Here is a 134,984-nt window from a genome sequence, read left to right as displayed (position 1 = left end):
TCAATGCATAACAAATCAGAAGAAGGCCGAAATCGAAAGTATGATAGGTAGTAAATTACAATGCAAATAGAGTACAACGCAAGTTGATTGACACCTACTACGCAAATATAGTGTGTCGATGAAGCATTTATCCAAACACATACAAAAGATAATTGTTTAACACCGAAATTATAAATCAGAAAGAAATCTGACATGTGTTACTGCTGAGGATCAGTATTCAATTCTTCATGGGAAATATTTTCCTCTTCACCGACAGCGGTGCTGTGTCTTCGTTCATTTCCACTGGAGAAGGGTCAGCATTAGTAATGGGAGTAGTCACATCAGGGGTAGTGGTCTCGGCAGCCTCAAGATGCACGGTCGATGATACCAAGGATGGTGTATCTGCAACGGGAGGAGGCGATGGAAGAAGTCGACCTGCAGCGCTAAGCTGAACGAGTTGTTGTTGCAATTCACGAGCAATCTTCTTCGGCGAGACTCCGGAATCGCTCCACGGCTTCTTTTACGGCCTTGTCTACAGCAGCTTGAGTGGCAAGTTTCTCCGTCTCTTTGAGGCTTTCCAGTTTAGAATTGACCCCCGCTACGTAGTCACGGTGCTTGTCCTCAGCCACCTGGAGCTCCTTGTGGGCCTTGACTGCCGCGATCCGCAAATCGTCCCTGTCCTTCTCTAGCTTGGCATACTTTGCTTTCCAGCCATCAGGGCCATGTATCTCCTACTTCGCCGCCTCCAGATTTTCCACAGTGCTGGTAAGGTCGCGCAGCACATAACCAATATCTAGACTCAGCTGCATAGACATATTGGGTATAAAGGGTAGTACAAAGGATAATGAGCAAGTAAAGTTAATAACACACACACACCTTTTCCCATCCAGTGTAAATGGAGGCCATATGGGAAGCGACAGTGCCAGAATCTCCATAGGCTTGATCCCAAGGGAGATGAGAGCTGAAAAACAAAGAGGCGGCAACAGCTGGATTTTCCAAAGCTGAGTCTTGCATAGTAACATCGCGATCCCTGGCCTTGAACTTGGGATGCCAAACTTCGACCAGGCCTGATGTTAAGGGACCAGCTGAAAAGGAATCCTGTCTGGGGCGGTCGCGAAGATATAGCAGACCGCAAAGGTTCATTGCGGCCACTAGTATGAGGATAAGCAGTAGAAGTAGTTTTGGCCTTTTTGGTGGGAGGACTCTTGTTTGAAACTTCGACAGGCGCATCGCCATTAGAGTCGCTGTCCCAAAGCTTGTACTTGTTCACATCCATAGCGGTAGCAGAAAGGGGAGTGGAAGTATGGGCAAAATTGTCTTCCCACTCAGCCACACGAGAGTACGAAGGAGGAAGGGTGTTAGCAGTAGTAGTCTTAGTTTTAGCAGCAGCTGCACGTTGGGCAACAGCTCGTGAATGAGAGATTTTGGTGGTATAGTTGAAGGACTTGTGAGCCGGACGTTTTCTTTTTTGAGGTGGGGATGGTTTGGGCTTTCTTTCTTTGGGGGGGCGGCAGGCGATAGAGGGGGCCTTGGTATTTGCCAATGTCTTTTAGAGAAAGGTCAAGTAAGAGAGGAGTGGCTTTTTCCGGATCAATGCCGAGGACTTTGCACTGTGCACTCCCAAGTTCGCGAAGGGATTGGAAAATTTCTGAATAAACGCCGTTGTATATCTGGGATCGTGAATCGGGTCTCCAACCTACATCACCAAGAATAAAGACAAATTACAAACAAGTGAGACATAAATACTTCGACTCAAAACAGCTTACTTACCACATGTTAGGAAATGGAGATGCCTCAGAGAAACTTCCGAAGGGAGGTCCGTGGATAAAAAACTCCCGGACACATACAACGGATACTGGTGCCACACCTTGTCAGAAGTGGTGATGTGAAGAATAAAAGACTTCTTTTGTGGACGAGTGCAGAAGGATTGATATCCCACACTCCCAAGTTTAGTGCTTTTCTTTATATAGAAGTGAGCAAGGATATCGCGGAGTTGGATTTTGGGGGAGTGTGTCTCATTGTAATAGTTGGCAGCATACATAACACGCCAGAAGTTACCTATGCCTTGGCACGGAGGAATGTTGAAATGGTTACAGACCTCAACGTCAAGAAGAGTCAAGGGAAAACGCGAAACCACCCGCCGCTATCCGGCCCTACAAGAGCTTAACGCAGATAAGCGATGTTACCAAGTGAGGAAAGTGGGTGACGCCAGACACGTGTTCTAGAATAACGTCACTAGGTATGCCATAAGCGGCTTTAACGGCATCTAGGGTGGGTCTGTGGTAATAGGATGGCGGGGGAGGCAGAGAAGGTTTCCTCCCAGAAGTAGATGGAACAGCGATGGGCTCAGTAGAATCAGAAGCCGGGGATTCATATCGGTCCGCGGAGTGATGGCTAGATCTAGGGGTAGAGGATCTAGATCTATCGGATTTGGTGGCGGAGGTAGCCTCCGATTCCGATACAGACATAATGGAACCAGTGTTAAGAGGGAAGTTTACAAAAAGATAGATATGCAATTCTAGAAAGGAAGAAAGTGAGGAAGCAGCACCCCCAAAAGCAAATAAAACTAATAATGAGAGGAAAGGAAAACAAATTAAGGGGGAAGACAAACCTGCAACGAGAGGGAGCCAAGGCAATGGAGGTTATAGAACACGAACAGTGCTGGAGAGCTATCGGAGGAAAGAACAGTGGGAAGAAGTGGGAAAGGGTTGAAGAAAAGGAAGTTGAAAAGATGGTGAGGGTTTGGTGTTTTGGGGGTTTTGAGAGAAGAGAGAGGTTTGAGCAGGATTTGAAGGGGCAGGGGGAAAAAGGTATTAACCAACAAAAGAACCAAGGAAAAGGAGACACGTAGAGTCTCGATTTTCGAAGAGGCAAAGTACGAGGCGCGTGCACCGTATTTCCAGGTGGCAATACAGAGGAAGCACGTGGAACACGTGCTGGGAGAAAGAAGATAGGGGGACAGAGTGGCAGTGTCAGGAAAGAGAAGTATATCGCGAAATGTGTATGACATGAGAAATGCTAGTTCTCGGCCCCATTGTTGTTGGCGGACCATCAATAAGACCGAGAGAGGGCATCTGTATGGGTCGTATTTATGACCTAGGAGGTTAGTGGTGACAATGGGACCGGATGCGGTATAGTATGGGGAAACAGGTTGCATAGGATCAGATCCGCGGTATCCTAACCGCTCTGGAACTGTTGTGAGACGTGGAGAGAGGGAGAGCGGAATCATAACTGCAAGATAACTGCCCGATACGTGGAGAGAGAAGAGACAATGGATGAAAGAGAAAGAGAGGGATAAAAAGAAAAAGAGAGAGAGAGAGAGAGAGGAGAGAGAGGAGGACAAATAATCTCATAGGTTGTAATAAAGGAGCATACAGAAACAGTTCTTAACCTTAGGAGCCTTGTGAAATAGTTTAATCCGTATGTTCTTTTTATTGTAGAAATTAAGTTGATGTATAATAAACTTATGTATGTACATAAATCTCTTAAATATCCTAGTATTTTTGTTGTTGATCCTGAAGGAAGTAGTGGTGGTCTTGCGGTCCTTTACAAAGACAACATTTCTTTTCAAGTGATAGATGGCTATTATCTCGGGCACTTTTCACAATTACCTTACTAAGAGCATCTTTAGGAGAGATACTTTCCTAGCGTTAAACACCAAATTTCCAACAATTTGGTGTTTTTTCATCTTTAGGAGAGTCACATGTTGATGAAAACACCAAACCAAACACCAATTCGGCCAAAATTTGGTTCCAGTTTTGGTGTTGTATCAAATCTCTCACACGGTTTTTCCAACGCCGCGTGCTCTCAATGAAAAAATGGGCAAAAAACGGCTATATCTTTCTAACACTATAAATTGAAACACTCACACAATAGATTTTACACTCACTTCTTTTCTCTACTCTCTACTTTCTACTCTTAAAACAACAATGGCTAGTGAAAAACCAAAAGCAAAATCTAGATGGGCTTCATGGATACAAGAAGAAGATGTTGCTCTCACCAATAGTTGGCTACAAGTTAGTCAAGATGGTGTAGTAGGAAATGAGCAAAAGTCAAACGAATTTTGGAGTAGGATTCTAAATGCATTTCATGCAAATCTAGGAAGAATGACCGAACGCAACTTGGCAGGCATGAAACACCGTTGGACTCTCATTCAAGCTAATATCAACAAGTTCCATGTTATTCTTTCTAAGATTCAAGCATCTCCTCCAAGTGGCTATAATGACAATATGATTGGTAAATATTTACTTTTTATTTGTTATTTTGATTCACAAATACATTTTTCAATTCTAATTTAGTTTTTTTTTAATTGGTAGGTTGAGGAAATAATAAGTGCATATGGGATGCATAATGGGGTTTGGAAGTGGATGCAATGCTATAATATGGTGAAAGACTCACCCAAATAGAAGAGGCCACAGTTGAGAAATGATTTGCGACCCACCAAAAAGTCAAAGTCAAACAGTGGAGAAGGAGGTTCATCAGTTCCAATATCAACTGCGACAACTCAACCAATGGATTATGATCCACACCAAGTTGATAGGTTTGAGGAAGGAGGTTCATCAGTTCCAATATCAACTGCGACAACTCAACCAATGGATTATGATCCACACCAAGTTGATAGGTTTGAGGATAGGCCTGTTGGAAAGAAAGAAGAAAAGAGAAGAAGGCAAAAAGAGAAAAAAGAAGGTGATTCTAAAGTGGAGGAATCCGCTAAGAAACTTGATGATTTTCTGGTGAAACTTTCTAAAACCACCAAAGAAAGCTATAACTTGGAAGCTCAAAGACAATTGAAGAAAGATGAGATGGAATCCGAAAAACTTCAATTGAAGAAAAGTAAGATGGATTGGAAGCTCCAAATCCAAAAAGAAAAACTTCAATTGAAGAAAGATGCGCTCCGAGTTCGAGAAGATGAAAATGATGCGAAAATACTATGAATGAAATTAGAAGGATTATCCGAAGATGAGCGCGAAATTTGGCAACTCAAAAAGGCAGAAATTTTACAAAAAATGAAGAATCGACTTGGCAATATATATCACTGCTGGTAGTAGTCAAAGTAGTGCATAGTCTAAATTTGAGTTTGTATGTCTTTTAATTTGAGTCTTTTAATTTGTCTTTTAATTTATGACGTACTTTAATTTGAGTTTGTATTTTGATTTTAATTAGAATGTACTTTAATTGAATATTTTTTTTTAATTTGAGTTAAATTACCTTAATTTAAAGTTGATACTTTTTATCATTCTAAAAAAATTCGGCAAAGTCTACTTTGTATTTTCAAAATTCTCATATACACAAATCCTTTCATAAAACCACAAATACATAGAAATAAACTTGGAACACAAATGCACAAAAATTGAAACGATAAATAAACACAAAGTCCAAATGAAGTGTAAATAGAAATAGAAATCAAGTCTGACCATGCCGCCCACACCTACTCCACAAATGCTCGACCAAGTCATTCTTCAATCTATCATGAACAATTTTTGAACGAACCATCTCGATGCCAGATGCCCAACGAGATAGAACAAAGTGGTATTGATCTTCATATGCACCTTCTCTACGTGGCACTTCATACTCAGGAATATACTGCGGAATATCCGTTTCGCGTTCATCTTCCATAATCATATTGTGTAAAATGATGCAAGCCCTTATAACAGTAGCCATGGTCTCCAAATACCATAACCTGCACGGATTCGCTAAAATAGCCCAACGTGACTTCAATATACCAAACGCCCACTCTATATCTTTTCTAGCAGCTTCTTGCTTCTTTGCAAAATATTTGTCTTGTGCAATAGTCGGTTTAGCAATCATTTGAATCAAGGTGGCATAATTAGGATAAATACCGTCAGCCAAATAATAGCCCATATCATAATGATGGCCATTCATAGTGTAGTTACAAGGAATAGCTTCATCATTGACTATATCATCAAATATTGGTGAGCGGTCAAGCACATTAAGATCATTGTGAGAACCCGCCATTCCAAAAAAAAGCATGCCAAATCCACGTGTCACGAGAAGCAACCGCCTCCAAAATCACTGTTGGTTTATGCACATGGCCAGTGTGAGACCCTTACCACACGGATGGGCAATTCTTCCATTGCCAGTGCATGCAATCAATGCTTTCTAGCATTCCAGGCCATCCGCGCGTTCCTCAGACTCTTCAAGCAAACGCTGAATATCTATAGTATTTGGTTTGCGCAAGTATTCACCTCCAAAAATTCTAATAATTCGATCACAAAAATAGTGCATGCATTCATGAACAGTTGGTTCAGCAACATGTAACATGTTATCTACTAGATCAGCTAGAGACTCATAAGCAAGCATTCATATAGCAGCAATTACTTTGATTTTTGGGTTAATCCCAAACTTACCCGCATTATTAACTTTTTGTTGAAAATATGGTACATTATGGTTAAGATGATTGAAAATACGAGTAAAGAGCTCGATGAAGAATCAAAAGAAGATGAATGATCCATTGAAAAATCGTCAAAAGTTTTGATTTTTTTTTTTTTTTGCTAAGGAGATGAGTTTAGGATTAGAGGGAACGTGAAAAATGAAAAAAACCATGCAGGATTAAGAGGGTTAAAAGATTATAGCACGCGGTTTCTGGAAAACCGCGTAGGCTTGGGCTTTGAGAAAACCATCAGTGGCGCAGTTTTGAGAAAACCACGTGGGCTATATGGCACGGTTTATCCAAAACCACGTCATTTGATGTTGAAAATTTAATGTTTCTCCTAAAGATGGTTGGTGTTTTTTTGGTTTGGTGTTTGGTTTGGCTAAAAAATTTGGTGTTTTTTTGGTTTCTCTCCTAAAGATGCTCTAACGTCTCTTGGAATGTTTCTTTCATATATGGGGTCTAGTGTCTCATAAAAGAAATGTGGTTTGGGATTATCTCAGGGCATATAAGCAAGTTTTCTCTAGCCCTTGAATTGGCTCATTTTGGGGGATTTTAATGCAGTTCTATGTTTTGATGAAAAAGAAGGTGGCAATCATGTTTCCACTATGCACACTTATGACTTCGTTATGTTGATTAATGACCTTGATATAACTGACCTGGGTTTTTTTTAACCTTCGTTCACATGCATGGTCGAATAATAGACAGGGTGACACTCATACACTACACCATTTTTCTCAGTTTGGGACGGACTTGAACTGTTCCTGACTAGTTTTGGAACAGATCACTAGCGTTCCTGTTACCTGTGTTCCAAATGTGTGAGCACGCTTTAGGAGTGTTCCTATTCTACAATTTGGAACAGATGCAGTATGTGATAAAGCTATGATGGGACACTTTACAACAGTTTCAAATAAAAATTGGGGAACACAATAGATCTGTTCCAAATGAAAAATTCGGAACACTCCACATCTGTTCCAAATCAATTACTAGAATGAAAAAAAAAATATTGTTGCTCTTTCAATTGCACCATGAAAAGTGAAAACTGTGTTTCCAAATCTATAAGTGTCAGACATTGACCAATTACAAGACCCACATCAACACATAAAGCCTAACCATATTGAATTGATTTTATTCCAAGTATATAACAACATAAAATCTGGTACCAAAATCAAAATGGTTCAATATTGCGTGTGATATGTAACACGTCAACAATACAAAATGCCTGCCATCCACTCTTTAGCTTTCACATACATATTTGGTTACAAGGATTACACTGATGTGGTATGAGCATTTGCTATAGACCTTATCACACTCCTTCAATTTTCAGCAATCACTATGTAAGTCCCAAAATCCTGAAAAATCCAATAATAACTCGAATAAGTTAAATACCCATTATATTACAGTTCAATACCCTAATAGTTATGCCATAGATAATTTAACGTAAGAAACTAACAAAACTAGGGCTCACAATGATTATAGTCATGTATTCAGCTGGCCTACTTATAATTACATGAGAATGATAGTGAAAATTCCAGACGTTCCCACTTCCACAAAAATCAACTAAAGGTATAAAACTGCGATCAGAACTATAGAATATGCTAGTTATTTTTAAATATCTCGCTCTCTCTATTATCATTATTGTATCTCTTACTATTTAGAAGTTACGTGTTAATACTTAATATTTGAAACATTAAGAAGCACACCAATATCTACCAAAAAACAGAAGAAGAAGAAGAAGAAGAAGAAGAAGAAGGGGAACACACAATAAACCAATCATCATATATCTAAACATAAATAACACCTCCATGCACTGGCCTCTGGAAGAATTATACTATATGGTAAGCACTTCAGAGAACAATTTGCAAGAGTTTATATCTTTAGGCATGTCATATTTGATGAGAAAGATTTTCTATTCAAGTCTCAAACCAACAAACATCATATAATACCCATCGCTGACATCTCTTCGACACCTAATACTTCTATACCTCTGTTTCCACCATCAGTAAGCTCTAACATTTTTTCTAATACTGTTTCACATTAAAACAGCAGTCCTCAGACTTCAAATACTCTACAAACTCCTATCACTGCAACTCAAAACCAACTACACGCATAAAGCTTACATAGAATCGCATAAGGCTCAATTTCAGAGATAATACATGCAAAACCTCAAAGCTAGTAAGTGCATAAGTAAAAGTGTCAACAGACAATACCTTCACGAGAATTAGGAAGTCTATATCTTGTCATTCATAGGTTTAGAAGCAACACGATGCTTAAGCCAAATGGCATATCCACCAACTCCTACTTCCCCTATAGTTCTTGCAAAACTATTTGGCGAGGTCAAAGGGCTACTAGGCATAAATATTTTGCGAATGCACACCTTGACCTCATCATCTTCAACGGGAATACCATGAACTGCTAAAGGAACATCCTGTCACTACTAAAAAAAAATGGTTTTATATCGGCTAAAAAGTGATATAAAAGACTTATTATATCGGTTTTTCAATAAACTTCAAACCGATATAAGTACCCCCGATATAACAGATAACCATAACCGATATAATAAGTGTCTCTTTCTAGATCGGTTAAACATGAACTGATGTAATAATCTTATGTATTTATAACATAAATTCATTAAAAATTGATATAACTAACAGAGAAAACCGATATAAAAAAGAGTTATTATATCGGTTTTTATATTGTTTGTTATATCGGTTTTGATATTTGTCTGTTATATCGGTTTTTGTAAAATTGTTTAATATCGGTTGTTTTGTAACCGAAATAATATTATTATTATTATTTTTTTTAATATTAAAACCAATTGCAGCACCACAAAATAACCTCCAATCTCACAATATACCAACAACATCCTTGCAGTAAGCTAACAAAATAAGACTTGCATAAGAGAGCTTGCTATAGACAATTTTCCATCGAAAAAGTATGTGTTGCACTTTCATGTACAAAAAGTTAAAAACAAAACAAAAATCAAAAGTAAACGGGATGCCTCCATGTAAAGCTTCCTCAATTAGTTCTCTAACTTCCATTCCATGCATGTACAAAAAAAAAAAAATTAAAACTAAACAAAACCAAAAGTAGCACATGATGTCTCCATGTAAAGCTTCCCCATTAGTTCTCCAATGAAAAATTTACCTACACGGCATAAATCAAGCACTTCATCAATACTTTGCAAGAGAAGCCTAAAAAATAATACCAAGCACGCATTACACCAAGAAATTAAACATGTAACTACTAAACTCCAAGATAAGTCGCCAACCTAACATTGAATATTATTTTACACTATTTCACACATGGCAAATAAGTGTAGTAGTGTAAGTGTAAGTGTTTACTTAAACTTCCTATCGGCTTGAATGGGCGGGTAAGGGATGACCGATTGTTCCTACCAAGCACACTCACTCAAGCTCACCCACGAAAGTGCCTTCCTAATCATTCGACCAAAGAACCGACATAGCGCATTGCCCAACCAAAGGCAGGGGAAGAAAGAGCATGTCGGATACATCTATTACATAGATGAGGTTACCCTTAAGTCCCACGACTACTTGACCTGCTCTAGTAGCGAAGTCAGTTTTATCAAGTCAGTGTCTCGCCCTAACGGCTTTGACAAAGATAGAGCTTGACGATTGTATCCCCAAGGATAACCTAAAGCCTTGACAGATTTTCCAACTCATTTGTTAATAATATTCATAAGGCATGTTATGTGTGACACAATTATTAATATTTCTAAGGATGTATAAGGGTGGATAGTTGGAATAGTCAGGCTGAGCCTTGGGACTTGGTCCCATTGTCTTGGGTTTAATTCCCACCTTCGCAAGGAAATAGAAAGGGGAATCAAGTTCTAACGATAAAAAAAAAAGCTTACACCCCAATCCCAATCACCCTCTAAAAGGTTTGGTGCCTCAAGGCTCTCAAGTGTTTTCTTAAACTGATGATGTACTCATTTTTTTTTTAAGGAAAAAGGAAATTAATTCAGCGAGGGACAAACACAACCAACAATCACATTTGTTAATACCGATATGTCATGTGAAACATATATAAAAGAACAATTACTGAAGTAAGCTAAACAAGGCAAAATAAACTCTCTGCATTAGCAAAACCAACTAAAAATACTTTTAGACCCTATTTGGCAAGAATAAATTATGTAGTACTTAATCAAGATTGAAGTATAGTAATGAATGTCATAAAGGTGAATTGTTCAGAAGTTGTTTGGCTTCCACACGTGCTAGATTATGCCACAAAACCTAAATACGTAAGATCAAAAGAACAAAAATAACAAAAAATTGGGAAAACAAACATTTCAACACCCATAGTAACTCCAAAATGCATACTATTTTGCATAAATTTTACCTTTGCATAGTTTTGCATTTCCAAAAACAACAAAAACCCTAATATGGAATAAAAAGAAGAAGAAAAAAAAATGTTGGAATAAAGTACAAGTGTCCGATTTAGACACAGGTACGGAGATTTGGGTACGACATAGTCTAAAATATCAGATTCGTTGACACGGCTAATATTCATTTTAATTTTAATTTTTTTTATTAAATAGACTATATGATGAGAAAGTTATAGTAAAGATAAGTAAAACGCTGTAGTAGGAATAGACAAGTCTAACTCTTGTCCTTAATAGGAATACAAATGCGGAGGTAAGCTTGTTTTAGGTCATAAAGGGAATAGGTTTCATGCCATCAAGAAAGACAAACATGCATTCATGCTAATTAAGAGCCAAAAGCATAGGAAGTACCTATTCTCCATGGTTGATAAAATCCAAAATGTATTCAACTAACTCCAAACGAATATCATTAAGCTCCTCGTCTTCGTATGTCGCTACTTCCCCAAGTTCTTTCAACTTAGATTTTGTCGACACGAGAGGATCTTCCATAAGGTGCTTCATAAATTTCATTCCATAAACGCCGCATTCCTTATTCCCTGTTTGTTTAGGGCACTACATAGAGATGAAAAAAGTCACACACAGAGGATTAAACTATGTGGTATATCATCAACACAACTATTCATTCCTCACCTTCACCAATTCCCAAGTCGGATTTCCTTTAGTTCTTTTTCCCATTTCCATAGCTGCCACTTTCATCGCACTTCACACAACGGTATCCATTACGACTTAGTATTTTAAAAATGAAGCCTTGAAAAAAAACAAACAAGAAGAATGAACTACTCACTCATTCACTATGAACTTTACATCCAAATCAATAGCCTTTTGTACCATGGAGTCCAACCAAAACACTACCATTGATGTCATATCAATGACTAACAAAAGCCAATGACCCCTAAAGCCACAAAAGTGGACGGATTAAATGACAAGTAAGATTTAATTACATGCAAGTGGTTAAAATTAAATAACTAGTAAGATACATTGAACACACATGAATATACAATACATACACACTTACATGGTGGAGTATGGCACAAAAATCAATTGATCCTTTCTCACAACTTTCATTCTCTTTATCAGGTTGCGTTTCATCTCTTCTCTATCTCCAAAATCATTGAAATGTGAAGGATGGAAGAATCCATATTTTGCTCGAGAACTTTCAAATCGGGTAGAGAAACCTAAAAAATAAGTATAGTAAATTAAATGGCAATACCACCCAATGTATAAAAGATTCCTCTTGAGACAAATAGTTTACCTTAAGTATGCAGTCATTGAGTTAACCTCAAGCTTCTTCATGTTACAAACATCTAACAAATCAGATTTTAAGAAATAATTGAATGCTATCTCTTCTTCAAACACCCCCTTCTCAAGTGGAATACTTATTTGACTTGATTTCATCATTTTTTCTATAATCTTGCCAAACTTTTGGAGCTGACTTGCCACTTCACCATTAGCTGCAGAAGAATCATCAACCATATCCTACAATCAAGTAAAACGTTAAAGTTAGTTACGATAGTTCTAAAAGCATAACTAATAAAATTTGGAAAATATATTTTACCTTATCACCTACTATCACCCACTTTTCAGGCCAAGCCACAAATGAGTTGTGTGCATCTAAAATAGAGGTCAAAACACCCACGTCATGTATAGGGAGAGGGGAATCAGGACACAATACACAATCAATCGACACTTTTACATTGTGCTCCCCTAAAGGAAGATTGTGAATTTTTTCTAATGGTCCCGTCTTCTCATAAACCTTTCCTTTGGCAACAATCTTGTCCTTTGATCCCAAAGTCAATCTACAATTCTGCATCTATCAAATAATACATACAAGTATTAAATAATAATGTATATGATAGAATGAAACTAATGTTGGATATAATTTCACAATTTAGCCCATAAAACATACTTCGGGATACTAAACTCAATATTTGATTTGGCTGCTTGTCCACTTTTGAAGTACCACCATCTTCAAACTACATGTAAGAGATAGTGAAAGTTAATAAATAAAGACAAAGCAACATTGCATAAATTTCTAAAATTTCTACTAAACCAAAAAGCTAACAATAGGGACCATTTCTTGGGCGACAAGATGCGACATAACTTAAGTCGTATCAATGATCTAGTAATCCTTTTTTTCCCGCGTTTAGTTAAAAATACGCAAGTTCCTTGTCTCTTATCCAAAAACCTTCGCTATTCTATTCCTTTTCGGGCAAAACATCCCTCTCGTTGTGGAAGAACACCGTTCATCATCCTACTCATCCAATCCTTGTGTATGGTTTTAGTCACTGTTGCTAAAATCCTACACTGAACACAGTGTGAGTTCAACAGTGGTAAAACAAATCTTTAGAAGAACCATGAGTTCCCAGTTTTTGAATGTTCAGAACTTCCCACCTCTCCAATCCTTACATTCCAACGTACAAGAACAAACACACAACATGGTGGATAGTCACCATATGCAAGGAGTGAATGCAGTAAATCCAGGAGCTCAAACAAGAAATTGGAACGAGCTGTTCCAGGTCAAAAGGAGGTGCATGTAGAAAACTCTGTAACCATACCTGAGAGTAGCATGTTTAGAAATGATAGAGGGGAAGAAATCACCAGTCTTCCTGAAGCTACAGCGGAACAAACCCAAAATGAGAGAGTGGAGCAGTTGATGCAGGCAGAAGAGAGAGAGGAATCAGCTGAGAGAGAGGTACCAGCTGAGGTAGAGGAGCAGTCAGGTTGTAACATTAATGAGGAAGTGGACACGGGGCTTTTGGAGAGAGCAGTTGTCTCGTGGGTAAGCTTGATGTAGGCTCTATGGCAGTAAGGGAGGAAGTGCGCCGGATTGAGGTTGTGTCAGAAAGAGAGGAACAAGTTGAGAGAGAGGAGCTGCTAGGCAGAAACTCTTATGAGGAAGTGGGCATAAGAAGTTCAGGAAGAGATGTTGTCTCAGGTAGTAGTGCAGAATCGATAGCAGTAAGAGAGCTTGTGATTCGGTCGGAGGTAGTGGCAGAAGCATCAGCAGTAGAGTATAGTGAGTCTGAGGAAAACAGGGACAGGAGAGGTGAGATAGAGAGGCCAGAAGGAGTTCTCGATACAGTTGCTAGTGCAGTCAATCGGCTAGAGGCAGAGATTCTGGTCAGCAGTGCTATAGTGGTAACAGGAGAGGAGTCAGAAAGTGGGGTTGAGTACAGTGAAGGGCTATACAGAGAGAACAAGTACGGGAGCAATGAGGTGGTTCTGGGGGATCAATTGAGGCCGATCGAGCAATCGAGGGGCTGTGATAGTACAGAGCAAAGACGAGTGGTGGATTTAAACATGATGAAACATGTTTAAATACTGGTTTAGTTTACTGGTTTAGTTTTACATCTATATTTACTGGTTTAGTTTTACATTTTTATCAATGCCATTTCTAAATACCTTGTCAGATTTAAACATGATGAAACATGCTTTGAAGTTTGAACTATCTATCCCTTCTTAGATTTGCATGTAGATATGCATAAAGTGTATCTGAATGTGTATAAATTCCAAATTTTCAGCCTCTAGTATTGATAGTTTGATCCTAATTTTCGAAAACAACCTACTTTGTTATGCTTTCTCCAGCTTGATTCACTAAAGCCTAAGGAGAGCCTGGTGATCAGACAGAGTCACAGAGGTATGGGCTTGACGGCAAAGGTGATAGAACGTTGGGAGAGATAGCTGGTAACCTTAATATCTCTAGAGAGATGGTTAGGAAGCATGAAGTGAAAGCACTAATGAAGCTCAAGCACCCAACCAGAGTCGACTATCTTCGCAGATATATCCTCTAAACTAAGAACTTTGATGTTCTGCACTTGGAGTCACTCTTGAAAGTCTCGTGTATGGTTCCCTCATCTGCCATTTTTTTTTTCATTCCACTGCAGAGGAGGAAGAGGAAGAAGATGGGGCTGGTCGAACAACTGAATATCCGGACTCAACTGCTTAGGTCGTTGCGCTGGCAAAGGAAGGAGGGTGTTCCTGAAACTAGGTTACCACGGAAAAGGTTTGCCATAACCACTTCACCATACTTCCATAATTTTGATCATCACAGCTTGCGGCAAGGGACTGGACTCTACTTCCCTTCCTGTATCTATGTCGATCTCGAGATGTATGAGTAGCAGGATCCGCTTCATTTTTACTTCATAAACTAGCTCTACCATTGCTTCCTCCGCTACTATACTACTGTTGGGTTCTCGACCGGATCGGGTAAACAACTCCGCACAATCCGCTGGATCAACCACCCCTATGTCTTTGCGGAATTAGGGTTTACAGCTTAGATCGAAAGGTAAGTAAAGTCAGTAACCCGCCCAATCCATGGATCGTATGTCAGATCTCAGATCAAGAAAAAAGGGCCTATTATGGCCACCCCGCTCTATAGTCGTTCATGAAGCTGTTAAAACCGTTATAGCCCTTGTAGCTTTTTGCTCGTGGTCGGTATCGATTTCTTCCCTTATATCTCCAGACTTGTTTATGAACGCACGGAGTCATGAAATTTCATCCACGGGGGGTTTCCATTTGTTTCTTTTTTAAAAGCCTCTTTAGGATTATGGGTAGGAGTCGATCAAAGATCTACTCACGCAATCCACATACTAGCGTCCCACCGGGATGTTCAAGACAAGGTGATTACTAAAGAATGTCCCGTCTGGCCCAAATCAGCTTCATCACTAGTTGCAATAATGAATGCTAATGGCCTACAATAAAGCATTTTATCATGATAAAATGGTTTTTCCTACTTAGTGAGCATTTACCTGTAAGAACTTAATTTCTTTAGGCTCCTACACACAAGCGAGTGTAAACTCGCGATCTGCTGAGCTAAGATCGGTCTATTATTAAAGAGTTTTGTTTCCTGCAGCTACACCCCCCTTCCTACAACTATATATCTGTAGGCCCAGCTAACAGAGGCACTGACTTTCTTACCGAAAGAAGGATTTCAAAAGAGTACCGCTTCCTGCTGTATATAAGTGATCTATAACATAGTTCCATTAACTATATATAAGATATCTTATACCATTCTGAGAACAGGGAGAGGTTGTCAGGGGAGTTTATGGAAGAGCATGTTAATGTCTTAGTGCCTTATCTTTTAAAAAAAAAAAAAAAAAAAAAAAAAACTAAGGTTTGGCAAACTACCTGTCGACCTCTTGAGATGCCGCTACTATTGGATGCAACATTTTCTGAATGGTGGGAGTTATTTGTCTCTTTTTCCTTCACAATATGTTCTAAAACTCTCACCCTTTCCTGAGATTCATGTAATTGGGCCAACAAACTCCAAGATTATACTTCTTTGTTCCTCGTTTTGGTATTTTGAAATAGGCCATTGGCGTGACATGCTTCCCTTAGCCTCTAACTTCGCCATACGATTGCTCCGGGGTACCCAAAGCCATAGCAAGAACATCATTGCTTCCCTCAGTCACTACAATCCCCTCATCTACTTGCTTTTTCAGATCATCCTACAATAATAATGAAACCAGTGAATCCCGAGCCATATGTATACAGGTGATATAAAAATAGCTTGATGTATGGGCATGCAAAGGCAGTCTTCCTACTGCCCCGCAAATTAAGAGCAATCAGTGGAAACCACCTACTGCTCAAACCATAAAAATTAACACTGATGGAACAGGTTGGGAAGAATTCGGACCGCAAGCTATAGTTAAAGGCGTTTGATACGCCACAACCTTGGGAAATCTTACAAAAGTCCAAAACAGTTGACAATGGAAACTTACAATTTTTCCTATTACTTCCCTTGTGGCGCCATTTGAATATTCGGCCGTTTTTGTTTTGACGAGCCAATTTCCATTTGACACTCCTATCTTCATGATCAACAAAATGCCTCATCTCTATGGATTTTTTTTTTTCTACACATGAACCATAACAACACAATTAGACATCTAAGTTAGTTTAGTTTGAACGTAAGAAACTACTTAAAATAGTATTTACTAAATGTACTTACAATATCTTCTTCAAGATCCACATAGCCTGATCTGCTCAGTCGGTGTGTATACACATTATTGGATTGCCTTTCAGATTGTAGCAAGTTTAACTCCTTAAAAATTCCAAAGAAGAAAAGACATTAACATATGTATATATATCTAAAATACATTAACAGACAAAAGAAGTAGATATATACCTGGAACTCCGGGGTCAACCTTGATTGCACAAATGCAGTCCAAACCATTATGTCAAGATATTTATACTTTGTAGGTGGCGCCACAAGTAGTTCGAGATCATCTTTGAATGGAAGTATGTACTTAGTAGTCAGAGTTGTCTTAAATGTCCTCCACTTGAGGCCAATATCAGATATAACTTGACCCCTCGTATTTGGATCCAACACAAATCTCGTCTATATCAAATGAATTAAATGGTAAGCCCGCAGAAAATTCATTCTAAAATATATAAATAACAGGCCAGAAAGCGCATATTTCTTTACCTGCATTGTAGCCCATAAATCTTTTTCCAATTGCCCTCCCCAAAAATCTTTTAGTTTGCGCCAATCACTAAACGCGTTAAGTGGGACCATTACTCTTGCCAAAGCCCCTTCATAACCAGCTATCTTCCTGCGTACTGCTCGTGGTGTAGGCCTACCTTTTTTATCATACTCAACAGTAATTACCTTTCCATCCCAATTCTTGGTCATCTCAAGCATTACAGTTGTCCCCCTACTAGCTTTCCTTTTTTTCTGAATGTGGGGTTGATCAACATTACTTCTGTTGTCCTGTGATTCACCATTCCTTTCTGGATCCATTACTATGCTATGAAAAAAACCATACATATCAATAAATATATTGTGCATGGCCTAGAATAGGTAAGTTCAACATGATACGAACAATGCACGAGCATAACAGTATGAATAAACATAGTACAACAATGCAATGCGAGCATAACAGTATGAATAAACATAGTACAACAATGCACCGCAGAAATATATAGGAACAAAAGACACTTACACAAAAATCGAATTACCATACATAGTAATCGATTACATGTCTTTGGCATCAATTTTCAAAACAAACAAAAAAAAAAAGATCATAAGACAAAAAACAGATTTAAATAGTAGCACCATGCAAAAGATCTATCACTTAAATATCATTGTCGGTCAAATCCCCTCAACATCTTCACGTGTGTACATTTTCTCGATTCATTTACAAGCATCCAAAGGTTCATCATAATGCACTACTTCAGATCGGTATGATCTTCAATGCCAAAGATCAAAGAGGTCTTCTTCATTGTCATCAGCATGATAGGTTCTTTGAGGAGCTGCTAGAGCAATGGACCATTTCTGATTGACTGGATCAGGTACATAGAAGACTTTCTTTGCTTGGGAGGCTAAAATGAAAGAATCGGATTTATAGCCAATTCTAGAAAGATCAACTATGGTGAAACCCAACTCATCAACCTTAAAGCCATTCTTGTTGTCAACCCAATCACACTTGAACACTGGGATTTTGAAATGACCATAATCAATCAACCATATTTCCTCAATAACACCATAGTATCCTGCTTAGCAGAAAACAGGATTTTTATCCTTTGCACTAGAGACATGCATTGCAGTGGCCACTAGACTAACACCACTATTCTGACTGACACTTGAAGCATCACGATCCTTTGTGGTAAAATGACAGCCATTAATTGTGTAACCATGATATTTCATTACATGTATACGGGGACCTTGTGATACCCATCTCAAGATTTCTGAGATTTTGTTACCAGAGACGCGCCGATCTTCAAAAACCTGTCCTTAAAAATGTTAGCTACATTTATTAAATAGACACAAAACATGTTTTACTGTTGACAATTGTTACCTCGTTTTTGAGCCAAGAACTAAAAGAACGATTATGTTCATCTTGTAACCATTTCTAAACTTTGGACTGTCGGGGAAATGTTTTCTTTAAGTGGTTCATGTGTCTCCTAATAATTTTCCATACGAACCGCATGGTTAGCTCTAAAATTTCCATAAAGAATTAGAGTAAAGCGTAAAATTTGTAAGTCAAATAGTTAAAGTATAATTACTCAATATATGGCTGAACAACACTTGTATTGTGCAATACATAGCAATGTGCTTGCTCCAAGGACTTAACATCACTGCAATAAAATCACCTCACGGAGGATTCTTTCCGATCCACAATTTCGAGGGTGTGTTATTTTCAATGGGAGAAATTCCAACTGCATCCAATCCAGAGAAGAACTCACTACAAAACTCAACCGCTTCCTCGGCAATATAACATTCCGCCATGCAACCTTCTGGACGGTAACGATTTCTTACTTGACCTTTTAACACCGACATATACCTAAAACACAGAAACCACTCTTTACTTTAAATAATTTAAATTAGTAATAATATTAGAAGAATATTTAATGTTCTTAATACCTCTCAAATCCATACATCCATCGAAAGCAAACGGGACCACCAAGCTGGACTTCTCGAACAAGATGGGACGGTTAAATGAACCATAACATCAAAGAATGGCGATTGGGAAATATTTTTCTAGCAAACACAAGGTGACCACAGATTCTTCCGAACTTCAAGCAATCTAAGAACATCTACTACCTTCGCACATAATTCATGGAAAAATGAGCAGAATTTGATAAGTACAATCCTCACATGTTTTGGTAACACCGATCGTATAGCCACAGGAAGTAATTGCTGCATCAACACATGACAATCATGAGATTTCATACCCCCCAACTTCAAGTCTTGCATAGAAACCAATGCTCTAAAATTCGATGAGTATCCATCTGGAACTTTTAACTTATGCAATGTTTCACACACACTAAATTTCTCTTCTTTGGATAATGAGTAACAAGCTGGTGGTAAGTACGCTTTCTTTTCACTTACATCAGGTACCAATTCATCCCTTAAACCCATCTCCTGCAAATCAAGACGACTATTCAGTCCATCCTTTGTTTTGCCTGGAATATTCAGCAAGGTTCCAATAAGACTCTCACAAACATTTTTCTCTATGTGCATCACATCCAAGTTGTGCGAAGAAGCAAGTACTCCCAGTAGATGAGGTTAAAGAAAATTGACTTCTTCTTCCAACAAATTCTAGCACCATCATCACTAACATCTTCCATCCGCTTCCTCTTTAATGGAGTTGACCTTTTTGATTTATTTTTCTTTTTCTTGGGCTTCTCTTTTTGTATTGGTTTCCCCCACAAGGTTTTGATTCCATCAACCTTTTCTGCCACTTTCTCACCAGTCAAAGGAATAGGTGCTGATCGAAGCTCTTGCTCACCATTGAATGCTTTTTTCTGTTTCCGAAAGGGATGATCTTCTGGAAGGTACATTCTATGGGCCATGTATACATTCTTCCTTGAATGTTTTAATCTACACGATTGTGTCTCTTCACCACATACGGGACAAGCATGATAGCCTTTTACAACACAACCAGATAAATTACCATATGCAGGGAGATCATTAATAGTCCACAACAATACAGCTCTTAATGTAAAAGCCTCTTGTCGATAAGCATCATAAGCTTTAACCCCTGTATCCCACAGTGTTCTTAAGTCATCAATTAGTGGCTGTAAGTAAACATCAATGTCGTTTCCAGGTTGTCGTGGACCTGAAATCAACATCGTTAACATAACAAACTTTCTTTTCATGTACAACCAAGGTGGGAGATTGTAAGTGACTAACATTATCGCCAACAACTATACTTGCTTTGCTCATTGAGCCACGCGGATTGACCCCATCTGCTGAAAGTGCCAAGTTTAAATTTCTTGGCTCTTGGCCAAACTCTGGCCATTTATCATCTACCAACTTCCATGCGGGGGAGTCAGCTGGGTGGCATAACTTATCATCAACCTCTCTCTTGTCAGTGTGCCAAGTCATATGTTTTGATGTCTGTACCGACTGAAACAATTTCTTAAACCTAGGGATAGGTGGAAAATACCACAGAACTTTTGCCAAGACCCCTTTATGTTGCTCAGTCAGGTTCTTATTCACTTTGTATCTTGACTCACCACAAGTAGGGCAATTAGTTTTATTCTCATTATCAGATCCCTTTCTATAAAGCACACAATCATTCGGACAGGCATCTATTTTCTCATAGCTCATCCCATACACAGACAATGTCTTTTTTACCTCTCTCATACTTCGGGGTAGTAAATTATCATCATCAGGTAGCATATCTCCAATGATTTTCAGCAACCGTGAAAAGCTTATGTCAGACCACCCACTCCTTGCTTTCTCATTAAACAATGTAACAACCGCAGATAATTTGGTGAACTTTGGGCAACCTTTGTATAAAGGTTCCTCAGCCTCTTCAAGAATTTTCTGAAACTTTTCGGGATTAGATGAATACTGGTCACAAGCGGTCTGAGCCAATTTTATTGTGCTTGCAGCATCATCTGGGGGTGTGGTATCATCTGCGAGTGCATCATCACCTAGGGCTTCACTCCCAAAATGGTGATGGGTGGGCCTATCTAAAGGCACACTCGAGGGAGCTTGACCAGGAGATTTTTCTCCATGCCATATCCATTTGGTATAACTTCCATCAACACCATGGTAAAACAGATGGAACTCAACATCCTTAGCCACAAATTTATTGAGATTCCCACATGTTTTGCATGGACATGGCATGGGATTATGTTCACCAAACTTCTTTTTGGCAAACGTCATAAAACTTTCAACCCCTTTCTCGTATGCAGTAGTAAACCGATTCAACGACATCCAAAACTTGTCCATTTCTGAATAGCACAATAAAATGCTAGAGACAAGAAATAATCAGAAAGACATTGCCTAATTACCTAAGAATTTTCCTAACAATGCCAATATTATGTAAAAAAACACATGTACAACTTATAAAAAATCGGTATATTTAAGCAAATACACAAAACAAAACTGGAAAATAATAAAGTCTACTTCAAGATTTGTTTTAAATCATTCCTATTAAAATACAAAGAAAATGTTTAGAACTGGAAGTAAGGTAGCTTAATGCATCATAGATAAGTTAAGTTTCCAGCAGATTTGGTAACTAGTGTGGTTCTAAGCTAGACAATGGAAATGAAGCTACCTACTTTAAATTTAATTGATGCAAAAAACGTAAGCCACACTTTAATTTACATTCTAAACAAACATTTAGTCAAACAACTGAGCATCAAAGTTCAAAGTTTCATTAACTAATAGATTCACACCCAAAACTATGACTCTAGCAAGAACCCAGAAAAAAACACAATATTTACATATTATATTGAAAACTAAAACAAACCCCAACCATGTTTAGCAACCGACATGATGCACAATTGAGTAAACACAAAGATATTCACAAAAACAAGAACACTGCAAAAGAGGAAGAAAAATTACCACAGGGAAATACACCAAAGCACTGCAAAAGAAAAGAAGGAAAGTCGCAACTTTGGAGAAGAAAGATGTCTACTTTTGAGCAAGAAGTTTCTATTTTGATGTTTGAAGTATTGTGGGCTGCGAGAAGAAAGATGTCTTCAATTTCCGTTTTAAGCGGGAGACTCAAAACTTTCGGCGTTGTATCCCGCCTATGATTTTAAGTGATATAACATATTTGAGAGAGGTTATCATAGCACATGAGTCAGCCCGATATTAAATATAACAAACTAATTGTATCGGTTTCAATTTTGTGATATGAAATTGCAAAATTAATATATCGATTCTGATGCGCCCGATATTTGAAATTTGAAACCGATATTACAAAACTGGAACCGATATCAGATATTTTGGAGGGGATTATTATATCGGTTTTACTTACAACCGATATTAAGAGATTTTATAACCGATATAAAATCACTGTTTTTTAGTAGTGTGTACAATCACTTGTCCATGGGCTGCGACTTTCCTTTGACTATCTAATAGTCTGTATAAGACATTATTGGAAAAGGTACAATCATTTGGAGCTGGAGTTGCAGCCATAGATGCAGTACTAGCTGCCTCATGTTGGGAACAAGAACTTCCATGCTGGTTTCTAGTACACCAATCCTAAAAAAAAAGAAAAAAAGACATTCATGTCATTTAACTAAAGTAATTGAATACATGTACTTATGTGAAAAAAGAAACCTAAGATTCTAATGGCACATACCTTGATGTCAGCTACAGTACTTTTGAGATACTCCACATCAGACTTGAGGACCTTAATAGTTTGGTCTTTAACATTTCTTTCCTTTTCTAGTTCAGCCAACTTCTCTTGAGCAGGAATTAATGCTAAGACTTGTGTTCGTGAAACAGTAGATCCAACACCTCGAGTACGACCTCCCTTGTCGGGACCAAGAACTTTGGTCAATGGGTCTTGGAGTATGTCTTGAGAGTCCTCTTCAGTTTGAGCAGAATTCAACCGTTTGACTTGTCCCTGCAAAATTATAGATTAGTAAAATATCATACACAATTTAAAGTTTTAGTAAAAGGTAAAACAAGCAATATATACGTGCAAATGAACTTACCATGATTGGAGCGACAATTTTCAATGTTGAACCATCTTTACAAGTATGTGTTTCACTCCAAACATCAACTCTGGTCACAGGTTTTGCACTTGCTTTCCTATTTTTATTCTGCATTTTGATGATGCATACATAAAAGAATTTAGATACATTTTTAATGGAGAGGGAAAAAAAAAATCGAAGTTTTCTATTAACTTCCATACCATCATATGTGCTACCCTAGCACTTCCATGTCTGCCACTTGTATGATAAACATCCAATTCTTGCCTGTTTTTAGCATTAGTTTCCCAAATGTTCATTGTTGTAGCGGTGGCTTCGTAAGCTACAAAATCAGCCCAATCTTCTCTTCTTATACCATCAGGAACATTGTTCAACCTCACCTCATTTGTGTCACAAGTGTCAAAATACTTTTTTCTCAACTTTCCCTTGTACTTCCTAAATGGTTCTTTCAAGCCTTTAAGCCATCTCAGTTTGTACCATAAAGGAAGATTATATTCTTCAGCGTAAGTTCAATACAATCAACTTGTAAAAATGGCGATTACATCTATAAAATATATCTACAGATAATTTGAAAATAGCATTACCTTTATAAGATCCCATAAGTCATTTCCCACCACCTAGCTCTTTGGCTTTACGCCAATCCTTAAAAGTAATGGGAGTATGAGTGCGCACCAAATCTCCACTTTTTGAAGCAAGTTTCCCTGAATTCTCGCCAACAAGTTGACCATGTGAATCAAACTCAATATCCATTATACTGGTCATACAAATCAGCACTGCATATTAATAGGTATACAATATGTACGCAAATTTCATGGACAATTATACAAAAAAAAACATTAAGCACCAATAAAGATATAGAAAACACATAAAGGAAATTAGATAATGATAAAAACATTAACCAACAATTAAATTGTCTTTAATAATTATGAAAACCAACAAGAAGGTAACAGTCATATTAACTATACAAGGTGAACAATGAACCACCAGAATCCATTAAAGCATTATGAAAATTTTGGTTAAAGTAGCAAACAATAGACCATCCTATTAACATCCTAAGCTTTCATTCTCGCCAATGGTGAAGTGTAACTGAATAGGAACTTCAAGTGCATCGACATCCTTAGTCATTGATTTAGGTGCAAAGAAAACATTAAACCATCCGGGCCTCAATGGATCCTTAGAGTAGAACACTCGGTATGCATGAGATGCTAAAATGAAAGGCTCGTCCTCTTCTCCGTTCCTTCCTGTACGAACCGTTATTCATAATGCAAATATTTCTACAAACTGTGAACACCACGCGCAGAGAAATCAATGGGTGTCCACGATTTGGATAGAGAACATACCTTTTAGATCCGGTTTTGATAACTCTGAGAATCCAAGCTTTATGAATCCGAATCAACAATCAACCTCTTGATCTTCTATTGTATTCCTTTAGAACAGATTAGACGTTGTGTGGGCAATGATCTACCAATCCCTTTCTTTCTCTCAAGATTAGAAACGAATTCAGATCTACTTTTCTTGCCTCTTTTTCATAACAATGAATAGTCAATTTTGGCCAGAGAGAGAGAGAGTATTCTATTTATAGGCTACAACAGGGACCATGAGGAGAAATTAGGGTTGGGCCTCCTGACGGGCTTGGGCTTCCCATGTTCGCCCGAACACACAGCCCAAGTCCGTAAACAAATGACTTATTCCACTAAAGGCCATTGTTGCACTACTGCCCTAATCCCAAATTACATGTCAGCATTTATGGGCTCCATATTATATTCTCATTGATCTCCCCGTGTTTAAGATATCGAATGTCCATTGATTAAGTCAAGTTATTGACAACTACATTAATCAACTTCTTATGTCCTTGAGTAGTACCACCCAACCTCATTGTCATGTCGGAATAAATCCACCTGTAGGGTTTACATGACTATCTTTTTTAGCTCCTCAAGGGGACATCATCAACCCGACTTCTTGCGGGACACGGATTCCTTCTATAATCAGCAGCACACCTTACATACAATGTCATTACCCAATCTATCGAGTTTGTTGATTCACAAATGAATCTCACTCATTGATGATTTAAAGCAATGTACAATGCATGTAAGTAGACTAATACCATATTATATCGGATTATGGGAGGACAAGCATCCATAATAACTAATGATATGATTTTGTTCTGTTTTATATATCAAGATAAAAGATAAGAAAAACAACCTCACTTGGTCCTGTTCAATACACACAAAATGTAATAGTGTAATCATATAGTCAAGATAGACTAATACCATAGATTATACTACAACCGTACTAATGGTTTGTCCAAATCTATCTAGGTTGTGAATGATTACTTATACTTTATAAGGTACTAATGATATGATTTTTTGTGTGTTCACATCATATCATCTACAGCATAAAGTATTAGACACATGCATATAACTAATAACATATATAATATACATAACATTTGCCCATATGATTCTCATTCAAAATATAAAGAATTAGAGTTAATACAAAAGTAATGCCTTTAGTATATAACCCTATCACTTCCCTTAAATGTTTCCATGTTCACTATAACCAAATTTGTATCAAGATCAACTTTGCAATTCTACTCCTTTTATATACTCATCACTGCCCCTAGGTTTGGACATCCATGATTTGTCAAGTAGGGTTGACATTCTGAAAATGGAACTTGAAATTATAAAGCACGAAATAATCGAAAAGACTAATTTGTAACCATAACCTATATTTGTACCACCTACATACAAGCATTGTTGCTTTTTTTTTTTTTTTTTTTCTTTTTTTTATATAATGAAGCACAAAGTATTCAAATATCAAGTCAAGCAAATAAGGATATTGAATATGGAAATATGGAACTTTGCAAAAATCATTCAAATATCAGGTCAAGCAAAAAATGTTTGACATGCTAATAACTAAATAGTTCAATTAACACCACATTAATTAATAACAAACACATTTTTAAGTAACCAATTCAAAGAACATTAAAACACCTCAGTTAATTTAGTTTCAAAATATAGAGCAATCTTATAGAAAAATTGCTAAAAAATACATCGAAACACCGAAGTTATCAATGAAGCGAACTTGAATGAATCAAACAATTTTGATTTATGAATTGAAGAAACAATTAATTCATGATTTGAGTTAATTTGATTCGAAATTAATCAGATTAATAAAGAGTGAGATCGCTTGAAATATTAAGAGTGAGATTGATAGAAATATTACTTGATTGACCAAGTTAAGAGTGAGATTGAGAAATGAGGATGCGTCAAGGAGAAAAGTTGGAGGCGATCTGAAACCCTAGTTTTAGTAAAAAAAAAAAAAACAAAAATGAAATGAAAAGTTGGAGCTGAACGGTTGTGTTTTGAAGTGTTCCCACTAATTGAAAGTGTTAACTTTTTAATCATTTTTTCAGCATCAGAAGATAATTCGCCGAGTTGGTTAACTGTTGCCTCTTTTAGGGCTGCAGTTGAGATAGGTCAAAACCATTTACTTTTATTAAAAGGGAACTATTTTAAAGTATTGGAACACCTTTGAAGTGTTCCCATCCAGGAACACACTTTATCCGTTTCAAACCCAATTTATCACCGTTCCTAATTGCGAAAAATGGTGTAGTGATATTAGAGAGATTGGATCGGGCAATTGCAAATGTGGAATGGCTTGACTTGTTTCCTATGGCCAATGTTTCTCATATTGCTCAAATTGTTCTGATCATGTTGCTATTGCTCTTTATATGACTAGGCTGAAGATAGCGGTCCAAAACCGTTTTATTAGATTTCACGATATGTGGAGTCGGGATGCATCTTGTGAAGGAGTTATTAAAAATTGCTGGATCAATCCTTCTCCTGGATCCCCTTCTTTTGTTCTCAATTCTAAGTTTAAGCTTCTCAGATCATCTCTCAGAATATGAAATAGGAAAGTGTTTGGCAATATTTTCTCCCAAATAAAAGCCTCTGAATCTCTCCTCGATCACATCTTTTATTTCAGAACCAGTGAGTGAATCTACCCAACTGAAAATAAAGGATACTAGAGAGAGGATTATAGAGCTCTACCAGCAAGAACAATCATACTGGAAACATCTTTCTCATGCAACTGTTGTGTTGGAAGCTGACAACAATATAATACAAAATGTTTTTGTATGAACCAAATTTCTACCTTATGAACTTACTAGTCTTTATTGTGATGTTCCTTATCTCTCCTTTCTTTTTCTCCTCCCTTTTCTCTTTATAGTGCCCTTCCTCTCTCCTTGTTCGTTGATCTTTCCCTCTATCCTGTGATCGCTGCCTTTCCACCTATCACTTTAGGGGTTCCGTGGACTTGTTATAGTGTTTCATGTCCCTCTTCCCTTATCATACGCTCCGCTAGGTCACAAAGACCCTCCTCTGTCACATGTCCCTCTGATGCCCATGTCCCTTTAGGGTTTCACAGACTTGATCCAGTACTACATGTTTCTCTTCCCTTACTCCACCCCCCCCCCCCCAGGGCTAGAAGACATGTCACCTTTTATAGGTCCTAAATTAGGCTGACACAGATGCCCCCTCTCGGTTCCTGGGACGGTATCGAGAGTCTAGTTCGGGGGACCGAGAACCACACTGTCCTCTAGTTCCACGATCCCTTCGCCTTCTAATATCTTCATGCCGATATATGCTCTCTCTCTCTCTCTCTACAATCACGTGTTCGACCTTGATCTGCATGCGTACTTTCCCCCCTGGCACATGTCATGAGCATATGCAGAATTTGGCTTTTTGATTTTCATGATCCACGCGTCGTTCATCATCTGGTCCCTTTTTCTGGCTTTTTGATTTTAGCATCTCGGAAATTACCTTTGTACCCCTGACATTTCAAATCCTGCTCAAACTTTCTCCTTTTCTTCTACCACCTCTTCATTTCCTCCTTCACTCTACTAAACCTCCAAACCAGTTTCTTCTTCACTCCTCTCTTTCTGTCTCACTCAACCCTTCCACCATATTCCTTCTCTCCAGTGATATCCCCACTAATCTTCCATTCTCATTCGTATCTAGGCCTTCTCCCCTTTCGATCGTTGCTGCTTCACACATCAAGTTCATTATTTTCTCCCTCTTCTCTTTCATCACTTTCCATATTCTTTTGAGTAGTTTTCAGCACTTTTTGATATCTACACACTTGCCATTTAGATATGTTTCTTTCTTGTATCTATATTTGGTGTTGTTTTCAATCATGTCTGATTCTGATTTGGCGAGTTCATCCGCCGCCAGATCTGATGGATCGGAGTCTCCAAAGTCTAGGTCTAGGTCTAATAGCCTAATCCCTGCTAGGTCTAAGTCCCCAGACTCCTCCACTTCGGGAAGCGGTAGTCCCACCGTGGTCGCCTCCACTTCGGGGAGACAGCATAACCTTCCTTCTCCTCCTTTGTACTATCGTAGACCTAACCTAGACGCGGTCAAGGCTGCTTACGGCATCCCAGATGACGTGATCTTAGAACACATGCCTGGCGTCACCCATTTCCCCCCTGGTCTAACCGCACCCGGGGTATCTGGTCACTACTGTAGGCCAAATAGTGGTCGACCTTTGTTTTCCCTTGTCTTTGCTAGACGTGGAGGTGTGCAATCACTTCAACATTCCGCCATGTCAAGGCATCGACAACTTCTAGCGGGTAATGTATGCTGCTAGCCACTATAACAAGATAAATTCCCCCAAAATCCAACTCCGTGACATAATCGCTCACTATAATATAAAGAAGAGCACCAAGTTTGGGAGTGTAGGCTATCAGTCATATACAGTGTTCGTCCGCAGAAGAAGTCATTTGTTCTTTGCCTCACTACTTCTGACAAAGTGTGGCACCACTATCTGTTGTATGTGTCGGGGAGCTTTCTTTCAGTGGACATACCTCCCGAAGTTTCTCTAAGGCATTATCGCTTCCTCCAGAGTGGTAAGTGTAACTTATCCGCTCATGTAACTTCTTACCGATCTTATTAGTGACATGCTTAATTTTCTTTGACACAGGTTGGAAATTTGATTCTCAGTCCTAGATATGCGCCGGTGTTTCTTCAGAGATCTTCCAAAGGCTCCGCGATGCCCAATGCGATGTTCTCGATATTGATCTCGACAAAGGTACCCCTCTCCTCCTAGACCCTATTCTTAAGGACTTTGACAAATACCAGGGCCCTTTTTATCATCTACCACTGCCTAAGGAGAGGTTACCCAAACCCTCACCGCCCAAAGCCAAGAAAAGGAGGTTTGGTTACACTAAGAAGATTTCAAATACGTAGGTAGTTGCCAAATGAGCGGCGGCTTCTCAGCTTCACAGCCATACCCATGACACTTCCCCTTCCACCCTAGAAGACACCCCCGTCCCATATTCTTCCCTCGCTGACTGGGAAGGCGATTTTGAAGGCACCGACCCCCACTCCCCTCTGCACTCAACAACCATGGACATTAGCAAGTTAAAACTTTGGGACATCAACTCAGATGACGAGCCTGCTGACCCTGCTACAAAGGGGCCACCCGATAAGAAGTGCAAGACTGCGGTGACTACCGCTTCCCCTTCTACCCCTCCAACACTTGCTCAGCGGGCTGTGGCTCCCGCACGTCACCCTGGTAAGGATCCTGTTCTAACTAGGCCTGAAGTCTGGCATCCAGAGTTTAGGGCTCGGGATCGCGCGGTCACCACTCGAGATTCTGCCTTGGATAACCCTGTGGTGGCCGCCACACTATTCTTCAGCCCCCACCTCCCCAGAGACCAGGCCTATGGCGACTCTGGCACCTTTGCCTCCCACCATGCCTCCATCTATTCAGGATGAGAAAAGGTGTGACTTTTGCTCTTATTGCCCGGCCTTCTGCTTTTTTACTTGAACTCATCTAGTTGTCCTTATTTGTTCAGCTGAGCTTGGATATTGGATATGTCATCCGTGGTCTAACCAGCACTCTGGACACCCTGGAAATGGTGAAACAAAAGATCCATGGTCATGAAGGGTGGAAAGCGCGGTATGTCCGATTGGAGAAAGAGCGCGATGACCCTCGTCTCACAGCTCTGAAGTCTCACAAAGATATGCAGTCTGCTGAAGAGGCTCACCGCAAACAGGTGGCTGACTTTGAAGCTTGAATGGAGAGTCAAAAGGAAGCAGGGGAGGTTGCTGCCCGGGCTACTTTGGACCAGTCGTTGAAGGCCGCCTCTGAGTGCCTCCGAGACTTGGCTGAAAAGAAAATAGCCTGGGAGCTTAAGCAGCAGCTGGAAGATCTTACTGCAGCCGAGCGACTCCTTCCCTTGCCCTCTTCCGCTCTTGCAACAGACTTTGCTGCGGGAGATAGAAACTTAAGATTTAGGATAGAAACTTCACATTCAACACAGTTCACCTTTAGTTAGTATGAGGTTCCTTGGAGAGAGTGATGGGAGGTGGTGTGTATATGTGAGTGTGTGCTGGCAGGTGGTGGTGGTAGTGTGTGTGTGTGTGTGTGTGTGTGTGTGTGTGTGTGGGTATGTTGGATTGGTGGTGTGTGTGTTGAGTGTGCTGGATTAGTGGTGTGGTGGTGACTACCTGCTGCTGCTGGGTGTTGCTGGGTCATGTTGAATTGTGTGGTGGTCTAGTGCAGGTAGTGTGAAGTGTGGAGGAGTGTTCTGCTGGTGACTGCTGTTGCTGCCTCTGCCTACTTGCCTGCTGGTGGTGGCTACTACTCCTGCTGCTTCAGTGCGATGGGGTTGTGTGTGTGTGTGTGTGTGTGTGTGTGATTTTTTGTGTGTATTATTTTATTTTGTGTGTGTGTGTGATTTTGTGTGTGTGCTGCTATGATTTTATGTGCGTGTGTGATCCGAGTATGGGAAAATATAGAAATAGAATTTATCCCAGGCATAATGACAAAAAATTGAAATATTATTTGCTATGGGAAAAAAACCATGTAAACAAACACTAGCAAAACTGGCAAATCCCATATTTTTTCACTAGAAATTTTTGCAAACAAACACTAACAAACTGAAATTTTCCCATTACAAATTAGCATGGCAAAGCTCTAGTGGGAAAACACTGGCAAATCTAATATTTTCCCACTAGAGGTTTGCCACTAAATAAACACAGCCTTAAGCAACTATAGTCCATAGTCCATGCAACAACACTTCATCACTACCCATTACCTCTATGCAAAAAAGTTCCAACTACTAAGCTACTCTTCATGACTTCATATACTATGTCGATCTTCATACTATGATCTTCTATTATGATCAACTTCATGACTTCATATTCGAAATAGTTTAATTCATGTAAGCTTGGATTGAATAAATTTTGTTCTTTTTCTGATTTGAACACGATTGCATGATGCGACTTGTCATAGAATAATATTCTAGCTTTAGAGCATTCCCAATGCAAGTGACTTTAAGGGCAAATAACAACTTGTCACCCTTATGAGCTAAAAACAATGGGTCACGGTATTTACACCCCACTTTATGGTCAGGATTGGCACCTCTTTGACAAAATGGTACATGAATAATGGTTATTCCCTATATGTCTTTTTACACCCCACGTGCCTGATAGTTCAATAGCAGTGAGTTGCCGTGAGATCTCACATTCTATGACATTGAGTTGCCAACATTCTAGGACATTAAGTTACCGCGAGATCCCATAATCTATGATATTGGGTTGCCGCGAGATCCCACATTCCACGGCAGCGCATTGTCGTAGATGATTTTTTTTTTTTTTTCACAAATTTTTAATACATTCGAGATATGGATACCTTTCTTCTTTAGAGATTTTCTTCATACGCTCCAAGAACATCAAATCAATGGAAAAAAAAATGTATAATCGAGGCAGTCTTGCTATCTCGCGGTAAAAATTTTCATGTTATACGCTCTAAGAAAAATTTGTGATCAAGTTGATGAAGAAGAGTTTCGGTAATTAATACACGCAAAGACTCTATTGTAGTGAACACAACCATCTCGCGACAACTGACTTTTTCTTTGCAGTGGCTATCAAAAAAAATTTAAAACAAAAAAGTACTCACGTTAATAACCTTCCATGGATTTGCTATCTCGCGGCAACTCCTTGTTGTGGGCATTACCTTTTCCCGACAACTTCTTCTTGTAAGTGATTTGTTATATGATTAATGGAGGGGTGCCAATCCCATAAAGTGGGGTGTAAATACTGCGACCCAAAAACAATATCCCAATGTAAGGGTGACAATGATGGTAGTTTTTCATTAAGTAATAATGAGGGTAGTACTCGCTGCATGAGATAGTTGCCGACTTGTGATCTTTAGACGAAACCTTTTATTCCATCTCAAGTTTTTTTTTTGTTCGGTCAAGATGTTTCATCCCATCTCGAGTGTTTTTTCAATGATTTTTTTTTCTTCCGGACAAATGTTTCATTCCATCTAAAGCGTTTCTTTGGTTTTTTTTACATTCAGACATCCTGTCCAAAGTTTAAAGTCACCTCTGCAAGTTGTTTCTTGCATTGAGAATGCTCTTACTAACATAAATATGCAAACCATGCTACGTATCAGTTTTTGTTGTCTTCAAACCCGTCGCTCGAGATCGGTAAGTAGCATGACTTCTTTGGATTTTAATTGTAAACAATAAGGTGTGAATGTACTAGAGTGCAACTGATCAACCATATGAGATTAACATCCTATTGGATATTATCTTTCAGCCTTGTGATCTTGGTCTTCTCGAAGAAACTAATGTTAAACTTGTCCATCGGTAGAAAAACAGTGGCTAGTAGACACATTTTATCAAAGAAATGCATGTAAAATGGAGGAAGATTCGTGTTGCGGCAGCATAGGACCAAATTTGCACATGAAATGCACTCTTTACAACTAATAGTTCTTGCACGTTAAAGAAATGATTTTGTAATCGTGCTTCCCTTTCCGTTTCCAACTTTCCATGTTCTTCGAGAGATAATGGAGCATGCACCAGATTTACACACGTTGCTCATCTTTTGTAGTACATAATATATTTATTATTATTTTGACCAGAATTGAAATGCTTTAAAATGTTTGGAAATAAAAACAAAAAAAAAAAAAAAAAAAAAAAACAAAACAAATTGCCACTATATAGCAGTAGTACTATTCATGGTATTATATATGGAGTAATACTATACTTTCTCCTATACTTAGAGCATCTCTAGATGGTAGTACCCCCTTCCAAATTCTCCAAATTTGTATCTAAAACTCGAAATTTTGTGAAAATCCAACTCTAGGTAGAAGAAAATTTGGGTTGCATCACTTGTCTAGCCGTATCCTTGGAAGCAAATTTGGGATTTCGAATGCGGAGCGACAGTGGTAATGTCGCCCCAATTTTTTTTTTTTTTTTTTTTTTTACTTAGACCAGCACTCTGTGCCATTACTAATGTCGTGTGCCATTGCCACTGTCGCGTGCTCCAACGGGCAAAAAACGATCGGAATTCTATATCCATATATCTACACTCATTTCCTTATTCATTTTACATACACTTAACCCAAATATTCTTATCAAACAACTCAACCATTTCACATCAATCCTCAACAAACAACACACACACATTGCCAAAAATGGATCATGAAGTGTATGAGTTTTTTCCTCTTCAATCTTCATCTTCATCTTCATCTTCATCGTCGTCTTCTTCTTCATCTTCCCCGGCGGAAGACTCGGTAGATAGTCTTGATGAAGAATTTGTTAACGCCATTCCCTTTATGAAGCACAATTTCACTGTACTTGCACAAGCACAAGTACATGCTCCGAAGGCACCACATGGTAGTTCAAAGAAGGGTCGAAAAGTGAAACATAGAAACTATGCTTTGACTTTGGAAATCTTAAAGGCCAACTACTTCGTCGATCATCCTGTTTTTCCGAAAGAGGATTTCAAACAACACTTTCGTATGAAAAAATCTTTATTCCTTCACATCTTCAACGATATTCATACTCATTTTAAGTACTTTCAGCCTAAATTTAACAATGCTGATAAACCTGGGATAAATCCTCTGATCAAGGTGGCTATAGCTTTGTGTATTCTTGGTTATGGTACGGTGGCTGATCAAATTGACGATCAATTATACATTTCCGAACAAACTAAAAACCAGGTGTTGATGCATTTCTGTGCTGCAATTATCAAATTGTACAATTTAGTCTACTTGCGAAGGCCAAATATTATAGATACAAAACATTTGCTTGCACATTCTGCCAAACGTGGATGGCCGGGTATGTTGGGAAGCATTGATTGCATACATTGGGAATGACATAATTATCCAACTAAATGGCAAGGTGCTTACAGTGGTTGTTATGGAAAACCATCTGTTATTCTTGAAGCTGTTGCAACCGAAGACCTGTGGATATAGCATTCTTTTTTTGGGATGTCAGGGTCATACAATGACATCAACATATTGGACAACTCACTGGTATTTAAGCACGTTATCAATGATACTTCTCCACCTGTTTATTTTGATGTAAATCAACATAGCTATAATATGGGTTATTATTTAGTTGATGGTATCTATCCTGACTATGCGGCATTTATACAAACAATTTCAAAACCTAATGCTCTAAAGATGAAGTGGTTCACAATAATGCAAGAAGCTGCAAGGAAAGATATTGAAAGAGCTTTTGGGGTTTTGCAATCTAAATTTGGGGTTTTGGTAAAAGCTTGCAAATTATGGCATGTGGAGACAATGGATACTGTTATCAGAATATGTATCATATTGCACAATATGATAATCGGAGCTAAGAATAAAAATTATGAAATAAGGAGGTACATTCCTGATCCAGAAAGGCAACCACAGATCCCACCTACTCGGGAACACTACATTGAGGGGACTCTACGAGTTCAATCAAAGACTATGCATGATAGACTTAAAAACGACCTTGTCAAGCATCTATGGAGCATTAGGGGTGATCGACGTTGATTGTTGTAATTTAATTTAATTTTGTAGATGCATGTTTCTTCTTAATCATCAATAAACAATCTTATCAATTTCTATTTTATTATATATATTTTTTAATTTAAACTAACATATATTTATATAAAATAAAAGTTCATTCATATTAAAAAATATATATTGCGTTACATAGTCATAGAAAATAAAATGATTAACCACTCATAATTTTTTCCATTACAACACCCAACCACTCATATTTTCCACGCACTAAACACTTCAATAGATCAATACCTTTTCTTTCAAGGTTTGCTAACTTTTTCAGCTCTCTAGCACCATCACAACCATTTGGGCATGGTATCTGTGCATAGGGGCAATACCTATACCAATGATCATCACCACAACACGTGCATATCAACAAACTGTCTCTCTCTATATATATATTCCATACCAGGGCATATATCATACATGCATTTCAAAAATCTTACTTCTTCACCATCTTCGTTACAACTTCTACATATGAGCATATAATATTGGCAATGTGGTGCTTTAGGACACCTTGCATTCATATACTTACATGATAATGCAAGGTGTTTTCTTGAGGTGCAAATTTGACACCTCTCTTGATCGAGTGTATCAAAATAACATGATTGTTGAGTTGATTCGCCAACGTCGGTATATTGGCTAGTATTTTGCAATGATGAAGGAGAAGCCATGGTAAAATAAAATGGTTGTAAAGATAGTTTTGGAGTGTTGGGTGAGAATGAAGCAATTTGTGAAAATTTTGACTTTTAACTCGATAGCGCGTGACAGTGGTACTGGCGCGCGTGGTAGACCATACATTATTAAAGTTTGCGTCCGATATTTGCAACCACCTAGAGTTGCTCAAAATTTGCACCAATTTCTTCAAATTTCGCCTTCAAATTTGGAGGTGATACTACCACCATCTAGAGATGCTCTTAGAATCCATTTTTTCTACAATTTTTGTAATGCTTAGTTTGCTTCTGGCCTTATCGGTGCATGCCACGTGTACAACTAACAAACAAAAAGTAGTGCAAAACTGGATACTATTATCAATTACGAATCTACCTATTTTGCCCTCTTCTGCCACCACCTCAAAACCCATCAATCCACCACCACCCACGAGCCAAATCGTACTCGTTTTTTAAAATTCAGATCCAAATAAGTGGGAACTCCTCCAATCAACTTCACTTGTCAACTTGGCTAAAATTTGAAAAACCAAAACAAAACCTTCAATACAATATGAATTGTGTAGTCTGATTTGTTGCTAACCATTAGAAAGAACAATTCAATTTCATCTTAAACTTTTGAACTTCTTTATATTAACCTTCTCCATTTTTTGAACTGCATGCTTAAAGAATAAATTGGGTCAGAATGGAGAAGAAGACAATAGGGTCACTAAAGTAATTTTAATTATTTTTATAATATTTATTTTGCCTAAACATTGTGTGGGCCATTACTAGACAAAACTATGTTCAGAAATTTCAAAAATGGGCTCTCACTTAGTGTTTATTTGTTGGTAAAACTATTAGTACTTAGAGCATCTTTAGGAGAGACACTATCCTAGCATCAAAACCAAATTTCAATAATTTGGTGTTTTTTCATCTTCAGGAGAGACACCTTTTGATAAAAACACCAAAGCAAACACCAAATAGGCCAAAATTTGGTGTTTGTTTTGGTGTTGTATCAAATCTCTCTCACGGTTTTGGGAAAACCGCGTGGTGTTTCAAACACTGCATGGGCTTGGGCTAGAGTATGGGCTTCAATGACGCGGTTTTGCAAAAACTGCATGGGCTTGGGCTTAAAAATGAAGAGAGCCACGTAGGACACATGGGATTAAAAGATGGTAGCACGCGGTGTGCGACACACCGCGGTTCTGGAAAACCGTGTGGGCATGGGCTTCTATGGTGGGCGTCTATGGCGTGGTTTTGCGAAACCAGTGTGGACTATATGGCGCGGTTTATCCAAAACCGCAGCATTTGATGTCAAATTTTTTATATCACTCTTGAAGTTGGTTGGTGTAAGTTTGGTTTGGTTAAAAAATTTGATGTTTTTTTGGTATCGCTCCTAAAGATGCTTTTATAAGAAATTATATATATATATATATATATATATATATAGTCCTTCTTTTAAAAGTAGCTACTTAAATTAACTTAAAAATAAATATATAAGTAAAACTTCACCTACAATATGAATTTAAACCTATTTTTTGTTGGATATTGTTTCGACCAAATATGATCAAAACATTAAGTGGTGACGAAAGAGATTAATAACGTAGAAAAGTAGTGAGAAATGTGATGGTAATCAAGAGAATAATGAGACTGTACCTTTCGGTTGCCTACGTATCCAAATTATCGATGAGATCAAGTCTTAAGAACATAGTTCTGTATGAAAAATAATTTAGTATTTATATAGGTACAGTAGAGACTCCTTGTAGCTCAGGTATTCTTGTAGCTTAAGTAATTATAATTGAAATTGAATATAACTCTCAACTGATAATTATCTCTTTGATAAGAAACGAATTTGGACATAAATTAATGTACGTTAGTGGCAAGCCATGTGGCTAAGGTTCAACCTTAGACACATGAGTTAATGGGCATGTACATTGATCCATGGTATTGTAAATTGGGCTTTAGCCCTATCGATTAAATGAATAAAAATGGAGACCCCTACTAATGGACGTTTGCCACGTATGTGGGGGTCGAAACACAGCCCCCCTCTTTGGCATGCGAACAAAGTTCATATGGCAAAGAAGAGAAGAAAAAATCAAGGAAAAAATGGAAAAAGAAAAGAGTGAGCGGAATGTATAACAAAGTGTCGTGTGAATATAAACGATAGGAAAATAGACTATCAGGAAAAAATCGATCGTGAATTATTGTGAACGAAATAATGTCAAATTAACATATATGGGATGCAATGTAGTTAAATGAAAGATGACTGAAGTGAGAATTGAAATGAGTGGCACAGAAAAAATTGCAAAAGAAATTGATGGCAAAAACTGTACCGAAATAATTACATAATAATAATAAAATTGATTATGACTACTCATGCCAGTAGAAGATTTATATATATTAGGATTAGACAGTTAAAATTAAATGTAGGGGCAGTTTAGTAATAATAGAAAGAAAAGGAAGTTAAAAACGAATTGGATTCGAATGTAAAGACTTTAGCAACTAAAACTGAATGCCAACTTCGAATTAGATAATAATTCGAAATAGATAAGAATTTGGATTAAATAAGAATTCAGATTAGATAAGAGTTTGGATTAGATAAGAACTTGGATTAGATAAGAATTCGGATTAGATTAGAGTTTAACCAGCAACGTAAAACTAGATCGACAAAATATTATATAAGTGCGGGCTAAGCTCCATATACAAAACAGTAGACGGGAAAAAAAAAACTAAGTAGAGAAAGATATACAAGGGTGAGTGATATGGCATGGCAAGGTAGCAGGTGATGAGGAATCGGAAATCAAGTTTCGAATCAGTGGAGACGTTTATGCGCAGACAACGAAAAGGAAAAGGTGAAGCCGATGCATGCATGGTATTCTCTTCTTCTCTCGTTCGTATTTGACATCTTTATTTATCGTCTCCTTTACTTGCTCCAAAATTTGGTAATCAATTCCAATTATAGAACTGAAGTTACAATAAAACACCCTTTACTGGTTTCACTTAGGCGTCTGCTCAACACAGGAGGTTTTCACTTCCAGTTCATCCAGTATAATCACGTGATGCACTTTTACTGTTTTTTTGTCCAATGCACTTGGATAATTTCAATTACATAGTTAGTTTCGTGTCAGGGACCTCACTCTTAATTCATGTGACATCCTCATGTTTATGTTATGGCATGAAGCTGCCTTAGTACACTAATAAGATATACATCATCAGGATTCTCTTTTGATCTCATTGTTACTTTGTTTGCCTCTTCTCAAAACTATAGGCGTTCCTGCCTCTTCTCACAACTATAGGCATGACATTCAAGTATTCAACCATATGAACCTCATCGATTAATTATCAAAGCACAACCCACGCTGACCTTAAAAATTGAGGTAACTTGCTGGAAATGTAAGTGGGATAATTGGGGCAAAAAATTGTGGCAAGTGGGGTATATATTGCTACTGTTGAAGAGAGTCATATCAAACAAAAGGAAATCTATTAACTAAGGAACCAAAGAGATAAAGACAAAGTAAAATGGGAAGGCATACAAATAGCGAACAGGAGCTTAACTTAATATCAATGAACTTTATGTATGAGGGAAACTAATCTAGGAATTGTATGTGTGTTTATAAAACACTTGGTGGGTCTGATCATTAGAAATTTACAAGTCTGTCATCAGAATTGTACTTGCAGGAAAAGAGGATCTGGGAAGATGACATTATTGACACAAGATGAGCCAATGAGGAATTCAAAGATGTTGATGGAAAACACACTGCCAAGCAAGTCGCAAGAACGAAGTAACCACCGAAAATTGACAAGTACCATCTCATGTAACACCATGCACGGAGGGAAACCGTGAAACATGTTAAAAGGAAGGAATTAACGTTAATTTGTAAGCTGTCGAGCATATTAACAAAAACAGTGAAAGAAATTCGTGGATGAACGCGATTTTTTTTTTTGTAAGTGTGACGCCCAAACTACGAAAAATTGCGGAGATTATGACAAAGTGGTGTCAATGACTTCTGATAGCCATATAAGGAGTATGCCAATATTTGTTATTAGTTATTTTAAAATTTGGTTAAGTCAGAAAGACTAACGAAAAGTTTATTTTTGTCGTCATAGGTAGAAATGGCAGTATGACGGGCGAAAGAAATTCACGAAAAGGCCGTGAAGAAAAAGTTTCGCTCCATATGATCTCAATGCCTTAGAAGAAATAAAGAAGGTGAAGAGAATTTTTGCTCAGAAATTTGACGTAATGTGAATTTGCGCCACACAGAGAAACGGCGGTTTTACGAGCAAAATATATTCACAAAAAGTCGATGGAGAAAAGTTTCGTGCAGAAAGGTGTCAATTAATGTCATGGAAGAATTAAATAAGCTGACAGAAGTTTCGTTGAGAAAATCGGCTTAATGCCTTAGAAAAAATAATAAAGCTGTCGGAAAGTTTCAATTCTCTCGGAAAAATTGGCTCCATGCCTTAGAAAAAATAAGGAAGATATAAAAAAAATTCGCTTGGAAAATTTCTTGGAGAAAGATCAGCATAATGCCTTGGAAAAAATAATGAAGCTGTCAAAAAATTTCGCTCGGAAAATATCTCGTAGAAAGATCGGCACAATGCCTTTGAAAAAATAATGAAGTTGTCAAAAAATTTCACTCGGAAAATTTCTCGAAGAAAGATCGGCACAGTATCTTAGAAAAAAATAATGAAACTATCGGAAAATATATAACCTAAAGCGCTAAGCGAAGCGAAAGCAGAATTCGAAGAAGAAAACAAAGATTTAATCGAGCGACCGTAAGACAATTTACAGAGACAATTGATTAGGTAATTGTGTGAATGTAATACCATAGAGCTAAAAATTCTTTTGATGAAAAATAAAAATAAAGTATGGGTTTGCTATTGAATATTGTTGTAATGTCAGATAACGTACCTGTGGAAAACTGACAATGTTATTGATTTATGTAGTTGAAATGAAATAGAATGAGATGCCCTCATGTAGAGAAAAATGCCCCAATGCTAACTTAACTTGGCAAAATTAGACTCAGCGAGCATAAAAACATTCAAACTTAAACTGACGAAGCTAAACATGGTAACTTGGACGGAATTTGTCGTAGCAATAGTAACGGACTAAGCGATTGTAAAACGTTCAAACTGAGACTGACGAAGCTAAACGTAGTAATTTCATCAGAGTTGTTGTAACGAAAGTAGCGTACTAAGCGAGCGTAAAAGCGTTCAAACTTAGACTGACGAAGCAAATCATGGTAACTTCGTCAGATTTTGTTGTAGCGATAGTAATGAACTAAGCGAGCGTAAAAGCGTTCAAACTTAGACTGACGAAGCTAAACGTGGCAACTTCATCAGATTTTGACGTAGCGATAGTAACGTACTAAGTGAGTGTAAAAGCATTCAAACTTAGACCAACGAAGTTAAACATTGTAACTTCGTCAGATTTTGTCGTAGCGATAGTAACGAACTAAGCGAGCGTAAAAGCATTCAAACTTAGACTTACAAAGCTAAACGTGGTAACTTCGTCAGATTTTGTCATAGCAATAGTAACGAACTAAGCGAGCGTAAAAGCATTCAAACTTAGACTGACGAAGCTAAACGTGGTAACTTCGTCAGATTTTGTCGTAGCGATAGTAATGTACTGAGCGAGCATAAAAACGTTCAAACTTAGACTGACTAAACTAAACATGGTAACTTCACCAGATTTTTTCGTAGCGATAGTAACGTACTGAGCGAGCGTAAAAGTGTTCAAACTTAGACTGACGAAGCTAAACATGATAACTTTGTCAGATTTTTTTTCATAGCGACAGTAACGTACTAAGCGAGCGTAAAAGTGTTCAAACTTAGATTGACGAAGCTAAATGTGGTAACTTCGTCAGATTTTTTTTGTAGCGATAATAACGTACTAAGCGAGCGTAAAAGCGTTCAAACTTAGACTGACGAAGCTAAACGTGGGAACTTCATCAGATTTTGTCATAGCAATAATAAGGTTGCGATGGAAACATAATTATACCATTGGAACTGAAATAAAATATATATATATATATATATATATATATATATATATACCAAATCTTGTAAAGTGCAAACATAATAACGGAAAATAAACTACTGAACTAGAAACAAACGAACGAAGTTTTGTCCGTTTATTCTTTCAGCTTGTCTATTGAATAAAGGATAGTATGGTGACGAGAAATTGTGACGAATCTTAAAGTTAAAACAAAATTGTCAAATTTCTTCGACGAAGTATTATTTGTCATTGTCAGAAGTCAACGATGATGGAATACCAAAACAGTAAATAATGTCATGCTATAAGAAATTTTTAACGTCTAAAGCATGGATAAGGCCTTCCGCTCACTTAGTAAAATAAGTTGTTGCGACGAGCAAGAAACGAACACTACTAGGGGCTCACAAAAATAAACCAACAATGTCAAGGCCCCATTTCGCAAATGACCAAGGTTTATAGATTGGATGATGCTTCATCGCGGGAAGTTTGACCCATATCATATATCTTGTTTTTGACAAGGCACACACTTCTCGGAGAAACGTTTAACATCTTTTGGCATGTGTGCCCACCAATACCATTGGGTCATTGCTCTATGAGCGAGACTTCGCCCCCTTAGAGTGGTGCTCACATAGTCCTGAATGAATTTCTTCGAGGCTTAGTAAATCGTTCATTCTTCTCAAATAATGAAGGAGATGATTGAGACTTGTGTCGCTGCGATAGAGTTTTTGGTTATCAGGAATTCGAGCATCGTCAGCTGCATGATCATCATCGGTAGATACCGAGATATTATCAGTGCCAAGCTCGTTGGAATCATCTAACAGCATAAGTGGTTAATCCAGTGCCGCTGCGATAGAGTTTTTGGTCATCAGGAATTCCAGAGCATCGTCAGCTGCATGATCGTCGTCGGTAGATACCGATACAGTATCAGTGTCAAGCTCGTTGGAATCATCTGACAACATAAGTGGTTAATCCAGTGCCGCTGCGATAGAGTTTTTGGTCATCAAAAATTTCGGAGCATCGTCAGCTGCATGATCATCGTCGATAGATACCGAGGCAGTATCAGTGTCAAGCTCGTTGGAATCATCTGACAGCATAAGTTGTTGATCCAGTGTAGTTTTGACAGCGACGACTTGATTGTCCACGGATAAGTATAGGATAGAATCAGGATGTCTTACATCATAACGCTGATACGACACAATACTGATAGATGCAAAATTTCATGCAATTCATTGAATTAAGTTAAGATAAACGACCATTTTATCATCGTGAGCCGTGTATTATCATTCAAAATGGCTAGCGACTAACTTAGAATAATTAATCATAACTTAGTCGCCCCAACTAAAGAGTTGTGCACATACCGCAAATGACAGTCGTACCCGGCCATATTATTTGAAGCGTCAAACCCAAACGTAAATACATTCTCAATTATATTTTCATTCAGCTTCAAGATGACAAAACCAATACCGGAGCCAGACTTATTATGTGAACTATCAGTGTAAATCTAGTAATCAGCTGATATATCCGATAAGTATTTTAAGTCATCGCCTCCGAGAGGTAATGACAATTAGGGATCGACGTGTTCCTCATCAATGCGAACTATCGGTGTAAATCTAGTAATCAACTGATATATCCGATAAGTATTTTAAGTCATCGCCTCCGAGAGGTAATGACAATTAGGGATAGACGTGTTCCTCATCAAGTAATGCGTTCGACATAGGAATATCATCAATAAGAAAATCAGCCACTAGCGAAACCAAAGTTTGTCTCTTTTTAACTGTATGAGTGGCAGAGACAATGTTGTAAGCGTTAAAGTAACTTTTCCATTATGCGATTCGATCCGTAGACATTGCGAAAAAACTTGCGCAGCGGATATTCTATCAGTATAAACTTCGACGATTCCGTCCTTGAAATAAGCTTAAGATGTCTAACAGCATGAAATAAAGCCAATGCAATTTTCTCAATACAAGAATGCCTCCATTCAACTAATATAAGAGTCTTACTAACAAATAATATGAGACGACAATATCATGTTCGCGATGATCGTCAGTAATTGCATTGGGACCTTGAGCTCTTCTAGTATTTGTCATAACTTTTGCAGAACGTGATCGAGAGTATTGAAAAAGAACCGCAGACGGTGTCAATTATGTTTTGACCAAATATGATCAAAACACTAAGTGGTGACGAAAGAGATTAATAATGCATAAAAGTAGTGAGAAATGTGATGGTGATCGAGAGAATGATGATACTGTACCTTTTGATTGTCTACGTACCCAAATTATCGATGGGATCAAGTCTTAAGAACGTAGTTCTGTATGAAAAATAGTTTGGTATTTATATAGGTAGAGTAGAGACTCCTTATAGCTTAAGTAATTGTAATTGAAATTGAATATAACTCTCAACTTATAATTATCTCTTTGATAAGAAACGAATTTTGATATAAATTAATGTACGTTAGTGGCAAGCCATGTGGCTAAGGTTCAGCCTTAAACACATGAGTTAATGGGTCTATATTGATCTATGGTATTGTAAATTGGGCTTTAGCCCTGTCGATTAAATGAATAAAAATGGAGACCCCTACTAATGGACGTTTGCCACGTAGGTGGGGGTCAGAACAGATATGATATACTCAATATTAAGATCATCTCTACAAAATTTCAGCACATTTGGAAACCTCTAATATTAGCAAAAAACAATTACAAAAATTCAACATTTCTAGACTGTTAGATTTCTTTTTAAAGATGACAACAATTTTTATCTATGTTAGAAGTTTCCAAATGAACTGAAATTTTGGGAGGATAATTATTATGGTGAGTGTTTCATAACCACGGAATATTAGATTTGAATTCATTTTTTAGGTGAAGTTTTACGTACGTACTTTTTTTAAGTTAACTTAAGTAGCTACTTTTTAGATAATTACTATATATATATATATATATATAGTAAGCAAAATGGATAGACAAAGAGTGGTGAGGATTTTGTGGGGATCTGTGTTGGATGGAGACACGTGTACAGGTCTAGAGCATTTTGAAACCCCTTTGAAGATGATTCTCAATGAAACTTAAAAGGTTTATTTAGTGAAGTAAATGCTCTATAAATGAATTAAGAGTTATCATGAACCTATAGTTATCTTTCAAATACACTTCCGCCCTCTAATTAATTATCTTTGGTTTAAGACCTTAATGAGCTTTCAAGGTTGTTATTAAAAAAATCTAATCCTTATAAACCAAACCAAACCAAACGTTCTCCCCCTTCTAAAAAAACGTCTCCACCTCTTTAGAATAAACGGCTACATTCATCTCCTTCACTTAATTTTTGTGTAACTCCTCCATTAAAAAAATACATTGAAAGTAGTGGGCCTCTTCAACTCCTCTCTGGTTTTGTGTTTTCTCCACCTCTATAAATTGTTACTATTTTTTTGTTTGTTTTACTCCTCAAATGAAAGGAAGGTTGTGTCATCACATCAATCTGGTTTTTAATGTCGTCCCTGATCAATTTACTTTTATTTGATATATCTTTCTTATTATTTCTACTTCATTTTGTTTGGGGTTCTCTTCATTTTCTCAGTATTAATTATAATCCTTTGTCTATTGTTTTTAGTCGCAAGTGCAAATTTTTGTGTATTTTCTTAATTGCCTTGATAGCAAATTTAGTTTGTGTGCTTTACTGACGTATGTTATTGGTGTTTGTTCAAAGGTTTTGAGAAAATGCTCTTCAATCGTCGGTGATAGCAATCATGCATCTATTCTCCCTCTCAAATCTAGCAACGTCTCAGGTAATCTAGCAACGCCATTTTGTCCATGTTTTTTTATGTCTGTTCAATGCTACCAGTGAACTTTCTAATACCATAATAACCTCTTATTATATTATTAAAGCCTTGGTGAAAAAAAATATATAAAAATGAGCCCAATTAAAAATATTTTCTCTTCCAAGAAGACATAGAAACAACTTCAAACACTCCCATATTCCTTCCTTCTTTGTCTCTCTCTTTTAAAGACTTTAAAACATTACTGTTGCAATACAAAAGTACCCCAGGGAGCGTTTTTTTTTTTAATGAAAACTAAGCAATGGGTTGTTTATATATTATGATTTGGTTGTGAATTGGTGGAAATGGATTCTTTGAAGATGCGGATATGGGCAGGCAAAGTATCGGCGCCCAGTTAGAAGGAGGTTTTCTAATTGGATATGGGGTTTATTTATATTGTTTTCAATTGTTTCTTTACTTCTCTTTGTTGTTCATCATAATCATCAAGAGAAGATTGAACATCATAATCATCATAATCATCTTTGTTGTTCAATTGCTTCTTTACTTCTCTTTGTTTTCAATTGCTGCTTTACTTTTCTTTGTCGTTTTATTTTTTTAAAATTCATTTTGTTGTTTGTTTTTATCTTAGTTAAAATTTATATTACTTATCACTATATATTGGAATTTGGTCAACTGAATTATTTAATTTGAGCTCATGGAAGTTTGAATCTATTTTCTATGATGATTTAGAAATTTGAGTTTCTATTTAGGTTTGTTAAAGTTCAATAGCGATGACATGAGATGAATCATGGGGGTCTAAAACTCTAATTATATTCAATACGGTCTGCCTAACGAGTAATGAATGACAAATTTACAAATTTATTCTATCGCTAGGCATTCTCTGAGAGTCAGAGGGACAAAGGGTGAGGGATAATTAGTTTATAAGGGAATCCAGTTAGACCGTTATGGTGGGCTTCTGGGTTCCATTAGTGCTTAAGCAAGGAGTGTGTTCATTTTGAGTTGTTCTATATGAACAAACAACTTTGAATAAGCTATTATGAACAAACTGACGTGGCAGTGCAACATTCATGTTGTAGTGTCAATTTATCTTTGCAACGTGGATGTTGCACTATCAAATATCACTACAACATGGATGTTGCACTATCAAATCACACTATTTACCTCTGCAACATGGGTGTTGTACTATCAAATCTCACTGCAACATGTCAAATCCCACTGTTTACCTCTGCAACATGGGTGTTGCACTATCAAATCTAATTCTGCAACATGGGTGTTGCACTATCAAATCTAATTCTGCAACATGGATGTTGCACTATCAAATTCCATTATTTACCTCTGCACCATGGGTGTTGCACTATCATGTTGCCCTATCATTTCCATATTCACATACATGCATACATACTTAATTGCAGGGCCAATACCATTTTCCAAGTCTTTCTATCTTCGTCAATTTCTTGGAATTTTTTACAGTCATTGTTTATTGGGTGAATCGAGATTCCAATTTCAATATTTAATTAAATTTGGTACTTGCAATAGTCTTTCATTTTTTAATTTTAATTTTTATTTTTATTAACGATACAATTATACAATTCCAATTCACGATCACGTTTGGTAAGTTTAATTTTCATTTTCATTTCATATTTTAATTTCGAATTCAGCTATTTCAGTTTAAATGAAACGGTGCAAGCCTTATTTATGGTTGCGAAATGGTTTTAGATTGCATCGTTTAACTTGGATAACTAATAAACTAATGCAGATTGTTGTGTGTTTTCTGCTTACATACATTTCGTAAAGACCATTATAGGAATCAAAGGTTTTCGTAGATTTTTTGTTTTCGTGGCATTCTCGACTGTTAGTACTACAATATTATTGAGAACTGTTGATGTAGTCTATGTGCTCAATCTTACTTTTATAAACCACGGGTCACCGAGGTGTTAAATATACTAGGTGTGCGAGTATATTGGAAGAAATGACAACTAAGTTTAGCTTTTTTGCTGCTTCTAATTCAATGGAGGTTGCACTAACACTAACCGACATGGATAGCTTTTTGAGTTTATATGTGATGGTGGATGCTTCAGTGAAAAACAAGAAAGGTTGGTGTTCTAGACACCCAACCCACCCCCTATCTCAAGTTGATATGCATTCAATTGATTTTTCTTTATTCTGACATAGTTGCATGTCATTTTGTATATTTCCAGACTCCAATTGCAAGTGACGCTTACAAAGACAGTTGTGAAGGACTGTGCAGACTTGGTGTGTCAAGACCTCATTAGACTTCCTAATTGACTTTTGAAATTAACAACTAGAAATGAAAAGGTAAGTATGTTGGAAAGTGTTCCCAGGTCATTTTCACATATTATCTGTTACTGATGCTTAATTTTTAACTTTTCTTGGGTGAAAATGTTCCATTTATCAAAGAGATGGTGTAACAGCCAAGACCTGTGCTCTAGTTGTATGTGAGTTAATGGACATCATCCCAGATCTGCAATGGCGCTAAAGAAATATACCAACTTCACATAATATTTTAGTCATGCCTTTATGTAAAAGAAGAGTTATTTTAGTGGGGATAGTTAACCCTTTAATAATGGTGGAATGACTTTGTAATGTTATTAATTTTGGGGTTGAATTTTCAGGGTTTCGAGTCAAAGCTTCAATAGTCTGTTTTGCATGATAACTGACTTGAGAAGTAAACTCATGTGCTCGATGTCGTAGTCTATTTTTGTTGAAGCACTTGCTTGGTGAAGAGGCTTTGTTATTTCAGTTACCAAAGAAAGTTAAGACATGATGAATCTTCATAATTATTTTTATCCATAGCTAATTTAGGAATGTTTTGTATTTTGCATGTTTGCAACATTATTATGGCATGTAGTCTTTTACTTTGAGTAATTAAACACATTTGAAAACATGCAAAGAAAAGAACTGGTTCTGCTAATTCAATATTTCAATGAGGTTCAGACTACAAAGAGAAAACTGTAATTACTAGATTTTATCTCATGAAAAGTAACTCTATGGGTGTGTTTGGCAACTAGGATTAGAATATATTTTCGAAAATTAAGAATCGCCCTATTTGGTAACTTTTTCTACACTAGAATGGAAATCTCAAATCCCCAAAATCAAGGAATTGTAAGTTTCTATAAGGGGGCATAAACTTGAGATTTACATATATTTAGAGCATCTCTAGGTGGTGGTGGTATCACCTGCAAGTTTGAGGGCAAAATTTGAATAAAGTATCCTCAAATTTTGACTAACTCTAGGTGGTCGCAAATATCAGACACAAATCTATATGTAGGGTCTACCATGTGCACCATTAGTAATGTCGCACGCCATTACCACTAGTTAAAAAAATAAAAAAGAAAACCCACGTGACATTCCCACTGTCGCGCCAAAAAAAAAAAAAAAAAAACAAACAAACAAAACCCACGCGACATTGGCAATAGCGCGCGACATTAGTAACGGCACGGTATGTTGATCAAAGTCAAAAAAAAAAGTTTGGGGGAACATTAGGAGTGGCTCACGACATTACCACTGTCGCACCACATCCTCATCCGAAATCCCAAATTTGTTTCCACGGATGCGGCTAGACAGGTGATACGACCGGATTTTGCTTCTACCTAAAGTTGGTTTTCTGCGAAATTTCGAGATTTGGAAGCAAATTTGAAAAATTTGGAGGTGATACTACCACCTAAAGATGCCCTTACGAATTTTAACTACTTGAAATTGTAAGTATTGGAATTATATTTTCAAATCCAATTCCATAGGAAACGATAGCCTTGAAAACAACTAAACAAACTTCTTTTTATAGTCCTAATAAGGTTTTGCCTTAATCAAGTAGTTTATTCATATCTATCGTTTGGTTATGTGAGTGTGTCATTTTACTTGACAATATGGCTCATAATGTGCTGAGACTACTCAATGTAATTTTATTTTGAAGATTAGAAGATTGTCTTGAAAATCAGTATTTATTATGTGCCCATCACTCGAGAAAGCGGTGATTATTTAACATTTTTCCACGATTGATGTACTAGACAATGTTTTGTATGGTTGTATATCAAGTTATGGACAAGTTCATCAAAAAGTGTTGAAGGCATGGTAGAGGCATAGTTAGTGAATTCAGCGAAATTCTCTGAATGTACTCGGAAATTCGGAATTCCGGTTCAAGGGGAAAAATATGGAATTTCGGAATGTACTTAGAATATGGTGGAATCAGGGACGGTATTCTGGTTTTTGGATTTGTCGGACTTCCGAATATTCCAAAATCGTGAACCATGGTAGAGGACGACGTCCATGTCAAAAAAAATTCCTTAATAGACTTTCAATTGTTTTTGTTCATTTCTTTCCCAAAAATTTATGTATAGACTCTATAATAATGATTAGGTATAATTTATATACCCCAACTATCATTCATGTCAGACTAATCAAATTATTTTGCACATATCAAATGTTCAGTTCATTACAATTTAGCTTTCATCTTTGTAACCATAAATAAAATATTATATGCATTTAGAAAAAAATGAAATTGCATAACCGTACCAAATCAACGTTTTATTGTAAGATAGATGGCGAAGGCTTTAACTATCAAAATGCACAATTTTTTTTGGTATGAGACACCACCACATACGGACATCCACATAATAAACAACCACTAGTTTCAAAATAAAATATCTACAAATTCCCACTTAGGCCACACATTTGAAAATACTTTGGTGTACTAAGATTAATGACACAAACAACATAATAAGCATCTCGTAACAAATCGTGCCGTAGGCATATACTAGGTATCTAAATGAAAGTTTTTTCAGTAATCTTAAATGGAGTATAATACTATCTTGAAAGTATATATACTATCTATCTATACTATCGTTGTCATTGCATAATTTTGATTGCACCCCCTTAATAAGGCAATAGTACAAACCAAAAAAACATGTCTAGTTTATGACTGTGTTGATTCAATATCCAACTGTGCATTTTAATCATTCTTCTTTATAACCAAATTACACTTTTGTTCATCCAATCACGAAATGTTGCAAAACAGCACATTTTTTTTTCCTTCAAAAGATGTAGGTGGGTCCAACAAATCTTAAAAATATTTCCCCCATTTTCTATTTTCATCATTTTTTTCGGCCTGCGGATGTCTTGATTTACTATTGGTTTGAGGGGAAACATGCATGTGTTGATGTAATTGGAGTCTCTCCGTTTGTAGGGTTGGGGAATGGTGACTTTGAGGTGGGAGAAGCAGCTAAGAGAGCAGCGACAGGGAAGACGGTGAAGCATGAGGAAACTTGCATGGCTAACCAGCATTATTTCATTCCGTTTAGTTTCGACACTTTCGGTTTCTTGGAACAACAGTCTGTTGAGCTTTTGAAGAGACTTCAGAAAGTTATGAACAGTAACGTTATGACAAATTGATTCTATTCTAACGAGTTTTTTAGAAGGATAGGATTTCTTTATTGAGAAAAGACTTGCAAAGACGGTTTTTTTGCGACGCTTGTCCTAATTATTTGTAAAATTCTTCATCAGTATCAATAAAATTTTCACTCAAAAAAAAAAAAAAAAAAAAAAAAAAATGTCAAATTATTAACCAATGGCCATTTTCCTCCATTAAATCCTTCTTTCTCTTTCATCTCCAAAAGGTAAATTTAGACTCAATTACAGTTTGGTTTTTTCCAAACAAAGAAACAACGAGAAACTGAAAATAAGTAGTTAAAATTTTTCCATTTGAGGAAGTTTTTCATCCTTTCTTTGCATTTTTTTTAGGAAAAAATGTTGTTGTTTTGTTGAGTTCCCAAATTAGTGATTTTTGTCCTCAAGTGAGTTAGGATGGTCCTACCCCTTTAAACGGGGCAGGACGCTACCAATTCTCAAGAAACTAATGTTAAACTTGTTACTTGTTCATCGGTAGAAAAACAGTGGCTAGTAGACACATTTGATCAAACAAATGTATGTAAAAATGTAAAATGGAAGAAGATTCTTGTTGCGCAACATAGGACCAAATTTGCACATGAAACATACTCTCTACAACTAATAGTTCTTGCACGTTAATTAAAGAAATGATTTTGTAATCGTGCTTCCCTTTCCGTTTCCAACTTTCCATGTTCTTCTAGAGATAATAGAGCATGCACCAGATTTACACACGTTGCTAATCTTTTGTACTACATAATATATATATTATTATTTTGAACAGAATTGAAATGCTTTAAAATGTTTGGAATTAAAAACAAAATTAAAAAAAAAAACAAATTGCCACTATATGGCAGTAGTACTTTGCTGACCATTCATAGTATTATATATGGAGTAATAGTGTAATACTATACTTACCACGAGTTTTACGAACAAACAAATAAACTGCTGTGGTTACCCAAATTTTCTGAAAATATGCTGACTAGGATTTCCACTAACAAAACTAACGAAAATGAAATATGGTTAACTGATGAGAGAAAATAACACCAGTTATCATCTTTCGTATAGTACTTGCCCTTTTTACAAATACCAAATCCCATATCTTTTCCATATCTTGCATAAAATTCAATGAGATAATTAATAGAGCTAAATAACATTTCCATTATAGACTTCTCAACTATGAGTTAAGACATCTCTAATGGGAATATAAATTGTTTAAAGTGTAAAATTTACACTCAAAATATCAAAAATTTGTTTTCAATGGGAAGTATAAATCCCAGGTGATAAGCTAATAATGAATAGAGAGCGTAGAGAATTTCCCATCCAGCTATTAGGTAATAAATATCTCGGGCGTCACTTGAATTACGTCCCAACTAAAAACAAATTCGAACGTGTCATAAACTCACGTCTATTTTATTTATTTTTGAGAATTGTAACGTTTGCGATGGGCAAAAACTGTTATTTATTGAATATGTCAGTTTTAGTTGCCCACATACGTTACTCCAAGTGATATGCGTTTGGTTTCTTTTTTAGTTAACCCAATTTGGGACAGACTTTGACTGTTGTTTTTTTTTAATTTTTTAATTTTACAAACTTATAAACTTTATTGTATTGGATATTATTTTGGGTGTGAAAACTATTAGTGTGTAAGAAGAATTGTAAAATCCTAATAACACTTATGTGGAGGTGTATATATACATTCTCCATTGGAGATGCTCTTATAGACTAGTTAATTGTCTTATCAACTTCACTCTCTTCAGTTTCTCCAATCTCCTCTTGATTTATAAAATCACTTAGTACTTCTGCCATTGGTATTCTAATGGTGACAAAAATTGAAACATTGTATTGGAAAATAATTAAAAATAAAAAACACATTTGATAAAAGGTGCTACAAAATACAAACTACTTGTGAAAACAAATGTTGTGTGTTAGAAATAAAAATGGGATACAATATACTGCCATTTATCAATTTTACCAGGAGCTAAATGTTTATTTTTTTTTATTTTGCTTTAAAGAGCCAAATGACTAGATAGAGGCTGGAAAAATAAAAAATCGTGACAGATGAAGAGAAAAGAATTGTAAAGGAAACAACAATGGAGGGGTGCAAATTATTTACACTTTGTCGGTGGAAATCCTAATCAGCATAGAGATTTGTTGGTAAAACTACTGGTACTTATAGTATTACTCCTCTTTATGTTATAGTAGTAATTCTTAAAAGAGGTTATAATAATTTAGTATTTAAATTAAAGTATTATATATATAATCTAGTATCTATACTATCGTTGTCATTGACTCATTGCAATATTGCATAATTTTGATTTTTGATTGGCCCATTAATAAGGCAATACTACAAACCAAAAAAATAGGTGACTTTATGTGTTGATGCAATATCCAACTGTGCAGGTTAATCATTCTTCTTTAGAACCAAATTACACTTTTGTTCATCCAATCATGAAATGTTGCAAAACAACACATTTCTTTTTCCTTCAAAAGAGGTAGACAAATAAAAATAGGTGGGTCCAACAAATCTTAAAAATATTTCCCCCATTTTCTATTTTCATCATTTTTCTTAATTAAAAAAAAAAGTCAAATTGTTGACGAATGGCCATTTTCCTCCATCAAATCCTTCTTTCTCTTTCATCTCCAAAAGGCAAATTTAGACCCAATTACAGTTTGGCTGTTTTTTCCAAACAAAGAAACTGAAAATGGGCAGTTAAAAAATTTCCATTTGCGGAAGTTTTTCATCCTTTGTTTGCATTTTTTTAGGAAGAAATGTTGTTGTTTTGTTGAGCTTATCGAAATTTTTGTTGACGACGTAATCAATATAACATTTTGTCAGGATTTTGTTTTTTGTTGGGAAACATTAATTATGAGGTTTTTAAGCATGATGGGAAATTCATTTGGATGTTCTGCGTCTGGGGAACGTTTAGTTTCTGCGGCGAGGGATGGTGATCTTCAAGAAGCTAAAGCTTTATTGGAATATAATCCTAGATTGGCGAGATATTCCACTTTTGGTGTTCGTAATTCACCCCTTCATTACTCGGCATCTCAAGGCCACCATGAGGTATATGGGCGATACAATTTATCTACTTGAGTTTTTCTTCTTTGTCGAATTAGTCTTCATTTAATGAATTCTGTTTGGGTTATTCTTTCTTGCATTGTATTTGTAGATTAACTTTTTGGTTTCAAAATAGGTTCTTTGCTCGAAGTCTGGAATTATATATATATATATATTATGAAAATAAACAAAATATGAAAATAAACCGTTAAAATATGCATATTTTAAATTAATATTTATCAAGGAATTATCGATTTTGGGCAAGAAATCAAGTTAGTGTTTAAAATAGATAGCAGGTAAAATGATGATATCTCCATTCTAACGAGAAAACAAACCGACATTCCATGTAGTTTAAGTGATGTATATTGGTGTAATTGTGTTTCTTATTTTGTTGAATAGACAGCATTGATGCAAGCTTGTCAGCATGGTCACTGGGAAGTTGTTCAGATTCTAGTTCTTTTTAAGGCCAATGTAAGATTGATTTCGTCTTAAATTGTGATACAACTTGGTAATTTAGTTTTTATGAATTGGCTTGAAATTAGTTGGTAACTCTCTCAGAGATACTTGGAAATTGGATTTTAGATTCACAAAGTGGATTGTCTCAATGGGGGTACAGCACTCCACTTTGCCGCCTTAAATGGGCACTCACGATGCATTCGTCTCCTCCTTGCTGATTACATTCCCAGCCTCTCAAACTTATGGAGTATCTTGAGAAAGAGACCTACTGGAGAGTCTATAACAGAGTTTGAGGAAGGGTATGGTGACATTTAATAGTTGTGTCTATGCCTTAGTAATTTCTCTTTGTGGCAAACTGACTTGTGGTATTTTCGGTTTTTGTAATGTTGTTAGCAGGATTCTCTCTAAAATAGTTAACAAATCGGCGGACGGAGGTATCACTGCCCTCCATATGGCAGCATTGAATGGGCATGTTGAAAGCGTTCAGCTACTCTTGGATTTAGGAGCTTCTGTATTTGAGCTCACTGCGGAAGATGGGACGACAATTGATCTGATTGGTAACCCATTTTTCCCTTACTTAATGTATGAATGTTCTTCTTATTTCCAGTATAAGTGAATAAGGGCATCTCCAATGGGGGTGTAAAATTACACCTCCACATAGGCGCCACCTAGGTGCTATTAGGATTTTACTACAATTGTAAATTATTGTAGAGTCCATAAATATCCACTCTCTATTGTTCCCAATGGAAAAGTGTAAAAAAGTTCAATTTTAAACTCTGACGTCACTTCAAGTGACATCCCTCTTTAAATTAAAGTGGGACGTCACTTCGTCCGAGTTTAAAAATTTTAAATTGTAACTTTAGAAATAGATAGGGACGACACTCCAAGTGACGTCTGAATTTGTTTTTACTCAGACGTCTGTTCGAGTGTCGCCTGGGCTTTTTATTAGCTGATAGCGAGAGGGGGAATTCCCCACCCTCTCTATCAACTAATACTCTATTATCTACGGTATAACACCCCCATTGGAAAGAGTTTTTTGACATTTGGGGTGTAAAATTTCCACTCTATACGGTTTACACCCCCCATTGGAGACCCATTGGAGATGCCCTAACAAACTAATCAACACATTAATAGTTGACTGCAGAGATATTTAATTCTTGTTAAGCCTAGATTGATTGGGTACATATTGACATGTATTGGGAGTGGGGATTATTTAATACTTTCTTTTTCTTTATCGTTTCCATTTTCATTGTGTTTGGATTTTTGTTTTATCTAAGTTACATTGACACGGATACGTGTGTCATATACAATGTGTCCGACACAGGCATCGCGGATACGTATCGGACACGGATTATTTTTAAAATTTGACGTTTCCTTGTAACACAGTTTTTTTTTATAGAACTTGTGTTCGCTTGAATCATAATCAATAGTAAGACAAAAGCGAAATTATGGGAAGCGCATTCTCAGTAACAGAATATATATGATTTCATCTTCATCTAATCTGTACTATGCCGATTTAAACTGAAGTATGAATTGTAAACTAAGACCGTATCCCCACTCAGGTGCAGGAAGCACTCCACTTCATTATGCTGCATGCGGTGGAAATGTACAATGTTGTCAAGTATGTTTTGTTTATTTATTTTATTTGTGTTCTAACAGTTTCTTATAATTATGCTGAATGAGTCTTAAATTTCTCCGAATTCTGGACCCAGGTTTTGATTGCTAATGGTGCCAGTCTGATTGCTGAAAATGCAAATGGGTATGTATCTCCTCTACATATAGCTTCTTCAATGGTAAAAACCCATATTACGTGTAGGACAAAATATAAAGTTTTTATTGGTTCTATACATGTTACTTGGCTTCTAGTTTCTAGAGAAAGGGTTTAACAAGGATTGAATCAAACTCTTACAAATATAAATGAGTTGTTAAGGAACAAACATCTGAAGTAATATTGGTAGATTTAGTACTTCAAGGAGATGTATTTTCTTACTTCTCTTTTTACAATAGAAGGACATTGTTGGATCAGTCATTGGTAGAGTTAAAATATCTTTCTTCAGTTGGTATTGCCAGAACGAGGCGTTTTCCTTCAAGCTTCTGCATAAATATATAGTATTGTAGTTGGTAACAAAATCCTCCCAAGTTAGTTTAGTGACAGAAGTACTAAGGGAGTAACAAAATTTGAAGAATCCAGACTCAAGAATTTTCTTTTTTGGTCTTTTACTTCGGATATTACCATGGTGCTGCTCCATGCTAGCATTCCGCTATACTGTAATCTATGTTGTATTGTCCGTGCTTCGAAAAAAGTTCTGTGTTAGTTGCTTTAGGTACTCTGATTTTTCTAGGGGTCTGTCTTGTTCTTGCTATAGGCGATCATAGATATTTGCCTTATGACGGCATATACCTCAGAAGTTTCAGCCTTTCATTGGCAAGAAACTTTTATGTACTTCAACTTAAACTGGTTCTGTACAATAGTGTTCTTATGATTTTTCTGTGGTTAGTAGTTGTTTTTGGGTTCTGAACGAATCAATAACAGACAAAGGGGTCTTAGTAACGAAAGTGGTATTATGTACAGCATAAACTAGTCAACCATATAATCCGCACCGTCTACCACATTCCAAAGCATCATCGTAGTTTCCTCCATAGATATACAATATCTCTTGCTTGGCATTTATTATTTTTTGTGTCATATAACATATTCTCATATAACACATAGCTTATACTACTACTAATAAAAAAAATTATATACTAAACCCAACGGATATATAAATAAAATTGTATTAGTGATGCCCAAAAATTAAGGTGGCGTCTTTTTCTGTTGTAAAGAAAGGGAAACATCATGCATCGGGTCATTATATTTATCTATTTTAGTTAGGGATGCCACATACAGATAAAAGTGATCCTTGAATACATATGTATCTGATCACATATGTAAAAAAGGAGGATTTTCGATGCGAGACATAAAATCACATCTCTCCGTGGCACCTGTGTTAAGCACTCCATGTTTCGGGTCTTTAGCAGGTCTATTGATAGAGATCAATCCTTTATTCCCAGATGCGTTGACATTCTCATTCTAGTTACGGATGAAAAAGATTAGAGATACAATAAATTATCCGTTCTCCTCCTTCCTTTGTTTTGTTCTTTGCTGTCATTTTTTTAGGATGAAAAAAGAAGGAAAGAGAAAAAATCATTCTGGGGATAACGCTGCATTTATTGGTGCGTACGGCAAGGCAATCCTCATCCATTTTTCACTACTCCCCACACAAAAAATTTGCTGGAGACTAAATCGGAAAAAGAATCTCTTGTGAGTTCATCTTGAGCGGATGAGATCATTGAACTAGAGTCATTGCTGTCTGGATCAAATCCGTAACCGCAGAATGAAGTCTTTGAAAGAACAAGAGAAATAAAATACTCATTTTGAATAAAAAGAGTGCAGTAGGTTACTCAAATTTAAAAAATAAGACTACATTATACACATCCATATATGTCAAAATCAATAGTAGTGCCAGTAAATAGAACTATTGTCCCTTTTTTGACTTCAGTGATGCTACATATTACCAAACAGACACTCTTCTAACTGAAAGCAAATAATTTCTGGGTATATGTGTACTTATCACATTGCTGATTGACTGGTTGCTATTACTTGATGCGTTGTTGAGATGAGTTGTTTAGTTAGCTGTTGTTGAGAAAGCCTTGCTATGTACCTGTTCTCTTTTTTTTTGCCAATGAATTTAATCGTTCTCTTATTCTTTTTTCTCAATTCATTCATAGATGGACACCATTGATGGTTGCTCGTTCATGGAATAGAGACTGCCTTGAGGGAATTCTGTGCAAACCGACAGCAGGACGAAAGGAAATTGTCCCTTCTCCATATCTTGCCCTTCCTCTTATGAGCATTATTCAAATTGCTAGGTGAGTCAGGTGTATCTTCATGTTACTTCACATGTTGATTATTTGTTAAATCACTGGAACAGTTGGGTATTATGATCTTTTAGGGCCAGATAGGATTATCAGATGCATTTTCCCTTTATTTCTGTATAAAAAAGGCTAGGTTCCATTATGAAATATCATCAGGGAGGTTTTTCCTTTCTTTTTTTCCCCCATTAATCAGCAAAAGAAAATTTCCATTAATCAAAGCAACATAGAAATCCTCCCAAAAGGGGGGATCTGACAATATTGCCATGCACCCTTTTGTTTGACAATTTAACTTTTGTGATAGAAGAAGAGCTATTACACACGCAAGCCATCACTAAAAGTAATGGTATACTGCGGTGAGAGAGAGAGGTCACCAGCAGCGTAGTACCTCCTTTGGTAGGCACCAAGGAAGTTCTCTTTTTTTTTGTTGTAGTTGTTGCAATAAGTAAGCTGGGGTACGCAGAACCCAGTCGGATTTATAAAAGTATATTTCACTCTAGAATACATGGCACTTGCAGCATCATGAAGTACACAAGTCTCCAGTTGATCAGGATATGGTCCAAAGAAATAGATTATCAAGCCAAGTTTCAAAGTTTAAGAAGTTAAACTGCTGAGATTAGCCGAAGTGCGGAACTATGGAAGATAGCATGGAGATGTTATTTCTGTTTACTATTATAAATTGAGAGGGCATATCATATCAAATATACGTGCAGAAAAAATCTTGCCTATAACCACTATTTGTAACTAATTTTTGAGCTTTGGAAGTATATCATGGATAAATGCATCCATTGTTTCACTGTTCCATATTGTTAATGGTTAATTGATATTATAGTTGCAGTATGTATATTATGTTCTTTCTGGTAAAGGTATGTCGTTAAGTGCATGGAGTTTACTTGTTTATTATATATTAGGAGCATCCTAGTCAAAACCAATTGACAATGGATCGAGCGTCCTCAGAAATTCATATGTTATTATGCTAGGCTTTAACCCACAATGTGGGACGATACTAATATATCTCAACTGTTCTTTTTATCTTTTGTCCTCTTTTTGCAGAGAATGTGGATGGAAACATGGTGATTCACTACCCACATGCCTTGACCCATGTGTCGTTTGTCTGGAAGGAAAATGCACAGTAGCAGCTGAAGGTAAAATTTGATTTGTATGCTAGATAAACTTCGTTGGAACTAGCTGCTGCAATAGGGAGTTAGAATATTCTACTCAAACTATTGACTAGTTAGTACGAAACCAACTTTTCACTATGGCATAAAATGACTTGTAAAAAAATGTACAAATCTCTGCATGTAAATTATAAGGTACAGGTATATTTGTGCTAAATGAGTAAAATCGTGTTCCCTTGAATTAGTATTGAATTGTATTTTGAGTTTCTTTGAATACACAATCTGCTATTCTCAAGCCCCCAATCCTCTCAATTATTAGTTTAGTGAATTCTTTAACAATAAAGGCATCATCTCATCCCAAATGTTGGGTTTTTGTTAGCAATTCCTGATCCTTTTTAGAGAAAAAAAAAACAAAAGGCGTATCATTGAAATGAACTCTATCAGGACTCTTGTAGGAGATGGCAAGGGTTCACACAGGCTACTAACCCAACCCAATCTCCTTTGCGTGGAATTTAGACCAGCAGCATGGTGCATGGAAACCTAATGCCGGGCTGTGTAAATTAGTTTCCATTCTTAGCAACTTAGATTGCAGTATCTTTAAATTGCAAAGCTTTTTAATCTCCAAGTGATGTACGGTTTGACGCTTTGACTGCATCAGAATAAAACTTCAATGGAACCTTTTTAGAAAGAAGTAAAACAAAATTCTGAGTAAATTTTGCATGCCGTATTGATGCAGGTTGTGGACATGAGTTCTGCACTCGGTGCGCCTTGTACCTCTGTTCCACAAACAGCACATCCACCATCTCACATGGACCTCCTGGCTCAATTACGTGCCCTCTCTGCCGGCATGGGATAGTTTTGTTTGTCAAGCTTCCTGGTACAAACCCCACTGTCAAGGAAATTGTGAGATCAAGCTTGTCCTTAACTATGTGTGCATGTTCAAGTGAGACTACAGAGCCTATGTTGACCCAATTTTGTAAACCTGATTTCCGCTGCAACCCAATATCTCCTCTAGGGCCATCATCTTTCCGCACCCTCAGCTGCCAGAGGTTCCCATCCATGAAACTCAACTCGAGTCTTTGCATGGGAGCTCCAGATTCTAGTCCTTTAGTTAGTTGTGATGCTGACAGGAGATGGCGTAACCATGTAGTTCGGTGCCCGAGACCCAATTTACATCGATCGGCTTCTCATAGTGAGACCAGAAGATCCTGGTTCTCCTCGTTGAATCAGTATGTTGCTACTAGCAGTGGTGGCTGAGTACATATATAACAGTAATTAATCTCGCCCTTGTTACTTTTTTCTTAAAGATTGAATGGTTTCCATTATTTACGATTGAGGTTGATTCTTTTTGGAAAATGGGGTACTGAATGCCAAGCTTGTAAAAAATATCAAACATGTCCACGATGTATACAAAATGAAACTCCGTTGCCTTTTTTGAGCTCTTATACTGGGGAGTTAATTATTTCAGTGCTCTATTTTTGAGGATACAGTGGATTGTGCTGCGAAAGATTGTTTAAGAAATGCTTTTGGTTTTCATGCTAAACTAGAACGGCTTGTTCATGTCATTACTGCTAATATTGTATGTCAGTATTTGTGACAGTGCGAGAGAAAGACGGACAAAATTAGCAGTTAAATAGTCTTCTAGTCTTCAAGACTATTTCACTGAAACTCGAGTGGCACCACTGGGCCACAAAACTGAAACTCGAATGGCTGCAAAAACCAATTTAACTTAATCGCTCAAACTGCAATATTATTCTTTTCTGAATCCGACATCTCATCTCTTAAAAACGACATCAATGGTAGAAGTGTGCTACATTCGACGTTCGGTCGAAAGCTCAAACTTAGACCTTTACAAAACCCGCACCTTATGATCCCAATTGACACACGGTTTGGGTACAAACCACTTCTACGACTACGACCAAATAACTATTACGGTACTGCAGTGGCGTTCCCATGTGCAATCACAAAAGCATCAGAGCTCATTCAAAAAACCGTTACAATACACAGCCAATTTAGTTACTATCAGAAATGAAAATGAAGCTATCAAAGATGAATATCGGGCTTCAGTGTTAGATTTTTTAGAGGTCGATGAACATATGAGCAAGCTGAGGTTAGCTGACGCCGGATGGAGTCCAGCTCCGCATGCTGGACCCACTAGGTCCAATGCTGGACGCCTGGACCAGTGGTTGCACGCAAGAATGAGAAGGGTGTTGAAGGGTTAGTTGCTTTGGAGCCTCCTTATAGCAAGCACCCCAACCACCAAAATGTGTTTCCAATGGGGCTGCTAAAAGGCTCCTAAATTTTGAAGAAACCATAAACCCAGTTAAAGTTAAGACCTTCCCTAGCAGTTGTTACAATAAATTTCAGAAACAGATGGTATAGTTTCTACCGTCTGTTGGTAATTTGTGGACAGACGGCAGAAATTTTTCCGTTTGTCTCCCATTTTAATTAAATGGATGGACAGCAGAAACTCTGCCGTCTGTACAGCTGTACACTGTACCTGAAGAAAAGAGAATTGTGTGTGTTTTCGTAAGAGAATTGTGTGTGTTATCGTCTGGACTATACGGACGGCAGAGTTTCTGTGGTATATATGTTAAATTGCACTTTGCATCGCAACGGGATAGGACTATACGCGTTTTATTTATATTTTAAGACACGAGTTTTAGATGCGCTATTACTAAGAATAAACTTCTGCATTATCAGGCCCGTTTTGGGTCAACTGGATTACGCATTTACGCGGAAGATAACACAACTAAAATATTTTTGCCGCCAGCTCTGACTACATAGTTTTCCATCCTAACTATATTGAAATTATTTTACGTTCTAAGACGAATTAGATATAATGAACCATTTCCTATCCTATATATTCCATCTACTTAAGTGAATTAAGCATATTTGTAAGTTTCAATTGTGTATATCACTAGCTAGCTTTTCAAATTAAGTTACAATTCTCATACAAGCTAGCACCACCAAGAATTGGTGGAAAAAATGGCCACTATTCTAAAATTTTCAATAGAAGTTGGCCAACCTGTGTTCATTACACCGGAAACACCGACCCCTACAGGGTTCAAGTATTTGTCCAACATGGACGATCAAATTGGCCTACGAAATCACGTTCCTTTCATCCACTTATATCGCCCGGCCCGCAATGTCCATACCATGGCAGACCCCGTCCCAATAATAAAGCTAGCCTTGTCGAGGGCTCTTGTTCTCTACTATCCAATAGCTGGTGAGACAAGCCGACAATGGAAAACTTGTCGTCGATTGTTGTGGTGAAGGAATTATGTTTCGTGAGGCAAACGCCGATGTTTCTCTAGCGAAGTTGCTACAGGTCGAGGGCGGTTTAAAGTCCTTATTTCCTCAATTTGACCGTCTACTGACTACTAGTAGACGATGTTTGGGGTAGCTCCTGCATTACTGACTCTCCTCTTCTCCGAATTCAGGTACTTACATGTTCCCAAACACAACTAAGAATACTTAAGAGCTAGCTTTAAATAAAACTTACGTACACACAATATAGCATTGCGAAGAAATTGATGAAAAATGATCATTAAAAACATTGAAAAATGATGCTTAATGAGTGCAATTTTGTACAATTGTTTTCAGGTAACACGTCTGGCTTGCGGGGGATTCATTTTTGCATATACATACAACCATTGTGTGTGTGATGCATATGGTTCTTTCCAATTCCTAATAGTTGTATCTGAGTTTTGCCGCTACCCTAGCCGAAAAACTCCCTCGTTAGTACCCTCATGGGATAGAGAAATCCTAGCACCTCGATTTCCACCTAAAGTATCATACCCCCACCCCGAATATGACATAGACCACATAACTGAAACTCGAATGGGCACATAGCTAACTTTAAATCTCTCGCTCAAACTTCAGTATTCTTTTCAAAATCCGACCTCTCATCCCTCAAAAACCAAATCAACGGTGGAAAATGTGCTGCATTTGACGCGGTCGCCTCATGTCTATGGAAAGCTCGGACTAAGACCATTATAGACCCCGAAAGCGAAACAAAACTTATTTTCCCAATTGACACACGGTTTCGGTACAAACCACTTCTACCAAATAACTATTTTGGAACTGCAGTGGTGTTCCCATGTGCAACCACAAAAGCATCAGAGCTCATTCAAAAACCGTTACAGTACGCAGCAAAGTTAATATCAGAAGTGAAAAGGGAAGCTATCCAGGATGAATATCGGGCTTCAGTGCTGGATTTTTTTAGAGCTCAATGAACATAGGGGGTTTTGTAGTGAAGGAGTACTTCTTGAAACAGATATGAGCAGATTGAGGTTTGCTGACGTGGATTTTGGGTGGGGTCCAGCTGCGTATGCTGGACCTCTTGAGTCCACTGCCGGACCTGTTCCAGGGCTGGTAACACCACTACACCAGTGGTCAAGGGCGGATCCAGGATTTTAGATGGGGCTGCCATGAAGTTAATTTTTAAATATTTTTTTAGGAACCAATAATCAATGTCTACGTAAAATTATATGAATATCTATTTGAATTCATAATTAGTTAGCATTGATAAACAAAAGAGTTATCCTTTTATTAGCTTACCCAAAATGGACAAAAGAGTGTTTTCACTATAGACCTGGACAAACATAACAAAGAAATGTGCAAGAATAACATAGCACATTAGTATCACACTAGTGAAGTTTTGACCTGCGTAGATTCTTATCAAATACATCTATTATTGCATCCAAATCAACTTCTTTAACAAATTCCCGTTCAATGTAAATAGCCGTGCAATCTACAAGAAATTCATCCCCCATCTTTTTACGAAGTCGTATTTTGAGCAATTTCATAGCTGAGAATGCTCGTTCTGTAGTTGCTGTAGAAACAGGAAATGTCAAGACAAGACGAATCAATATATCAATCAAATAATAGATCTTTATCTTTCTTGTTTCAACTAGTCTTTGACATAATTCGGAGATTGTAGACACTTTCTGAAAAAGATGATGCTTGAGCACATCAAGTTTGTAATGTTGCAATTGACTTCTCAAATGATGTATCTCTTGTTTCATGAAGTCTCCACAATAAAAAATTCTGCGAGTTTGCAAATGTCATCAATGCAAAATGACTTAAAAGCATTTTTCGGATCTAAAGCAAAACTAAGATAAAAAAGCTCTATTGTTTCTTCTAGAAATCTGTTCTTTGATTCCACCAACTGGTAATCTATTACAGCATTAAATAACTCTACGCGGTAGTGATATTCAACTGTAATGTAATCTTTCTGCTGGCAAAAACGACATGTACCCGCCATATGTCGAGCACCCATATCTGGCATATCAATGTCATGTTTTTTGCAAAACAAAATCACATCGCTAAGGAAAGCGTCCCAAGAATATCCTTTTAATTCTTGAAGAAGTGCTTTCATACTGGAGACTAAGCTGATAGCATTTAAAATATCTTGGGACTCTTCTTGTAGGGCTTTACACAAGACATTAGTAATTCCCATAGTCTTATGCAATAAATTAAAAAGAAAGACAAACTCAAAACTTTTCATTGCAAGAATAGCACATTTAGCTTCCCCACGCATAGAGTTGCTTGACCCGTTCTTCATGATGCTTTCAAGAACTATACAAATTGAATCAAACATCTCTTTCAGGCTACAAACCTGAAACAAAATGAGAACTCCATCTAGTATCTCCTGCTCGTTGCAAAGTAGAAACTTGATTGACTCCTTTTCCAGTAACATGCAAGTTCACCACTAGCTACCAACTTATCAATTTCATTTTTCCGAGTATCTTCCAACTCCTGTTTACGCTTAGGCGCAACATGAAGATTAACAATGGAAGCCAACTTGGAAAAAAAACAACCAAACATCATAAACATCTTTAGAAACCGCAACTAGAGCAAGTTGTAGACGATGTGCAAAGCAATGCACATAATATGCATATGGACACTCTTTCAGAAACAATGTCTGTAATCAAGTCCATTGACCACGTATATTGCTAGCACCATCATAACCTTGACCTCTCATATTTATAATATGCAAATTATGGTGAGCAAAGATATTGCATATAGCTTCTTTCAAAGTTAAAGTGCAAGTGTCTTTAACACCAACAATACCAAGAAAATGCTCTCTAACAAAACCACCTCTATCAACAAATCTTAGGACAATCGCCATTTGTTCCTTATTTGAATTATCTTGTGCTTCATCAACAAGGATACAAAATTTTGCATCACCAATTTCCTCACGAATTCTCTCTCTCACTTTATCGGCATAGATATGCAAAAGTGTCTTTTGAATTGAATATGAGGTATATGTGGCATTTCTCGGAGCATCTTTTAATAATTCTACAACCTTGTCATTCAACATCACTGCAAATCCCAACACTCCCTTGAAATTTCCACCATTTTTTTACTTTTTGGACTCGTCATGGCCTCTAAAAGAAATCCCTTTTTGTAGTGCAAGAAATTGAATACACTGAAGAATAGCTTTGACTAGCAAACAATTCTTAACAATCTCTTATTTAGATAATATATTTAACACATTATCTATATGTCGAGAAAGATTCATAGAATTTTCATAAGCTATCATCACCGACCTATGAGGTGAGCATGGACCTCCTTCATGTTGCAAAAAGGAACACTTCTTTCCATTATTAATCTTCTTCCAACATTTAAAACCTTCAACGGTGAATACAGGACACTTCAGCGGATTTGTTTCAAATATAAAACATGGAAAACAATAAGCTCTATCCGTATGGAGTGAGTACTCTAGCCAAGGAAAGAGTGTAAACCAAGAGGAGTTGAACCGGCGAGTTTGCTTTCCGATATGGTGGATGAATACTCTTTCTCACTGAGTTCAAGTAGCCAACGCCCCTTTCCAAGAAAAGCTCGTCTAGCATCATCTTGTTGATTAATGGGGTAATTATATATTGGAGTATGTTTACTCGGATCACGTTCAAATAAAGATGTGGAGTCAACTTCTTCAACACTAACTCTTTGGGCTTGAGGAGAAGGTTCAACTTGTTCAATTTCAACAACTTGAACTTCTGAAGGAGGTTGGCCATCTCTATCAAGTCTTGAAATATCAAGACTAGATGTAGAAGTTACATCATTTCTGGGGTGGCATCTTTGGGTTTAAATAAGGAAAACATGGTTTTCATTTTCTTACGAGCTTGATGTCCAGACATTCTTACCTAAGTTAAATCATAATAATTTCGTAATCAATAGTTTGCTCTATACTAAAAAACAAAAAAATAATATCACAATAATAACTACAATAATATTCAACTAATTAAATAAGACCAAAAATTAAATGACAATCTAATACTCCAACATAAACTACAAGTTAACAATTTAAAAAATATAGGGAATAAACTACAAATTAAAGAAAAAATATAGACATAATGCAAAACAATTTACTTTAAGTAATGAATAGGGAATAAAATGATAAATGGATTGGTGCGGAAGAAGACTAGAACTACGGAAGAACTGATGAAGAAGACAAGAAGTCAAATTTTCTTTTGTGAACAGCAAAAAGTGCTATTTTTTTTTTTTTTTTCTTTTGACCTTTCAATTTTTTATTTTGTTTCAATTTTTACTTTTTGACGTTTTGTGATTGTGAGAACTGAGAAACGTGGGATTGTGAGTTTGTGACTTGAGAGAATCGTAGCCCAGGATTGTGACTTGTGATCAAGTCAGTCTGCCTGGCCTTTGGGATTGTGACTTAACAAACCTTCAACGAGTGGCACCACCAACTCACTAGATTTTCTCTTTCTTTGTGTCTCTCTCTCTCGACACTAGTGTATAGAGTTTTGGCTCAAGAACTAGCTAAAAATGTTGAAAGACCACAATTTTTTTTCGCACACAAGTAAGGATATATTATTAATCTATAATATAAATAATGTTACAGCCGAGAGATGTAAATTACAACTATTCATCTAGCTACACGAGGTTCCTAGTCAAATCGATAATATGTCCTAAACGGGCATTTAACATATGTGATAAATAAGGAAGGCATGTTTAAGCTCCGTAGTGTTTCCCTATGACTCAAATGAGATCCCTTCTTTGTTGCAACATCTGCACCAAAATTTACTCACTTTATCTTGTTTTTTTTTTATAGTGAATGTCCGTCAACACGGGCAACAAATCATATCATTAAAAAGGCTTGATCTTGTTGCAATCCTGGTCGAGCCCGAACAAATTTTAAAATTTGTTTATAAAACGAACCTGGAACCTGGACGAACCTTATTATGCAAGTATGAAAATCAGAAGCCCATAATCTCATATCAACTAGTACCTTAAGTTCTATACGTCTATCCACCTTACTTTGTCATGCTAACGTTGGACATCAAAGTGTATTGTTATTGTCATGCTAATAACCTGGCGCAGTATGTGCTCTCTTTATGTCCTCTTTAGGCTCTAACTACATAGTATTATAGTAACTAGTAACTACACTTGGAACACTTGGAAAGTTATGTGTTTCCTCAAACCAAATCTTTTTAACGTTGGACTTGGATTCTCTGCCATTATTAGAATCACCAACAAAATAGATTTTTTTTTTATGTTTCTTAAAACACCACCAGCTACCAAGTACCTATTGGGCTTGTGGAACCGTCTATCTTTGCTCCGGTGTCCGACCATATTGCCTTCAGTATTCAGTATGTTTTTCAACTTGGAGAAAAGAGCGCACACGCGCTTGACTATAGCTAAAACCAAGGGGCGCACGCGCTGAAACTACTGGAGGTTGGACACGAAGAAGGTGCGCACGCGCTCTCCCCTGCCTTTCCCAAGGCGCACCTGCGCTCCACCTTATTTCGGAATTTCAACAGTTGAGGAAATTTCAGCCCAAAGCCCATTTTCTCATCTTTTTCTATATGTACCTATATAAAGGAAATAGATTAGGGTTTTGTGACAACTTTGAGAGATTCATTTCATGGGGATTGTGGGAGCTCTATTGAGCTAGGGTTTGAGAAGGCCTCTTGTTCATGATTCTAGATACCTCTTGTAAACTCTCCAATATTTACTATAAAGGAAACTCGGCTATTGTGTGGACGTAGGTAACATTTATCGAATCACCTTAAATCTTTGTGTCTCTTTACATTTACTTCCTTATTTATTGTTTGCTTGTTATGTGTGATGATAAATTAATGGTTTTGCTTTGTTGAGTTTGTTGTGATAACTACCAAAGTCTTGGGTGGGTGATTTTCTTGGTGTGAACTCCAAGTTGAAATCATTTGGGATTGAAAGTAACTAGGTTGAGGTGTGACTTCCTAGTGAAATCTCCCAACATTACCAAGTCATTTGGTTTTGCTCTTTTGATCTGTTTCAGGGAGTGACTCTTAAAGACAAAACTGCCGAAAACGTAACTCTCAAAGACACCTTTTTTTCGTAACTCACAAGGACGGGTAGATAAAAGGTCAAGTATACCCTTGACACGAAATAAAAAATGGATCAGGTAGATGAAATGTCAAGTATACCCCTGACGCGAAATAATTAACTGCCCGGCTCAGACGAAACGACCTAGTGTATTTAGTATGAGCAATCATTGTCCATACCTTTAAGCAGGTGTGAACACTCATTGTTCATACCCCCAATTACAAACATTAGCTATGAACAATGAGTGTTCATACCTATTGACGCTATGAACAATGATCCAATAGGTATGAACATTGATCCAGTTATGAACATGGATTGTTCATACCTATTTGGGAGTATGAAAAATCACTGTTCATACATCAAAAATGTTCATACATCAAACATGAACAATCATTGTTCATGACTACTTTTAATTTTTTTTCAATTGGTAGGTATGAATATTGATTGTACATAGTCCTTGGGTATGAACATTGATTGGGTATGGATATTCAATGTTCATAGTCCTTTGGGTATGAACATTCGATGTTCATAGTGAACATTCAATGTTCATAGTCTTTGGGTATGAACATTCAATGTTCATAGTCCTTTGGGTATGAACATTCAATGTTCATAGTAAACATTCAATGTTCATAGTCCTTTGGGTATGAACATTCGATGTTCATAGTCCTTGTATTGAACATTGAATGGTCCTTTGGGTATGAACATTCATGTTTCATAGTCTTTGGGTATGAACATTGAATGTTCATAGTCCAAAAATCAATATATTCTATAAAGTACATTCACCTATTTGAATATAAACAATCATTGTTCATACACCAGCAGAAAGTATGAACACTCATTGTTTATAGTAAAATGACAGAAAAGGTAAAATCGAAAAATATTTATTTTAAATCCGGGATCATTTGTCCTTGAAGGTTATTTTTACGGAAGGGTATAACTGGTATTTAAACAAATGTAAAAAGGCGGAGCCAACTTATTTTGTCCTTGAGAGTTACTAATTTTGAAATAGTGGGACCGTGAGTTACTTTTATCCAAAATTTGTCCTCTTGTAAGTTACTCACAAAAAATCCGTGTCCCCTAGACTTCATTTTCTCCATAATTGGGCTTTGGGCCAATTTCTTGTTCACTTTATCCAGTGTAGAGTTATAGCTCAAGAACTAGAAAAATGGTGAAATATCCCAAGAAGAGATCTTCTTCATCTGGTGTTGATCGTCACTTCTTCAAAGTATACCTTCCTACTGACAGCTCTAAGAGACTGGTATTTTTACTCTCCCCACTTCACTACAATATTGTGTTCTTTATCCTGCTCTTATTTAGTCATGTTTGTTACTGTTATTTGTTATAGCATCACCTTATGCGTGCTCTTTCACCTCAAGCATACTCCTTGATCATAACTCTGAAGTCATTGGATGCTCAGCTCAGTTTTTCTTGTCATTTATTCCTATAATTTTACATAATCTCACTGTTCTTTGCTCAGTAATTCATGCCTTTTTTGAACATACAGAAAAATATGTAAAATTTATAATGTGCCTTGGGAATAATTATAGATTCTGGAGTCTCTAGTACTGTAAACTCAAAAAGAAACTTGCGTGTATGTTTAGATCTATGTGGCATGTATATGCTCAGTAAGAAGTAGAAAAAAATATGCTGTTTCTGCTATGTTTTGTGTCACTGTATGTATAATGTCAATGCTTATGAAGTTATTGCTCATGTTCTGTTTAAGACAAGGTGGATCGAGTAGGACGATTGTAATAGATGATACTTACTGTCATTGTCAAGCATGGTCTTATTTTTTGTCCTAAACACAAAGGGTTTTAGGAATCCAAGATCTTGAATCTGTTTTCTAACATTAGGCCGGAGAAGGCTTCGTGTTTTTATTTGTCGAAATTTTGGTTCCACATTCAAATTTGAAAGAAAGAACGGTAGTTTCACACTTTCTGTATGACTGATGGAGCACATTTCCACAATCTTTACTTTTCTTTTATGTTTTCTTGATTAGTCTGTCTAATGCAGCTTTCTTGTTTTAAAAATGTTAAAATTATAAAAAAAAAAAAAAAAATGATTTCCTTGAATGAATTGCTGTAATAGCTAAATGAATGCAATATTTCTTTTTTCCCCGTTTTGTATATACTATAAAATTGATTTGAGGTTCTAAAGATTGAATTTCTATCCCTTGAAATTATGCCTGAAGCCTATGACACAGGGCTCCCATAATATCAATGTGAAAATATTGTACTTTGTTGAGAATTGTTGTATGGATTGAGTGTGGTAGGGGCTTTGAGTGAACACTTTATTTTGCTGAGTCCTATCATTTAAAATCATAATGCATCTTAGAATAGATTATGTTTTGGATCTATGCTGAATGAAACATCATTAGAAATTGCTTATCTGTACTCATCTTGAATTGACCTCTTTACATGGTTTTGTTATTTGTTGTCAGAAAATACCAACAACTTTTATCGAAGGCTTAAGTAGAGGCTTTTAGAACCAGATGTTTCTTCTATTTTAGCATAGTCGAAAGCTTTCCTTTTTGGTTGAGTGAATTGATCTACATGAGTTAATCCAGTTGGTTAAATATAGAAAAAGAAAAGATAGAAAGAAGAAAGACAACAAGAAAAAAGTAGCAAAAGAACTTGCACCCAGATTTGCCAATTTTCTTCCCAACTCTAGAATAGTTTTTATGGACAGCTTTACTTGCTTTCCTTCCCGCTTCTTCTGCATCATTTTTTTCTTCTCCTTCCTTGACAATGTAACTTAACTTATACATGTTTTCATAACTTGTATAAGTCAAGTTACTTATACAACTCCTCAAAGATTCTCTAGAGAGGCTTTGTCGCATCGAAGTAAAAAAGGTCGAAGACAACTTTTTCCATAATGGTTGGCAGGGCTTTGTGAAAAGTCATTCCTTAAGTTTGGGAGAGTTTCTAGTATTCAAATATGATGACAATTCAACATTTGAAGTCTTGTTGTATGAGCACAGTGGATGTGAAAAGGAAGAGAGAAGTTATGAAAATATGTATAAGTCAAGTTATTTTGTCAAGGAAAGAGAAGAAAAAAATGATGCAGAAGAAGCGGGAAGAGGAGCAAGTAAAACTGTTTAGAAAAACTATTCTAGAGTTGGGAAGAAAATTGGCAAATCTGGGTGTAAGTTCTTTTGCTATTTTTTTCTTGTTGTCTTTTTTCTTTCCATCTTTTCTTTTTTACATTTAACCAACTGGATTAGCTCATGTAGATCAATTCACTCAACCAAAAAGGAAAGTTTTCGACTATACTGAAATAGAAGAAGCCTCTGGTTCTAACAAACCAAAACCATACTTCACGGCGTCTTATAGTCCAAAAACGCCATATTATCTGGTAAGTTTTCTAACTGCCCAATTAATTAGGTGCACTAATTGGCACTAAGAGATGTTTGTGTTACTCTTTGGCTTAACTAGTATGGACATGTATCGGGGACTAAAAGCATAAAATTACCCTTTGCCAGATAGATGATGTCCAATTCAATTCCAGTAACTTCATATTTTTGTAAATTTCTGTTTAATCCATATGTTTTTCTCCCTTCCCCCAATAAAATGCAGATCCACTGAAATCAGTAAGATGTAACTTGGCATTTCTTATGCATGCAATAAGCCAATAGTACATCTTTACATGATAGAAATACTGTTGATATTCCATTAGGTAGTTGGCGGAGTTATGAAATACTTAGACTCTAGATGATCCGCTGCATAACTACTGGTTAGGAGGCAGTGGCTCGGATCCCTATCTCTTACCAGTTACCAGAGAAGTCTGACAGTAGCTTAGTTTGCTAGCTAAATTGATGATGAACCTGAAGCTAAAGTTAGTGCATCAGACATGGTTGCTAAAATTAATTCATTATACATGGTTTGGTTGGACTATTTAAATCGGAAAACTTGATCACTTATCCATTAATTATCAAGGACCTGTTTCTCTGAAGAGTTTTCCTATGTGCCTTGCCCTATTTATCTGTTTTTTTTTTTCATTTCTGTACGACCATTTCTTCGTTTCTACTGGCTGCTGTAGTAACCTACATATTTATGTCATGTATGGGCTTGAGAATTAGGGATGATACTTCGTGATCAAACCAGGAGGTCTTGGCCAGTCACTACCCGCTTTGCAAGTGACGGTCGTTATTGGATAACCAAGGGATGGCATGACTTCTGTGTTGGTAACAACATTCAACAAACCTTCAACGAGTCAGTGGGATTCATTTTTTTTTTTTTCGCTATTCATACTTCATTTTTTTTGGGAAGTTAAGGGGGGGCTGTAGCCCCGGTCAGCCAACCTGTTGATCCGCCCCTGCCAGTGGTTGCACACAAGAATGAGAAAGGTGTTGAAGGGTTAATTGCTTTGGTTTCTTTGCCATCTCATGCATTAGATAGTTTTCATAAAGAGGTGAGGAAGGAAATTGGTATTGGAGTTGCTATCTCTGCACTTTAAATTGGCTTGGTATCTTATGTGCGATTAGTGTTCCCAGATAACATTGTAAAATTGTAATTTGCATTCAGATAATTGAATTCTCATCATGCACATTCCACTTTGCACTGGAGTCCAATGCTGATCTTTATCTGCATGTATTATTATTCTTGTTTGAATGCTCTTTCTACAATGCATTGAGATTTTTTTTATTTTATTTTTTTTAGTCACAATTAACTTTCGAATGGACATGTAACATCTTGGAACTTAGAGTAACAGTTTAATGTAAAATGACAAATAAAAAAGATAAAAAGAAAATTCCTCAATAATACGTATCTACTCTGCATTGGAAGTTCAATGCACTTTCTACTTTGCATAGTGTACAATATACTCTCGGAAGGCACAATCTGCTGTGTAGAGCCATAGAGGTGGATAAAATTTGTTCTAAGTTTGCAGGCGCACACGTGGCATCGAAGGACTTTAAAGTGTGGTGCAGCGTGCGGCGTCCATGACCTGACTGGCCATCTACAAGGCTTTTGCGTCGAACCGAGTGTGGATACACTAACTGAGTCCATTCTGGTTCGACCAGTGTGTCGTTTGGAATTATTTTAGTTTGTCTGACCCTCGACCTGCGTGGAGCATGCCCTCAAGTAACTAAACTAATTATATCTAGGGGCGGTAAACTAAGGCCTCTTGAGCATTTGCTTCTAAAGAAACAATGTTCAACGAAGCAACACTTTACACATTCGTTGAGAACTAGCTATCCGGTTAAACATGCTCTAGTGGGAAGAACTCCTGGACCGGTTACCTCCTAGGAAGCTCTTTTCGGAACAAAAGTACTAGACGTCTGCGTTGGCTATCGTATCAAGGCGTTAGGTTGTGGTAGATCATTATTCAACCTCCCATTGCCCCCATCCTGTCCCACGTGTGTTGTGTGTTAATCTTCTATAAAACAAAACATCATAGCATGTCAACAAATCGATGCCAAATTGACTACATACTGTATTTTGATGCATATACAACGGCATTAATATGTCAAAAAATCAACATATATGCCATTATTTCCAGCTTTCTATTCTCGGCATTAAGTCCGATACACAATGGAAATATGGAATGCGTTTACATATCATCCCAGATTTCAGTTATCGGCATATACTATAATGATATTTTGAGTGTCTTTAAAGTTGAAACTTCAAAGTCAAGATTAGAGAAGCTATCCGAAAAAAAAAAAACAAGGATGAAAATGGCGCTTCTCTCTCCTTCTCCTCCTCCCCTTCTTCTTCTCAACAACACTTCACTCAAAACATCAAAATCTCAAAACCAAATTTCATTTCACTTAAATTTCACCAACCCCAAATCGAATATAAACCTTTCTTCTCTCCTTATCATCTCTAGAAGAAACCGAAAAAGTCGATATATATTTCGATCAGTTGCAAACAGTCAACTATGTACTACTACAACTCATGAAACCATAACTCTAGACAGATCATCTATACTTGTCCATGAATCTAGCGATGAAAATGAACTTTGGGCTGCTGCTTGTCTTCGTGCTCGAACTTTCTTTGTTCGCAAAGAACCATTTCATGGAACAGAAGTGAGTACTGACTTAGATAAATTGTTTGTTTTTAGAGCTTGGGTATATGTTAAAAATGTGTTTTATGTGGTAAAATATTGTTGCATAAGTGAAATTGTGTTTGAGTTGGATGCTTTTATTTCTGTTGATGTTGTTTATTCCTTGTCAAGTTTTATTAGGATCATATAAAGTACATGGCCGAGCGTGAATTTGAAGCATTAAAGGAGCGTATAGCTGGTAAAAGGATAGGATTCAAAAGGGTTTCTTGCATAAATGCAACTGTTCCACTTTCACGGATGTCTGGTTCTTTAGATGATTTATGCTCCGTTTGTAAGGTTTGAACTTTGAACATTACTTCTTATTTTGCTGTTGGTCTGTCTTCAAATTATGCTTCAATATACGCGTGAATTTTCGGAAGGAATTTTTTTCAGTAGGGAGTTCTTTTACCTAGAAGTGATATACTGACTTCAGTTTGATAACCAATAATACTGGCAGTTGTGCAAATTGAGAAATTTTTTATTGAAATTCCTGGCATGAGCAGGTACAACAACACACTTATAACTAATAAAAAGTTAAACTGCAATGACAATGTGCTTAGAGTGGAAAGACAATGACCCAGTTCATATAATACTATCCACAAATAGAAGATGATGAGTAAAGGAAGGGAAGCATTGTCACCAAGTATGGTACGGGTTTAAAACGGTGTACTTGAAAAAAACTTAGTTCGTGTTTTAAACGGAACGTATCGTGAAAAAAACGGAAAAAAAAAAACATAAAAAACGTAGGGCATAAAAAATGGGTTTAAAACGGTAAAGCAGGTTTAAAATGTATAATACGTAAAAGAAACGGTAAAAACTGATGATAAAGAATATAATAGATAAAGAGTTTGATTTTTTATAAGAGTGGAAAAAAAAATAGGCACATAAAATAAAATTAATAATAATACAAATGAAAGAAAATTCAAATATATGAAAGTATCAAATTATAATTACTCATCTAAATATTATAAATTTTAGTACCAAAACACAACTCTAAATAAGATACTACTAATTACCAACCATAATGGCATAATAAAGTACTACAAATAAGTTAATAATTTTAAAATTTCCAATTATTAATAGTCCAAAGCAAAATAGAACTGTCTCAATAAGTCAATCGTTAGCCCACTCTTCAAAAAGGTAAACTCTAAAACCCATTTTTCTTCTCGCGTTTTCTTTTAGATTAAAAAATAAATAAGTTTTAAACGGGAGATTTTTAAAATCTCGGATTTTTAACAGTTTTTAAGTTTAAAACGCGTTTTTTTGAAAAACATTGGTTTTAAACGCGTTTTTTTGAAAAAAACGCCAAATTTGATGACAATGAAGGGAAGCGAGAGAGTTTTAACGACGTAAAGAAAGCAAAGTGCGTTGGGAAGAAACCTCACTACACTGCTCGAATGGATCTGGAGAGATTTGGGGACGTGAAGACGGCAAAATGCCTATGGAAGAAACCTTAGGACAGACGTCTCTGGGACAGACAATGCTGTTTCACCCACCTGGACCAAGACTCACTTTGTACTGTACGTAGAAAATAATTGAAAAGCCTAATTGTGGAAATTTTCAAATTAGAACTGAAGTGACATTTATGATTTATACTTCCATGATTATACCTAAACATGTACATTTATCTGGATAGCTACGTAGATTTGCTAAAACCATCAGTTCCATGCAGCTTCGGGTTTTAGCTTGTGTACTTGGAGTCTTCCAGTGATTGTTGTTAGATTTGGATCTGCAATGAGCAAAGTGTTCTTCTATCTAACTTTCAAGTCCATATAACGCTTATGTTCCACTTTGCAAAAATGTACACCATGTACCTTAAAGACTTGGTTTTTCTTTTGGCTTTCCTCCCTTCCAAATTCTGTCGTTTGTTGGTTGTGCTAGTAGAAATTTACTTCTTAGAGTTCCATATATGAACGCCAGCTTCCTTCCAAATCCAGATGTTTCTTTCTCAAATGCGTATGCATAAACTCTAATTAGGAGTAAAGTGAACCTATATTGTCTATTCATGTATGGATCCTATATAGTACTCATGTTAGTCATGTACATTCTCCCTGTAAATTTTTACATTGTTTTATTGTAATAGAATCTGCTCACTTTATCTACAAAAACAGCCCTTTATTGTTTTACACTTACTTTGAACTTCATTGTACTTGGTACTTGCCTTGGATGCATTATTTTGTTTTTCCTTTTCGCTAAATGTGACCAACTTAACTTTTTGTAGTATTCTGACAATGGAGAAGGCAGATTAGTGATCGGGACCCTTGACCTTAACCAGTGTTTAAGGCTTCCGGATGAAATAACAGGAAAGAGGCCAGAGGTATTCACATCTTATTTCATGAAGTTTTTCTTTATCTGTTTATCACCCTGAAAAGAATTGGAACGCTGGGGAGACATGCTTTACTGTTTGGATCTTCCACTTCCAACATTCGTCTGAATAGAATATACTCATCTACCATTCTCATAGTCAACCATTTTACAAATTGATCTTAACAGGGCATAGGGTCTGATTTTGCAAGAGCGTATTTGAGCAATGTCTGTGTTGCCAAGGAGCTGCACAAAAATGGTGTGGGATCCTCACTTGTTGCAATGTCAAAGAATGTCGCTAAGGAATGGGGTAACGATCCTTAACATCTCTCTTATAGACCCGTCATTGTTGTCAATGCTAACATCAATTTGAAGCAGGATCTGCTGACTACACGTTTTCCTTTGATTCATATGTTTGCCCACTAGTTTGAGATACAATTCCCATCAAGATTATGAGGAGAATGATGCCATAAATAGCTAATTTAGTAAAACTGGAGCATTTGATATGGAGATTAATTGGGAGCTTATTTGTTTGTAGAAAAGGAAATCGGTCCTATTTTCCTTTAGCAATAAACCGGATGCAAGGTCTGTTTGCTGGAGAGTACACCTTCGACCTTTTTATCCTTGAAATCAACACAATTTAAGAGAGTTTTTTCTTAATGTGCAAATATAAGGTCTTTCAGATAGAGATAGTATTGAAAATGATCAAGTAAAGTAAAATGAGTTTGCCCGTACTTATTTACAACATGTAGGAGGCATGCTATGCATAATCCTATTTGGTTAGTGTCCTCTATTATACTAAGATTGACACAGCTTTTAGAAGTCTCTTGAGGTTGTCGTATGTTAAGTTTCAGTTTTCAACTAAAACCACCGACCCCTTCTTTTCTGCTCAGGTATCAGTGATCTATATGTCCATGTCGCTGTTGATAATGAACCAGCAAGAAAACTGTATCTAAAATGTGGTTTTACTTACGAAAATGATGAACCTTCTTGGCAAGCAAGGTTTCTGGATCGACCCAGAAGAATACTGCTATGGACTGATGTCTCGGGCAATATCATCTTGTGAATGATATTGTGATATACACGATGCTGTCAAATTTTCTTGTATTTATGCTTAGTTCTGATCAAGTATGTATATATGAATCGTCAATTCACATGCACGTCCAATTGGAAGTGTCAAGGTTCACCATTTCTGAGAATGATCTTATTTTAAGAAAATTTCTGCTCGATACGTTTTTTCTAATTACAGTCAAGAAGAAATAATAAATTAAACCAATAATACCCTTAGCATATCAGAATCATGTTGAGCATGTTCAGTTTCATTTATCTTTACCGAGTTAAACTGAAGACACCTGTCCTTGCAATTACTGAGGTATAGCAGATCTATTTGGCCATGTTGCTGTTGATCACTATATCCGTGTCTCTGTTGATCAGTAATATCAGTAAGACGAGTCTAGTTACTAATTCACGAGGTTGATAAGCCACTGATGAAAAATCATTCTATCGAACTACATTGGTATTTGAAGGCAGAATTAAAACGATGTCTACTGTAAACTCTGAGACTCTGTTGGAAAGGCTGAAATATGACCTGCATATTCACAAACTTGCTCTATATATGTCGCACATATATTATTCAGCTCGGACTTAAAACTCAGGAACAGATCAACTGAAAAGTCATAGCTGGTCGAGGATGGTTTTTATGAAACGGCTATTGGACTTTGAAAAAAAGATTGTGCCCAACCAGCCAGTTAAAAGTGCCAGAGATGTTTTAATTCCATTTTGGACTAGGTCCTCACACAATAAGTAATTTTGACAAAAACACAGTTACGTTTATACCCTTCTTTCTCTCTCTCCTGATTTTCTCTCACGAACTCTCTCTCCCACCTCTCTCTCTCTCATAGTTTAACATTTTCCAAAAGCTTCTGTTTTCTTCTAACCCACTAAGAAGGTTCTACATATGTTGTCATACCATAAAAAAAAACACATATGCTGTTATAGGAAAACGTTGGTATTCTCTTCCTAAAATAGATTATTTATTTCTATCGCTAAGGTGATGGTAGTGACCAATGGGGGATTATATGGGTTGTTAAAGGCTAAATATAGTACCCCAACCACAAAAATATCAATCTAATGGGACTGCTAAAAGGGTCTTAAATTTGGAAGAAGTTAAAAAACTCAGCCAAAGTTAAGACCTTCGCTAGTAGCTGCTATAATAAGTTCGGGAGATAGACAACATAGTTTCTGTCATTCGTGTATTAAATTTCAACGAACGGTAGAAACTGTGCCCCCCAAAAAAAAATCCAACTTAAGTTACAAAATAATGGACGGCCGGCAGAAACTATGTTGTTCGTATAATTTAGCACTTCAAAACAAAAAACACAATTGGGTCGATTTTTTGATTTTGGGGTGCCAAATTTGACTGGGCAAGCTAAAAAGCCTATGTGGCACCTTTTAGCAACCCAATTTAGCAGCTCTCTATTAGACTTGATCTTAGCAGCTCTCAATTGGACTTGCTCTAGAAGGACCAAAACTCCCAAATCACCCTCCCTTTCTCTCCTCCTAGAAATGAATTATTACTCTCAAATCTCCTTCCATCATCATCTTCTTCTTCATCTCTAGACATTTTAATGATGATTTTTGCAACCTACGTGCCATAGTTGTTTTCTAGTGTACTTTTTCTCAATTAAAAAGAAAGAGAGGGACTACAAATTACTAGTATAACTGCATAGCAGTGGGGCGTGAGCGGAGCAGTGCATTTCATTAATTATGTGTCTTTAAATACCTTTCACAGGAAATAAGCATTTAAAACACACAATCATGACTGAAAATCCACTTAGTGGAGGTTGTTTCATACCTGAAGCAAGGATTTTGTGAATTCTAATGACACTGTAGATATAGAGCAATCCAAAGGGCTAGGGAAAAGAGCTGCAAAAAGGTTTGTTTGCACATTAACAATGCAAAAACCAATCAATTCCCTGTTAAAACTTTGAAGAAACCATGTGAGGGAAGATAAACAATATAGACATATCTGACGTAGATAAAAATATTATTAAGAAAGGCACAAATACAGTTGGAAAACAAACTGATTATTTTGGAATCTAATAGTGTGTACAATTTTGGATAAATAGATTCTGCCTTGAAAATATTCGTTCCAATTTGACTCAAATCATGTAAATTGAGACCATTGTGGGCCTTTCACTGAATTCTCCATTTCTTTTAGCATTACTTCTCGTGACAAGATGTATATACAACTAAACAATAACTTTATAATGCCTAGCAGGCCTTTACGACAAGTCACCTCGCCTAGCACCCTAACCACGCCAAACTTACATTCTTAATGCAACCACAAGATAACTTCATTGTTCTTAGGATACAAACTCTATGTTTTCCAAATAATATTATTTATTACATCAAACTCAAACATAACAGATAATATTATTTATTACAGCATACTGACCTTTACATTACTAGGAAGAGTCCACAACGTAGTCAGAAGCTAACATTGGCTTCAAAGTTAAAACAGCCGCTGCGTGTATGGCATAACCTGTAGAAGTAATAAAATCCGCGGCCAAAAAGTTAATATTTGAGAACGATTGAGTAAAATTTAAATCACTCTAAATTAAAGTTATAGATTAAATATTTACAAAAAAATGAAAAAAAAAAAAATACTAGTCATGACAAAGCAAATTTACATTATCGATTAAATATTTTATTTTATTTTATTTTTAAAAAAAGATATGAATGAACCTGAAGGAGCAGAGAATTCCGAAGTCGTTCTTTCCTTCTTTCTTTCTTTTTCAGTAACTTTTTATAGTGAAGAGCTTGAAATGGGGAAAAAAGAAAACCCGTTGGGAGGAATCCAATATTTTTGCTATTGAGTGAGAGAGAGAGCGCGAGTTAGGGCTTTGGGTGGGTGAAGAAGGAGAGAGAGATGGGTTCCGGGCCAAGAGAGAGATATTAGAGAGAGTCTGAATTCTTTTTTCGAGAAACTAAATAAAAAGTATATCCATAAAACCAAAAAAGAATGTCAAGATTTTCTCCCCAAAACATGCTACTCTCTCTCTCCACTTACCTCCAACTTCCGTTCTCTCCCTCCATCGTCTTCTCTACTCTTTTATCTTTTTTTCATATAATTTTTTTTTAGTAAATCCTATTTAGGTATGATACCAAAAAATACTATAACCAAAATTAAATGGGAGGTTTCTTTTTGTATTATCAAATTACATTAGTTATAATTAGCTTTATTTTCATTTTTTTTTTTTTTTGGTTTAATTGAACATTTGAATGGTTTGGAAACGAGATACAATAAGCATTTATATCTGTGTGGCATGCTGAAAATTTATACAATAACCATTTAAGAAATACAAGAGATAGAAGAAGAAGAAACTCGTTAGAGGGATAGAATAAGCATTTAAGAAGTAGCATGTTTTGGGGAGAAAATTTTGACATTTTTTTGGTTTTCTGGATATATTATTTATTTAGTTTCTAAAAAAAATAAAAATAAATAAGAGAGTTTCACTAATACACGTGGTCTCTCTATAGTGTTGGTAAATTTCACCCGTCCATATAATTCGGACTCTATTGGAGAGTTGTATTTGGCGAAGAAAAATGAGATTGAGAACAAACAGAAACCTACCTAACATCATTTTGGGACATGTAACGCCACCCCTGCCTAAGAACGTTCACTCACACTTGATTACTTTTTTCAAGCTGGAGGCCCTGTTTTGTTTTAAAGTTTCAATAAAAAAACAACACTAGTCAACAACAGGAAACAAGTCCCTTGACCATTTAACTTTAACTACTACTGAAAAGGAAGAAGAACTGGTTCTCTTCACTTTCTACACCCAAATCAATATGATAAACCGAAGAAGATCCAAATCAAATAACCCAATCCCAAATCAAAACCATAATAATTCCCAATATCAAAATCCTTTTATTTTCTCATCAGTGAAGAGAGTTTTCACACTATGTTTGATCTTTAGAATGGTGAATGCATTATTAGTTCAAACTTATTTCAATCCTGATGAACATTGGCAAGCTTTAGAAGTTGCCCATCGTGTCGCTTTTGGGTAAAATTAGCAAACTTTCATTTTTGTTTTTTGTTTTTTGTTTTGGTTTAATTGTATGAATGCTGATTGGATTCATTGACAGATATGGTCATTTAACATGGGAATGGTCAAAGGGTATTCGTAGTTACTTGCATCCAATGCTGTTTGTTCTTCTTTATAGACTTCTCGCCTTTTTTCGCCTCGATACTCCTTTCTTCATGGTAAACTTTTATTCTGTTTTTCGATATATCATTGTGTTTTCTCCTTGGTCAAAATACAAACCTTGCATCCTACCAGTACATCCTGCAAAGCAAAATGTGTGGGTGCTTTCGGGTTTTCCATCTCCATGGCGCTACTCATTTAAGTGGTTAGAGGAAATATTACAAAACTATTGCTGCTTAAGTTATAAGAACAAAACTCTCAATGACAAAAATGCCGAAAAAGTAACTCTCAAGGACACCTTTTTTATTTTTGTAACTCTCAAGAACCGGATAGATGAAAGTTCAAGTATACCCTTAACGCGAAATAAAAAACGGATCGGGTAGATGAAATGTCAAGTATACCCCTGACACGAAATAAATAATGGCCCAGCCCAGACGAAACGACCTGGTGTATTTAGTATGACCATTGAATGTTTATACATGAATATTGAATGTTCATAGTCTTTGGGTATGAATATTGATTGGGTATGAACATTCATACCCTTTCATAGTGAACATTCAATGTTCATAGTTCTTTGGGTATGAACATTCAATGTTCAGTCCTTGGGTATGAATATTGATTAGGTATGAACATTCAATGTTCATACAGTCTTTGGGTATGAATATTGATTGGGTATAAACATTCAATGTTCATAATCTTTTAGGTATGAACATTCGATGTTCATAGTCCTTGAATATGAACATTCAATGTTCATAGTCCTTGGATATGAACATTGATTGGGTATGAACATTCAATGTTCATAATCCTTTGGGTATGAACATTCGATGTTGAATAGTTGGTCCTTTGATGTATGAATATTCAATGTTGGTCCTTTGGGTATGAACATTGATTGGGTATGAACATTCAATGTTCATAGTCCTTTTGCTATGAACATTCAATGTTCATCAATATATTGTGTAAGGTACATTCACCTATTTGGATATGAACAATCATTGTTCATACACCAGCAGAAGGTATGAACATTCATTGTTCATAGTAAAATGACAGAAAGGGTAAAATTGAAAAATATTTATTTTAAATCCGGGCCATTTGTCCTTGAGGGTTATTTTCACGAAAGAGTATAACTGGCATTTAAAAAAAGTAAAATGGCCAGGCCAACTTATTTTGTCTTTGAGGGTTACAAAATTTGAAATCGTGGGTTCGTGAGTTACTAATTACTAGAATTTGTCCTTGTGAGTTACTCACCAAACAACGTGTCCTCTAGACTTCATTTTCTCCAAAATTGGGTGTTAGGCCCAATTTCTTGAACTAAAAACTACTATGAAAGGATTATGATCTCCATGCATGCTTTTCAGAGACACGCTCCACGGCTTCTGCAGTCCATATTTTCTGCAGTTGGTGACTGTTACTTGTACCTATTCTCTCGTGAAATCTTTGGCGAGCGAGTTGCTTTGTGGACTGTATCCTTTTGCTATGTATTTAAGAATATCTTAATTTTCTTTTTCTCCATCCTTTGACATTATTACAGTTGTTGTTGTTTTATACTTAATTATTCTACAGCTATTTTCTCAATTGGCAAACTGGTTCATGATTTTCTGCTTCACTCGGACATTATCAAATAGCCTGGAGACTGTGCTAACTCTCATTGGCTTATACTATTGGCCTTTATTTAGAAAGTCCTCCAGAAATGCCAACTTGGGCTCAAGAAAATGGGGTTTGGCAGTAGCCGCATTAGCTTGTGCTATTCGACCAACAAGTGCTATCACATGGTTGTATGTTGGCCTTTTGGAGTTCTATGAGACACGTGATAGATTAAGGTTCATTTTTCTTGAGGTAACCCCTATTGGGTATGTGATGATACATCTTTAGTTCCCCTGTTCAAAATGTTTATTATGTTTTCTTTTTTCACACTTCAGATAAAAGTTGGCTTTAGACAAAATATACTGCTACGATTTGTATATGTATCTCTTTTTTTTTATTGGCAAACCTGTTTTAAATGAGATCAGTAACTCTTTGGTACTGACGGGGTTCGAGCCCCCTGACCGACTTTGCTAGTCGGCACTTGCTTGTTTATGTATCTTTGGCTACTACTACAATAATATTTGTGTTTTATTACATATTTTTCTCTGGAAACCGTTGCCTATTTAAGTACGCCATATTATTTCTTATATAACTTTCTACATTGCTGTGGTTATTTTTCTCTTATCTCAGTTATATTCGTCTATTTATCAGGGTCATGGTCCTTGCACTGACAAGTTTATTGGATCGGTGGATGTACAAGTCGTGGACATTTGTCCCTCTTAATTTTCTCAGATTCAATTTTCTTTCTTCTGGAGGAGACTATTATGGGACCCACAAGTGGCACTGGTACTTCACTCAGGGATTTACGGTCATGCTCTTTACTTTCTTACCCTTCTCCATATCTGGGATCTTTCAGTCCAAACAGTGGAAGCTTTTTGGTCTCATGGCATGGGTTTTAGGATTGTACAGTGTGCTTGGTCACAAAGAATTCAGGTATTATGCCAGTTATTTTATGCCTAGCAAGTTATAGAAATTCCTGATTTTTCTCTCATATGTTGCCCACATGCTAATTTTACAGGTTTGTCTTGCCAGTGCTACCAATAGCTTTGATGTTCTCGGGATATTCGTTAGGCAGTCTGGGAACCCTTTCTGATTCGGAGCGTAAACGGAAAAGATCTTCACTTCGTTCCAAATGTCCGTCTAGAATGCAATTAGCCCTCTTTTTCTTGCTAATGACTAATCTTCCCATGGCTCTATATATGAATTTGGTTCATCAAGTAGGCACAGTTTTCCAACTCTTAAGCTGTTTAATATCCTTTACGTTTATCCCTTGGGTTTGCTAAATTGCAAAAGAAATCACCAAAAAACTATTGTACATTTATTCTTTTATTTTGCCTTTTGTTCTACTTGTTTGTTTGAGTCTTACTCTAAAGCGTGCCAGATAGAGAGGAAGTGAAGATGTGATGCATTTTTTAGCCCAAGAGGCGCTTCATGACCACGTGAAAAGAATCCTTATCTTAATGCCCTGCCATGCCACACCATATTATTCAACTCTGCATCGTAATGTGCCTATGCAATTCCTAGACTGCTCTCCCAGGTGGTATCTCTTATTGTTTTTCAAATCATCATTGAGATATAATGCTATCGTTGTCTTATAAATTGTAATGTGTTTGATGTTTCTCGCTGTAACCTGTAGTATTTCATTTTCAGTGACAATAAGGAAATCCCTGATGAGTCGGACCGTTTCATGATGGATCCAGTAGGATTTGTGAGTGAACTCGTAAAGGATTGGTCTTTACCTAGTCACATAGTACTATTTGATTCTGAAGAAAGACAACTAAAGGAATTGCTTAGCATGCATTCTTTTAGAGAGGTAAAAACTAACTTACTAATGCATTCTCCTTTTAAATTTTTTCCATTCATTTGTTGATAAATACTTGCTAAATCATTGCTGTTGTTCTTCTTGTGATGTGTGATTATGGTGATGGACAGGTAAAACGATTTTTCCATGCACACTTTAAGGTGGACCGTGATCTTCAAGCATATGTGGTTGTATACGGTTCAACAGAGCATATTCACCCACAGACTTGATTAATTCATGCAAGGCAGATTCACTCTCTAGTCTAATCCTTTGTCATCTGAATTTGAAGTGTCATCAACACGTGTAATGATGTGTTTATTACCTTTATTTTTTAGCAAACAATGTTTTAGTACTGATCTTGATTCAGTATTAAAAACTGGAGATTACTTTTCTTGTTCCAACTGAACTAATTTGCAGAAACCATCAAAGCAGAATATTTTAAAATACTCGAAGTGCTTCTGTCTTTATTGTGAAGCTTATCTCAAACAGTCAAACAGATAAATTACACATCAATTGAGACTTCAGAGATGTACGTGTTCAAAATAGGAAAATGTTCAGGCCTGGTTAAGATCAGATTGGGGACTATTGAACTGGACGATAGTTGAAAATCCCGATCTCTGATTTTACCAGAATGAAAAACCCAAAACGGTCCTTCATGTGTTCCTTTAAGATTCAATTCCTTTTGTGGTAACTATGTACTGGAGGATTTACAGCCATCTCCCGATCAACATTTCGTTTTAGCTCCTATCCCAAAGATGTTAGCTAAGGGAACATAATTTAATAGTCCCCGTGGAAGTTACAATCCTTTAAAACTCATTGCATCACATAATTCAAGTAAAGTCAAACAAGATGCAAGATAAATATCCCTTGTTGTGTCTGAAAAATAACAAGAAAAACATCAGACAATCTATTCACGGTCTGAATCTGGCTGAAACATAATCGAGGAATCGTGTCATCTGGATCACATATTTGGCAAGACAAACTGGCTTCGGAGTTGACTGAGCATCATACTTCGACACTGTTCGACTGCATGTAACTTCACTCGCTATGCATAATTTAAGCTGCATAAAGAACATACTTATATTCGAGTGAGCAAAGCGAACGATTTTGGGAGAAGGGGGGCTGTGCGAGACAAAAACCAACTTGGTTGGTTTCTGTCTGTTTGTCCTCATCTTCTCTTATTTTTTTTCTCCCAAATATTTTTCTCCTTCGCCCACCTCTCTCTCTCCCCCACATCACCCAACTCTCTTTCTCCGCCGCAGCTCCGCTCACTCCCCACTGCCACGCAGTATACTAGTTCTTTGTGATTTAGGCAGTCCTTTCCGCTACAAATGAGGTAACTAAGAGTAGGGACTAATGGGGAGCACATATTTGAAGATTAATAATTCGCTGCCAATTATACTCACCCTTCCAAACACCAAGGGATTTATTTTTGTCAATTTTTTTCTTAATCTTATTTTCGATATAATTTCAGATCCCATTTCTTTGGGTCAACTATATGAATATTTGAAACTTTTCTTTTCCAGAAAAATATTATCACCTTACATCATAGGATCAAAACTATCTGAGTATCAAACCCATTGAAAGGGATGCATGACAACTTTTCTATTGAGATGTTAAAGAAATAAAATTTGCTCAACTAATTTACATCAGGATTTGTGTACACGAATCCGCTAATACACAAAAATGTTTTGAGTGCATGAAAGAAATTCAGAGTGATTCTTCGAGCTCCCGGAAACCTCTGTAAACAGCCTCAGTTTGGCTTTGCGGAAGAGCCAACCTACGGACCTCAGTCATGTACCTGTAAAACCGAATTTCAGAAGGGAAAAATTGAACTGAGATCGAAATTTGAACCTTCTCTAAAACCAACTAGATCAATTACGAAGGAAAAAAGCAGTGTGTCCAACAAGCTTATATGAAAATGCCAATTGAACGATGATTTTATCTAACATTACTTCTTTATTTCACTGGAGAATGTAGAAAGACGGGGAATACCTATTTGCCGCACTAATGATTTTATCGCGTGCCCCTTGATTAATGACAGTTGTTTTCTCCTGTGAGAATGATCCACTTAAAATTAGGGATGCCCCAGTAGCATTTGTACCCATTCTCTGTGAGAGAACAGACATTGCCCACTCACGAAGTACCACAAGCACTGACCGAAGAAGGCGCAACCTGAGGCTGGGTGATGACAAAACAGTTCCACTTGATAGAAATTGGTCGTAGGTGCTCAATACAGGTTCAGCTGCACCTTTACAAACCGCTAGAAGAGCCCTGGCTACATCTTCGTCTCCAACAAGCTCAACTCCCGAAGCCAATCGCTCCTAGAAACATGCCATTGATTAGAAAGAAGCACAACCATAATAAGGAGAAGATACCCTCATAGTGATTTCAGGTAGTAGGTTTAAGGTACAGCCGGTATCTATTGTCATCATTAAGAGCATATATTACAAATGAAAATTAGAATGTGGAATCAGGTAAACATATTTGGAGCACAAAATACCAGTGCGGCCTTCTCAAGTTGGAGACACAATGTATCTAAAGGCAGTCCAGCTCCATCTCCAGGATAAACATGGGAACCAACCCTCTTGAGAACGGTACAAGCCTCAGCAATACCACCCGATGAAAGAGCTTGATCAATAAGTCTAGCCCAGGTCTCTCTGACAATACTGCTATCAGCGTCCCCAGAATAACTTGCGAAGTAAAGTATTTCCAAGCATACCTAAAACCAAAAATCAAAGTTTAGGAGTTCTAATGTGAAAACAAATTTCATGGAAAAGTATGTCTTCTGTCAATCTAATGGCACAATATGAATAATATAAAAAATACCTAGAGATCAAGATTCAAGATGGAGATACAAGACCAATAAGATCAAGAAAAAAGCTTCATAAACAACTAGTATTGTACTCTGAACGCACTTGAACCATCGCCTCGATGATTGTGCACCCCACCCCAGTCTCCACATGCGGTAGGTCGCAGGTTTGAAACTCACTAGGGTCGGTTTGGGAATTCTCAACCCTGTAATTATTTAAACCGCACAGGGCTCAAGATGAGCCTTCAGGCATAGTTTCTCTACAGTCATTGATCAATTACCCTGCTGAGCTGGTGATGTGACTTCTGGTCGCACAGATGATAACGTAGCCACTTAGGTGAACCATCTCTTAGTAAAGGTAGCTCTAATGCGATGGTACTATTTAGGTGGTGACAGCATGTTATGTTTCCTTGTATAACACCTAGTTGGTTGTATTGTAAGCAGCAGCCTCCATATAATAAGAGGTTTGAGAAAAATAGTACAATGCTCCTATCAGCAACACAACCAACACAGTTTATACAGATAACACTGCCATCAACAATGCAGAAATTTAGTACATAATAGATATTTCTTTATTAAAATTTATTAGTTTATTATGAAAAATAGTACAAACAGTTTAAAAGGTGACTGTAAGAATAATGTCTAAGAGGCTAAATTGTGCAAAATACATAACAATCCTTTCTGCTTTAAGTACATTGTTAGGACATTCTGCTAGCATATAACCAAAAAAGTTAAAGATTGGTAATGGACATGGCGAACAACATGTAAACATGAAATAAATTGTTGGTGTAAATTTTTGCACTATACAGCTGGATTTATGACATACGGTCGAACTTCTGCAGCACAACACTAAAATTGATAAAAAAAAAACTCATTTTGTCAAGTAAGAAAATGTCAGCATTTCAGATGTTTATCAAATAAACTAGCTATGTTACCTCCCAAAGCTCAAATGGAAGGGCATAGTCGTTGTATAGAATGGTGAGACTCTTTAAGTCCAGTGATAGCTCTTTTGCCTTTTCTTGTGCAGCGTTCGCAAGATTAGTATCAACTGTAGGTGGTCTTTGAGGATCATTTGGATTAGAGTCAGACATATCGGATGAGCCTTCCACTCTTGAGGCCATTGCCTCCAGTTCCTCTTTGATCTTTATCTGAAACTGAAGCACAGCAAGTTTCCCTTCAAGCATTTCCAACAACCCACTGTCGAAGGCCCCACGGGCTGAACCTAACAAACCATCACCACTGCTTGCATTCTTCGCCTGCAGAACTGCATTACTCAGGTATTGCCGCCTGGTTTCAGAAACACAAAATAAATACTAGGTTAAAACATTGTTCATTGATTATTCTTTCAATGGGTACTGAAAAAATAAAATAAATAAATGAATATAAATAAATAAATATTACAACAATAGCTGCAACCATATATAAACATCATTATCAAATTAACTGTCTCTGAAATAAACCTTTGTTCGAGTGTAGGGACATCCCCTGAATCAGTGGAGCGCCTCTCAGCCAGCCTTAACAATATATGAGCAGCGAGGAGATGTTGCCTTTTCAAGACATAGTAACGTGCCAAAAGTTCAAAGTATTTGGACTCACTAGTAGTGATAGAATGACCTGCTAAAGAAGGAGCCGATGTGACTGCAGAAACAGCCCGCACCTACCAACCATAACAAGAGAGGTCATGAGCTACAGGAAATATGACACACTTAGCAAGAGGTCATGTTTTGAATAGAAAATATTGTAGCGAGTCTACATTCATCTTCAAACTTCAATGTTTTCTAACCAATAAAATCCAGAAAAAAGAGAAAAGAAAAGAATTTAACCTCTTGTATCGGCTGACGGCCAGCATTTTGCAGGAAAGGAACCAAATCAGGACCCCCATACTCCAATAGTTCATTTTCAAGGCCCAGATCAATCATGGTCCTGTACAAGTGCTCGTGAAACAGTCTGTCAGGTGACTGGACGCCAAGCTGAACAATCTGGCGTATGTATTTGTCCCGGGAGACCTTATCAAGAACTGACTTATTAATTGTAGTAGGTCTAGTAGGAGATCCAAATTCCCTCTGTCCACTTACTCCTTTGAGAGAGCATAAAGCACTGCTTATTATCTCATAACATTGCCTGCGTTGAGAGAGTGCATTTTCACGAATGCCTTCATCGAGTTGTTCATTGGAAGCATCACCTGAAGGATCAAGAGCCTGTGCCTTTTGCAGTGGCAACCGGACAACGGCTTCATAGAACCTGCAAAATTGGGAAAATATCCAGGTTTTGAACACTCAGCATAGGACAAACACAGGATTAGCTAGAATTGTTCAATATGAATATAATATACTCACCTTAAGTCTTCAAACCGTTTGCAGATGGTTCTCAGATCTGCTGACTCTGGAACTTTAGTTAAGAAATTGAATGCCTCTCTCGCCAGATTGTCCTTCTCCTGAGCATCAGCAGTGACTGCAGCTCTCTCAAGAAATTCAACTGCTAGGTAAAATTTGTAGTCAGCTTCCTTGTAATAGCTTGGGCAACCCTCTCGTAACCTCCCACTGATATCATCAACTGTCCCCCTACCATCAGGACCAGTATAATACTGAAAAGAAAACATTTAACCAAGTCAGTTAGTAATTACTTCATAAAATGTCAAAAGAGAATTGGAGATGTGGAGACAATTTAGCTATCAATATTTATTTATATCGCCAATCATATAAAAAAGTTCCAATCTCTACAATACTGCTCACATATCGTTTATAATTTATTTATTTCTTCACTAATTGAAACAATATCTGTACAAAAGTAGAAGACTAATCATAAGGACATCGACTAGATACAGCCAAAGTAGGGTTCAGTTCATCACTTTGAGAGTGTGAATTAATGTATCTGCAAAGAATTGGAAAAGATGAGTATCATCAGGCTTCTACAATTTGTGGTGAATCTAAATCTGATTTACCTCCATAAGAGTAGATATAAGCCTAGTGGCAAGTTGGTCACCCTCTTCAGAACACACTAGCTGATGGAAAGTCAGCTGAATTAGTGATTGTCGCAGACTAGCATCAAAACCTTGAGTCAATCGAGCAACATGATGCTGTGAGAGAAGCTGGAGTAGAAAGAGTGCTTCACCCGATCTAAGAAGCAATTGTCTGATGCATTCCATTGCTCGTACCTGGAAAAAGCCAATGTTGTAGAGAAAAAATGAACAAACACTTTAGTAGGACCAACGCAACCAAAGAATTGGTATCACTAACCTCCATGGCAGCCAATTCAGCTGGACTGTATGGAAGTCGTTGCCTTTTATTGGATGCTGCTCCTTCACTTGACTCAGCATTTCGAGCGTAACCACCAAACAGGTTTCTTATCATGCTCTGGTCACCAACTCTTCCGTCAGAACCAGATCCATACAATATTGAACCAGTATAGTCTCCTAAACCAGCGACATAACCATATAATCCTCTTCTCTGGTTTCTTCTATAACGTAAGAACTGCTCCAAGGAACGAATCTTGCTTTCAAGAACTTGCATTGTCCCAATAGAAAGTCTGCAGACAATCACTCCATTTTCTAATCCAACATCAGAAGATCCAGAGCCCCCTTTAAGAATGAAAACTGGAAGTTCCCACACAGGGAAAAGTAACCTCGATGAGCACACACAAAGACCTTCATGGGCACCAGAAAACACAGGCTCGGCCTCCTGAACAACCTGCCCCATGCTGAAGCCTCCCGGGGGTGTCCTGGGGTTAGTTAATGAGCTACTACCTTCAAGTTGTGGCATCCCAACTAACCTGGGATCCTCAAATGCTTCAGCGGCCTTTTCAGCGGTGCCATTGCTTATTGGGTTCTCAGTGTGGACTATCTTTGATGCCAGCATCAAACACATTGAAGCAGCTTCACCAGCTCCAAAGCGATTGAAAAAATCCTCCAATACTGACCGAGGTGTGATGGACTCTAGCAATCTCAATAGAATATCTACTGGCCTGTTAAAAACTACTTCCATCATACCCATGGTACTGAAAACAACTATTTTTCGTCTGGGTAAAATATGCTGAATTGCCAGGTCACCTCTGGCCCAAAGTTTTCCAGACGCTATTTCACAGGATTCCCCAATGTCTTCAAACCCCCATGACTCCAAATCTGAATACAATGATTGCACAGTAGCTGCTATTTCTGGCATGGGTGCCACATCAACCACAAAAAGCATTCTTCCCTCAACAGGTAAGGTAGATACAGATTCCCGCAATGCCCTAGAACCCCTTCCACTCATTCCCAAACCAACTGCTAGAGATGATTGTGTGCTCGGGTCCCTCTTCACAATGAGAAGAGAGGACATGGTTGGGGGCGAAGAATCAGAAAGTATAGTGGTTCCAGCAGAATAGTATGCTGTCTCTATCTTCAACGAGAGATCATCAGTCTGCGACCTACCAGCAAGAGATAAGGCTCCAAAGGTAACTCCACCACCAACACCCAGAGGAGGTGGGGGGCGAGTCATTACAACCTTTAAACAGCATGGCCTGTGCTGAGAAGTATTTGCTCCACCCAAACCTCCAAGAGTTCCACTTCCACCAGATGAAGCTGTAGAAATATACATTCTTCTGCCATCTGATAAAACAGCAACAAGGTGTAGCCACTTCGACTCAACTGTAGATAAGGGTGTGATGCAAACTATAGATGGCTTTGAAGCACGAGTAGCAGTTCGTGACCCAGCAGACTGTCTGCCTCCAAGTTGAGAATCCCTCTGATTGACAATATTTTTTTCTTCTGCAACTTTCTTAAGTGGTCCATTACCATTTGCTCCAAGATCAAAGACCTGAAGTTTCATATCTTCCGTACGTGCATAAAGTATATATCTTTCGTTATCCACAATCATCTCAACAATTGGATCGACAGATGCAAACTTAAAAACATTGGGTACAACCCACCTGAATACCAGCAGAAAAGTGTTCATGCTCAGGTATGGACATAGATAGACACAGGTAAAGTGAAACTAATAGATAAGTACTGATACCTTGAAACAAGGCTTCCGAGACCTGCAGTAAGGCATACTTTCCGACAACGTCTCTGCCAACCAGAGCCAGTTGTATACTGCATCTCGTACACATGTCCATCACGGCCAGCAAGGAAAATATGACCCTTGTTTGTACTTGAGATGCATGTCATTGTGACTCCATCAGATGGTATTGTATACTCTGGCAAGGGCTGTAGAGAAACCTCAGCATATGGATCAGTTCCATCTCCTCTTCCAGTGCAGCACACTCCAACCAAAATCAACTACAAGAAGCAATATAGCTCCATAGTAATCAAAATCAGAATTACAGGAAACAGGAAATGTTGCACAAATTACATAATAAACACGGCTGACAAGTATCTAGAGTTTATGAATTTAAGGGAGCAAGCAAACCAATAAGTACCCTGAATGAGGACATAAATTAAGAAAAAATAGCGAGTTAATTTCCAAAACTCAATGCCACTATATTAAAAATTTAAAACCACAATTCAGGAGTGTCAATGAATCAGCATTTGTTTGGAACATATATATATACATAACTTTACAAACCATCACCTCCTATGGAATGGCTAATCTAACAATGTTTGTCAAACCAAAGTCCAGAACAAATTAAAGTAGTGTTCAAAAGAATAAGAAAAAATTCAAGAATTACCAAAACATGCATTACATAGTACCACAGTGATTATGAATACTGGTTAAAAACCAAACTCTTAAAATCTAAAACACTGAGTTAAATTGTAAAGCTTCTGCTGTGGATCCCAACCAAATGACATAGTAACCATCCTAGGATTTAATAATGCGCAAATATCAAAAAGTTGTTCTACCTCGGTGGGAGTTGCTAGGACTAAAAGATATTGGATAGCTTCAACAAAAATCCCTGCTTTAGATTTGGCAAGGCCAACGGCACAGATAGCTTGTTCTTCGCCGCTGTACTCAGGACACTGACCATCCCTACCCAAATAGAGTACATCATAAAATTGAGCAACAATTATCAGGATGCAATCACTCAAACAATCTGCAAATTTCAACATGATTACAATAAAAATGTACATGGTACGTCAAACACAGTATAGATCAGTCATTCAAAAGTCAAGTTTGTGCTTCCTGTGACTATTAAGCACCATAGACCACATCCATCACATCAAACTCCTCAGCAGTATAGCTTCCATGTCACCCGGGAAGGGATCGATATACAAAACAAAAAACAAAAGAAAACCATATTCAACGCTGCTTCTATAACCCGTAGCATTTATTATAATAAATTATATGGCTAGCAAGACACTTTATGAGGAAATGGTTTATTCTTATTGGACTCCCTCAACACTTGATGTGCAAAGAAAAGACCAAAGTTTCAGGTATCTCATATTACAAGTCCGATACCATGCATCTGCATCAAGTTCTTAACTTCTTATCAATACACATGCATAGCTATACGCGAATTCTCACAATTTTGTAATTACAACAAGATTGCTATAAGGAATGCCAGAGACCTTTCCAGGATTCCTATCTCATGATTAACAAGGCTATGACCTATAGAAATGTAAACCTGGTAGAGCAACAGTGTTGCCAAAATCATTTAAGTACTAGTGCTGGCTGACCCGGTGCCCAGCTTCCAACTTATGAATGAGAAAGCACGTCTGAAAAATGAAAGTATGACCCATTCACTGTACTCAAAATCTCACCACTTATCAAAACGCCAAAGAAACAATGAATTGTCTACTGTTGCCCACGCTCTACGGATCTCTGGAAATATTCCACACAAAGCTGTTCCCTCACCACCAGCTGCATTGTATCTTTCAACAAGTACTGGAGGCAACTCCCACGTATCCACAACTTCAACCGCAGGTGGCCACTACAATAGAAAAACTCATCAAATGTCCACCAGATGTAAATTTGAAGAAAAGCCCCTAATTGACAGTCACAGTGAGGTCAAAGCTACAACTACTAACTAATCAAATTAAACTAAAAGCACAGTAACGAAATCATGAATATTACAGACTCAACACCAAATGAGAGCGCATTTGAAAATTTAAAGAAAAAATAACACATAAATAAATGTTGACCTGTGCAAAGAACATTAAAAGGTAAACAAGGATTGAATATCACATTGGAAACAAGTAGCAGTCCCCATGTTACATTTATACAATGGCAAGCCAGAAACAAACAGTAGCATTAGACACATTCCTGAAATTACTTACACGGCAACATCATAGTCTTGAAGCATTTCTTAAATTGGCATTTTCCACATATTACGCAACTAAAAAGAAATTCTAAATAACTCTGCACAACCTAAAATTATGCTAAACAAATTTCAAGTAAATTCCATAGAGGTATTTCAACTGTAGAAAAGTAACATGAAATTGAACACATAATCGAACAATCAAACTCATGCAAAAGATTGACACCTTACAACGGAAAGATGAAATTTTACAAAATTCACCTCTTTGATGTGTAACGTATATGAGTGATCAGAATACCTAGAGAAGCTTCTAAAGCCTCTTGTGGGTCAAACTTACACAAATGTCATGTTGACTTCATAATCATTATAGTTACTTTTTTCATACTCTAGATATCCTTGCTGTGACCATTTTCACTTAACACCAACCCAAAAGCAACTGAGGAAAGAGTATACACTTGTCATCATTCGTAACGTTTTTTTGTAAGTATAGTTACAGTAATTAAGGTGTCGTTAGTAATTAGTACATTAGGGCGTCCAAGCATCAACATAAAAGTAAGACACCCTTTAGCCCAGTTATCATTTTCGAACTCAGTACCTACATTACAGTTGCAATGCCACTTAAAAGTGTTTGTTTATATGTCCAGTATTGCCTATGGGCACATATTAGCATCAAAATTTCATTAAAATTAGTCTTATAAATACACTGAAACAACAATTGCATTACAAATTACTTAAAAAAAATCGAAAATTTAATACAAAAGCTGAAAATACCTCTTTGGGGTGTGATGAATAAGGATGACTAGAATATCTAGAAGCTTCTAGAGCATCTTCTAAGTCTAATTGAGCTACTGCATCTCTTCCTATTCTATCACTCACTACGAGTCCCGCATTTGACACGTCGCGAAGAACCACCTCACTCTCCCACGACATATTTTTTTTTAATCAATATACCCTAGCAAAAAAAAATCCCCCGCCTTAAATCAATAGCCTTTCTTATAAGGGAAATTTTAAAACATGTAACCCTAGAAAATTGGACGAGGATTTTAGAAGGGTTTATTGGGACATGGATTGGCGCGGGTATAAATTTCGTTTCAAAATTAAAAATAAAGTAACACCGAGACAGTAGCAATAGATTGTTTTTATTTATTTATCAATGTATCGTAATATATCGATATGTATCGATATCTCGTTATTTACATTGTGTCCATTACATCTGTAATAATAATAATATATAGAAAAATGTGGGGGTTGAGTAACAGTGTTTTGGTGTACGTCCCAGGGTAATTTGGTAATTTCCAGTTTTTTCTTTTCTTTTTGAGGGGTAATTTGTAATCTTTACTATATAGAAAAATGTGGGGGTCGAGGAACAGTAATTTTGGTGTACGTCTCCTGGGTATTTTGGTAATTTCACACTATTGTTGGGGTAATTTAGTCATTTCACTATCTAAAAGTATTAACTATATTGTTCTCGAATGTTCCTCTCTCCGAGTGTGCAATTTCGCATTCTTCGGCTCCCACTTTCGCTCTATTCTCAATTAGCGGAAGAAGTAATGGAAGCAGTGGAGACGAAGGTGCCATATTAGCTAGCACGCAGATGGACTTTCTGGTTTGACAACCAATCAAAACAACCGAAACAAGGTGCTGCTTGGGGTTCTTCTTTTCGCAAGATCTATACTTTTGACACTATTGAAGATTTCTGGTGGCGGATATCCTCTTTTTTTTGCCTAGCTTTTTATTTGCACCCATTATAGTATAGTTTGATTTGTTTTTCTATATACCCTTTGTTGCTTTTAGATAGAATTTATTGTGTGTGTGTTTTTTTAAACATGGGTGTGTGCTCAACGATTTAATTTTTACGTGATGGTAGGTGTTTTCGTAATGTATGTTAGATCCTCAAAGTTTCAATCGTTGTTGTACTTATACTTCGTCATTATTGTTATTTTTCTTATAATTGTTTGATTTTTATTTGCTTTGATGCCATATACATTTGTTTTTCTGTGTAATCATAATTGTTTGTAACATAGGCATCTTTTGATTTTTGCATATAAAAGCTTCATTGAGTTTATTATTATTTTGGTTTTCTAATATGATCTTTTTTTAGTCTCATGTACTGTAAGCTTAAATTTTCCTTCCAACAGTTTGTATGATCAGATTTTTCCTAACTGGCTTAATATCCAAAGATTAACTAGGCATTATTTAAGTAAAAAAGTTGAACATCACTAAGCAGAAATCGGCAGCTGTCCTCACTCCTTAGTAATCATTATAAATTGTTGTTTTGTAAGAAGTACAATATTTATTTATCCATTATGGCAAAATCTTTGTGGGTACATCATATCCGACAAGACCCTGCTTGAGAAGTATTTTAAAGAGTTACAATACTTTTTCTTTTAGTGTTTTTGTGTACCTACTTTTTAGAATTCTAGTAATATGATTTCTTAAGTTAGTCTAATGTTATTACGCAGTGAAGTAAGAGACATTTATAGGTACATTAATAGTAACTCTAGGAGATACCCATCTCTGGGTACTTCTAGGGAGACTTTTGCATTGTAAGGATGTGTTCATGGTAGGCCACATATGTGTAGGAGGCATATTGGCATGGGGTCTGGAGCACGCAGAATTATTGTTTTATAGATTGTCTGAATAAATTGTTTGGTTGGGGAGTGTTGATAGCCTCTATGTTTTAGATATCCCAAAGGCACACCAGCATGGGTTCCAGAGGAACACTCAATGGTGCCGAAATTACTTTAGCAGAACTTTCGTTGTGAGGGAAAGTTACACTCTATAATAGTAGCCTACCATGACATGTTCAATCAGAAGCCAACACATTGGAGGTTCTCTTCACGAAAATAATGCTTTGATATGGGTTTGGGATTAAATAACTGAGGTGACTGAGAATCCATTACCGTTGTTTCACACTCCTACTGAACATGGTCTAGGTTGAATTTTTAATTTTCTTATTCTTCATGTTTCAGTTAAAAGATGCTATGAGAATTTATATTTTCTCAAGTATGTATAGTTTTTCAGATGCTTATTATGAAGGTTAACTCTAAAAAAATAGGTCATATACAACATGGACCGAAGGCTTCCTATAAGCTACTCACATTGCACCACATCTTGAACAAATGACCCATTTTCAGTAACCTAAGCAGTGGCATGCTCAGACACCCGCGTTGGCCAATATCATTATTGTGAAATGTTGACCAGTTGCTAGCATCACAAGTCCATTGATCCCAATAGTAGCCGGCTGCTTTGGTCTTCATCTATCCGACTATCCCCTTTTTCTCTGTCGTTTTTGATATTTTAGCTAACTGAAATGTTTATTCATTCGTCCTTTTTGTAGATAACGAATTGAACAAGTTGATATAGTGGCTTCAAGGCGTAAATCGGCTATTGTTTGGAGTTTCATTTCTATGACATGTAAGTGGTTTTCATCGTTATATTTTTTTTCCAATATGTAGACATTTGAACTGTGTTCCTGCCAAATAGTTACAATTGTTATTTCATCCGAGATTTAGGTGTTACTACTTCAGTGCCTTTGAAGTGGTTCTCTTCATGGTCTTTAGTTTTATACTTATATTTGTTGCTTCAGAATGGTTTTTTGGTGGGGGTATTATTTTTTTTAGTGTGAACTAATTGTGATGAATCATTTGGAGTCATAGACAACCTGTGGACTTCTATTTATTGAAAATTTTTGTTGAATTTATGTTTTATTTGTTTCCTCCCATAGCCCATAATTTGTTGAACTAAGATTGGATTATGTCATTTGGTTTTGCTCAGACGATAAAATATCAAACACGAATATATGTAATTAGGTATTAACTATTAAAGTTTATTTCACATTCTTGTACTAAGTTCACTCTCTTCAGTTTGAGGACGTTCCTGGCTAGATTTTTAATTTTATTTTTATTTTCTACAATATCTTTCTTTGAGTAATACAATTGGAATTTTCGCTTTATTTAAGAGAACTATTTGAGAGTTTCCCCTTTGTCACTTTCTAGATCAAATTTGTCACAAACTTTTGTTAGGTTTTTAAATCACTGTTTATCCTACAATTTTAAGGCAAGGGCTTGAGTGGTTTGCCATGGTAACAATTCTAGGACCAATCAAGCTGTTTTGTATCTCAAGTCATGGTAACAAGCCTTGCACAATTGAAGAGGAGATGAGTATACCATTGAAGGAGTTGTTAGAGAGACACCGCGGTGGAGTTAGAGGTAGATGGGACAATTTACTTGCAGAAATATCAAGAGGTTCGTCTGTCCCACTGCTTCCTAAGCAAATATGCGACGATATACTTATGGAATTCGGTGCTCTCAAGGTCGTTACGTACGGGATAGAAATTGCTGCAGTTATTGTGGTCAACAAGTTGACAAATATTGTGGATGCAATTGCAAGCCTTTCTTATTTTTAGAGGATCAAGGAGCATGCAGACATAGAATTATTAGCTGCTATTTTATGTTTGGGGAAATAGTTGTTTTCATATTGTCCTTATATGTATTGAATATTTCTTTTAAAATCTGAATGATAAAAAAATCAGTGTTGGTTTTTTAATACAATTTTTGCAACTGTTGCATGTGTTACTTCCCAATTATAACTTCGTGATTTCATGTCTATATTGTTAAGACGTGCATAGCACGTGCATGATGCTAGTATATAGAAAAATGTGGGGGTTGAGTAACAGTGTTTTGGTGTACGTCCCAGGGGCAATTTGGTAATTTCCATTTCCCCCCCTTTTTGAGGGGTAAAATAGTAATTTAATATTTATATCTTTTAAAAAAAACTCAGTGGAGCCCACGTGGGTACCATGTGCACAGTGGCTAGTAATATAAGTTGAAACATTACTATATGTGGCACATTTTAATTTGCGAGGTATAGGTATGACATTTTTTTTTTTTTTGGTAAAGGGTATGACATTCAAAGGAACATTTTTGCTTACGTTCGGTCATGTCCATATCTTCTGGCGTCAACCCATCTTGCAAGACCCAATCAAAAGAGTGCAGTAGAGAACCGAGAGATAATGGAAGTATACGAGAGACGAGTGGGATTGCAGGACACATACGACGACCTGACCCAAATGGTAGATACTCGAAATTTTGACCCTTGTAGTCAGCATCGTTCATATCCATGAATCTTTCTGGATTGAAGTCTAGTGGATTTTTCCATGACTTAGGGTCTCTTCCAATTGCCCATACATTGACAAGTATTTGGGTTTCCTTAGGAATGTGGTGTCCTAGTGTAATGACAATAGCCAACAGAGAATGATATGGGAACAGGGAGAATGATCAGAAATTCAACGATGGTTTAAGGTGCGCAGATAACACTATCCTTAAGGTGCTATTTGCCCCCACTACAAGAGTTGGCTATCGGGTCTAGACAAATTACCTCCAAGATACAACAAACCATAGAATACTGTGGTTAGCAATTCCAAAAAATTCTCAAAGCACTCTAATCAAACTTGCATTCGAAACTGAATATTGGAGGAAGAGGGAGAAAGATAATAAGAACATAACTTATTTCCTTATTACAGAGGTTCTCTTTATAGAGTTTCAATGTTGAATGAATAGACACATCTCTTCATAGATACCTTTTGGATGTACACACCACTTCAATGTATGACTTGTGTTTGTTCCTTACATTCATTTGAAAGAACACAACAATTCAATTTTATTTAACTGTTTTGGATTCAGTTATAGTAACTGCAATTTCTCTGCTCATACATGGATGTGATCAGGTGCTCTAATACATTGGACAGGATCCAATGCATCCAAGTACTACCAATATATAGCTTCTCAAACTATAATACAATCTCGCCAACACCTAGCATATTGCAAGAGTTCATGGCCATGTGAGGGACTAGAAAAGGTAGAGGTGGATGAAGCCTTAGAGTCTCCTTGATGACTCCTATGAGGTATGGAAGATTTTCTAAATCTTTCTCTTCAAGCTCTTGATCGTGAGAATCGATGACTTTTCTTAGCTCGTCTTGAACATTTTTCATATCTTTCGGGTTGTGTAATAGCTCTGCCATCACCCATTCTAAGGTACTCGTGGTTGTGTATGTTCCAGCTGTGAACATTTCCTGGTAAATTATGAAATTTAGTGCCACTAAATCAAATTGAACATATTAAAGGCAACATCATATTATTAATCACAACATCTCTAACGACTTATCATAGTTATTTTGTTTAATAATGAGAGCATGTATATATATATATGATTATTGTCACGCGCATATGATTCATGGTAACAAGAAATAGATGTGCATGATTTAAAACAATTAGATGGAGCTCAATGTTAGTTGCATACTAGATTTTGGACCCGGCCGGGCATACGCCCGGGATCTATTAAATATTTTATGTGCTGAAAAGGCTTTACGTACAAAATGTCTCACACAAATTTTTGAATAAGAATATATTTTTATTAAAAATAAACCGAAATACGTTAATGAGCAGCGATTATGGTGCATAAGTACTTGGAAACTAATGGATCAAATTGAGATAGCCTCTTCAGTTTGTGGTTTAGGATATTAATCCGTAATTTTCAAATAGAATTATCTTAAACTCGATCTAGCTTGTATAATAGTTTTCTTAGATTTATGGTGATTTAGCGGGAAATTTTCGAATCAGAATATATTTTTATTGAAAATAAACCGAAATACGTTAATGAGCAGCGATTATGATGCATAAATACTTGGAAACTAAGGGATCAAATTGAGATAGCATCTTCATTTTGTGGTTTAGGATATTAATTCGTAATTTTCAAATGGAATTATCTTAAACTCAATCTAGCTTGTATAATAGTTTTATTAGATTTATGGTGATTTAGCGGTAAATCATCACCACTCAGCTTACGTACTAATGTGTATAAATCACTAAAACAGATTGATTGTTCCATATCCTCAAAGAATACACTACTCCCACTTGAAAAAGTTTATCACATGAACGTGTCTTACGAATGGGTGCCGTTATATTAAATTATTCTAAAAAGTATTAGCAACTATGCATAGCTATGAGATATTAAAATTATATTAATTACTCATTTAAATTTCTTGCACTACTCTCTATAAAAAGGAAGCATCAAACCTTGATAAAACTCATTGACTTCTTTTTATTGTTAGGTTTAAGAATAGAAGTTTGATTAAAATTTTGTGAGAATGCCCAATGTGGATCACAATAAAAGAATTATGATAAACACTACTTAAAATGTAAAACTATATTTGTCGAGACATTTATTCCCCCTACATATAATACAAATATGTTTTAGGGTTATTAGTTCAATGCATTTGCACCAAGTTTCTGATTTTCCATTAATTATTCTTTGAGGTTAGTTTAATGTAATACGTTGCATCCAGTTTCCAAATTCTTATTAATTATTCTTTGAGGTTAGTTCAATACAGTTGCATCAAGTTTCCGATTTCCCGTTAATTATTATTTGAGGTTAGTTCAGTGCAATTGCATTCACTTTATGATTTTCCGTTAGTTATTCATTAAGGCTAATTCAGTACAATTGTATCCAGTTTTCGATATTTCGTTAATTAGTATATGAGATTAGTTCATTGCATTTGCATCCAGGTTCCAATCTCCCGTTAATTACTCTTTGAGGTTTGTTCAATACATCTGCATCCAGTTTCTGATTTTTCGTTAATTGTTTTTATAGTTTAGTTTGATAGTTTACAATTTCTATACAGTTTGCATGCATGTAAGAGTTTGTTTTTATAAACTCATTTTCGTTTTGGGTTCCTAATTACTCGTAATTACTCATGTGAGAAGGTTAAAAAAATGGACATTTATACTTTGAGGTCAATGCGATGCAGTTGCATCCAACTTTCGATTTCCAGTTAACTATTTTTTTAGGTTATTTCAATGCATTTGCATTCAATTTTTGATTTTCTGTTAGTTAATATCTGATTTTAGTTTAATGCAGTTGCATACAGTTTTTGGTTTTCCGTTAATTATTCTTTGAGGTTAGTTCAATGCAGTTGCATCCAATTTCCGATTTTATGTTAATTGTTCTTTGAGGTTAGTTCAATGCAGTTGCATCCAATTTCCGATTTTATGTTAATTGTTCTTTGAGGTTAGTTCAATGCATTTGTATCAAATTTTCAATTTCCCGTTAATTATTTTTTGAGGTTAATTCAATGCTGTTACATCAAATTTATAATTTTCTGTTAATTATTCATTTAGGTTAGTTCAGTGCAGTTTCATTCATTTTTCAATGTTTCGTTAATTAGTTTTTGAGATTAGTTCATTGTATTTGGATTCAGTTTCTTATTTCCGTTAATAACTCTTTAAGGTTAGTTCAATACATCTGCATCTAGGTTTTTATTATTTATGTTTTGAGGTTAGTTCGATGCAATTATATCCGGTTTCTGATTTGCCGTTAATTATTCTTTAAGATTATTTCAATGCATTTGTATTTAGTTTCTGATTTCCCACCAATTATTCTATAAAGTTAGTTCAATGCGGTTGCATTCGGTTTTTGATTTTATGTTAATTATTTTTTGAGTTTAGATCAATGCATTTGCATCCAGTTTCTGGTTTCCCATTAATAATTATCTAAGGTTTGTTTGATGTATTTGTATACCGTTTCCGATTTTCCGTTAAATATTTTTCAAGGATTTGCATCTAATTTCTAATTACCTAGTTAGTTATTATCTGACGTTAGTTTAATGCAATTGCACTCAGTTTCCGATTTCTAGTTAATTAATTTTTGAGTTTAGTTTATTGCATTTACATAAAGTTTCTGATTTCCCGTTAATTACCCTTTGAGCTCAGTTATGTATTTGAATCCAGCTTCCGATTTTATTTTAATTATCTAATGTGGTATGTAATACCAACTTCTACTGATCCATCTGTAGTGTCCTTGCAAACATGGCATAAAAAGTAAATTATGCTTGATTTACTATGTGAGATCATTGAAGATTATCTAGTTCCCGATTTCCCATTAATTATTATTTAAATTATGCATGACTCACTATGTGAAATCTTCAAATATTATCTACGAACGGGTGTTGTTATATTAATTATTTTGAAAAATATTTACAAATATGCAGAACTATTATATATTAATATTATATTGATCACTCAACCAAATTTCTTATAACGTGAAAGCCTCACTCTCTATTAAAAATTTCTTTGAGGGTTAGCTCAATGTATTTGCATCCAATTTTCGATTTTATGACAATTATTTTTTAATGTTAGTTTGATGTATTTGCATCCAAGTTTTGATTTTCCGTTAATTATTCTTTGAGATTAGTTTAATGCAGTTGTATCCTTATTCCAATTTTATTTTAATTACTTTTTAAGATTAGTTTAATGCTTGCATTTGCATCCAGTTTCCGATTTCCCGTTAAATATTATTTAAGGTTAGTTCAATGCATTTGCATACAGTTTTCGGTTCCCCATTAATTGTTTTTTGACGTTAGTTTTATTTAGTATTATATATATATTTTAAAATATTGTCATTATTGCTTTGCCATTTTTTTTTTTTTTCATTTTCTATTATATATTTTGTGATGTTATTTTTTGTATAATTGTTTTTAACTATGTTTTGAGGTCGTGTTAAGGATATATTCAAAATAAGTCGATGCTTTATCATAGACACAAAAATTGTATGATTTGTAATAGGGATACAAATCACCTATTTTTTTAGCAATTTTTTTTATTTGATCAAATATATAAGAATTGGAACACTAAAAGTGTTTGATTCATAATAGGAAATTACCTTTTACAAATAACCTATTTTTGAGCAATTTTTTTTATTTGATCAAATATATAAGAATTGGAAATACACCCAAACTCTCCAAATATAAGAATTAGAAATACATTCAAACTCTCCAAAGAGGTTCAATGTACGTGGGATTGTAGGCTATTAGAAAAGACTATCTTTCATATTAATTAGAGTGCCACATAGGAGAAAAAAAAACTAATTCTCATATTAGAGTGCTACATAGGAGAGAGAAAATCCTCCATTAGAGGTTTCTGCTTTAGTATATAGATAGTAGATAACAACAATTAGGACCTTACAAATTTTTGGCGTGGGTAATGTCTAGGTGGGTATCACAAGCGTCGAAGCAAAGAAAGTTACGTCGAAGCATGCATATTCCCATTGAATTAAACACTTGTTAGATGTATTCCATAGTACCATTATTAGTACGTAAGTAAGTAAAATTTGTGACTCTTGTACGTCCAAAAATTATTGAAGAAGAATCCGCTCCAATATTAATTGATTTCGTTAGCTTCTATAATTAAGTTGATGTTAGAACCTTACCAAGACGATGGCGTTGATAGTCCTAACATTGAACATAGCAGGCTCCTCCACACCGTTGCCACGGAACTCCAAAAGAACATTTAGAAAATATTTTTTCTTTTCTTCCCCTTTTTTATTAACTTCCAGTTCCATTCTCTCTTTAATGAAAGCTCCAATAATGTCGAATGCTTGATCCACATGAAATTGTGTCTTCTTCTGTATTCCTTGTGGATCTAACCACCTTAGCATTGGCAAAAAATCTACAACATTTGACTTCCCATCAAATTCCATGACCTTACCAGCATTATGAAAGAATTAAGCTCCTCTCTTAGATTTTGGATCTAATAAGTCCTTTGAGAGCATCAAGTTTCCCATTAAATTAAATAACATCAAGAAAATATACTTGCGGATGTCAACAACATTTGTACCACCTTCACTAGCCTCCTCTTCCTATTGCACCATGCGATTGACACACCGTCTACGAACACCTTCATTGAGTCAAGGCGGCTTTTAACAAAAAATTCAGTAGTACACAAGCGCCTTAACATACGCCAATGTGGTCCATATTGCGATGTTATAAGAGATCCTTCATTCCCATGTTTTCCTGTCATGGCCTCGTAAAATTTTCTTCCAGCTAACACTATGTCATGGTTCTTAAACATTTCGCGGGCTACATCATGTGATGATACGACAACAGTTCTCATCATACCTACCTTTCTTTCTTATATAATGGAGGAAAGCCTTTTTCAAAGATTCTATATGAATTTCTATATGAAAGAGATAGTTACCTTTCAGAAAATTATACCGAAAACGGGGGTGTCTACACTTCATTCTTACGAAGGTGGGAGAAAAGATAAAATGGATTTAGTAATCAAAATTCAAGTTTGAAACTCATGTAAATTAATTAATATCTTTTGGTTAACCCGAGAAAAGGGTAGAATAGTCATGATGGGACCATGTTTGTGGGCTAATTCCTCAAATGATACATGAGTAGCGCAACGGCCCAACCCAATTGAAAAATGTTACCAACTACTGGGAATCCTTTGGGCCCTGGTGGCAACTGCGCCATATCCTCTTTGCGACGGTAACGATAATGTTTCGTAAGCATTGCCCACATAAAATCTTTATCAAATACCATTTTTTGATTCCCAGTTGAGTTGATAATGCCTTACAAAACTTTTGATATTCAATCCAGACAAATGAGACAAATTTTCTACCAATATCAATTAGCCTTTGGCATGCATTCAACCTATTAACAGCAAATGCTCTTACAACAATTTAATATTTAGAGTGAGTAGATCAATTAAGCAAAATTCAAAGAAATTAAAACTTTCCAAGATTAAAAGCACAAAGAAAATGAGCCCAGGGGCAGACCCAAGAGAGGGCTGCACTAGGCTTCTGCCCGAGGTCCATTGCATTAAAAAAAATAAATAGTATGCTGATTGCTCTAAACTTAAAAGCCCATTAGCCAGCCCAAAGAACAAAAAAAAAACAAAGTACGAACGACTCTACGACTATGAAGTACGAACTATGAACCCCATTCTTTCTCTCTACCGAGTACCGACTCTACGACTACGAAGTACGAACCCCCGCTCTCTCTCTGTCTTCAGTCTCTTGAATTGTGATTATTCTATTATGCTATTCAGATATATGATTCTCAGATATTGATTATAAAGCTCACTAGACACTGGCTCAAGCTTTTACACATTGACTCGTTCAAACTTCGAAGGTATGTTTCGTTTATTATTATTATTATTACAATATATATGGTTGGAATTTTGAATGTTGTTGTTATTCTTACAATTATCTTAATGGTCGAAAGATTATTGGAGCAACGAGCAACTAACCTTTCTGAGTCTGCTCCTGGAACTATTCGTGGTGATTTTGCTGTCGAGATTGGCTCATTGGTAGGTAATTAGATTTGTTGTTCATTTGTTACATTTGTTTAATTGTTGTTTTTGATAGATTTCAGTTGCATGAGTTTGTCTGATTATAGTATAATCTTGTTATGGTTGTTTGAATTAGAATTGGGTGAATAAGATATTTCATGAATTGCAAAACCATTTTTGCCTCTCCCATGGGTACTGGGTAGGATCTTTTTGTGCAAGTGTAGTGAAACCATGTAGTTCTCATTTAGGTTTCTCATCAAATAGTTATAGATAAATGAGTGATTTTTTTTAGACGTTCAATGTCGAAGGGAGTGCGAAAGATAGATTCTTTTTTTAAACCAAAAGAAACGGCCAACACATCCAATGTTGCTAGTACTATTGGAAAGGATGATCAAGGCCGTTCAAAGTTCCAAAGAGTTGAACCCATTGAACAAGTTCGTCCCAACTCTCAAGGGATTGAATCTAGTTAAACCGGTGTTACTAGTTCTTTGGTACGTGACCCAGGGTTACGCCGTCAAATAAGTGAATATCCTATTAATCAGCGTGACGAGATCTGACGAGCTTATGTCACATTGGGGCCACTTCATTCTAGACTCGACGAATATCCGCCCACCATTGATGGAAAACAAAACCGGTATTTTAATAGTCATTGGTTTGACGATTTTCCTTGGCTAGAATATTCTGAAGAAAAAGATAGTGTTTTCTGTTTTCCTTGCTTTGTCTTTAGTTCTAGATGTTCTAATTTTGTTGTTAATGGATTTTGAAGTTGGAAAAGAGTTCATTGTGGAGTTAAATGTGCATTTTTGCAACATGTTGGAGGCCCTTGTTTTGCTCATATGTTTGTTGTAGCTGCTTGTGAGGATCTAGTGAATTCATCTCAGCACATTGGTAATCTTTTAAATGCCCAATACAAACAAGAGGTAGTGAATAATAGGTTTATGTTGAAAACTATTTTACGGACTCTCCGATGGCTTGTATTACAAGGTTGTGCACTTAGAGGACATGATGAATCAATCAAGTCAAGTAATCGTGGAAACTTTTTGAATTTATTAAGTTCTTAGCTGAATTGGATCTTGATATTGATCGTGTTTTATATAATGCTTTCGAAAAAACCACATATACTTCTCTGAATATTAAAAAAGAGCTTTTGAATATTATTAGTGATCATGTGAGGGGTAAGATTCACGAGGAAGTTGGAGATGCTAAGTTTTGTATTCTTGTTGATGAATCACAAGATGTTTCAAATAAAGAACAAATGGCTCTTGTATTAAGATTTGTCGACTATGATGGTTTTGTACGTGAATGGTTTTTAGATGTTGTCTGCGTTGATGATACTTGTTCACAAACCCTCAAGAATGAAATATGTGATATTCTTGTTCAAAACAATCTCTTTGTTGATGATATGAGGGGTCAAGGGTATGATGGTGCTAGCAATATGAGGGGTGCTTGGAATGGATTGCAAGCTTTATTTCTTAGGGAGTGCTTTAGTGTGTATTACTTGCATTGTTTCGCTCATCGTTTACAATTAGCATTGGTTGTAGCTGCTAAAGATGTATCAGATATTTGGTTGTTTTTTTCGAAGTTGGGCACAATTGTCAATTATTTTAAGGCTTCTCCTAAGCGCCAAGTTGAGTTACTAGTTGTTCAAGTCGAAGAAATTCAAAAATTGATTGATTATGGTGAACTGGAGCGGGGAAGGGGAGAATCGATTTACGACATTCTGAGAGAGAGTGGGTCTACTCGTTAGAGCTCGCATTTTTTATCTGTAAAGAGTTTGATAGTTTCATTTAGTGCACTTTCCCGTGTTCTTGAGAACAACACAAAAAATGGATTAACTAATTCTAACCCGGGGGGGGAGGAAGCTAAAGGTGCTCTTATTGCACTTAGATCGTTTGAGTTTGTTTTTATGTTACATTTGCTACATAAGACTATGAGAATCACTGACATACTTTGCAAGATCAATCTCAAGACATTATTAATGCTATGCATCTAGTTTCTACCACAAAAGTACTCCTTCAAAACCTGAGAGACGATGGTTGGAGCACTTTTTTTTGTGAAGTTGACCTGTTTTGCAAGAAGAATAACATTGATATGCCTAATATGGATGCACGTTATACGATGGGCACAGGTTGTTCTTGTCAGCAATATGATTGCATAACGTTTGATCATTAGTATCGTGTTGATATATATAACAGTGTCATAGATTTTCAGTTAATGGAGTTGAAAAGTAGATTCACTGAGGAAACAATAGAGCTTTTTACTCTCAGCTTTGCTTTGACCCCTAAAGATGCTTTCAGATCATTTAGGATTGATGATATTTGCAGTCTTGCTGAGAGATTTTACTTTCGAGATTTCAGTGATCAAGAGTTACTTATATTGAGAACTCAGCTGTAGCACTATGAGATTGATGTTTGTCGTAATTCGGTTTTCCATAATATGTCCACAATGTTTGAGCTGTGTAGAAGATTAGTTGAAACTGGAAAGTCGAAGTCCTACTACTTGATTGATAGATTGGTTCGTCTTGTACTTACTCTTTCCATACCTACAATAACTACAGAAAGGGCGTTCTCAGCCATGAAACTTATCAAAACACAGCTTCGAAACAAGATGGAGGATGAGTTTCTTGCAGATTTAATGGTCATCTACATTGAAAGAGATTTTGCTAATGATATTGATCTGGATTTGGTAGAAGATGATTTTGATGCCCGCAAGACCGCAAAATACTGTTTAAGTAGTTTTGCTTTTTAAATAGATTTGTAGTCGAACTTGATTATATATTTTGATGAATGAGTATATATATTTGGCTACTTGTGAATTCTGGTGTTTCATTTGTTTATTTGGAATGTGTCTATTATTTATTTTTTGTTTAAGACTTTGGTTATCGTTATTTAGTCTGGAGAGAGTTGAAATGTTGGGTCCACCCCTGCATGAACTTGAGATAGGTGGATTATGGATCACCAACCTTTCTTGGGTTTCATTGAACTATCCATGTCTAGTGAATTTGAAGTAGCAAAAAAGCAAAACTTAATTGTCAATTTTTATAATATAATTGCAAACCGAGTATATTTAACACCTCGGTGACCCTTGGTTTATAAAAGTAAGATGGAGCACACAGTCTGCATCATCAGTTCTCAATATTGTACTGATAGTTGAGAACACCACAAAAACAAAATATATATATGGAAACCTTGATTCCTATAATGGTCTTTATGAAATGTATGTAAGGAGAAAACAAAAAATAATATGCATCAGTTCATTAGTTATCCAAGTTGAACGATGCAATCTAAAATCATTTCGCAACCTGAAATAAGGTTTGCACAATTTCATTAAAACTAAAATAGCTGTAATTCGAAATGAAAAAATTTAATGGAAATGAAAACTTACCAAATGCTAATCGAATTTGATAAACTTGTCCAATTGTAGAAATAAAAAAAATAGAAAACCTGCTAAGTGAATTGGAATTGTATCGTTAATAAAAAGAAAAATAAATTTCTAAGTCTTTGTTCTATTAGCAAAAGTTTAGTGTGCATATTGGTCTGTCAATGGTAATCAATATGATGTTCCATTGTGATTCTAAATGTAACCGTGGGCTCCATCACTCCCAAACAAATACTTTTGTAAAACTATTATGTGCATATACCCATGAATGGCAATTGACATTGTTTTTCTTAGCTTCTAGACAATTATAAATTTTAAATTGGATCCTACCTGAAAAATCAAATAATCTTTTGGCAATTATTGAGCTGACAATGCCTTACAAAACTTTTGATATTCAATTCAGACAAATGACACAAATTTTCTACCAATTTCAATTTGCCTTTGGCATGCATTCAACCTATTAACAACGAATGCTCCTTCGACAATTTAATATTTAGAGTGAGTAGATCATGTGTCAGCCATATTCATGACCATGGAAGTCACAGGTAGGAGAGGCCCAAGAGTACGATATTTAGAGAAAAAAAGGAAAGGAGAGAAGAGTGGGCATTGTATGGTATTGGGCCCAAGATCATAGGGTACAAGGACTTTGACCTAAAAAGAGGGGAAAGAGGAAAAAGAAGAAGAAGGAGGCAACAGTGAGAGAGGAGAGAAAGGAGAGGAGATGTGAGGTTAAAGGGTATGATTTGGGTTCACAAAATGGCGCCGTCTGTGAGGAGTGAAGATGACCTCTTCTGTGTTCTCTACCGCATCAAAGAGGAGGAAGCTCTCTGCATCACCTGTCTTCCACCTCAAACCCCCACTTCATTCTCATCCAACTTTCCTCACTCTCCTCTTTTTAATTTTTTGTGTAGACATTTCGTAACAACCATAACTCAGTACCATCACTCTGGTTTAATCTTTGTTTCGTCGTTATTATGTTGTTTGGTACTGAAATTTGGAGAAGAAGAAGGGACTTGAAAAGGGTAGATGTAGATGGAAGTGATATGTGGGTTCTAGAAATAACTGGAAATTTCTATTCACATCTTTGAATGGTTGCATGTTTTGGAGTTGATGCAAATGTTGAATTCTATTCTGTAATCAAAACCAGATTTGGGGCCCCTTAATTCGTGGGTTGGTGATTGAAGTTGCTTATTCAGCTGTTGTCCTGATCCGAACCCTTCAAGAGAAAATCCAACAGCTGTTGTGTGCATTTAATTTGTTTGAGTTATTGTTACTCAGGATTTTGCAGTGGGGAGAAGACAAGCGTCTTGATAAGATGTGCTCTAATTTCGGGAAGTTAGCAATTTTCTGGATTTTGCAAGCGGTATGGGTGTGGATTGTGAGTTTACCTGTAACATTAGTTAATGCCAGCGACAACAATCCATCTATTCAAGTTGTAGATATTGTCGGTTGGATTATGTGGGTTGTGGGTTTTACTGTCCAAGCAACTGTGGATCAGCAAAAGCTGGCATTCGAGAACTCTACAGACAATAGAGGAAGGTGGTGCAATGTTGGGCTCTGGAAATATTCTCGACATCCAAATTATTTTGGCGAGTGATGCAGATTTTCCTATGGTGGGGAGTTTTTGTGGCTTCCACTTCAGTACTGGAAAGTGCAGAATGGCTTGTAATCCATGGACTAGTATTTCTTACTCTTTTCTTACTCTTTGTCAGTGGCATTCCATTGCTTGAGAAATAAGCCGATCAGAAGTTTAGCAATAGACCAGAATATGTGTTCTATAAAAGAACAACGAGTCCACTAATTCCACTGCCTCCATTTGTGTATAACAAGCTGCCAGCTTGGTTCAAAGTTGTTTTCCTTTTCGAGTTTCCCATTTATAGTCGTATCTTCATCAAGGTGAAATGTTGAGTTATTGTTGCTCACTGTGCGGAGCTGAATGTTCTTTAGCTCGATGCAGTGACCAGGGGGAGTTGAATTCGACTTATATATCAGAGGTGGAGAGATGTTTGAATGATTGCACGAACAACCTACATCGCAAGTAACTTGACTAGTAAAATCAAAACTTGTATCCGCTGGTGTGTGTGAGAAGTTCTTGAAGTACCCACTGTTAGTTCGTCAAAGAAGTTCTTGAAGTACCACCTCCATACTAGATATAAAGAAAAACACACTTTACAGCAAGGGCTTCAAGTACGGTTTGGAAAAGTAGAAGAGTCTTTAGCACGAGAGGTGGTGCAGTAGTATCAAGTCTTTTCCCAATGGATTCATGGGCACCCACCGGTGATTCGATTCTCAGAGTATAGCTTCACGACTCTTTGTCGTTGCTTCTCTCTTTCAATATACTAGTTTCTTGTACGCCATCACCGAATCGAATACTGCTCCTAAGCTTGCCCTCTTGGATTCTACTTCTTACTCGCCTTTCTATTTGGGGTTACAATTGCTCGATCTTCAAAGTGTAGAGTGGGTGGTTGATAAATTTCTTGGACGAGAGAAACATTGGCTGGAAATGCAACAATGGTGCTTCGAGTTTGAAATGATTAGAGAGGTGGATCAGTTCGAGATAGCAGAGTGGGGGTCGACGGCTATTATTGTTGCCATGTTCACTACCCATTTTACTGCTCTGCAACATGTGCCCTTTTTACTGCTCTGTAGCATGGAAGATGCAGTCACGGCAATTTGACTGTTTGTGGGTTTGCAATAGATACCTCAATTCGTAAAGCACTTATTGATATGTACTCAAAGTGTGGTAGGATAGATTTTGCAAGGGAGGTTTTTAACAGGATGCCAAAGCGTGATATCATCTCGTGGAATGCTAAGATAGATGGGTATGGAATTCATGGTCTTGGTAGGGAGGCACTCTTGTTATTCCACGATTTGTAGAATGAGAGTCCGAAGCCATACTTTCATGTCTCCTATCAGCTTGCAGCCACTCAGGCCTTGTTCGCCTCTTAACTTAAGCAACACGAAACAACGCGTTCTCTCGATTTATTTTTATGATGTGTTCCTGACTTTGCTTATTTTTGTTTTTGCCTTTCATGACAAAAAGTGGGAGAATGGTTTGAGAATTACTTAGCTTCATATACTATAGTACTTTTATGCCTTTCGTTTAGTGTGCAGTTACATAACTTTCAAGATCAGACAAGTACGAGTTGAATTATATCTCAACAGTCAACTTGGGGGCAAGCTGAGTGGCCCAGGCAAACGTAGCAGCCTCCAACATCTCCATTGTCAACTTGGGGGCAAGTTAAGTGTCCCAGGCAAACTCAGCGGTCTCCAACATCTCCATTGTCAACTTGGGGGCAAGCTGAGTGGCCCAGGCAAACGTAGCGGCCTCCAACATCTCCATTGTCAACTTGGGGGCAAGCTGAGTGGCCCGGGTAAACTCAGCGGCCTCCAACATCTCCATTGTCAACTTGGGGGCAAGTTGAGTGTCCCAGGCAAACTCAGCGGCCTCCAACATCTCCATTGTCAACTTGGGGGCAAACTGAGTGGCCCGGCCAAACTCAGCGGCCTCCAACATCTCCAGTGTCAACTTGGGGGCAAGCTGAGTGGCCCAGGCAAATTCAGCAGCCTCCAACATCTCCATGGTCAACTTGGGGGCAAGTTGAGTGGCCCGGGCAAACTCAGCGGCCTCCAACATCTCTCGTGTCAACTTGGGGCCAAGCTAAGTGGCCCGGGCAAACTCAGCGGCCTCCAATATCTCCACGGTCAATTTGGGGGAAAGCTGAGTGGCCCGGGCAAACTCAGCGGCCTCCAACATCTCCAGTGCCAACTTGGGGGTAAGCTGAGTGGCCCGGGCAAACTCAGCGGCCTCTGACATCTCCACGGTTAACTTGGGGGCAAGTTGAGTGGCCCGAGCAAACTCAGCGGCCTTCGACATCTCCACGGTCAACTTGGGGGCAAGCTGAGTGGCCCGGGCAAACTCAGCGGCCTCCGACATCTCCACGGTCAACTTGGAAGCTGAGTGGCCCGGGCAAACTCAGCGGCCTCCGACATCTCCATAGTCAACTTGGGGGCAAGCTGAGTGGCCCGGGCAAACTCAGCGGCCTCCAACATCTCTAGAGGCAACTTGGGGGCAAGCTGAGTGGCCCGGGCAAACTCAGCGGCCTCTAACATTTCCATAGTCAACTTGGGGGCAAGCTGAGTTGCCCTGACAAACTCAACGGCCTCCAACATCTCCATAGTCAACTTGGGGGCAAACTGAGCTGCCCCCAACATCTCCATGGTAGTTGGATAGGATCCGCAGACCCTCGTGTCTAAACAGCGAGTGGGGGGAAGGCAGAGCTGTCCCGGACCCTCGTGTTCGAAGCTTCGAGTGGGATAGGATCCGTCAGACCCTCAGGTCAAAACATGATTGAAATGCATGTAGGTCACCCCAAAAATCAATTTGGGATATTTATTGCTATGGGTGTCATTATTTCTAGCCATCTTTATATCCACATGGGTGTAAGAGTAGAGATATCTTTATTTGTTTAATTTGTCGAGTCGATATTAGTTTGTTACTCAAGTGATCTGGCATTTATCCATCCTTTGTGCATGGGTGTATTTGGAATATTGATAAGAGCCCAAAACTGTAGTTTTAACCCTATAACAGTCATACTTTTAGACCAATTATGTGAGTAATAATTAAGAGTTAACACTGATCACGTGTTTTTATGCATTTCAGGTTTCAAAGTCCATTATGTGTAGAAATATGCCACTTTAGCGAGATAAGGGAGCTAAGGTCGGTTACTAAGGAGTTCCGTGATTAAAGGCCAAGATTCAAGAAGACAAAGCCTTTCTAAAGCCCGGTCAAAAGCTGAAAAAGACGCGGGTCAAACAAAGACACAAGTCGTGAACTTCCGAAAGCCGTATCTTTGGACTCAGACCTTGGAATTGGGCCTACCTTATGTCAAAACGACCGGCTCGGAAAGAGCTTTCCAATGGTCTAAGCCTTGACCCAATCAGAGGAGCAGAAATGGACGAAAAATCTGTTGAAGCCAACTGCAGCTGAAGAGGCCTTTTTGGACTGAAAGAATTGGGTTTTGGGCCTGATTCTCTGGCCCAAAACATGGCTCCAAGCCCATGCACGATTTTTGGATCTGGACATATAAAAACAAAAGTTTAGCTCTTTGTTAATGGTAGCTAGTTAGACCTAAAACAATATAGATAATTCTAGATCTAGTTTAATTAATAAAATTAAGTTTAGTTCCATTTTCAATTCTTGTTTTAGATTAAGTCTTTGAATCATTGTTCTTGATTGATTAGATAAATAAAATAATAATTTTATCAATTTCGAATTGTGTTATTTCAATCTATTAGATCTAGTTTTAATTATTGTTGGTTACCATTACTTAGTTGTTAATTAGAATTTAATCATTGTTTAATTAGATTAGTAAATTTCGAATCTTGATAATATGTTTAGTTTAGATTCATATGGGAATGATTGCGGAATGATTCAAGGCTAAAACCTCCATTAGAGGGGTTGATGAAGCCTTGATGAAAACTTAGTGGTATAGTGTAGAAGCATTGTAGAGTCTATTCCAATCTAGAAGGTCGTGATTAAGCCATGAGAATGGGTGGGCGACCTCACATGCTAGTTAGTACTTTCGGTAGAAATGCCATGAACACTAAGGATTAGAACTTCGAATTTCTTGCTAGAAGTAAGAGCGTAAGAATCGAGATACAAGAATCTATGCTAGGCTATTAAGTTGTATTCGAGGTAGATTCAATTCCCCTATAATCCTTTATCTAGATTCAAAACAATCATATTGCCATAGCATTCGTAGTTAGATTCAACATAATCAATTTCATATAGGTATCGTAGTATAACACATCTTCGTAAAGCTCTCATTGACTTAAAGACCGATTAATTAGATTAGAAAACAATTCCATGCTAGAGCACTAGGAGTGGAACGAACTTCCTACTCCACTATATCTCATAGGATTGAGAGTAGAAATCTTTGATAAGCATAGAGGATCATAATTTAGTTTTAGTTTACTTACGTTTTGAGTTTCATCGTTCATTTCGTAGGTAGACTATATAATTTTATTGTTTATCAAATGGCGCCGCTGCCATCTTAGTTGCACTTTAGCATTGTTTTCATAGTAGAATTAGTCATTTTTAAGTCCCATTAAATCCACCCACCCTTGTTTGATTCATACTGTGGTTATCCGTTTCAGCGTTGAAAAAGTTCCGACAAATTTACCGAACGCGATCAAGGCTGTAAGGGAGCACTCGCGCCTATAGTCTGGAACACGAAGCGACCCAGCCCTTGGACCGAGCCGACCCACCCAGACCGACCGGCGCGAAGTTAAGTCTGAACAAGGAGCGACCGACCCGCCTATCCTAGCGCTTACTCCCCTAAGCCAAAAATCCCGGATTTTCAACGGGTTTGTTTCAAATTTCGATTTTTAAGTTTTTCGGTGTTCTAACTTGTTATTTACACGAACACGCGCGTAAACAAGGCGCTATTCATAAAGCGAAGCAAGGACGCTTATCGGTATTCCTTTCTTCCATACCTCGCGATCTCCGGTTAGAGGTTCATACTAATATATCAAGATTGTTTAGATTGTTTTCGTGTTTAGACTTAGACTTGCATGAGATTAAAGGTCCGGTGGAGGAAAAACACCGAGCGTAATTAACCATCAACAAACAAACATATCGGTATACCAATCACTACACCTCTAACTACTATCCCACCAACCATACGACATAATGGTGAAGAAAGAGACTCCTCTCTCCGACTTCTACAAAGCTTTGGCGATAGCCCTAAATCTTGCATTGTTCTAGCGGGACCGGTGGGATTTTTGAATCCCCAAACATATTTAATTTCTTACCCGTTTTCCATGGTTTAGGCCATGAAAAACCTTACCAACACATCCGTGGGATTGAACAAGTTCTTACAACATTCCATCATCTTACGGTTGGTGCGGAACAAATTAAACCGAGGGTATTTCCTTCACCTTAGCCGATAAAGGCGCGTCTTGGTTAAGCGCCAAAGCGCTAACTCTGTGGACTCGTGGGCTAAACTTGTTCAGCTATTTATGGAACATTTTACCCCCCCTAAAAACGGATGAGATGCTTTCCAATATTCATTTTTTCCGACAAAATCCTCATGAATCGTTTTCTCGAGGCTTGGAATCGTTTCACCGATCGCTTATAGAGTGTCCACACCATAATCTAGCAAAAGACACGTTAGTTTGTGCCTTTTCAAAGGACTTCAACATCACCATAAAGAAGTCCTTGACATAATGAATGGGGGTAGTTTCCTAAGTAAAGGAGCCTCCGGAGGCTTACAAATTTTTAGAAGAACAAACTAAAAACAATGGGGAAGTGATGATAGGTTCTTCTCACCGATTAAGGCCGCCCGGTATGTTTGAGATGAAACCCGATCCGAACTTAAAAATTTAATCGAATCTCTAACTAAAAGGTAGAGGCTATTTCTATTCAACACAAGCCTATTCCCGTCATGAATGTCAACTCCAACCCATGTAATGTCTGTTTGAGTCCCCGAGCACCCGACTCTATTGTCCTCTCTCGCCTATGAACAACAACAATTAGAGCAAGATAATGTTTGCTCCATTAATAACTATCTTATTCCTAATGCCCCATGGAGACAACATCCCAACTTTAGTTGGCGAAACAATCAACAAGTTACACCTCCAGGGTTTAATAACCAAAATGTTAGGCAAGCAAACAACTATAATCAAGCTCCACCTAGGCAAGGCGGGGACAAGGTCAAGGAAATTATAATAATTATAACAACCAAGCACAACCGACGACAAGGTGTAGCACAAGGTCGAGTAATTATAATAGTTATAATACCAATAGAGGTATCGTTAGGTTAACAATAGTAACTATCAAAACCCACCCATAAATAATCAGCGTGAGATAGTTCGGTCGCACCACCACGTGACTACTACACCTACAAACGGACCGATATCGGCGCCTTTATACAGGTTACCCAACAACTTTTCCAATCAATGACTCAATCAAATTAACAGATCTTACAATCTATAAATCAGGACATACAACAGTTAGCCCAAGAGAAAGCCCAACCAAAAGGCGTGTTTCCAGGACAAGCTATACCAAACCCTAAAACAACAAACACAGCCTTTGAGGTGAGCGATAATACTATGCGGAAGCGACAATAGTAGGTGACTGAATGCCATCACCACTCTCCGTTGCGGAAGAGTGGTTGATAACAAAGTAACTATGCTTATAGTTACCCCATCAAGATACTCTACACCGGATATCGAACTAGATACCGAAATAGAAACCGAAGAGCCTACCATAGTAGAGGTACCGGTTAAACCACAACCTAAGAAACGAAAAGCCAAGGTAACACATCAAATTCGAGCCATGCGCTAAATATAGAGCAAAACCACCATTCCCTCAGAAGTTAGCCATGCTAACTAGGGATACAAACTTTGAGGAGATTAGGAACGTTTTCAAGAATCTAACGATAAACCTTCCTTTTCTCAAAGCTATTAAAAAGCTACCTAATCACGCTAAGTTTCTTAAAGAGTTGTGCACTACTAGGCGTAAGACCAACATACCTAAAGATGCCTTTCTAACTGAACAATTCCCAACTTTATCCGAAAATAATGGAATTGTTAAGTACAAGGACCCTGGTCGTCCTACTGTAAAATGCACCCTAGGAGATTCCCACACGACGACCGCGTTATTAGACCTGGGGGCGAGTGTTAACTTACTCCCATATTATTTGTATAAACAAATAGGTCTACAGGAAATGCAACCTACAAAAATAAAGTTGCAATTAGCGGACATGTCAATTAAGTATCCTAAGGGTGTAGTGGAAAACGTGCTTGTTAAGGTTCAGGATTTTTACTATCCTGCTGATTTTGTTATCCTCGTCTGATAAGTCGCCAACAACTCTGACCGATCATCTTAGCCCTTCTTAGCAACCGCCAACGCCTTTATAAATCGACGCGATGGTAAGATGTCCTTATCTTTTGGCCATCTTACAGTTGAGGTAAATGTTTTTAAAATAATGAAACAATTACCAGATCCGTCTATAGATGGGGAGGTTAACATGATCGAGCTTAGCTCAAGATTATTTTAACAACACGTTTCACGAAAACAATATGTACAAATTCCTTTCTTTTTGGAAAGTCGGATTTTGTAAATGACTCTACTTAGAGGAAGTCAACACCATCCTTGAGTCCACCCCAATTGTAGACACGGTTTGCTCCACATATTGAGTATGAAGACTTGCTACCTAAGCAAGTATTCATTATGCAAAATGAGGACCGACGAAACATCTATTGATTTTCCCTCCACCCCAGTGCTTAAACCCCTTCCCCCAGAGTTAAAATATATTCAACTCGATCCGGATGGTAGTCATCCGGTAATTATATCTTCTCTGTTATCTAAGAATGAAGAGACAAGTTTAATCCGGGTGATTAAGGAACATCGGTCTGCGATCGGTTGGTCCCTAGCCAACATTAAGGGAATTGACCCTAATATTTTCACTCATCGTATCCAATTGGAGGATAACGCGAAGACTTCTCGCGAACCTCAGCATCGCTTGAACCCAGCCATGAAAGAGGTGGTTAGGGAAGAAGTCTTTACAATTACTCGATCTGCGGGTATCATATACCCAATCTCGATAGCGAATGGGTAAGCCCCATTCATGTAGTTCCTAAGAAATCGGGGAGTTACCATGGTGCGAAATGGGAAAGGGTGACTATGTTGTCACACAAGGTCCTATGAAATAGAGGATGCGTATTGATTACTGACGGTTAAATGCTATGACACCGAAATGATCACTTTCCCTTACCTTTTATAGATCAAATGCTTTCGAGCGCCCTGGCTGGTCATGCTTTTATTGTTTTCGGATGGCTACTCGGGCTATTTTCAAATTATTATTGATATTGATGACCAAGAAAAAAAGACTACCTTCACATGTCCCTTTGGAGCGTATGCCTATAAGCGAATGCCTTTTGGCCTTTGTAATGCTCTTGGAACCTTCCAAACGGTGTATGCTTCATATATTTAGTGACATGGTAGCGGCTTTATGGAAGTTTTCATGGATGATTTTTCTATCTATGGAGACTCCTTCACAGACTGTTTGTCTAACCTGTCTAAGGTTTTGACACGGTGTGAAGAAAAGAGCCTCGTTTTAAACTGGGAAAAGTGTCATTTCATGGTGCAAAAGGGCATAGTACTAGGTCACATTGTATCTAGTGATGGCATCGAAGTAGATAAGGCCAAACTAGATAAGATAGCGACTCTACCTAAACCACGGACTGTCCGTGATATTAGAGCCTTTCTAGGCGATGCAGGTTTTTATAGGCGATTTATTAAAGACTTCTCGAAAATAGCTAGACCTTTAACTAATCTGCTTTTGAAAGATGCAATCTTTGATTTTAATTTTAGCGTAGCGGGCTTTTGAAACTTTAAAAGCTGCCCTAACCTCTGCACCAATTATCTGACCTCCCGATTGGTCTAAACCTTCGAACTCATGTGTGATGCTAGTGACTATGCGGTTAGTGCGATCTTGGGACAAAAACTAGATAATAAGTCCCTTGTTATTTATTATGCTAGTAAAACATTAAACGATGCTCAACGGAATTATTCAACTACCGAAAAAGAATTCTTAGCCGTCATTTATGCTTTAGATAAGTTTAGATCCTTATTTGGTTGGTTTAAAACCTTAGTTTACCACGGACCATGCACCCCCTTTAAGTACCTTCTTGCGAAGAAGGATGCTAAGAGAGATTAATCCGATGGATCCTTCTCCGCAAAGAGTTCACATTAGAAATAAAGGACAAAAGAGGGGAAAAGCGTAGTTGCCGACCACCTATCTAGACTTCACAAAGCGGCGATCGGTGATTCGAGTCCATACGGACTCTTTCACGATGAGCATCGTATGCCATTTTTTCAGCACCATGGTATGCCGACATTGTAAATTATCTAGCGGCTGATGTTATGCCTTATAATTGGTCAAGAAATGAGCGTAAGAAGTTTTTGGCCGAGTTAAGTTATCTTCTTTGGGATGAGCCCTACCTTTTTAAGTATTGTCTTGTCAGTTATTTCGTCGTTGTATTCCCGGTGGGAATACAATGAAGTTCTATCGTTACGCCATGACAAAAGTGTGGTGGCCATTTTAGTGGGATGAAAACAGCCGCTAAAGTTCTTCAATGTGGATTTTATTGGCCTACCCTTTTTAAGGATGCCCAAGTGCATTGCAAGGCGTGTATTAGTTGCCAACAACTGGGCGAATCCGCGAAGCGTAATATGATGCCATTAAATCAATCTTGATAGTAGAAATTTTTGATGTTTGGGGCATTGATTTCATGGGTCCTTTCCCGGTTTCCCCGCGGTTTCACTTATATTCTAGTTGCGTGGACTACGTTGTCTAAATGGATAGAGGCCCAGCTTGTCGTAGCAATGACCATAAGACCGTTGTATATTTTTATTAAAGAATATATTTTTAAATCGGTTTGGCATTCCTAAAGCCATCATTAGTGATGGTGGAACACATTTGCAACATAGTTGTTGCATCCCTAGTGAAAAAGTATGGAGTTACACACAAAGTAGCAACTCCTTATCATCCACAAACTAGCGGACAAGTAGAAGTTTCTAATAGGAAATCAAAAAGATTTTAGAAACAACTATAAACCACGATAGGAAAGACTTGTCAAAGCGTCTATCGGATGCCTTATGGTATAGAACTGCTTTCAAAACTCTATGGGGTATGTCTCCCTTTAGACTTGTATTTGGGAAACCATGTCATTTGCCCGTTGAATTAGAGCACCGTGCTCACGTGGGCTATAAAAGCCTTAACTTCAATATTGATGAGGCAGGTGTCAAAGCTTGAAATTGCAATTGAATGAGCTTGAAGAAATCCGTAGCGATTAAATGCGATCTCGCGAAGGATTATAAAGCTAACATGAAGCGTGTTCATGATAAGCATATCTTGCGCATAAAAAGTTTTGTGGTCGGTCAAAGGTTTTGCTTTACAACTCCGTCTACATGTTTTCCCGGGCAAACTAAAAACCCGTTAGTGCGGCCCCTTTACAGTTCTTGAAGTCACCTCTACGGGGCAATCACCTTGGTAAATCAAATGACAACGGTACCTTTCAAGTTAATGGTCAACGGTTAAAACATTTTCGCGAACCACGTCACGATGTAGAAGAAGTCCTTTTACGAGGACCACTGTTTATGAGGGTGACCTTGTCATTTGGTGTACTTCCTTTCACTCCCATATAGTGGTAAGTGCACCATTCAGTGTGCTTGGGCCCTCCCTATGGAGTGTGTGGGCGTAAGTATCCGGATCCTAAGTCCATGGTTAACATAATTCACGTTTTCCACTTTTGCATGTTTTCTCGGTTTTGAGTCATGTTCCTCTATGGGGTGAATTATGTATTTATTGTTTTTCGTGTTTCTTATAATAAACTAATAAAAAAAAAAAAAAAAAATTCTAAAATCATAGAAATAGCAATCAACAAGTCTTGGGAATCGACTCTAAAGCGACCCCGTTTTAAACAAATTTTTGTTAAAATTTGTTTTGGGGTGGGCGATCGATCTTTCCATCTGGATTGCTTTCGAACTTTCCATTTGTGTTGCTTAGGCCCATTACTTGTAGTTCAATTGGGTTGGCGTAATCTAAACTTAGATTTCCTTTGTTAAGCATAACTTACGTCACCTGCGCGCCGAGGCATTCTTCCACCCTCTTATACGTCACCCATGGTTAGAATTGAATATTTTATGGATCATTGGATTGGAAATTCTCTACTGATCATTTCCATAACTTATTAAGCCAAAAAATCGGGCCGAACGGCGGCAAATTGAATTTGAAGTTGTCGCGAAAAATCGGAAAATTTCGAATTCACATTGGGCTTGGGCCCAAACCGCACGCATGACTGTGCACCTCCTTCCTTCCCAAACCGCACGCACAGTGTTTCCCTTTTGAATCCCGCCGGTTGCAAATTAAATCAAACTTAGAAAACCAAAATAAAATAAAATATAGTGAGAGAGAAGAAAACCTAACTACACCTACACCAATAAAAGCAAATCCACCTAAAATCTTCTCTAAACCACCACCGCCACCAACCCAACTCCGAAAAACAGCCACCAATTAAAGTCTCCACCACCGCCACCACCGCCACCAGCGTTGTTTTAGTTGTTTTCTTCAAACTTCGCCTCCCCACGGTCTACAAAACCATTAGTTGTCTAACAAAACTTCAATGGCTTCTGACGTAGAATTTTTGCGGAACAGCGTTTGCTTACGACGGTTTCGTGCCATTTTATATGACGGAGATGATTAAGAGGCATTGGAGCGGTTGTGGTACTTTCGACCGAGGAGTTCTATCACTATGATTTGGTAGAACAGTTTTATAAAAGCGAGAATTGGAAGGGATAGGATTTTCATAAAGTTAGGAGGAACAAGGAGGAAATGCGAGGCGGTTGTTGGCGAACTGTTAGGAAGATGCGGCTTGAAAGCAACACGGTAGCGACAATTCAGGGAATCGGTATATTGGAGTTCTGCTTTGATGAAGAATCTTGTCTGGAGGGTGAATACAATCCGACATCTCATTCGTCCCCGATCCACCTTGAGAACCAATCAATCGGGTCAGCTTTCGGTGGATTGGTAGGAACGTCCTCGGGAAAGACAAAGTCGGTGATATCGCCCTGCGCAATGCGCGACGTTTCTCGGATTTTGCAAACAAAGAAGTATAATTTCTGCATCATTGATTTAATGTTTAATGTGATTCGAGGGTGGGGAAGAGCTTGGGCCTCTTCCCGTATTGATCACTAAGATCATGCTCTCCTTTAGAGTCGTCGCCAAGATCTACTCCTATTAAGATCAAATTGCATTCTAATGCAAGTATCTATATGGATTGCATCCAAGAGACTTGGCGTTGTCGGAAGAAAAATGGTTGAGTCGAGGAGGATGAAAGGGAAGATATGACATGTGCGGATGAAGATGCATTAAATAATTGTAATTCTAATTTAGAGCGCATGCAAGTGTTGCAAAACTGCCTTTGCGATGCGTTTATGGTATTTTGTGGAAATATCGAGATAGGCAGTTGTAGTTCAAAGAAGCAAGGGAACCGCGGAGGAGATTTGAAATGCTTTCGAAGGGGTTACGGGCGATATCTTGTCTAACATGGAGACTATCCACCGAATCAACAAACCCGATTATCGCGATTTTTCGATGCTTTGAGATGGAAATGGGTAGCTTGTTCGAAAATAGAGATGCTACGGCGCATGCCACCCGTGGAGGACTCTGTTTTCGGCCCGAGTCCCCGGGCATGGCGTCGTCGCCAAAAAGACGAGATGGTTCAAGCCAATCTCCATCCAGGGCCCATCATCAAATCCGCGAGAACTAGGTGTTCACCCCGGTTGGAGTTTATTTGTTATTTCCTAATTTCATTTTATTAGTTGAATTTTAATTCAGTAGTTAAATTTAAATAGTAATGTGTTTATTTTACGTTGTTTGCATTTAAATTTTATTTTTTAATATAACTGGTTATTTTCGAAGTCTTGCTTGTTTTATCATTAATCCCACCTTCCGACTTGTTTGGGGTGGTAATATTTATACCGAGCAGCATAAGTCGTTATATGATCATCTATTTGTTTAAGTTGTCTTGGAGGAAAGGTTGATAATTTGGCGATGATATCGGCATATCTATGATTTGTTTGGTGCTAGCATGAAATCTAGGAGAGCTTAGAAGTTACTATTCTAAATCCGATTATGAAAGATACGGGATTTTTAAAAATCATGGAAATGGTTTGTTTCCGTTTTCGGGTTTGGAATTTTCCTATTTCCGGAAATTGCCTTCAAACAATTTGGGAACTTCCGATTCATTTTGGTAGCTCGGAACCTATTTAAACTCCTTTCTTTCTACACTAACAAACCACACTACATCCCACCATCATCCCACCTTCCACTCCAAGTTTTTCTTTCTTTTTGCTCTAAACTCGGTTTCAAGACAGGCCAGAGCGCTGCGCCTTTACATTTTCGAAAATTTTTTGTCGGGCGCGACCCGACCAGCGCCAAAACACTGTAAAAGCATTAACACACAAGTAGCGACCGCCGCCTATATATGAATGCACCGCCGCATATACGATAACGCGGAAAATTCCAATTTTTGGGACGGTCATTCGAGGATTTTTGTGGAGCTATTCAAAGAGTTATTGTGATGACATCTCCTATAGTCATACACGACAGTCCTTCAAAGATGTGTTGGGCACCGAGACCTATGTACATTGGTTCCGACAAAGAATCCTGCCGATTAGGATGGCGTCATCTACTTGGTAAGTGATGATGATTCATATTCCGCGACTACTTGCTTATTTCTATGACCATGTTAAATTTTATTGTAATCGGGATGGAGAACAAGAATTCTCTGTCGTAGTCGGAGAACACGACACATCGGTCGATAAAAAAATATGGTTGCTCCGGTTTTGGATTACCAATACGATCCTGTTCACACATGGGCATATATGACCGATAATGCATATATTTATGATTATACATATTTCCATGAGTATTATGGGGGGGGTATTTCGAGTAATGGACCCGGGGCGATATAGCATTGCCCTTGGTAGCCTTTCCCTAAGCGTAGGCATCACCATGTTATTCATCGATGAATATTTTGGAGGAATAATGAGTTCATTTACGCAAACGATGCTAGCGGTGACATTTTCCTCGCTTTAGGCGAGGGGCGTCGCCGATATGACATTCCCCCGAGTATTAGTCGCTAGTCTTAAGAGAGCCCAAAACCATGAGGCGTAAGTATCTTCTTATGCACGTGTTAGTAAGCGCATCATGCGTAGTTGTTTACGTGATTACGTACACAATTCCAGATTGGAAAATGGTTAAAGTCATGAGACCCACCAATAATTGGTTCGCTTCGTTCGCGAATAATGACTTGGCGGGATGGCGGTCGCGACCTCATTTGGTTGCCCGTTACATCCCATCGGACATGATAACACTTAACGGGTTAGCATTAGTAGATGATCAGCGGCGGCAAGCTTGGCAAATTACAATGGGTGGCGGGATCGCGAAGGAACCTCGTCTCACTAACGAGGAAGAGGATGCTTAAAGCGGGAGATAAGGTAAGTTTTTAGTTTTGTTAGTAATGCGCTTATGTCCCAAGCAATTTAATTGGTTAACCCCATAATGGGTGGAACTCTTATAGAGTTGCGTCGGTTTTATTTCCTATATTAGTGCGTTCTAACTTTGTTTTGCGGATGTTCACGAATTTCACGCGTTTCAATGGTATTTTTCCTACCCTCTTTATTTACAATACTTTGAGGACAAAGCATGATTCTTGTTTGGGGGCATAGAAACACGTGTAATTAAGGCATCTGTTAGGATATAGATATGTATAATATGCATTTGTTTTCTAGTTAAAGTTTCAAAAAATTTCAAAAAAAAAATATATAAATAAATAAGTTTATGCTATACACTTAGGAATATTGGTATTGTTTTCTTTCTCTATGCTCTTAACAATCTAGAAGTCTCACGTAGCTTTTGCATCAGAATAATTGTTAGAAACTTAGGTTAATATGTAGATAATAATCTTTGTATCTATCTATAAATATATTACATGAGTATCTATGATTGTTAGCGATAAGTTTTGAAATCTAGGCTAGAGTACTTATTCTACAAATCTGTGAGAATATAGCCTAAAGCCTTATATGAAGTAAACATTTGAGAAATGACACAAGGGAGAAGTAAAATCGGATAGAGAAATCACCGTCCACTTGCTTGATCATTAAACCATATCCTAAGCGAGAATTTAGGCCCTCTTTGGATCGATATAGCCAGAAATTCAAACCTATGAATTTTTTCGCTAATTAAGCCCTTCTACGAGCCTTTCTTTAGCCTTTCATAAACCACAAATCCTTTACCACATTACAAAAACAAAAACAAAATAAAAAATCAACCTACCCAATCTAGAATAAGTCCGAGAATAGAATGAGGAAGAAAGTAGAAGAGAAAAACAGTTGTAAACAAAAGTTAGTTAATTACTTGAGAAAATAAAGAAAAAAGTTCCCATCAAAGAAAATAAAAATAAAAATAGAAATAAAATAACAACTCCAAAAAAATAGAATAAAATGAGTCAAAAAGCCAAAGAAAAAAAAAAAAAAAAATATGGCTAAGGATGGAAACAAAGTATAGAAGCAAAAGTAAATAATAAGGTTTTTCTAAGTTACATAATATGAAGACTCTACTATCTCGGACTTTTCCTTTTGAATATCCATTTCCTTCCTTCTTAAACCATCTCCTAATCTCCATGACACCTAATAAAGACCTCTAGCTCAATTAGGAATAGGTTAGTGTGATAGTAAAGTGGCGGATGTGTTTGATCGACTCGGCTTCCTTGTTGTCATTGAGATTGTAAGGTAAAGTGTGCCCACCTGCATTAACCGGAGTAGATGCTAAACTTGGAGGAAAAATCGAGTGGTTTTGTCTTGACATTTATGTGAGGACCTACTTAAGGGCGCTATTCGAAGTTTGAAAGCTTGAACACCTGCTAGACATTTCATAGTATTACTCGTTGTATATATGTTTATTAAGTAGATGATTGATTATTATGCATATATTAGCTTAGGTTTTCGACATGATTATTTCGTATTCATTGCTAGTGAGATGTATAGATAATTGAGACATGAATGAGGAAACAATAGTTTTATTTCTTAGTCGTTGTAGTATAGTTGAAGTTTGTGAGTACCTTCTTTGGAAAACTCTCACGAGGCTCTAACTTCGTCCACTAGGGAATTCCTAGTGGTTTAAGGCCTTGTTGCATATGGTCAATGCAATCGCACTTTCAGAAGCGAGAGTAGTTAGAACTCCATTTTTGGTCACTTATTCTAATTTCTCATCTTTGCTTGAGGACAAGCAAAATGCTGTTTGGGGTGGTTTGATAAGAGCCCAAAACTGTAGTTTTAACCCTATACTTGATCATACTTTTAGACCCAATTATGTGAGTAATAATTAAGAGTTAAACGATTCGTGTTTTTATGCATTTCGAGGTTTCAAAGTCCATTATGTGCGAAATGTGCCACTTTAGCGAGATAAAGGGAGCTAAGGTCGGTTACTAAGGAGTTCTGTGATTAAAGGCCAAAATTCAAGAAGACAAAGCCTTTCTAAAGCCCGGTCAAAAGCTGAAAAGACGGCCTTGGTGAAACAAACACAAGTCGTGAGAACTTCCGGCCGTATCTTTGGACTCAAACCTCGGAATTGGGCCTACCTTATGTCAAAACGACCGGCTCGGAAAGAGCTTTCCAATGGTCTAAGCCTTGACCCAATCAGAGGATAAGAAGTGGACAAAAAGGCTGTTGAAGCCAACTGCAGCTGAAGAGGCCTTTTTGGACTGAAAGAATTGGGTTTTGGGCCTGATTCTCTGGCCCAAAACATGGCTCCAAGCCCATGCACGATTTTTGGATCTGGACATATAAAAACAAAAGCTTAGCTCTTTGTTAATGGTAGCTAGTTAGACCTAAAACAATATAGATAATTCTAGATCTAGTTTAATTAATAAAATTAAGTTTAGTTCCATTTTCAATTCTTGTTTTAGATTAAGTCTTTGAATCATTGTTCTTGATTGATTAGATAAATAAAATAATTATTTTATCAATTTCGAATTGTGTTATTTCAATCTATTAGATCTAGTTTTAATTATTGTTGGTTACCATTACTTAGTTGTTAATTAGAATTTAATTATTGTTTAATTAGATTAGGAAATTTCGAATCTTGATAATATGTTTAGTTTAGATTCATATGGGAATGATTATGAAGGAATAATTCAAGGCTAAAACCTCCATTAGAGGGGTTGATGAAGCCTTGATGAAAACTTAGTGGTATAGTGTAGAAGCATTGTAGAGTCTATTCAATCTAGAAGGCCGTGATTAAGCCATGAGAATGGGTGGGCGACCTCACATGCTAGTTAGTACTCGGTAGAAATGCCATGAACACTAGGGATTAGAACTTCGAATTTCTTGCCGTAAGAGCGTAAGAATCGAGATACAAGAATCTATGCTAGGCTATTAAGTTGGATTCGAGGTAGATTCAATTCCCCTCTAATCCTTTATCTAGATTCAAAACAATCATATTGCCATAGCATTCGTAGTTAGATTCAACATAATCAATTTCATATAGGTATCGTAGTATAACACACCTTCGTAAAGCTCTCATTGACTTAAAGACCGATTAATTAGATTAGAAAACAATTCCATGCTAGAGCACTAGGAGTGGACTACTCCACTATATCTCATAGGATTGAGAGTAGAAATCTTTGATAAGCATAGAGGATCATAATTTAGTTTTAGTTTACTTACGTTTTGAGTTTCATCGTTCATTTCGTAGGTAGACTATATAATTTTATCGTTTATCAAATATGCAGGGTTAGATGGTTTTGTTGAGACTGATCTGGTAACATGGAGATATATGTTAGTTGCATTGTATAAGTTGTATATTAAAGTTTCTGGAATGTTGTTTGCATATTTATAGTTTTCTTCTTATTCGAGGATTGGGTACTTAACTTAACTGACATTAGTCGAGATGGTTAAATAGCTAGTTCTATGAGCCATTATATCTTTAGTAATTGAGTTTACAACTGAGATATGAGGTTTTAGCTGTGGTTTGGCTATATCCTTATTAAAATTTTAGGTTATGACAGGTTGTTATCTTTATGAAATATGGAAAATACAGAGGAGACGCTACCGAAATATTTCCAGAATGGTCGCATCTTAGGTATATTTGTTTGAGTTTTGAGGTGCTGCAGGTCAAGGTCTTCTCGGGTCTGCTGTCTTCATCGACGGACCCGAGAGGGGGCACCTGTGTCAGCCATATTCATGACCACGGAAATCACAGGTAGGAGAGGCCCAAGAGTACGATACTTAGAGAAAAAAGGAAAAGAGAGAAGAGTGGGCCTTGTATGTTATTGGGCCCAATGGATGGGCCCAAGATCATAAGGTACAAGGACTTTGACCTAAAAGGGGGGAAAGAGGAAAAAGACGAAGAAGGAGGTGGTCAGTGAGAGAAGAGAGAAAGGAGAGGAGATGTGAGGTTAAAGGGTATAATTTGGGTTCATACAGATCAATTAAGTAAAATTCAAAGAAATTAAAACTTTCCAAGATTAAAAGCACAAAGAACCTGAACCTGAGATAGGTGGATTATGGATCACCAACCTTTCTTGGGTTTCATTGAACTATCCATGTCTAGTGAATTGAAGTAGCAAAAAACCTAAGCTTAATTGTCAATTTTTCCAATATAATCGCAAATCGAGTATATTTAACACCTCGGTGACCCTTGGTTTATAAAAGTAAGATGGATCACACGGTCTATATCATCAGTTCTCAATATTGTACTGACAGTCGAGAACACCACGAAAACAAAATATATATGGAAACCTTGATTCCTATAATGATCTTTATGAAATGTACATAAGCAGAAAACAAAAAACAATCTGCATCAGTTCATTAGTTATCCAAGTTGAACGATGCAATCTAAAATCATTTCACAACCTAAAATAAGGCTTGCACAATTTCATTAAAACTAAAATATCTATAATCGAAATGAAAAAAAATTAATGGAAATGAAAACTTACCAAACGCTGATCGAATTTGTTGAACTTGTTCAATTGTAGAAATCAGAAAATAGAAAACCTGCCAAGTGAATTGGAATTGTATCGTTAATAAAAAGAAAAAGAAATTTCTAAGTCTTTGTTCTATTAGCAAAAGTTTAGTGTGCATATTGGTCTGCCAATAGCAATCAATATGATGTTCCATTGTGATTCTAAATGTAACCTTGGGCTCCATCATTCCCAAACAAATACTTTTGTAGAACTATTATGTGCATATACCCATGAATGGCAATTGACATTGTTTTTCTTAGCTTCTAGACAATTATAAATTTTAAATTAATTGGATCCTACCCGAAAAATCAAATAATCTTATGGCAATTATTGAGCTGACAATGCCTTACAAAACTTTTGATATTCAATTCAGACAAATGAGACAAATTTTATACCAATTTCAATTTGCTTTTGGCATTCATTCAACCTATTAACAGCGAATGCTCCTTTGACAATTTAATATTTAGGGTGAGTAAATCAATTAAGCAAAATTCAAAGAAATTACAACTTTCCAAGATTTAAAGCACAAAGAACATGAACCTGAGATATATGGATTTTTGTCAAATATAATTGTCTATACCTTATTCCCATAACAATTACAATCCAATCAGAGACATCTCACATTTCGTACAATCATTTGAAATTAAAACATAAAAAAGTTAGAAATGTTTTAACAATAACATAATTGGCTTTCAACCCATTGATGTGAGGTCTTCAGAACTGAAACCAAAGTACTATATAAAGCAAAACACACATACACAAATTAAAATGTTCTCTGTAATAGTGGCAAGAATTCATTGTGTTGGAGCTTGCAAGACTACATGAGGACTCCCAAGCAATAGTGGTGGTTTGCTTCCTAGGTATAACCCGTGCCTTCGGCACAGATGTCACAATGTTATTCATTTTACTACCCCTCAAGATTGCTTAGTGTTTCTTGACCAAAAAAAAAAAAAACATACTATAACTTGCACAATTTAGTGCAGAACCTGTTCGATATTGAGTGATCAATTACAATGGTGGCAGGAATGTACATCCCTGTGACTTGACACCCCAGATGCATCTAAACAAATCCATACATTTGGCCATTCCCATTAAACTGAGGTGATTTTAAAAGTATTGGACATCTTTCTTTAATGTGCAAAAAAACTTTGAGTGCAGTTGCGAGAGAAACTGAAGTCTTTCAATGTGTGCAATGGAAGCAACCTGCAATTGAAGTCTTTTACTGGAGCTATTGAAAAAAAAACACTTATTATACCACTCAGAGGGGAAGTGTGGGCAATGTTTTAATGATAGTTTTTGGTAGTCCAGCAGCTAGCGTAACTGTTCCTTCTCGGATTCTGTGACGCATGGGTGTGCCTGTAGAATTACATCATCAGTGTGCATACATATGTTTATAGCAATTGACATCTAATTCACTGAAGAGGATATGCTACAAACTGATCAAATACTCGTATACATCAAGCTGTTTTCAAATACCAACCACTTGAGAAATAATCTGATTTTTAGTAAGTCACTGCTCAGTCCATTTAGATGATGTTGGTTCCATTGAATTGATCAATGAATAACCATTAGATAGATTTTTCATTTATTGATAGATTAACGCAAATAGCAATTAATTGTGCCTTTATCAATATGCATTCACAATCCCCTTATAACATGCATAGGGAACATGAATAGGAATGAAACCTACTTGTTGAAGTCGTACAGGTAGATGAAGCAAAATTACGATTTGTTACCTTGAGATATATGTCGATTGACAATTGCCACATAAAGGCCATCGTTTAATGGCCTCGCATAGTCAGGTACAGTTACGGCCAACGACAAATTTTGGTTGTTTCAAGTTAATGTCAGAGGTAGCCTTTGCAAGGTTGCCATTAATAATCTTATTTGCTACCATTGTGATTGTAGTGAGAGATGGCCAGTGAGCTGATCAAGCTGGTCATTATCGGCACATCATAGAGAGGCCCCACTAGTCACATGGCTTGAAAGATCACTTCTCATTGTGTAGCCAAATATCATTTTGTATGACAACCTTTCCATTTCCTCTGTAGTCAGTATCCACATGTTGGTTGCCATCTGGCCCCAGTATAGTGAGTACCCTTTGAATTCTCTGGTGCAGTGCCTGTATCATCAAAAATAAGATAAGGTAAGGTATAAAGCAAGGGGCAGTTCACTTCAAGTTTGTAATAGCGAGAGCTAAAACAAATCACTTCTACTCTCAGCCAGTTTGCAAGATGGGGTTCCAGTTTCCACTAACCTGTTAAACCCCTCTTTCAGTTTACTTTGCAACTTTTACAACCTTGAGAGATGTACTCACTTGTCATTCTCTTCCTTCTATAGATCACCATGTTTCTACTCCCTTTGAATTTATTCACTACAATGTCTTGGTGTCCCAAGTTCTTTCTTGCTTTGGCTTCTGGTAAAGATGGAGGGCTATATATAAAAATTAGCTCATTGGACAGTCAAGTAGGTGATTAATTGCTCTGCCTCCTTAAGATGTCCATTTCTAGTGAGCAAATCCACTGTGTCTACAGGCTAAAACCACAGCGACAACAGAATCAACCCTATCAGACTTAAAACCAAATGATTTAATTTTGAATGAGCTCTTCCAGCCCCATATATGCATGCCAATATTAGAGCTATCCAAGAACTATAAAAAAGTTTCCTTCATTAATTAATTCAATTTATATATGCAAAAGATGATGAACCCTCCCCTCCATGGGGACATTGTTTTAATAGAATTTAGGGAGAAAGAGTACACATGCACGCATGGAGGTGACTTTGTTTATACCATAAAAACTTAGAGAATATAGAGAAATAATTAGACAAATTCAAGAGTGATAGCAACTCTTACTTTTTTGAAAACCCCCAAGCTCGATTCACATAAGTGGTGTTTGTTTCGTAAACCATACCCATATCATTCGTCCTATAGCTGTGGGTATGGTTTGGCGCCGCTTGGTCTCCAAGATTGCAATGAAAGGAGTTTCCAAAGATGTGGTAGGGTACTTACAAGATTTTCAGTATGGGATTGAAGTTTCTGGTGGAGCGGAAGCGATTTTGCACGCCGTTAACCGTATAGTTTATGTTAACAGTGATAGTACCTCTCTTTTGATGCTACTGGTAGATTTTCAGAATGCTTTTAACATGGTTGATCGGACTACCATGTTAAGAGAGATTCGTATCCATTGACCAGCTATTGCCCCTTGGGTCGAGTACTTGTATTGTCAACCTGCGAGATTATATTTGGGGGA

At 37.0% G+C, this 134,984-nt stretch overlaps 8 protein-coding genes, 1 long non-coding RNA gene and 4 pseudogenes across 14 annotated transcripts; 9 read left to right on the top strand and 4 right to left on the bottom strand.

Annotated features, from left to right (window-relative positions):
- Positions 1–16,105: 16,105 nt before the first annotated feature.
- On the bottom strand, positions 16,106–22,292 carry LOC147508546 (uncharacterized). Its single transcript, XM_086597246.1, has 5 exons — positions 22,075–22,292; positions 17,197–17,518; positions 16,897–17,109; positions 16,720–16,812; positions 16,106–16,219 (listed from the first exon to the last, which is right to left on the bottom strand). The coding sequence occupies exons 2-5, from the start codon at positions 17,509–17,511 to the stop codon at positions 16,106–16,108; spliced, it is 735 nt and encodes a 244-aa protein (XP_086453372.1). The 5' UTR covers positions 17,512–17,518; positions 22,075–22,292.
- Positions 17,962–21,524, bottom strand: LOC147508547 (uncharacterized). The gene is given in 8 exon segments (XM_086597245.1): positions 17,962–18,263; positions 18,348–18,498; positions 18,931–19,054; positions 19,271–19,751; positions 19,754–19,812; positions 19,897–20,413; positions 20,416–20,431; positions 20,434–21,524. Coding segments are annotated over 8 exon segments (2,673 nt in total). The 5' UTR covers positions 21,457–21,524.
- Positions 22,293–33,806: 11,514 nt separating the features above from the next.
- On the top strand, positions 33,807–34,349 carry LOC147508545 (uncharacterized). The gene has a single exon (XM_086597244.1). It carries the CDS (start codon positions 33,807–33,809, stop codon positions 34,347–34,349), a length of 543 nt encoding a protein of 180 aa, XP_086453370.1.
- Positions 34,350–34,658: 309 nt separating this feature from the next.
- On the top strand, positions 34,659–35,012 carry LOC147508544 (uncharacterized). The gene has a single exon (XM_086597243.1). It carries the CDS (start codon positions 34,659–34,661, stop codon positions 35,010–35,012), a length of 354 nt encoding a protein of 117 aa, XP_086453369.1.
- Positions 35,013–54,226: 19,214 nt separating this feature from the next.
- On the top strand, positions 54,227–60,818 carry LOC147508543 (putative E3 ubiquitin-protein ligase XBOS32). Of its 2 annotated transcripts, none has more exons than XM_086601014.1 (8): positions 54,227–54,358; positions 54,470–54,642; positions 54,740–54,900; positions 55,906–55,964; positions 56,056–56,102; positions 58,112–58,252; positions 59,309–59,400; positions 60,110–60,818. In XM_086601014.1, exons 1-8 carry the CDS (start codon positions 54,296–54,298, stop codon positions 60,628–60,630), a joined length of 1,257 nt encoding a protein of 418 aa, XP_086457140.1. In that variant the 5' UTR covers positions 54,227–54,295; the 3' UTR covers positions 60,631–60,818. The 2 variants fall into 2 exon arrangements, with proteins under 2 accessions (XP_086457140.1, XP_086457139.1); XM_086601013.1 differs by having other exon boundaries at positions 54,737–54,900.
- Positions 60,819–62,242: 1,424 nt separating this feature from the next.
- Positions 62,243–63,913, top strand: LOC147508542 (13-hydroxylupanine O-tigloyltransferase pseudogene; annotated as a pseudogene). The gene is made up of 3 exons (XR_015215749.1): positions 62,243–62,775; positions 62,817–62,826; positions 62,980–63,913. The product of XR_015215749.1 is annotated as a 13-hydroxylupanine O-tigloyltransferase pseudogene (transcript).
- A 5,928-nt stretch (positions 63,914–69,841) lies between these two features.
- Positions 69,842–73,352, top strand: LOC147508541 (uncharacterized). The gene is made up of 2 exons (XR_015218077.1): positions 69,842–69,967; positions 71,150–73,352. It is a non-coding gene; the product is annotated as an uncharacterized LOC147508541 (long non-coding RNA).
- Positions 73,353–74,347: 995 nt separating this feature from the next.
- Positions 74,348–78,284, top strand: LOC147508540 (Acyl-CoA N-acyltransferases (NAT) superfamily protein). Of its 3 annotated transcripts, none has more exons than XM_086601010.1 (5): positions 74,348–74,734; positions 74,893–75,048; positions 76,973–77,068; positions 77,245–77,365; positions 77,949–78,284. In XM_086601010.1, the coding sequence occupies exons 1-5, from the start codon at positions 74,378–74,380 to the stop codon at positions 78,119–78,121; spliced, it is 903 nt and encodes a 300-aa protein (XP_086457136.1). In that variant the 5' UTR covers positions 74,348–74,377; the 3' UTR covers positions 78,122–78,284. The 3 variants fall into 3 exon arrangements, with proteins under 3 accessions (XP_086457136.1, XP_086457137.1, XP_086457138.1); XM_086601012.1 differs by having other exon boundaries at positions 74,595–74,734; positions 74,884–75,048; XM_086601011.1 differs by lacking the exon at positions 74,893–75,048.
- Positions 78,285–81,796: 3,512 nt separating this feature from the next.
- LOC147508539 (Alg9-like mannosyltransferase family) lies at positions 81,797–86,110 on the top strand. The gene is made up of 9 exons (XM_086601009.1): positions 81,797–82,124; positions 82,207–82,324; positions 83,621–83,725; positions 83,826–84,112; positions 84,498–84,779; positions 84,865–85,063; positions 85,232–85,383; positions 85,497–85,659; positions 85,779–86,110. The coding sequence occupies exons 1-9, from the start codon at positions 81,910–81,912 to the stop codon at positions 85,875–85,877; spliced, it is 1,620 nt and encodes a 539-aa protein (XP_086457135.1). The 5' UTR covers positions 81,797–81,909; the 3' UTR covers positions 85,878–86,110.
- A 1,036-nt stretch (positions 86,111–87,146) lies between these two features.
- Positions 87,147–96,747, bottom strand: NUP155 (nucleoporin 155). Of its 2 annotated transcripts, XM_086601007.1 has the most exons (13): positions 96,398–96,747; positions 95,130–95,299; positions 94,272–94,398; positions 93,448–93,710; positions 91,696–93,361; positions 91,401–91,613; positions 90,796–91,043; positions 90,283–90,700; positions 89,920–90,116; positions 89,395–89,746; positions 88,151–88,369; positions 87,643–87,971; positions 87,147–87,448 (listed from the first exon to the last, which is right to left on the bottom strand). In XM_086601007.1, exons 1-13 carry the CDS (start codon positions 96,554–96,556, stop codon positions 87,358–87,360), a joined length of 4,452 nt encoding a protein of 1,483 aa, XP_086457133.1. In that variant the 5' UTR covers positions 96,557–96,747; the 3' UTR covers positions 87,147–87,357. The 2 variants fall into 2 exon arrangements, with proteins under 2 accessions (XP_086457133.1, XP_086457134.1); XM_086601008.1 differs by lacking the exons at positions 95,130–95,299; positions 96,398–96,747 and adding an exon at positions 94,498–94,637.
- Positions 96,748–99,707: 2,960 nt separating this feature from the next.
- On the top strand, positions 99,708–100,034 carry LOC147508537 (NADH dehydrogenase [ubiquinone] flavoprotein 1, mitochondrial pseudogene; annotated as a pseudogene).
- Positions 100,035–100,111: 77 nt separating this feature from the next.
- LOC147508536 (iridoid oxidase-like) lies at positions 100,112–107,006 on the bottom strand (annotated as a pseudogene).
- A 5,267-nt stretch (positions 107,007–112,273) lies between these two features.
- On the top strand, positions 112,274–113,043 carry LOC147508535 (uncharacterized; annotated as a pseudogene).
- Positions 113,044–134,984: the final 21,941 nt, after the last annotated feature.

This window comes from Coptis chinensis, chromosome 3 (genome assembly GCF_015680905.1).
Source record: "Coptis chinensis isolate HL-2020 chromosome 3, ASM1568090v1, whole genome shotgun sequence".
Classification (NCBI taxonomy): domain Eukaryota; kingdom Viridiplantae; phylum Streptophyta; class Magnoliopsida; order Ranunculales; family Ranunculaceae; genus Coptis; species Coptis chinensis.
The sequence above is the reverse complement of the archived record's forward strand: the minus strand, read 5'-3'. Positions and strand labels throughout refer to the sequence as shown.

Excerpts from the sequence above, each read along its gene's own strand:
- LOC147508546 (XM_086597246.1), bottom strand. The coding sequence starts at position 17,511 with ATGGATCCAGAAAGGAATGGTGAATCACAGGACAACAGAAGTAATGTT. Across the intron at positions 16,813-16,896 it reads GGTTGACCCCGGAGTTCCAG|GAGTTAAACTTGCTACAATC; the intron begins GTATATATCTAC and ends GGAATTTTTAAG. Across the intron at positions 16,220-16,719 it reads TGGATCTTGAAGAAGATATT|GATGATCTGAAAAAGCAAGT; the intron begins GTAAGTACATTT and ends TTATTATTGTAG.
- LOC147508545 (XM_086597244.1), top strand. The coding sequence starts at position 33,807 with ATGAAGCACAATTTCACTGTACTTGCACAAGCACAAGTACATGCTCCG.
- LOC147508544 (XM_086597243.1), top strand. The coding sequence starts at position 34,659 with ATGAAGTGGTTCACAATAATGCAAGAAGCTGCAAGGAAAGATATTGAA.
- LOC147508543 (XM_086601013.1), top strand. The coding sequence starts at position 54,296 with ATGCAAGCTTGTCAGCATGGTCACTGGGAAGTTGTTCAGATTCTAGTT. Across the intron at positions 54,901-55,905 it reads GACGACAATTGATCTGATTG|GTGCAGGAAGCACTCCACTT; the intron begins GTAACCCATTTT and ends ATCCCCACTCAG. Across the intron at positions 58,253-59,308 it reads AGCATTATTCAAATTGCTAG|AGAATGTGGATGGAAACATG; the intron begins GTGAGTCAGGTG and ends CTCTTTTTGCAG.
- LOC147508540 (XM_086601010.1), top strand. The coding sequence starts at position 74,378 with ATGAAAATGGCGCTTCTCTCTCCTTCTCCTCCTCCCCTTCTTCTTCTC. Across the intron at positions 74,735-74,892 it reads AACCATTTCATGGAACAGAA|GATCATATAAAGTACATGGC; the intron begins GTGAGTACTGAC and ends AAGTTTTATTAG. Across the intron at positions 77,366-77,948 it reads GAATGTCGCTAAGGAATGGG|GTATCAGTGATCTATATGTC; the intron begins GTAACGATCCTT and ends TTTTCTGCTCAG.
- LOC147508539 (XM_086601009.1), top strand. The coding sequence starts at position 81,910 with ATGATAAACCGAAGAAGATCCAAATCAAATAACCCAATCCCAAATCAA. Across the intron at positions 84,113-84,497 it reads CTTGAGGTAACCCCTATTGG|GGTCATGGTCCTTGCACTGA; the intron begins GTATGTGATGAT and ends TCTATTTATCAG. Across the intron at positions 85,384-85,496 it reads TTCCTAGACTGCTCTCCCAG|TGACAATAAGGAAATCCCTG; the intron begins GTGGTATCTCTT and ends TTTCATTTTCAG.
- NUP155 (XM_086601007.1), bottom strand. The coding sequence starts at position 96,556 with ATGTCGTGGGAGAGTGAGGTGGTTCTTCGCGACGTGTCAAATGCGGGA. Across the intron at positions 93,362-93,447 it reads CTCGGAAGCCTTGTTTCAAG|GTGGGTTGTACCCAATGTTT; the intron begins GTATCAGTACTT and ends GCTGGTATTCAG. Across the intron at positions 91,614-91,695 it reads CTGAATTGGCTGCCATGGAG|GTACGAGCAATGGAATGCAT; the intron begins GTTAGTGATACC and ends GGCTTTTTCCAG.